The sequence below is a fragment of the Chenopodium quinoa genome, unplaced genomic scaffold (assembly GCF_001683475.1).
Source record: "Chenopodium quinoa cultivar QQ74 unplaced genomic scaffold, ASM168347v1, whole genome shotgun sequence".
NCBI classification, from domain to species: domain Eukaryota; kingdom Viridiplantae; phylum Streptophyta; class Magnoliopsida; order Caryophyllales; family Amaranthaceae; genus Chenopodium; species Chenopodium quinoa.
The window spans coordinates 1,752,557-1,895,708 of record NW_018743919.1 but is presented as its reverse complement, the minus strand read 5'-3'; the positions used below and the strand labels follow the sequence as shown (position 1 = coordinate 1,895,708).

Below are 143,152 nucleotides of genomic sequence, written 5' to 3'. Positions count from 1 at the left end.
GGTATCCATTTTTCAAAGATAGACAGAAAATCAAGGATAACAGCAACAGTTGAAAATTGTTTATTCAGCCTCGTCTGAAACCTTCGCCTTCGGGTAACTGGGTTTCAGATTGCTGACAAAACTCGTCCTTTTAAAGAACACTGGTCTTTCAGCTGAAGTCCAACTTCAGTAAGACTTGTTCTCCAAAGACGAGTCCATGGACAATTCTGGGATATTGCCTTAACTGAGCCTTGTATCCCAGAAAGCCATTATCCGAAACATTGCCTTCAGTTGGCCCTGTGTTTCGGATACCCATTTTTAAGAAATGAAGAAATTGTTTATTCAGCTGAAGCCATACTTCAATTTCTGGGGGGGGGCAAGAAGCACTATCAGTGCAAGTTTATGTTCAGCAGAATTGAAGAAACAGTAAAGCATTCAAAAACAAAGCAGCTGAAGAAAAGAGCATCAAATTAATAATTTATGCTCAGAAATTGAGCTACAAGTTCAATTAAACTGTATCGGCAGCCGCCCACAAGCGGAAAATAACAGCTGCCGAAATACGTACATAAGCAAAAAAATAAACTGTTGTACGACAAGGCAAGCTGAAGCAAAAAACAAGGCAAAAAATTCAGAAAGCGGCAAGTCTAAAGTTAAGCGCATGATGAACCGCAAGATTCTTAAGACGACTGCCCGAGTTCCTATGCTTCAGCCCGAGGATCAGACTGATCAGCATTGTTGAGCCCCATGGTGGCCTCAACCCCAGCAGCAGAAGAAGCAGGCTTTGCACTCTGCCGAGCCTCCCTTTCCCTCTGTTCAGCCTCCAACTCCATTCTCTCAGCTTCTTCTTCGGCTTCCTCAACCTTAAGAATTTCAGCTTCGACTGGAGTTGCATACTTCATATGAGGGTCTTCGGGATTCTGGACCCATTCAGCATACTTGGACCAGTCCAGCTTCGGCTCAGCATGAAGGCAGACTCTTCGGCATACTCTGAACCCGTTTCTGAAACCCATTTCATATTCTTCCTGGGTATAGACACGGACTTTGAGTAGAGCCTCAGCATCAGCTAACTTCTTCTGGGTCTCCTCCAAGTTTTCCTTGGATTTCTTCAGCTCGTCGGCGAGCTTGGAGGAGGAACCTTTCAGCTCATTCAGCTCCTGCTGCACTTGGGAAGCCTCTGTCTGAGCCTGGGCCATTTCTTCTTTTTTGGCCATCAGCAGATCCTCAGCCTCTTGGAGCTTAGCTCTCTGAGCTTCAGCAGCAGCAGCAGCCTCTGAGAGTTGGACATCCCTGGCCTGGAGCAGCTCTTCAGCAGCCATTCTGCTGGCTTCAAGAGCTTCTAGCCGTTGCTGCACTTCAGCTTGTGCAGCAGCTCCTTCCTGAATACGGCTCTCAACGGCAGCCTTGAATTTGGAGACGTCCACTCCCATGTGCTCCTGGAGGAATTTTTCCCCTTCCATCAGTGGGGGAAAAACTTCCTTCTCCATAGCGTCGCAGAAGGTTTTGAGGGCTTCAGCAGCTTTTTTCTCGTACTCCTCACCCTTCTGCTGCTTCTCTTCAGCTGCTGCTTGCTTCAGCTTAGCAAGCTTTAATTCCTCTTCAACTACCTTATTGTCGTGCTCGGCAGCGTCTACCCTATCTTGTAGGGTATCTATCAGCTCTACAGTGAGAACCTGATTGTGCACGAACTGAAAACAGGAAGACAAGTTAAAAAATAAAAATAAATAAAAATAGAGCTGAATTTTAGAGGAAATAAAGGCAAGGAAAATCACCTGCATCATCAGCAGTTGGTTAGACCTGGCTGGGTCAGGAACTGATCTGCTGGATTCGCCCATCCCAGCAGTGGCCTTCAGCGACCAGATTCTTGCCCTATCTACTTCGGACATGCCAGCAAAATCGCCGAAGTAGGCTGCAGCACCTTCTCGGTTCTGACCCCATATGAGGTCCCAGATGTGATCTGGGATTGGAATTCGGGGGGCCGAGAAACCCATTTCTCCAGATTGCAGAGTCTGGAAGGAGGGAAAGGATGACGATGGAGCTTGTTTAGCTTTGGATGGCTCAGCATCATCCTTCTCAGAGGAGTCAATTACTATGACCTCCTCTTCTTCAGGGGTGAGGACGAAAGCCTCAACCTCTCTTGCAATGTCTGCCGTGAAACCCTCAACACTGGGCATCACGACATCCTTATTCTTGTGCTCAATAGCACTCTCCTGAATTTCTTCTTGGACCCCTCCCTTAGATTCGGGAGTTTTTTTATCCACCTCCATCTCAGAAGGTGGCGGAGGGGTCTTTTGAGGTGATTGAGGTTGTGGCCGGGGAACCCTCGGCGATCCATTGCCTTCCTCGGGTTCCCTTATTTCAACGCCGATGGTCATCGGCCTCCGCTGAAAGTCATGCGGCCCGATGATGGCCATTCTTCGGCGCCTTTTCTGAAGGGGCTGCTCGTCCATGTCTGAGTCTGAAGACTCTTCTTGTATTTGGTCTTCGGGACGAACAGGGGCTTTCCCTTCTCTGTGTCTGTTACTCTCTTCAGACTGTAACAGACAGGGGGGAGGAAGAATGTGAATACAAAAAAAAAAAAAAAAAAAAAAAAAGAGAAGAAGACAAAGTTAAGTCTGAAAGCTCACCGAGGTCTTCAGCAAAGCCTCGTCTTCTTCAGCTGCCCTAGCTGCAGCTTCCTCTTCAGCAGCTCTGCAGGACCCTTCTCCTCCTTCGCAAGCTTCGAGAACCCGTGCAACCTCTTCGGCTGTACGGGCAGCTTCAGCTTCTTCGTCCAGCAGCTGAAACCAGGGGTCTCTCTTCTTCCACCAAGGCTTCTGCCTCTGATACAGAGCAACAGCCTCAATTTGGAAGTGGGAAGAGTCTAGATGAACTTCCCTATGCCTCGGCTCAGTGATAGACGGGGCCCGATCAGTTACAACTCGTTCTCGGTTGACGCCAAGACGAGCGTAGTTAATGCCAACGTTGGTCTCGTCCCGCTCTGAAAAAGAAAAGGGGAAAGGTCAGTTCAGTTAGGTTGGCACAGCATAAAAAAAAAAGCGAAGTGAGGAGAAAAAGAGATAATTAAAAAGCCTCGGCCCCAGCCGAAGAAGCTTACCATCCTTAAACTTTCGGCTGAGGCCAACAGCTGCTAGCATGTTCTCTTAGAAAACATAATGCGTATCGGGGAGCCAAGTCTCCGGGATATGCTGCATTCGGCCGCTGCCCCCCCGGTTCGGCAGCTTGCCGAAGATATTTTGTTGATCAAGGTTCGGATCCGGCCCGTTATCTGCGGGGGGACCTAGACTTCCCATGTCGGGATCAGGCTCAGCAAGGTACCGGGGAGCGCTGAAGACGCAAGGGTGGCCCGGATCTGTGGGTGCCCTAACCCAAATCCATTGACCTCTCCAGTCCTTGTCTGAAGAGTCGTTCGGCCACATGGTCAGGTACTGGGGCCGAGACTCAATTCGGTACCACCCAGAACCATGGCTTCCGTGCCCACTTTGAATATTTGGCACTAGCCGATGAAGCTTTTTGAAGCAGTGCAGGTTCGGCACATACCTGAAGAACTTGCAGACCCATAGGTATGTCATCACCCTTCGGATGCTGGTAGGAGTTAGCTGACATAGGGAGATATTGTAATGGATCAGCAAGTCTCGGACAAATACGTCCAAAGGGAACCTCAGCCCGTACTGAAGCTGTCTTGTGTACACCCCCACATACCTCGGGGGTGGACGATGGATTCTATCGGATGCCGCGGGCATTCGGCACCAATACCCATCAGCTTCAAAAATGCCGTAATGCAACTCAATTTGCTCGGCAAACCGATATTGTTCGGCATTCTCCACCCACCATGAGTAGGGGCGGTTCTTTATCATGGCCGAAGCTACTTCGGCATTCTCCCACTCTGAAAACCCGGGGAGGATATCCCAAAGGACAACGGGAACTTCATCGTCCCGTCCAGAAGCGCTCAGCCCCTCCGTTCTCTGAGGAGGAGCTGAGGAAATTGGAGTCGCCCTAATCCCTTCAGCAGGGTCAGACTCTGGCCTTTGTCCATTCCAGGTCTCAATCCTGTTCCTAGGATCGGGAATTGGCCTTGCTCTTCTTGGAGCACGGGCTCTACCTCTAACTCCTCTTGCCATTGATTATTTCGAAGAAAAAAGTCGAAAAAAAAAGGGAAGGAGATCGAATTCGAAGAAAAATAAACTGAAATCAAAGGAATTTACCTTAATCTGAAGCGAAAGTTGCCGATTTACGAGTTCGTAGTGGCAAGTCTCAGTTTCTAAGCTTAATGCTCGGGGAATTTGCGAAGTTTTGATGCGGGTTCTTGGTTTCTCTCGAGAATTCTGGGTTTGTGTTGGTGAATAAGTGAGGAGAGATGACGCGCCTCTGTTTATATCTCCAAGAATGGGAATACGGGGAGTCCGCGTTTCAATTTCTCTTAAATACCCCACTAAGTAACCGTTAAACACACGACCTTGCGATTAAACTGCCCATTATCCGTCCAACTTCCACAATCATCCGCCTTAACCGTTGTTATCTCATTAATTACGGTTTAAATTCAAATTTTTGGATTAATTAAATCATTTACTTCCCTCCTTTTCTGAATTAAATCAAACCCGACCCGTCATCCTTCCAAATCGGGTCTGGGGGGCAAGTTGTTTGGGTCCAATTTAGTCCAATTGGGCCTAGGTATTAAATGATCCAATTAAAAGCCCAAGGTCAAGGTTCAACTCTCCAATTGTGCTAAAGTCAAAGGTCAGCCCTCAAAGCAAGACAATTGGGCTAAGGCCCAACTTCTCCATGTATGAAGAGGTATAAAAGCCATCAATATTCATACATTCATAGATATATTCATAGATTCATATATTCTCATATACTCAAATAAAGCCTCAAGCAACAAATTCTCTTGCATAGTGTTCTCTTTCTACACATTGTACTGACTTTAGCATCGGAGGGGCCTTCCTCGGCAACACCCCCGAGGCTAGTTTACGTGTGTTTACTGTGCAGGAAACCTTCGGCGCAACATAACTTGGACCGAATCCAGTCTTCTCCGTTTCAGCGGACCTTCGGCAAGGTCCCATTGTTTTCACCCGAAACAACTGTTACATGTCTTTATAATCAAGGGGAGGATGAAGTGACAGATGAAGCTCAAATATTAACAAAATTACAACTAAAAATCCAAATGCACTAGCGTGCAAACTGCAAACTAGGGCTAAGACAAAATTTAGGAGGAAGTTGTAAAAAATGACATTATTTGCTTTATCAAAATATCAATGCATAGCTCCAAAAATGGGTGTTGGAATTTCATCGATTATTGTTTTATCAAATAATATCATCAACACATAACTCCAAATGGATGTTGGGATTTTCATACTTTCTATTATCTCTGGCAACTTTCTATTATTGTTTACGTATTATATTTTGAAAATATCCTATTATTATATATAATTTATATATTTCGTATAAATAGAGGAATCGTTATTCCAATTTACTAAGTTCATAGCTTTCAATAAATTTTACTTTCGCTCTCAAAATTTTTATTTTTTGTAAATTAGATATATATTGCGCATCTGTGTAGGTAAAGTATGATCTACTACATGTTATTTAAAAAAACAAGGTTATCGTTTGTGAATAAATGAATAATCATTATATACGCTAACAAAAAGAAAGAAATCAGCGGCAGGTTTGTTTGTTATGTAAAAGGTGTTGAATATTCTATTGAGCACCCATGAAATAAGGGTAGGATGCAGTGTAAAGATTTGACAGGAATTCATGAAAATTTGATCACATCCCACATGCATGCATGCAAATTAAAACATCCTCTTTGCCTTTTGATTAACAACTTTCATTCTCCTTATAATATTATACTCCCTCCGTCCCATAATACATGAGATGTTGAGCTTTTTTTCACTATTTATGCATTAGGTTTGACCATAATTTTTTACTAACATAATAAAAATATATTTTATATATCATAAAATATATTATTACATAGGTTTTAATATAAATTGCATAATATAATTTTTAAAATTATTTTCATTAATGTTTAATTATACTCCCTCCGTCCCGTAATACATGAGACATTGGACTTTTTTCACTATTCATGCATTAGGTTTGACCATAATTTTTCACTAACATAATAAAAATTATATTTTATCATAAAATATGCTGTTAGATAGATTTTAATATAAAGTTTCATAATATAAACTTTAAAATAATTTTCATTAATATATAATTATATAAAAATAAAGTCAAACTAGTGTAATGGCATGTGTGTAATGTTTGATCGTGTCATGTATTATGGGATAGAGGGTGTATAAAAATAAAATTAAATTAGTGCATTGACAATTTGACATGTGTGCAGTGTTTTACTGTGTCATGTATTATGGGATAAAGGGAGTATATAATCCGATGTATTCTATCACTAGTCACCATTTATGAGTTGTGAAGGTCAATATACATACAACAATTAATTTAATTAATAGAGATGGTTTTGATTTTCAAAATACTTGTTACGTCTCAATGAAGATTATATATATAATTTTATTGTATTAAGAAAAGTAGCTCATCAGATCTTGAGCGATTTTCTCTACTTAAAAGTTTTAATTACTCATAGTATCATTATTTATTTATTTATTTATTTTTATTTTTTAAAAAAAAATTTATGCAAAAGATTTCCCGATAGAAAAGATAAATACAAAAAATAGTATATGTAGTAGTTATAGTTGACTAAGACTATGTTATCCCTGTGTACAGATTTGTTAAGATTAACTAACCCCTTTCATTTGTTGCTTAGCTTAACTTGTTTTTGTTGAATTTTTTTCTTAACTTATTTTAAAATTGAGCTTGTTTTTGCAAAATTAAACTCATTTTGCCGATATTCATTAGCATTACTTTGGATTTCAATTGTTTTGTTGAACTTACATTTGGTAAACTTAATTTTACTTTGTATAGCTTATTATATTTTTTTTACAAAAGGTAAATTGGCATCAATTACACCAAACATAGCTTGGGTGTAGTAAAAAATACTACCTTTTTTTTACTAGTAGCTATAATAATACAAGAGTATTAACTTTTGCAATGGGTTGAAGCAGGTGCCAAAATTGACACACACTTACTGTTGTGTTGCCTACTAGAAATAGGAATTTATGACACTACATTGTTGCAAAAGTTTGTGTTGTTATGGCTATTCGTCAAAAATTGTGCTGCACATTTAATCCAAGCTATAGTTGGGTCTGCTGAGTTCAATTTTACCTGTAACTTATAGATTTATAGAGTATTACTTTAGCAAACCAATAAATCTTGTTGGCTTAACTACGAGGGATGATGTTGATTTACCATAGCTTGGAAATTCTAACTTGTATATGAAGTTGTTTCATGACAGTATATGAACGGTATACCTCAAAATAAAGAAATAAACTTCGATCATGTTCACTTCACCTTAAAAAAATAATATTTAGTAAAAATAATTTCAGTTCAATAAAAATAATTTCAGTTCAGCAAAAATAAGTTCAGTTCAGTAAAAATAATTTTAGTTCAATAAAAATCAGTAACTTTAAAGAAGAAATGCAACAGAGAATCAGTAAAAATAATTTCAGTTCACCAAAAATAATTTCAGTTCAGTAAAAATAATTTAAGTTCAGCAAAAATAATTCCAGTTCATTAAAAGTAAAAATAATTTCAGTTCAGCAAAAATAAGGTGAAGTGAATGGGGCCTTCCTTTGTTTCCCTTAATTTGCAAGAATTTGGCTATGCTTTATTCACATACTCTACTTTGATTAACCTTTATAAAGGAATAATATAAGTCATGTGAAATCTTGTTAGATTAGCCTTAATTTATGCTTTCATAATATCAAATTTAATCTAAGGAAATAACTTGTCTAATAGAGGTTAGTGGTAGTGCAAATATTTTTTTTTTTCTTCTTCTTCTTTTTGTAAGCAATAGTGGTAGTGCAATCTAATTTAGCTCTACTAAATTATGAGTCTAATAGTGGTAACCTCTAATACCGCTATTAGCTAATTAATTGTACCTGCCTTTAGTCCCACAGACAAAAATTATAAAAGGGCTTGTCTAAAAGGTCCTTCCAAAACTATTGGGCCTTTTACACAACTTGATATTTTGGAATTTAATAATTCCAATTTTCTAGCACTAAGCTTCCTACTCAAGGCCCAATTGTGCATGTTAAGCTACTACCCTATTACCCACAACAAATCATCATCATTATTACCAAGCATCACTGGTCACACAAGTCACTAACTATCCTTTTAGAATTAAGGCTCTGGTTGTCTGTACTCTTTCTGTCCCTTTATTTTTGTCCCATTTAACTTTGTGCGGTGTTCTAAATACGTGTTAAAACGTATATATTTTCATTTTCACACGCGTAAAAATGGTAAAAAGTTGATATTAATTAAATTTATAATGAGACGAACCAAACAAGATTTCACATGGCTATATTTCCTTTTGTTGAACAACGGGAATTTATGGTCAAAGTTTTCAAAGTTTAACCCACATTTTGGCAATTGGACAAAAAAATAGAGACGGAGGGAGTATCAGACTTGTCATTCATGTTGGGGGATTTGCGACTGAAGATATTTCCTTGTAAATTACTAAATTACCCAAGACTGGAGTTTAAAAGCTTTTTTCATACAAAAGATAATGTTGACAACTTTATGTGATACGATAAAATAGTCGAATAATTATGAAAACGAGATAGAGGTAATTGTAAAGTGTGACACTTCTTATCTTTTAGGGAAATTCAAATGTCAAGTACGTCGTCTAGCCCTTGTGTACCAAACTAAGAATGTAATTTCTGACTTGCAATTTCTATGTTATACAAGAAAAAAAAAAAAATTCAAACCATTTGAATTTACACATTAACATGATAATCAGAATTCAAAAAGAAAAATAAATAAAATAATTAATTAATAATTTTAAAATGGGAAAATTAAACATTTGGCTATGTGTTGGAATTAGAGTGAGTTAACCTTGGAGCAAACTTTCCTAATTTCACCAAAATTTCCAGTAAGTACCCCTACCCTACCCAAATTAACCATTGATGTTCCAAAATCATGGAAAAAAGTTTCTCTACTATCATCATATCTATGTGCTTCAACATAACCTTTGGTTTCAGGATCATCAAGTAAAGCAGTATCAGATTGAAATAATCCTCTTCTCTTCGACACGAGCTCATAGTAGTGCACATCGAAAGTCTTGTAACTTCCAGGGTCCATTTCCACCAATGCATCTGGACCATTTTTTGTGCAACTCAATTTTAACCTAGCCATGTACTCGGGGTCTAGGGTTGGGTCCGAGGTGTTATCTATACCAGTATAATTGTATATTCGGTCTATGAAAGACGAACAATGTGATATTCCGATTGTGTGTGCACCTGCAACATTGTACGTAATAACAAGATTATAAGGTATTCAAATTTTGTTTATAGATATGAACCATATATATGGTACGAGTATTAATTTAATTACTTGTATATAGAAAGTGCATGCGAATACCTGAAAGGACAACGAGATCTTTGGTAGTAAGTCCTTTTTGTTGAAAACTTACTTTTAGAGAGTTTATTGTTAATGAGGGTGATGGAAGACTAATTAGGGCTTCATTGAGGGATGATATTATACCATCTCTTCTTCCAGTTTCGACCTCCCAATATGGTCCACCCACCTATATATGCAGAGGTAAATATACATTAACACATAACAATATTAATAAATTCAAGGCGAATAATAATATTCATTTTCTTTTCATTTGAAATGATATTCAATTTTGGCAATTAAACAATGCAAAATTTGACTATTAATTTGTACAAAAAACCTTTATTAAGGTGTAATAATATGGATACATTATTGTTCCAATTCCTTGTTGTATGTATAACTTAAATTTGTGATTACAATTTCAATATTGTAATTCATACTTCAATTCTTTAAGTATCACTAGATATCATAATAAATTAATAATGTTGGTTAATTTTGGTAAATCAATAAAATTAGATGCATGACTAAATTATATAAGACGGGGATAGAAGTAGTGTATGTAGTTACCGCGGCCACAACATCTCTTGCAACTACGGCAACTATATCCGCACATGAAACAATTCCCGGACATGCTTGCTCTAATGCATTTTTAACTCTGTCAAAAATCTGAAATCCCCGAAGAGTTAGATTTGGAGGTGCATCTTTTTCAGCTTGTTTGATTGGGGAATCCAAAAGAATAGACGCATCACAACCCTGAAAATTAGATACTTATACTTTAGAAACGCGTACATCTAGCTATATGATTTCCTTTGTTGGAAATTGCTAAGTAAACTCAATAATAAGAGAATATAAATAAGAATGATGCATACCCGTACAAAGCAATCATGAAAGAACATTCTAAGCAAAGGGCCAGAAAGTGAAGGTGCAATCGCAATAACTTCATTGATAATCTTCTTTGCTTACAATTTAAGCGATATAAATTAATTGAGTCTCGGAAATTCAGGTAACAATAAGAGTGGTGGTCTCTTAATATAAGGAAGACACATGCTACGTGATATATTATATCCTGAATTTCAGATCTAACTAGCTAATTAGTAGTTTCTGATTTTGTCTATTATAGTAAATTATATATTTCTCTCTAGTTCGACTTCGAATGTATGAATGCAATAAGGGTGTAGCATACTATTGAGCCCAGCTCATAGCAGCCTAACTGGTTTACAAGAATTCTGTTATTAACTGAATCTTATTTTCCAGCTGTACATTTTTGTTATTTCTCTTTTTCTTTTTGCTAGTTAGTTGACTATATTAAGTCATGCACAGTTGTAAAAAATGCATTAAGTGCGAATTCTCTCTGCTATTTTCTCTCTAAATAATGAAGTATATTATTAGTTTTAGTTCCCAAGCTCAAACATCCAAGGATGGAGCAGTGCCAGTGATAGTGAAAATCCTGTTGTCTTCTTCTTCGTTTTCTTGCCTTCAATACTTAGCTGTATTTCAATGGCATCTAGCAGACTTTGACATGGTATCATTGTTGAAAAGAATTTTGATCGTCTTTGTTGAGATTGTTGATTGATTGGTTTGTGGTTGAGTTTTCGATCGGAGAAAGAATTTTCTGAGTTTAGGTTTCTTGATATGAGATCATACTTAGATTTGTTCAAGTTGGCTGGAGAACAAGGATTTGATAGTCAAAGTAGAAATTTGGAATTGACACTAGATCCTATTACAATCTACTATATACATCCATTTGATAATAACATTCACAAATTCATTTCATTATGAGATTTTTGATGGTGAAAACTATACTTAGCTTCTTGGAAGAGATCGATGGTTATAGGTCTGTCTACTAAGAACAAACTAAGTTTTGATGGAAGTTTGTATACTCGTGTAATTACAGATCCTACTTACAAAGCATGGGTTAGATGCATGCAATGATCTGGTAATTGGGTGGATATTGGGAGTGCTTGGACCAGTTACAAAGAAGAGTGTATTCTTTATAAGACTGCTAGGGATATTGGGAAGGACGTACTTAGACGAAGAAAGTTATGGACAAGTCTCATCAACTGAGTTATTCTGGGATTCCAGAAGAAATTTCTGCTGTGCACCAAGGAAATGAAGAAATAGCTGAGTTTTTTGCTAAGATCAAGGTACTATGGGATTAACTTGATGATGTTAATCCAATACCAGTGTGTACCTGTAGTGGATGTGTGTGCAATGTGACAAGGAAATTTCTCAAAATTTAGCAAGATTCAAGACTCCTGCAAATTTTGATGAAGTTGAAAGATGAATTTAAACAAGTTAGGAGTAACATTTTGATGATGCAACCCTTACCAACTCTGACTTTGGCTTACAGAACAAAAACACAAGCAGATAAGTGAACACAGTAGTACTTCTACAGAGGGGTTTGCTTTTGCTTTTGCTTTTGCTGCTGACGGGAGAAGGTTCTATGATAATAGAGGTTTTAACAATAACAAATCTGGTTTTCAATCTTACAACTACAACAACAACAACAATAATAGAGGAGGTTATCAAGGGAACTTTCAAGGAAGAAACATGTCAAATAACTATAGAGGAAACAAGCATGTTTTGTTTTGTGAACATTGTAAGATGACAGGTAATTTGGTAGATAAATGCTACAGGCTTCATGGTTTCCCAAATGAACCAAAATTCAATAATGGACAAGAAATTTCCTAACATGGCACAAGGGGATAGTTCAACAAGTTTTGTTGATAATGGAGATGAGAGTGTTACCGCAACATTTTCTAGAGTTCAGTACACCAAGTTTATGAACTATTTGGATGGTTTTAAGGAAGGGGTAGGTGCTGCAATTGTTCAAAAACAGAAAACCGACGAGAATGAAATTACTTCCAGAGTAGCATATTTTGCAGGTAAACTATGCCTTCTTTATGCTTTTAGTTTAGTACTGGGTGGATAATTGATAGTGGTGCCACAGACCACATTTGCAGTGATTTGACTGTATTTGATAACTTTAAAGTGATGAATTTACAATAATTATACCTGATGGTAGGAAAGTCTCTATATCCTATATAGGAACAATCACAATAGAACAGAACATTGTGCTGAAAGATGTCCTTTATGTTCCTGAATATCAGTTTAATCTGATATATGTTCATAAACTTTCTAAAGATCTTCCTTGCTGCATTAAATTCACTTCTGAGTCATGGATTTTACAGGGTCCTACCTTGACCAAGGAACTTGTTATTGGTAATCAGAAGTCTGGTCTGTATTTTGCAGACAATATTCCTTTCGCAAAATCTCTTGAGCATAGTTTTCACTTAGCTTCTACTGCAAGTAGTAATAAGTTTTCTACTAATTGTAAGCAGAATAATGATGCAAAATTGTGGCATCTCAGATTAGGACATTTGCCTTTTAGGCAATTGAGTCATGTAATTCCTAGTGTGAATGTAAAGGATTGGAATGATGGCATTTGTTAAATATGTCCTCAGGCAAGACAATGTAGAAAACCTTTTTCTTAAAGTCAAATAAAACCTTCTCTTCCTGGCCTTTTAAGCTCATACATGTTGATATTAGTGGTCTGATAAGTCTAATTTATATATATTATTATTCCCCGTCCCACGGTCATATTTGTGCTTATTTGAACTCTACGAAACCATTTTTATTACTAGTATACGTTTCCTAGTGTTTTTGTAGAGTTGGTATTATTTTGTAGGAAATTGCATATTTATGACGATTCCCGAGCTTATTGAGCCACTACGAAAATATTGGAGTCGGATCATATTTTATGACCGAATATTTAAATCTGAATGGCGTACTAAATAAATTTAGTTCGGTAAATAAGGGTTTGATTGGTGAAGAAGTCCAAGTTTTACAAGCTAGTATTACGGACCAAGTAATGAGGCCACAAATCATATAGCAACAAAGATTAAGTTATAGGCCCAAGTGAAAAACAAGGTCCACAATCGGATCTGCTAGACGTGAAAAAGCGGGCGGCCCAATGACTACCCTTGATTTCGCTAATTTGATGTCGGTTGATGGGGAATTATAAATACCCAATTAGTGGGTTGTGTCAGGGGTTATGTAAGTTTTTCATTAGTTATAGTTTAAGAGGGATTTCATGATTTATTAGCTTTAGTTGACTTTAATATTAGTTTTTGCGGAACTTTTCGTTAGTTTTAGTTTTACTTCCTTGATTATTATTTATTAGTTAGTACAAGTAGGGTACTGTAGTTCTTAGTTTTGCACGCTAATTAGGAATTTGTAGGTTTTTGTTTTCATCACATTTCGTCTATTTCATCTTTGCACTAATTACTATTGCTTTCCGTTTGTTTAATGATTATTATTGTTTTACTTTTGTTTGATTATTATTATTGTTGATTTTACTTTGGTAATTTTCTTTAATATTGGTTTTTATAATTATTGTTTTTATTATGTTAAATTTAATTGCTTTGATTTAATTATGTACGAGTAGTTTATTTTTAGGGTTCTTGAGGATCCATAAATAATATGAAGGGATGATTTATTATTGTTGTTTATCAATGCTTGATTAATTTCCTATTGATTGATTTAATGTTATGCAATTAGATTAGGCTTGGTTTAACTTTATTCATTAAACTTCCTAATTTACCCTTAACTTATCTATTTGCATTGTACTTTTTTTCACTTTCTCTCTCTAACTTTTGTCTATAATTGTACTTTTCACTTTTTCTCCCCTTACATTATCCACTTGCCTTGTACTTTTGTCTAACTTTTTTCCACTTTTAATGTACTTCTTCCACTTCCCCCATTTCTTAAATATTGTGACAAAAACACAATAGGAACTACTTCCTCAGTTCCACAAATATTACAACTAGGATGAAACTACGCATCCCAAATTACATTTTATATGTTAAATATTTATAATTATATGAGAGTAAAAATTATAAAAAGTTGATATCGTAAAAGTATTTTACGTGATGAATCTAACAAGATTCCACATGACTATATTTTACTTTATGCATAGATCATAATATGTGGTCAAACAAGCGTGGTGAATAGTGTAAAACTCCAGTTGTTGCAATATTAGTAGAATGGAGGAGATATATTATGGGACGGAGGGAGTATTATATTACCTCTCATTAGTACTCTTAAAATGTCATTATCTACAAAATTGTCATTGTTATGTATTTGCTTGTGTCTAGTTGTGAGGCCCTATGAAGCGCTCGTCTAATAAGGCTGATCAACATTATTGCTGTATTGCACACGTCCTTCAGTTATCCACCTTGTCACAAATTGCTGTATCTCGTTTCCAATTAAAAAATAAAAAAAAAGATTAAAAATTAAAAAAATGGCCTATTTCATGGACAAAAGTATGACATATCTTCCTCCATATCGTACTTTCGTCGGCACGATAGGCCATTCCAATATGTGAATGGCTATCTTTTACCTGCCGAGGGGACGTATCATACAAATAGTTTTTGTTTCTTTGACAGCGGAGAATGATAGTGGAGACGTGGAGTTATACTTTATGAGATTTTTTTAATTCTAAAATAAGTAATCTATTACCATAATCATTTAAAACAATTCAATGATTATCATCCTGACAATAAAAAATTAATTAAATTCAAGTAAAAAGTTTTTTCAGAAAGTAAAATCACTTTGACTAAGTAGAATTTAGCACATGAACGACATTTATACAATAATGCTCCGTCTTAATAATCATTAAAAAAATTAATTTAAAACCTAAGATTTTTTGAGGAAATTTAATACAGTACCTAAGCTAATTCAGGATAAATTCTTGTTTAAAAAAAAAAATAAAAATTCATCAGGATATCATGTAAAGTAATATTTTTTTTTCCGCATTTACTCATTTTGGAAAAACTTTCGACATGATAAGGTAAGGACGTAAGGTGATACTCTGTATGATTGTACACTTGTACATTTTTAACGGCGGTAATTATTTATTGAAACCAAGACCTAAACCAGATTTACCAGTCTTACATTTACCATCATTTACAGACGTACAGTACTACTAAATTTTTGTAGTAGAATTTGTGAGTAATATTTTCGCCATGAAACACGCGATAGTGAATATTCTCAACCACCTGACATAAATTTCCTTTTATATACAATATCACCTTCACTAGCATCATCAGTGTTACAGTATCTTTTTCCACTATTTGTAATTCCTTTCATCAATGTCGAAATTCCATAAAAATCCAATCTTTTTTCTTCAAATTGTCATATTTCTTAACCAATTTGCCAATATTCTTTCTCAAACCACAGATTTTTCCATAATTAATTGTCTAAATAATCATAAAATAACAAACTTTACTTTACACCCAAATTCAAACCACATTTCTTCTATACACTACAATCATTTACTCAAATTCTCGCTCCAAAATCTAAGGGTTGCTAAAGATTCAACCCCAAAACCAACGGCTATAATTTTACCTGAGAGTAAGGAGCAGCTAGCTAACTCTGTACTCTGCTGCAGAGGATCATATTTAGAGATTAGAATCAGGTGTGGTGGTCATAGTTATGAAGGTATATCCTCAATTCCACGTGGCAACAACCCATTTGTTATCATTGATATGATGAATCTCAACCGTGTGATTGTTGATCTTGAATCTGAGTCAGCTTGGGTTGAAGGTGGTGCAACTTTAGGGGAATTATACTCTGCTATTGCAGCCCACAGTAGTTATTATGGGTTTCCTGCTGGGTTGGGGCCCACAGTTGGTGTTAGTGGCCATTTTTCTGGCGGTGGGATTGGGGTTTTGGGCCGGAAGTATGGGCTTTCAGCTGATAATGTGTTGGATGTGGGTTTTATTGATGCCGAGGGCCGGGTTATGGGCCGGGCTGAGATGGGGGAGGAGGTGTTTTGGGCTTTACGAGGCGGTGGTGGCGGGAATTTCGGGGTTGTTTATGGGTGGAAGGTTCAACTAGTCCATGTCCCTATAAGGGTCACTTGCTTCAGTGTTACTAAAGAAGGCCCAATTCATGAGTTGGCTCAATTAATATACAAGTGGCAATTTGTTGCACCATACTTGGATGATGGTTTTCATATCTCAATTTATCTCACTGCCAGCACAAGTAAAGAAGTGTATGTTACTTTTAAAGGGTTTTATCTAGGGTTAAGACTTGAGGCGATGTCAATCGTAAACCAACATTATCCGGAGTTGAAGATTGATGAAGAAGAGTATCTCGAAATGAGTTGGATTGAGTCTGTTTTGTATTTCTCGGGCCTTCCTAAAGGGAGTACAACCCAAAATTTAAAATCGCGGTATTGGTCTGATAAGTCATACATCAAGGCCAAGTCTGATTATGTTCGGGAGCCCATCTCGATTGAGGGACTAGAGGGTGCACTTGAAATGGTTGCTATAGAACCTATGGGGCTTCTACTCTTGGACCCTTATGGAGGTATTATGGATCGGATAAGCAATGATTCGATAGCATTTCCTCACCGAAAAGGAAACCTATACAACATTTTGTACGTTTCATTTTGGGTAGAGGAAGATGATGATAATCGGATTTTGAGTTGGATTAAGAAAGTTTATGATTACATGACGCCTTTTGTAGCTTCTAACCCTAGGGCAACTTATGTAAATTACCTAGACCTTGATCTTGGAACAATCGATTTCACGAATAAAGATGATGATATTGTTGAAAAGGCTAGAGCTTGGGGGGAGAAATATTTCTTGGGAAACTATGATAAATTGGTGAAAGTCAAGACCATTATTGATCAGCAAAATGTATTCAATCATATACAGGGTATTCCTTCTTCTAGTGTACAATATCATGATGAGTTGTGAATCAAGTGTACATTAATATGTATGATGAAATGAGAAATAATAATCCAATGTTGTTTGAGATCAAATATCATTAAGATCATACGCAACTATGATCCGAAATTTATATATGATTTGTATGCAACTAGTCAACTAACTAGACAAGTATACAAGTAAGAAAATATGGGATGGTGGGAGTAGACAAAAAGTGCTACCTTATTCACTAATTTCAAACTATTAATCCGAAACGTGTGAGTGTGTGAATGATTGGTAAGTGAAAAGGTATTCTTTATGCTAACTTAACAAATTGAGGTAGTCATTCCCATATTTTTTGAAAGCTCAGCTTGTTGATGCTCTACGGAATCTATCCTTGAAGAGATGTACTATACAATAACTTTTTTTTTTTGAAACAATGTACAATAATACAAATAATTATATATATTAGAATTGTTGAAGAGATGCACAATACAAATATTATATATATTTTAATCTAATTTAGTGACAAAGGCCAATTTATTGCAAGTAATTTGATCAGATCAAATTATAAAATAAGTTCAGATAAGATCTGATAGACAAAAATAAGGTGAACAAAAATAGCATTAACAGAGTGTAGAGCTAACACTTTATAAATTGAAGACGCAAAGGTATTTATGACTAAGATAGTCTCATCCTTCTTATCAACAAGATTGGCAAACATGGGGCAGGGTGAAGTTTGCAAAGCCCAAAATCTTTTTTTTTTCTAATAGATTTTGGCTATAAATCTCCTTGTAAAAGCAATAACATGACTCAACATGACTATGTTCTTCATGATTTGAATATTAAAATATGAATTAAAAAGAAACATGTGAACAATGTCAAATGTGTAAATGGTGCTTATGGAGGAAGTATTAGGTAATATATCTCACTTTATTTGTTACAAAAAATAAAATATATCTCACTTAAAATTGATTTTTGTTAAACCTGTTGTTTCGGTACAAACAATGTGGACCTAAGAGGTTCCTTAGTCAAATGGGCCGAAGTCGGTTCTCGGTCCAAGGATGATGGACCGAGGGTTTCTTGCACAACAAAGCACGTTAACTGACCTCGAGGGTTGTACGAGAAACGCCCCTCCAAAGCCTAAGTCAGTCCTTTTAATAATATAATAGGAGAGTATTAAACGCAATGCAAGAGTATAAATGCTTGAGGCTAACAGTGAATATCCGACTATGGTGGAATTTTTACCCATGAGGTAGTAAATAGCATGGGACCCTCAAGACACGTGTCAAGCTCTGAGCGTGTGGGCTCTTTTAATGACTTTACCTTTGGACCGATATTGATGATAATAGACCTTACTCAAGGCTATTAGGCTTAGTGGCCCAATTGATTTTCAGGGACCCAAAATGGGAATCCACTTGATTTTCAGGTCCCAAAATGGGAATCCATTTTGGCACCCAAACACCTGTAGAGTTGTTTTATAAGGTAATACATCTCAATTATTCTCTAGGAGGTTATGAGTCTTATGACATTAATTATTCAATAGACCATGTCCACATGAAAAACATTACAATAATTCAGCATTAAATAAATAAAAGTGGTTCACGAGTTTTATGCATGTTGAACATCTTGTAAGTTTTCTCACATAGCTGTTCTATAAATTGGTATAGTAAATCGATCAATTCTAATAACACATTTGTTAGCTAAGATTATCTTATAATACAAATGCTTATTTTTAATCTTATTAGACTCATATTAATGATTTTAGCTTCTCTTTGTGTTGTTTCCTTGTCACAACCATCACAATCGATCACCTCTTGCTTAAGTAATCATCGTGTCACAAATTTCTCTCTTCTACCAACTTCACAAAATCAACGTAACACAACATCTTACTACAATCTTCTCCATTTTTCTCTCCAAAATCTTCGATTTTCGACCCTCAAAAACCCGAAACCATCTGTTATTATACTCCCTAAGAGCAAAGAACAACTTGTAAGCAGTTTTCTTTGCTCTAAGAAAAATGATTATGAGGTTAGGATTAGGAGTGGTGGGCATAGTTATGAGGGCATTTCATCAGTTTCAACTGATGGGAAGCCATATGTGATCATCGACATGATGAATTTAGATAGGGTGGAGGTGAATTTACGATCGAAAACAGCTTGGGTTGAGGGTGGTGCAACCATAGGTCAAGTGTATTATAACATAGTAACACAATCTAAGGGAGTGTATGGGTTCTCTGGTGGTAATAAGTGCTGGTCAATGGGGTTTGGGGGTCACGTATTAGGAGGTGGTTTTGGGTTTTTGTCTAGGAAATATGGGCTGGCTGCAGATAATGTGATCGATGCCCTCCTCGTGATCCCAACTGGTAAAGTCTTGGACCGGGCTGCCATGGGGGAGGATGTGTTTTGGGCCATTATCGGTGTTGCTGGGGTAAGTTTAGGAATTGTGTATGCTTGGAAGATTATTTGGTGGAGGTGCCTCCTAAGGTCACTACTGTTAAAGTCTTAAGAAGTGGTCAGGTCAACGAATTTTCTCAATTAGTGCACAAATGGCAAAAGGTAGGGCCTTTCTTACCTGATGAGTTTTTCCTTTTTGTTATTATTAAAACTAATAATACTGGCGGAAATGGTACTAATATTGTTGCATTAATCTTTGGGCAATTCCTCGGGCCAAAACTCAGAGCACTATCTATAATATATGAGTTGGATAAAGTCGGTTTTGTACTTCACCAACCTCGGTGAAGGAGGCACAATTGATGATCTAAAGAATCGATTTGTACGGGATAAAATCTATTTCAAAGCAAAGCCGGACTATGTAACAACACCAATTCCCATAGATGGCCTACGTGGTGCCATGGATATACTCGCCAAGGAGACTAAGGGTCATATCACGATGGACCCTTACGGATGAAAATTGGCTCGAATAAACAATGGCTCGATTGCTTTTCCTCATCGAGAAGGAAACCTCTTCAACATCCAATATTCGGCGGTGTGGGGAAAAGAGGATGATGCGAACAACGATAGATATATAGTTTGGGTAAGGGGGTTATACAAGTTCATGACTCCCTTCGTTTCGTCTAATCCAAGGGCAACCTACATTAACTACTTAGATTTAGATCTTGTTGAAAAGAATTATGATGATGTTGATTCTAGAATGCAGGAAGAAAGATCTTGGGGTGTGAAGTACTTTATTAACAATTACAAGAGATTAGTCAAGGCCAAGACAATCATTGATCCTTGCAACGTTTTCAACTATCCGCAAGGAATTTCACCGATGCCAAACGATAAGATATGTAACAAGCCTTGAGGCAACAACAAATATGTTATAAATATGTACCTTTGAATACTTTATGGATTGAATAAAATTCTATTTGCTCTTCTCACCTTATTTCATCAACGTAGTCATGTTATTTTTGTAAAAGTAATCATACACAAAACACAACCTTCTTATTATTTCCGTTTGAGCTTATTTGAAATGGACACATTAAAATTAGCTAGATCTAGCAATATTTTTACCTAGCTTAATACGGAGATAGTGTAGAATTAATAAATCTTTGTATAATTAATGAACTTTTATACTCTTTCAATCGTTTATATTTTTCAAGAAAAGTCTTATTCCAATATCAACGACAAAATATTATATGCATATAAAATAAACTATGCATTCAATGTACTGTTAGAGATGAACATTATCACGAAAATTGTCATAAGACTATGCATCATTCAATTCCAAATACGGAGAATACAACTATACATACAACATATTTGATATCATTACCACCATTTGTCATTGTATGTATATCTTCAAATGATCGAATAATAAGTAAGGTTTAGTCTAGTTGAAAAGTTTACATGCACTTTACAACTATAAAGTTGTGGGATCAAACCTCACTAGAGGTACTTTTGGGTAGGGATTCTCATACTCTTTCTCCCCACTTTCAAAGTGTTTAGCCCGCAACCCAATAGTGTCCTTAGTAACCCAAAAAAAAAATCAAATGATCGAATTGTATTGGAATGTTTTCTATTTTTATTAATTATAATTATTTTTTTTGAAGAATATCTAAGTCCATGTTTGGTGCTCAAGTATATACTCAGTATTTTATATAAAAGGACATATTGTCCCTCCCTTTATCCTCCTACAAGCCAATATATATATATATATATATATATATATATATATATATATATATATATATTTATTGAAATCATTACTCTAAGAATTGGAACGAACTGCTTGCCCAAGATCCCGTAAGAAAACATATCTTTAGGCTCTAGCTTTTGCTACAAACTTCCATTCATTTAACAATCTATTATATTCCTTTCTTTCTACATGCAACAATCCTATACTTCAAGTGTTACTCTACATATACACCTAAAACCTTAAAACACTTACATGTTTATTCAAACTGATCGAAAACCCATCTCATCATTCCTTCACCTCTCCTCCATATAAAAAACACGAAAAGCAAATAGCCGCGAGGAATGAACCACCACAACCAAGGCCACCTCCCGATCCACGGAGACAATAACAGACAACAACCGTACTACCACCGTACCCACACGGTCCGGTATTACGCCCACCGGGTGAAGGAGAGCCTAAGCACAAGAGTCTCCAAGTTCATATGCACCATCTTTTTATTTATCTTCTTTATTGCGGGCCTAATCGCCTTTATCATTTGGCTGGGCCTCCGTCCACATAGGCCCAGGTTTCACATTCAGGAGTTTTCCATTCCAGCTTTGGCCCAGGCCCAACAATCTGCGCCACCGGAAAGTGTTGCTGTCAATTTCAATGTCACAATCCGCAATCCTAATCATAAGGTATGATTTACACATGTATTATCCATATACTTACTCCATAATAGTGTTAATATACTTACATAAGTTACATAGCACTAAAAGGTTACTTATAAGTATTAAATTATATGTTCTTTTAAGTGACTAAAACGACATTAGTTAAAAACTTATGATATAATTATATGTCAATTGATGATAATTATGTTTAGTTAAGGTTTAAAGTTTCTACTTTTGTTACTTTACATCAAGGGTTACCTATAGAATTTGTCTATTCTCAATTATTCTTTTTAACAAATTTGATATTTTGTTTCATTACAAGCACAATTCTTTTTTAATGTAGTTTAATATTTGTTTTTTTATTTCATGATGCTAGGTTTTATCTGATTTGCTGATTACTAAAATAAGTAATCTTACTAATAATCTAGCTAGTTAGAATGAGATAAGCTAAGCTACACCAAGCATATAGCTTGCTTAAGTTGCAAGTATAATCCGCTACCTTTATACTGACTTCATAGTGACGTATTCCGCATAATATTATGGGTGTGTTAGGTTTACATTACCAAATGTAAGTTATTGGTTTTATCCGGGTTGCAAATTGTTTAGGTTAAATTCTAGGTAAATTAGTTCTAATTAAGTCTAATAAGTTCAATTAATATTGATTGAGGTGAAAAGATAACATTAAATATCTTGTATGTCAATAAAGCTGGGCATGGGCCAGGCTGGCACACGGGTTGCCCGGCCCGGCACGAGCACGACAGCGGCACGACACGGCATGTGAAACGGCCGGTGGGCCGTGGGCCGTGCCGTGAACAAGTAAATTGAAATTTGGCACGAGCATGGCGGGCGGCACGATACTTTTATAATAAAATTAATATTTTTTTTAACAAAATAATAAAGCAAATATTGAAAAAATAAATAAATAAATGGGCGGCACGGGAGGCCGGCACGACACGGCACGCTAGGCACGTGGGCCGTGCCGTGCCGTGGCCGACTTATGGAAATGACCGGCACGACACGGCACGACCGTGCTAACCTAACGGAATGACAGGGCACGGCCGCCGTGTGGCTAGGCACGACACAACTCGCCGTGGGGCAGCAGGACACGGCGCGGTACGGTGTCCAGCTTTATATGTCAATATAGCACATATAGCTATCCCGGCATGTTAAATCCAAGTCAGGTCGACTTGGTGATGGTGGTATGCTGTATTTTGGGACGTTTTTGACACAAAAATTTAAATCTTAAAACATCCATGCAAACTCATCTTAGTCATCTACATATGTTTTTGATTTTCAGGTTACAGTCCACTATGATTCAATAGAATGTGCAGTTTTTTACAAAGAACAACTAATTGGTGGAATCCCATTGGTGACGAGTGAGTTTGATCAAGAGTGCAAAAGTACAAAAATACTTCAAACGGGCTTAGAAGGGCCCACTTTGACGGTCAAGATTCAACGGTGGGCGGAGATGCAAAAAGATCTAACGGCTGGGAACGTCCCATTTCGACTTCAAATTACATCAGTTTTTAAATTCGAGATATTATCGTGGGGTACCAACAGCAAAACACATAAAATGCATGCTAATTGTGCTGCTCAAGTGGGCCCCAATGGATTGCTCTTGCCTCATTTAGTCGGAACAAAATGCCCTGTTTATTTCACTTAATTAATTAATTATTATTATTATTTTTTTTTTTTTTTTGTAATGTTTGATGGCATATGATGGTGAGATGTAATTATTTTTTTAAAATTTTATTTATGTATTGTAATAAGTATAAATATTTTTGGGGATTCTTTGGAGGCTTCTTTTGCCTATTGTAATTAGTGGCTTTTTTTTAAAAAAAGAATTGTGATGTTATTAAATGATGTCAATTGTAATATTTCTACTCTTTAATTGATTTAAAAACAAGGTGATGTTGTTTAGTGAATAAATATATAATAATGTTTACGAGTTTCAAAAGAAGCAATTTCTTATACTACTTTCATTTGCTTTTGTTTATCTTGTATGTGTATACCTCATCGCTGGGTCACTTGGTTTTATTAGTAGTATACTAGTATAGAGTAAAATAAATAAACACAACAATTTAACTGGTTTCATGACTTTTGATAAAATTGTAAGACTTTAAATTGTCCGATTTAATTTTGGAAAATAGCAACAACTCCAACTATGCTTCCTTTTCCTTGAACAATTCAAACTATTGATCATTACTTAGGCCCTTTTGCATGTTAACTAGATTATTAATACTCGGTATTGCACGATTTAGAATAGAAATAAATTTTTTTTATTAAAATGTTACAAGCTAATTAATTTGCAACAAATAAATAAGTATATAACCAACATAAAAGAGAGTTTTTGATCGAGAAAGAAAAAAAAAGTCATTAATATGTTTTTGGTATATTGAAATTCACAATTTCATTTATATAAAGAATTATTTTCTGTATCTTTGAATTTGGCAGAACAAAGAATAGGAATGATAATTTTGACGGAAATTTATTTCATGAAATATTAACACACATACAAAGATGATGTAATTGGTTTTTACTTTAGTTTTAATAGATTAGTAGTTATGGATTGCGAGTCATATAAAAAAGTAATTCGAGAAAAGACATCCCAAATTAAGCTCGAGACTTTTTCTTGCTAAGCAAAACTAATTATAAGTAAGAAAGAACAACACCCTAATTAGTAGTAAAATGTTATCAATGTTATAAATAACCATGTTTATGTAAATTAGAGAGACATATAAAAAAGAGTTGCAATTATTTTCTTTGATAAGAACTTGCTTTTCACTTATTTTAGCTAGTTGTTTAACAAACATTTAAAGCATTTTCTTATTTAAGCCAACGAATTACCTAAACTGTTATACCAATTTTTCGAAGTTCAAAGTTTAAAAGGATTTTAAGATGAAAAACCTTTTTCAAATCTAAACAAAAAATCAAGTCATATCAAAGTCAGGTTTTCCAGGCGAATAATATTTGAGGTTTTTAAGATTTGAAATTGACCACCTTTTTATTTGTAGTATAAATCATACTTCGTATCTATGTTTGTTCATACCTCTTTCATCAAGTGCTATATGTTCATACCTCTTACATTAAGTCCACGTATTCTAAATTGATTCTTTTCATCAACTAACTTTGTAGAAAGCACACTTTCCATGTTAATTCTAATTATTAATTAATAGTGTTATTAGCGTATTACTAAACAGTGCAAGAAATAACCCACATGCATGCAATTATGGAGTAGTATTTTTTCTTTATTTTGTTAATACTTAGTACGGAATAGTATGCAATTAACAATAATTAAGAGGAATAATTTAAAGGTTGTACATTTGAAACGAATATCTTCTTTGTTCTTTCCCTACTCGATCTTAACACGGTTTACTAACTTCCACTTATTTGGATTCCACTTGTAAATGTTGGTAAATACCGGTTGATTCCAATAATAAAAATAAAGAAGATGAAAGGGAAAAAGCTTGATTGAAGATATATGTGAAGAAGAAAAAAGAAATAAATCAAGCAAAGAGGCCTTCCACGTGAGCCCACGTGCAGCCGGATGTATTTTCAGCTTGGGAGGTAGCTCAAGCTTATAGGAAACTTTCCCGACCTTCCTTATGATCGGGAATGGCCCTTCATACTTCCGCACTAGCCCCTTATGCACCTTGCGGAAGACTTTGAATTGGTGCGGCAAGAGCTTCACCATGACTAGGTCGCCTTCTTGAAACTCCAATGGGCGCCTGTTTTTGTCGGCCCACTTCTTCATCTTCTTAGCGGCCTTATTCAAGTAAGCCTTGGTGATGTCGAGCTGCTCGTGCCATCCCTTAGCTAATCTGTAGGCAGCGGGACTGCTACCCGTGTAGCCCGATACAACTGCTTGTGGAGTCAAGGGTTGTTGACCCATGACTATCTCAAAGGGGCTTTGCTGGGTTGCCTCGGACCGCTGCAGATTAAAGGAGAATTGGGCAATGTCTATGAGCTTTGCCCAATCTCGTTGATTGGCACTCACAAAATGCCTCAAATAGAGCTCCAATAAAGCGTTCACTCGTTCTGTCTGCCCATCCGTCTGCGGGTGGAAGCTTGTGGAGAAATGTAGACCTGACCCTAGCAACTTGAAAAGCTCCGTCCAAAATTTGGCGGTGAACCTTGGATCACGGTCGCTGACGATGCTCTTTGGCAAGCCCCAGTACTTGACCACATTCTTGAAGAATAACTTGGCGGCTTGCTCCCCTGTGCAATCCTTATGTGCCGGTATACAAGTCCCATACTTGGAAAAGCGATCAACTACCACCATGATAGAGCCAAACCCCTCTGACTTGGGCAAAGCAGATATGAAATCCATTGAGACGCTTTCCCATGGCTTCTCTGGTATAGGCAAGGGCTCCAAGAGTCCTGCTGGCACACGTTGCTCTACCTTGTCTTGTTGGCACACAAGACAAGTCTTCACATAGGCCTCTACATCGTCCCGCATGTGAGGCCAGTAGTATACCTCCTCCAAGAGTGCCATTGTCCGCTGTATCCCAGGGTGACCAGCCCATAATGAATCATGACACTCCTTCATGATGTCCCGCCTAAGGTTGTCCCACTTAGGCACATAGGTGCGACGTCCGACGGTGTAGAGTATCCCATCCTCTATCCAAAAGCGTCGGGTCTTTCCCTCGTTAGCCAAGTCCATCAAACTCTTGGCCATAGAATCCTCCTTTAAACCGTCCTTGATTCGATCAAGGAAGGTGCTAGCTATGCTGCTCACGCTAGCAAAGATTGCCTTGCGGCTTAGAGCATCAGCAACTACATTTACCTTCCCTGGCTTGTACTCCATAGCGTAGTCAAAATCAGCTAGGAAGTCTTGCCATCGAGCTTGCTTGGGGCTTAGCTTCTTTTGATTTTGGAAGTAACTTGTTGCAACATTGTCGGTATAGATGGTGAACCGACTCCCAAGCAAATAATGTCTCCAGACACGCAAGCAATGAATGATAGCTGTCATCTCCTTATCATGCACTGGATATCTCCTCTCAGTGTCATTGAGCTTACGTGACTCATAGGCCACTGGATGCCCTTCTTGCATGAGAACTCCTCCGATAGCAAAATCTGAGGCATCAGTGTGTAGCTCGAATGGCTTTGAGTAGTCGGGCAGTGCTAATACGGGCTCTTTGGTGACGGCATCTTTCAGGTCATCAAAGGCCTCTTGACATTTGTCGCTCCAACACCATTGTGCCTTCTTCTTTAACAAGTCAGTTAATGGCGCCGCCCGTGCTGAGTAGCTCATGATGAACCGCCTGTAATAGTTGGCGAGCCCAAGGAAAGAACGTAGTTCCGACACGTTCTTGGGCTCCTCCCATTCCCTGATGGCTTGCACCTTGTCATGCTCCATCATTATCTTTCCGTCTCTAATATGGTGTCCCAGGAATGACACCTCCTCCTGTCCGAACGAGCACTTCTCTTGCTTCACATAAAGCTCGTTCTCTCGTAAGACCTGGAACACCTGTCTCAAGTGCTCCACATGATCTTGTAAGTTGTCGCTATACACGACGATATCGTCGAGATAGACGACTACAAATTTATCAAGGAAATGCCGAAAAATCTTATTCATTAAGGTGCAAAAGTAGCAGGGGCGTTGGTGAGTCCAAAAGGCATCACCAAGAACTCATAAGAACCATACCTGGTCACGCATGCCGTCTTCGCCTCGTCCCCTTCGGCGATGCGTACCTGCCAATACCCCGATCGCAGGTCCAACTTGGAGAAGTATCGTGCTTTGCCGAGTCGATCGAACAAATCGGCGACTAACGGGATTGGATACTTGTTCTTGACAGTGATCTTGTTGAGAGCCCGATAGTCAATGCACATTCGTAAGCTGCCATCATGCTTGCGTTGAAATAGTACTGGTGCTCCAAATGGTGCCTTTGAGGGCCTAATGAACCCTGCTTCCAGCAGCTCCTTCAATTGCTTCCTCAATTCCTCGAGCTCTGGTGGGGCCATGCGGTATGGTGCCATGGCTGGAGGCTTGGTCCCTGGCTCCAACTCAATCTCGTGATCCACCTCCCTTCTAGGAGGTAGTCTCTTTGGTAGCTCCGGAGGCATCACATCCTTATACTCTACAAGAACTCCGGAGATTTCTGATGGAACCTCATTCCCATGGGGCTCCTCTTCCTCCACCAATGCAGCCAAGAAAGTCTCTTGTCCCTTTTTGATCCCCCTGGACACCTGGATTGCTGAGATTGTCTTGGCTTCAACTTCTTCTCGTGTGACAGGAACGGACCATGACCCTTGATCCCTTTTGATCATAATTGACCCGTCCGCTTCAAAAGAAAAGGGTCTTACTGTGTCGATGAACTCAAGTCCCAACACCAAAGAGAAGTCGTCCATATGCACGACTGTGAGATTTATGGTGCCACTCCATTGTCCCAGACAAATAGGCACCTTATGCGCCACTCCAAGGATAGGAACGGGCGAGGTGTTGACCGTCTTGATTCTCCCCGGTTCCTTGGTGTACTTGATTCCCAACTTCATTGCTTCCTTCTCCGTAATGAAGTTGTGTGAGGCACCACAGTCCACGAGTGCCTTAGAAGCTCTCCCATTCACTAATGTATCAACAAACATAAGTGAGCCCTTCGGGCGAGGTAACGTGCTTACCTGGACCACTTTGGTGCTCTCTTCAGCTTTTGGTGTGGCCCGTACGCTACTAAAGAGGCGCAACGACCCCATTTGTGCATCGTCCCCCGACGATTCACCGCCCGAAGCTATGATGGCGCTGAGCTTCTGTCTCCCAGGGCAATCCCTTGCCCAGTGCGACCCTCCGCACAAGTAACATCCCCTGTTGTTGGGCTTGTCAGATGATGAAGAAGACGACGATGATCCCTTTGCCTTGTCCTTTTTCACCGTCTTGTTGCTATTGGTGCTGCTTCGATCAGTGGGCTTGGCTCCCCCACCTTTCCCTTTGTTGCCGTTGCTACGCCCTTCCTTCCTTGTGTCCCTGTAATCAACCAAGGACTCTGCAGCTGCGATGGCCTCAGCAAGTGTTTGAACGTTCCTCCTTTCTACCTCTTGTTGAGCCCATCGTTGCAACCCTCCAATGAAATATATAAGTTGTGCAGCCTCCGGCAAATTATCAACTTCGAGCACGAGGGTTGTAAATTGCTTGATGTACTCCTTGATGGTGCTGCTATGCTTGAGTTCACGCAGCTTCATCATGGAGACCTTGGCTGCGTCATGCGGGCGGAATTGCTTCTTGAAATCTTCCTTGAATTGGTCCCATGTTCGGATGGAACATGAACCACTCTTGATGTCTTGTTCACGCCTTCTCCACCACAGAATGGCATCATCTCCGAGATACATAGTGACAGCATTAATCTTGGAGGCATCCTCCTCCAAGTGCACAGCCTCAAAGTATCGCTCCATGCTCCATAAGAAGTTGTCAATTTCCCGAGCATCCCTTTTTCCATGATACTTTGGAGGCTTGGGAATTTCCACCTTAGGACCGACTTGAATGGTGGCGCCCCCAGCCATCGTGGTCCTTTTTAGCGACGTGAGTTCCTCCTTGAGGAGCTCGTTCTCCTTCTTCAAAGCAAGGAGTTCCCCCGTGAACTCCTCACGCATTTTTGCCATCTCGCCCATCATCTTCTCAAAAGCCTGATCAGCGAGTGATTGAGCATCAAGGGATACCTCCTCTAGACGATTGTCTAGTTCCCCTAATTGCCCTTTGAGCGTAATAACTTCATTCTCGACCTTACCGACAGAATCCGTCATGTCGCAAGCAGCAACTTCGGCTTTGGCCGATCTCTCATCAACTTTATTCACTCGCTTCTCAAGCTTTTGGACAGCTTGAATGACAACTTCAGGCGCATAGCCCTCGGTTGTTTGTGAAGCACTAGCGTCCTTGCCGTCCTTGCTCTTTGCCATTCTTCCTCCTTCGCTCACAACTTGCTAACAAAGCTCAACAACACTATAGTCCCCCGCGACCGTAGCTGCTCTGATACCACGTTGTCACGTGCTGACTAATCCCCCTAGTCTTATGCACGCTAGCCTACTAACTTCCCTCCCTCGGATGCTAGTCAAGGCTTAACCCCGAAATGCTTCAAGCAAGAGTGTGCAACGAAAGTTAAGGAATGTTGAGAACACAAGAGGATATAAATATTTTGAATGCTTTTATAGCTTGAGAGAGAGTGTTTACAAGTATTTTCTGAGATGCCTCCAAATGAAGGCCAAGTCCCCTATTTATAGTGTTCTAAGCATGGCCTAGAACCTCCTCAAATGGAGGGTTCTAGATCTAATCCTTTCTAGAATATTCTATACATTTCTTTAGTACATTCCCTCTATGTACAAGGCTCTAGAATTATCTACTCAACTCTAGATTTTACAGATGATTCAAGGATGTCCTAGGAGGTTCTAGAAGCTTCCGGATGCATCTCGAGTCTCCTTGAGTATTCTGGAACCTTCCGGACTTCTCCTTCAAAATCTAACACCACCATGATGTTCATTGGGCCTAAAAATGGTGGACCCCCAAATTTGGGCTCAATCGGACTTCATTTGGGTCCCCAAATAGCCCATTATTGTGTTACTGTCACTTGGGTGTTCACTAGGGTGACAGCACTGGAGCAATATAAAGCTCTATAGGGGGAGGGTGTCTCTGGCCTAGCCAGTGCGCACCAAGGGCATTCCCCCTGGCCACGATTGTTGCCTCCCGTCTAATGGCCCTAGTGCGGGGTGGAATGTGTGGGTCGTGACATATCGCTCGCATGCGAGCTCTTGAGCAAGCAAGAAGCGTATTAGAGTCGGTTTGGTTATATTTGTTAATATTGTATTTTTATCAAGTTTATCTTATTAGGAGTTTTAGGCAAGTTATGTATTGTGTATATATATGTGATTATTATCAATATAAAAGGTTAAGCCATTTTCTCCAATATTTCTTGAATTTAATACTCCAATAGTAAATAACAAAAATTTTATCCTTCCGTTTTCTTTTAGTTGCATAGTGAAGGAACGCATGGTAATTAAGGAGAGAAGAAAGATAAAAATGATGGTCTATGCGATGATAAAAGAGATAATATAAACATGTTTGTTGTTCAAATAAAGTAATATTGTAATTAATTACACGTATAACTTCGCTCTCAAATAAAAATTTATTTTAATTAAAAAAGAGAACGAGAATATTAAAAAATAAATGGTGAAGATACGTGCATAACTATGAAGAATGAAAATTACAGCTATTTAAAGAATCTAAAACCCTTATCTAACAAGTAAAGAAGAACACCTCCACTACAAAAACTTTTCATCAACAAGAAATAATATTGCAATTATAAAAGCGCCTTTTTTATTTTTATAATTAAACGCGTTAGTGCTTTCTGATTTGGGATATTAATTAAAATTTTAAAAACATGGATTATTAAGAACAAAATAATTGTGGTAGTTTTGTCAATATTGCGTGCAATATGTATATATAACTAATGAAACATTCATCATGCAACGTTATATTGTATACCAACAAAGTTTCAAAAATGGCTATCTCCAAAGAAACTACAAATCCTTCTCTAATCCCACTTTACATTTGGTTCTTAGAAGTTATTACTGTTCTTATTTTCTGTTGTGTTGTAATAACAATGTGTGTAATTCCAAGGCCTCCAACATTTACTATCACAAACATCGCTATACCCGGCACCCTAGACAACAACACCTTGTCGATGCAAGATCACGACGAAGTCAAGCTTGTGAAATCGACGATTATCTTGTCGTTGTTGATTATAAACTCGAACAAAGCGAAGGAAATTGTTTATGATGAATCCAAGATTACTTTGTACAAGAATGGTTCTTTGATTGGTATGAGTACTTTGCAAGGTTTCTTTCAAAGTGGTAGGAGTAATAATACATATTTGGTGCTTGTGAATTTCAACCATGAGAAGATGAATTTAGGAGGTAAAAATGAAAGTGGCACTTTAAAGATTGGGTTGGAAACTAAGGTGAGATATATTATACTTGGACGAACAACACAATTACACTTCCTTAACCTTGAAGCTTTTGTGCCCATTGGTGTAAGTGGAAAGGTAGGCTTGGGTGATGAGGGAATAAAGCTCGAGCCTGCGAAACATAAACCTTAGCTAGGAAATCAATATATGTGTGGTTACTATATCGATAACCTATCTTCCAAAATATCCTTGTTACGTTATAGGAAAAAACTTGTGTGGACCTGGTTCACAATAAATTAGGGATTTTTTGAAAGAAGGTAAGAAGGGTACGCATGTAGTTGTTTTTGCCCCTTTTAGTCAGAGTAGAGTCTAGCTCTTGGCTCCCTAATCAAAAGAAAATGTTTGTAAGTGGAGAAACTCATTTTATAATAAATTTAAATGGAATTATTTTAATCATATAATGTAAGATCGAGAGCATGTTGATTGATTAAAAATAATGTAATATGTGACGTAAATTATTTTTTTTTCAAAGAATTATTTTTGTACGTCCTCAATCGAATATATACAAGTAATTTGCCTCAAAGAATCATTAAACGTTTGTGATAGTATAGAATTTGAAAGTGGCTAAAAGTATTTCTTGTTTTTAGGTAGGAATTGAAAGAAGAAGAAAAAAAAGAGAGAGAGAGAGAGAGAAAAGTACATGAACTTAAAAGCATGCACAATCTAATGCCTTTCCTTAAAACAATATGTATATTAGAATAAATTAAAGTGGTTATGTCAATTTCCCTTACAACAATGTACAATCGAATAAACTATGTAAGAAGAAAAGCACAAATTTTCTGCCAATCTGATAATCTTCATCTTTGGTACAAAAGGAAAGGTTGCCATTTTTGTAGTTTTATTCCTTAACTTACTTTACATTCAACTAATTGCCTCCTTCAACAGGTATCCTTAGCTTCCTACCGTAATTTAGAAGCTTGATTTCATTATAAAAATAGAATAACCATAATGTTTAACTTTCTCAAATCTTCGAACAATAACCTTTCTCTGTAGCAGTAAAAAAAACCCGAAAATATGACAGTAAACAGAAAATTTTATATTTGGGGTTTGATAATCTTATTCTTGCTAGGTATCGTTGCACTAGCACTATGGCTAGATCTTCGCCACCAAGCTCCATCATTCACCATTGTCGACGTTTCTGTGCCAACATCAAATGGCCGCAGTCCCCAACACACTGATATATACATAGCCCTCGATGTCAATAACCCAAACAATGCTTACAGCATCACCTATGATTACAGTTTATTGACTGTTAAGTACGCCCAACGTACTTTGGGTGAGACAGATATAGTAATCAACCACCAACCTAAAAACAAAAAAACCTCAGTAACCTGTCAAGTAATAGTTGATGATCAGCAGCAGGATGTCCTTGTAAAGGCGATATCAAAGACATCAGGAGAAGCAATGTTGATGGTTGAGCTTAAGACGGGGATTAGATATCATAATCTGGGCCGTACTAGTAAGCAGTATGATCTCAAGTATCAAGGTCAGTTCAAGATTGGATCAGATGGAAAGATTTTGGGCAAAAAGAAGAAGGTCAAGCTCGTAAAGAGTCATGCAAAGTAGCTTCTGGTTATTATCCTACCAAGTAGAAACATACTTTCATCACTAACTTCATACCAATAACGTAATTTTTAGCAAAGATAAGTTAGCAATATTCACTCATTCAGTACAGCAGAGAACATATATTGTACTGTTATTGTAGTGATCGAGTTTTTGAACAATAATCCACGCATTGTATACAGCTATTCCTGGAAACAGGTATCGATCACCGTTTATACAGCTCAAGATCAGAAGATAAACTAGCTGCAAATCAACAAGTGAGGAATGCAGAATTTGGTTAGATTCTAATGAAGCTTCTCTGAAGCAGACCTGCATGTAACTGTTAGTTTTTCAAGTGTACTGAAACTGTTGTAGAAATAGTTTCTCATATAATACTAATTAAAAGTGTAGTCAAACCAAGTATACGAGGAAAAGTAAATCATCAGTGTGAACACAACTTTTGTTATAACACTAGGGATAAAGCGTGTTATATTTCTGTCTACAAAACAGGTGAGTTTCCTGTTATAAATTCAGCTAAAGCACTGCAAAATTCGGTGAACTATGAATCTTATTCATATGAGGAATGCTTCCTTGAAAAGAAACAGCCTCCCCAATTCGAATGTGTGATATCATGTAGTCAAAACTACCATGAAGGTTGACGAACTTGCAATATCGCCTTCATCATGCCAATTTTATCATGTAGGAACAAAAACATTGAGATGCAGGAACAATAACACTGAGATGCTTCATCTTTTTTTACAACTTACTTGCTAAAAATTAATCTACAAGTTTTTTTTATGGTTATATTCCCTGAATCCACTTTTCATCAATTGATTGCTTAGTTTAGCAAGTATACTTCCATAACGTAATTTAGAAGCTTTGCTTTACTATAATAAGCTAGAATAACCATTTGTTTATTTTGTCCATCTTCACCTTTCAACCGCCAGCCTTTATTTATTTATTTTTATTTTTTTGACAGGAGCAACCTTTCTTTCAGACAGTAGTAGAGTGATAAAAAAATGACATTAATTAAAAGCTTTAGATTGTGGGTTTTCATTACAGTCGTTGTCCTGGGTCTCGTAGCACTAGCTCTATGGCTAGATTTGCACCGACAAACACCTTCAGTCTCCATTTATAACTTTTCCGTGCCACCATCACCTGATAGTGAACATCACCTTTATGTTCAAATACATCTACACGTTGAAAACCCAAACAAAGTTCGCAGCGTCATCTATGATAACAATGTATTCACTGTTTGTTATGGTAATCATATATTCGCACAGACACAAAATCTTGTCGAACTTAACTTTCAAAAACCTAAAGAACCAACAGAAGTGGTATCTCATCATGTTGAAGCTGATTTTCATCAATGGAAAGCCCTTCGAAAGGCATTATCAAACTCATCAGAAGAAATGTTGATTGCTGAATTCAAGACAGAAATTCGGTATCAAGAAATGGGTCATAAGAGCAAGAATTATAATCTCACATATCAAGGTCAGTTCAAAATTGGATCGGATGGAGATATTTTAGGGAAAGGAAAAAAGAAGTTAAAGCTATGCAAAAAGTCATGCTAAATTGCATTCCTAATTATCCTATGTAGAAGAAATGCTTTGTGATGTATTAACCTTACTTGTATAACTCTTAAGTTAGCAAGGAAATGTCACCTTTGTTCATGGTAACAAAGAAAACATAGTAGTTATAGAATTATTATTGAAACTATCCTTTCAGCAATAAATGCTCATATAGCAAACATGTTAATTACGGAGTATAGTTTACAGCTTTATTAAAGTATCAAATTAACTATTTTATGCTATGTTACCCGGACTCTTTATTTCATCTCATGTTCCCGTGTCAAACCCTCAATATACACTCTGAGTTGGGTAGGACAGTATGTCCTTAATCATTTTAGTTCAAAATCATGGATAATTTTCACAAAATTGCCGAGTCATACATTTGGACATGTATCTGTAGTGTTGGACCCAAGTCCAAATAACAATCTTGTATGCCTGTAAGCAAGCTCTTCAAAAAAGACTCCAATATATACAACTTATTCATGAATTGTGATATCACTACTTTAAAGTACTCTGTATCTCCAAACTCAGAATGGAGATAACAGATTACAGACATGAGCTCAGAACGGAGATAAGTCAGATAACAGATTACAGACATAAATAGCACCCTATGAAAGTCTGAAGAACAAGAAACTTGGCAATCTGAAACTGTTGTAGAAATAGTTTATTTCACACTTAGATATAGTCAAACCTATTAATATGACAGAATAAACCATCAGTGTGTACACAACTTTTGTGAAAAATGTAAGGAATATATACAATTTAAGAGCCGAAACACATCTTAGATACAAAGAATGTTATAGTTCTGTCTACAATACAGGTAAAAATTCTTGTTATAAATACAGCTAAAGCACCTTAGGGAGTGTAAATTAGGCAAACCATTCTTATTCATTTGAGCAATGCTTCTCTAAAAAGGAACCGATGAATCCCCAATTCGAATGTGTGATATCATGTCGATGAAACTAACCTGACTACCTGAGGTCAACGTATTTGTGATGTAGTCTTCATCATGCATGCCAACCTCCTAGCAATGCACAATCGAATTACCATGTAAGAAGAAAACACGAGATTCCTGTTACACTGAGAAGCTTCATCTTTATTTACGACTTACAAGCCAAAAATTAATCTACAAGTTTTACCTTTTATTTATTTATTTTTTTTTTCCTGTTTTTATTCTATGAATTCACTTTTCATCAATTGATTGTTTACTTCAGCAAGTATACTTCCATATTGTAAATTAGAAGCTTTGCTTTATTATAAGCTAGAATAATAATTTGTTTATTTTGTCATCTTCAAATTTCAACCAGCAACTTTTCATTCACATAGTAGAGGGGGGAAAATGACATTATTCAAAAGCTTTCAATTTTGGATTTTTGCAATTTTCGCCCTCCTAGGTCTCGTAGCACTAGCTCTCTGGCTAGATTTGAGTCCACATACACCTTCATTTACAATCGTTAACTTTTCTGTGCCAACATCAACTGACACTGAACATCACCTTAATATTGATATACAACTTGCCTTAAAAAATCCAAACAAAGTTCACAGCATTATCTATAATAACAGTGTATTCACTGTTACTTACAGTAAACTAACTTTGGGACAGACACAGAATCTTATCGCACCTGGGTTTCAATTACCTAAAGACAAAACAAACATGGTATCTGATCATTTTGATGCTGATGTTCATCACTGGGAAGTCCTTCGTAAGGCAATATCAAATTCATCTGAAGCAATGTTGAAGGTTGAACTCAAGACAGAAATTCAATATCAAGATTTGGGTCGTACCAGTAAGAAACTTAATCTAAGATATCAAGGTCAGTTCAAAATTGGATCTGATGGAAAGATTTCAGGGAAAAAGAAGGTAAATCTCTGCAAAGGGTCATGCTAAATAACATCTCCAAATCATCCTATGAAGAAGAACTGCTTTGTGATGTACGAAGTATTATCCTTACTTTTACAACTCCAAAGTTAGCAAAGAAAAGTCACCTTTGTTCATGGTAACAGGGGAAGCATAGTAATTATAGAATTATTGAACCTTTCCTTTCAGCAGTAATGTTCATGTATAGCAAACATGTTAATTAAGGAGTTTAATTTATAGCCTTATTAAGGTTTCAAGTTAACTGTTGTATGCCTGTAAGCAAGCTCTTCAAAACAGACTCCAAAATATTCAACGTATTCGTAAATTGTGATATCACTGCTGTAGAAAAAATATACGTACTACATATGTAGAAAAAAAGTACTTTATACCTTTGAACGCTGTCATAAATAGAATCCTCTGAAGAAAAAGAAACTTGGTAATCTGACAAATTGTAGACTGCATGCTGCTCTCTTCAGAAGTTCCCGAAGTTGCATCTTAAAAATCCTCTCCAATATTTAGTTCCATGTCTCATATGAAAAATAGATATTAACAGCCAACATGCATCAGGAAAGCAGCAATTGCATCAGAAGGATAGTTTACAGCTGAAACTCTTTTATCTTTCTAGCAGCTTCACCAAGGAGGTCACAATAACAGGCATTTGTAACCATAATAGCTCTTTCAAGTTTCAACCCAAGAACACAGGAAGCCAGTATTAAGAAAGCAGCTGTTAATAGTCTCAAGAGTTCTTTATGTCCTTCCAGTTCCGACGTTGAGCGGCCAGTTGTCTGCGCCATTGCTGGACAGGGACCTGTAGAGTATTCTCAGTCCCAGATGAAAACAATTCAATTAACTTGAATGCCATTATCACTTCAAAAGAAACATGTTGCAGAAAAGCCACCATAAACTTTGATTAATTCTTTTTTGGTTTTAAGAATAAAAGAAACATACCGCAGGAAAGCCACCATAATCTCCAGGCTCCTTGATGTCCTTTGTGACACAGCTAATTGCTGCAAGACGAGCCTAAAAAGACCAAGCACCAGTTAATTTGTACATTAATGATCTAGGAGCTAAATCAAATAAAGAATCTAATGCTAGAAAGTTAGGTACAGTAGTTTTGATAAAAAGTTCAAAAAATTTCACTAAAACTCAAAGCAGCCCTTAATGTAGTTGATTCCAAGTGTATCAAAGATTCAAAACCCATGTCAAAGAATAAAAAGGTGATTCTAAATTTTACTTTGAGATGATAGACATCCACTAAGTTATGTCTGCAAAGAACTGAATTAATATACATGTACCTTAGAAACAATGGAGACATGATCACGAACTGCAACTCTGCCACCCAATGTAACATAGTCACCTATCCTAAGGAAGAGGGAGGGAAAAAAATATTTATTGATTTAACCTTCACCGGAAAGCTGAATTTTCTCTAGATGGCAGGGTAATACCATCCAAAATAAAAAGCAATAGTTGTAGAACACAGAATCTTACGTCACTGAACCAGCAATTCCAACCTGTCCACATAGGATACAACTCTTGCCAATAATTGCATTGTGGCCAATCTACAAAGAGGACATGAATCATGAAATTTGAACATTCTAAAGAGCAGTGCTATAATTCAGAAGGAGCAGAACAACCCACCTGGACTAGATTATCTATTTTGGTATAATCTCCTATTGTCGTGTCTCTCCAGCTACATTAAAATTTTCAGCCATAAAATCACAAAGAAGAACAATTAACAAGGGGAAATAGACAAATAGATCCCATTCTATATTTGACGTTAAAGGAACACTCACCTTCCCCTGTCAACACATGAGTTTGCACCTATCTCCACGTGATTTCCTATTCTTGCATAAAGTGTCTGGAAAAGAGTAGAGGCGGAGTTAGATAGGGCTGAACTACATAAAAATAAGCAATCATAAAGTGCAGAAAATAACTGTAGGCCAGGCTTCATTACACTTTAATCATACAAGTATACCAATATAACCAATATACTACACTAATTCCATTCTGAAACACGAACCACAGAAAAACAAAGTGTTCCAAGCTGATAAGGGGAAGGGTTTGGGACAGTATATTAATCCATATGCACATTGCAGTCTAAATTCTACATGTTGATGAACATTTGCATAAGTCAAAGTGTAAAAAATTTAACGAACTATTACAACAACAAAGTGCCTTAACAAAGAAGTCAGATCAAACTTTATATTCCATTGGCAGGGTCAAGTCTGGAGATATATTTCAAGACTCACATTGTAAATTTGGCTAACTCACTTAGTGCAACTTGCAACCCAATGAGCTCCCTCAGAAGATTCTCATGTGGTTCATTAAGCATCACTAAAACAGTTGAGCAATAGTAATATCATGATTATCTCAAAACCTTTAAGACCACTATATGAGGGAGGAAAAATAGAGTGGCTGCACAAGGGCAGACTACAACCATAACTTTTACAAGTAGCATATGTTAGGGTCATCAGAACCAGTTTCATGACAGGTAAATCAATACACGAGGAAGTAAGAGTGTCAGCAAAGACTATATATTGACATACAAATGTATGATGATTAAAACATTGCTAAAAAGGGACAAAAAAAATTTCATATCTAGACAAAAATCAAATGACGGTGATTGAGTTTTAAAGATAACAACCTGAGGCTTTTTTGCCATGTTACCATGTTCATCTACGAAAAACCCAAATCCTGTAAAGTATTAAAAAGGATATCATTCAGACACCAGTCTTGTAGTTGTAGGAATGGGCAAGTGGGTAAGGGAAGACACACTTGCCTCAACACAAAGTCAACAAACCAGAAGAGCTTTACATCACTCTAGCCACAAATCAAATTCCATATAGTAAGTTTAATAGCCTAGAACATAGTTAATGATGACAAAGAGAAAGAAACTATAACTATTTCAAGCATATGGAAAATCCAAGTTTACCATCTTGTCCGATGCATACTCCACTGTGAATAACACACAAATCACCAATGGAGCAGTTACTCAGCGCAACATTGTACCTGGAAAAAAGTAGACAGTTTGATCACATAGTTGATGAAGTCTGATGTAGAGATAGGGAATGACTGGACAATCTGACAGTAAATTTATAATACTCATCATTTATCACTCAAAACGCACTTCTATAATTCCATACAAAAAAGAGGATGAAACTGTGTGCCAGGCGAAAATACTCATATAAACAAGCCAAGGCAAAAATATATTGATTTAGCCAAAAACTGATTTCATCAGAGTAAGTCTATGAGAATATATTAAGTATATTGAAGGTGAGCTGGCATGACACCATGCACAGAGAACAATATAAGTACCTCTTTTACAGCATAACAGAGTTCCCTAGCTATTCTGTTAAGTCATTCTGTTTAGAGTTTATCTTCTATAATAAATAGTGATAGTTAGCTACATTTTAATTTCATTAAGATAATATGTAAGAGAGCTTCTCTCTCTTAACTCATTACATTTCTGTCTAAATTTTAGTTATAGTTTGCCGGAGCTCAGAATCTAAGGATGAAGAAGTGAAAGTCTCATATCAATGGTGTTCTTTAAGTTTATTGTTCGATATTCTTCTGCCGCATAACTTTTACTGAATACTTAAAATGTTATTGAAATAAATAAAGCATAAAAACCACTAGTTTGATAGAATAATTACAATGGAGGCCAAGGAAAACAGCTAGAATCTAAGTGGACAAGGGGAAAAAAAAAAAACAAAGAGGCATACCCAAGTGTAGTAGAATGACCCACTGTAACACTAGGTCCAATAACAGCGCCTGATCCAACATGAACATTTGCACCCAAAGTAGCTTTTGGGTGGACAACAGCACCAACCTCGACAACTACTGTCGGATCAATACAAGCTGAAGTGTGAAATAAGCCACCTCCGTTACTCCACATCTGGAACCCTTGATGATTTACCATGTCATTGTCTAGTCTCAAAACAAGGAAAATATGATACAAGTTACTGCCAAATAACTACTGAATTTAATCATTCTCTATACCGTTACCCAATAATGTCTCTAACAATGTAACAAGGCTCCTGCCTTTCCCTTCTCCCTACATTTATTTACAAGTCCCACAATATCAATTTAGTTGAATTGAAAGGAGTAATAAAACTATATCAATTTCCCGTTTTGTAACCTCCAACACCATAAGTCTTAAAGTCTTGACTACAATTACACCCCAGACAATGTACGGCCCATGTACCATGCTTTGGAAAGCACATACAAGTCAAATTAAGACAATAAAATCATCTTCATTTATACTATAAGTCTAAAACATTCTGTTCATAATAAAATAACATACAATTAAGCAACCTAGAATCTGTCATCTAAAATACATTTGCACAATTACCTTTAAAGGCCTTAACTATGAATGGAAAGCCAAACTTTACACAATCTTTACCCCCAACTAAAGAAGATCAACACTATACAATTGCGTAGAGGTGTCAATTTGGGTATCCGAGTCAGCTTTGGTGAAGTCGGGTCGGGTCAGGTCTATTTTAAATTTAAGTTATGCTAAATTATTCTATCCAAACAAGTCTTAATATCAAATTGCTCGTAGTATCGCACAGAGGTGCAAGCATATGGGAAAATAAATAATCTTGGTTTTATTATGCACAATGTACAACCGCTTGTAAATAGAATATTGGTTCAACTAATCATTTAAATAAAGATGGCCAATCAAGTAAAACATATACACCCAATATCTAAATTACAACTGTTTAGCAAAATAATTTCAAAATGATTACTTAGGCATTTTCACAAACACTTGGAGTGCATCTTATAATAGAAGTATAATTAAGGCTTCTGATTATGTCAGTGGTTAAACAAGAACATGGGTATTGAAAATATGAAATAGAAGGATTACCAGATTCAGAAGCAGGAGATCCAAAGGAACGAAACGAGCAAGTTGGAGAATGAAACGTATTGAGGATACGAAACGTGGTAATAGGCGAAGCAGAACTTTGTAAGTTTGCTACTCTTGGAAAAATTTGAGATGACGAAGTATTGGAAGATGAGATTTTGGTGATCAACAACTTCAAGTTTCGTACCAGATATGCCATGGATGATTTTGTGTTTTTATCTCTCTTCGTGAAATTGTTTTGTCGTTTTGAGTGTTCAAAGTTTGGACCTTTGCCCCTTTGGTGCTTTTCTGTTTTGCCGTTATGGACTCCCATAGAATGATATTCCGTTTTATAATGTTAGTCTCATATATTATTTTGGGCGTTTTAAAAAGATTTACCTATATTAAATATGTTTTATTTTAAACTTAATTTTTTTGGAATTAATTGGTTGTGCCTTGATGACATGACTCTAAATAAGGAAATTTCTACCTTAAATTACGCATTATGACTTATGTTTTCCCAAAAAACAAATAAAAAAACTTAATTAAGGTAAACTAATTATGAATTATTTTGTACTTTAATGTTAGATTCCAAATATTCTTCTTTTCTTATTTTATGTGATTGATTTCATATGGGACTAACATTATGAAACGAGGGAGTAATGATAGAAGACTTAATTTTTTTACCTTTTTCTTTTTTGAATGGATAGAATCATACTCCCTGCGTTTTAAAATACAGTATATGCTCCATTTCTTCATGCGCGGAGTTTTAGGACAAATTGGAAAAAATAATAAAATATGGAGACAGTGGGGTAAGAGAAGAATAAAAAATTGTAAAAAACAAAAGTAATTGAGAGAATTAGAAGAGAGAGAATATGAAATTAATAAAATATGATTTATGTTGGGTCTACGCACTAGTTGAGAGAAATGAATTAAATATTTTAAAAGCTTTCCAAATAAGGAAATGGAGCAAGTATTTAAAAACGGTCAGAAATGGAAAGTGGAGCAAGCATATATTTAAAAACGGAGGGAGTAGAATGATAGAAGACTTCATTTTTAGGAAAAATTGCCTATAATCCGACCTTTAGCTCATTCGCCCAAAATAATCCCAACTTTAGATTATTTTTTAATAGTCTGAACCTTAATGTAAATCTACTCTCAATGGTCCCGAGTGACCTGTAACCGGTAGAATAGCCATGTGATTGGTCAAAAATGTTAATTAACACTTAAGAAAAGATATTAGTTACTAATAAACATTTAACTAACTAAATTAAACTAATTATTTTTAAAATAAATTACAAAAAAAAAAAACCACCACCAACCACCGCCGCCCCCGCCCCCGCCATCGCCGCACCCAGAACCCCCCTTTCCTTGCGTCAACGTTCGCCTAGATCCCCTTGCGCCTCCCCCTAAACCACCGTAACCCACTAGTACATAACTAACCTTAAGTAACACCCAAAAAGTGTTACATAAAGTGGTAAAAGTCTTATTATAGACAATAGGTAACACTTTAGTGGGTGATACATCCGCCCATGTTACCTAAGGTCTTATGTAACACTTTGGGTAACATATGGTAACACTTTTAAAAGTGTTACTATAAACCCTCTTATGTAACACTTTTTAATAGTATAAGTATCATTTTTAAAGTGTTACTTTTTATTTCTTACATAACACTTATGTATCTTTCGTAACACTTTTAATCATATAGTTACATTACCTGACATTGTGTAGCACTTTTACGAACTAATATAACACCTTGTTGATTATTAGGTAACACTTTTCAATCATCTTTTGACATATAGTATCACTATATTCGACATTATGTATCACTTTTTGCAAAGTAAGGTAGCACCTTGTTAATTTATTGGTAACATTTATTATTATTCACTAGTAGAAAGTGTAATTGGCACTAGTTCAAAACCGGCTTAGGGCTTCGATTTTGAACCAGTGCCTTTTTGGGGGGTTGCCCATGACAGAGGTTTTGGCCACCGGTTCAAGGGCCAAAATGGTGCCCTTAATGTCGATAAAGGGCACAAGTTCTTCCCTTGAACTGGTGCCCTTTATGCCTAGAAAAGGAAAAAAAAAAAAAAGTAATATTGATAGACAAACCATTATATATACATATATAAAACATAGATAATTTTATTAATAAATGCTTGTAATATTACAATTACAACAAATAAATAAAAAATTACAATGTGCAAAACAATTGCAGCTCGAAAGCAGAACATCAGCAGCTCGGAAACAGAACAGCAGCAACTCGGAAGCTGAACATCAGCAGCACATAAGCCGACCAACAGCAACAGGCAACACCAGCAGCAGTAGCATCAAGCAAGCATCAAAACCTAAGGACATATACTTGCTATGAAGAAGTGGGCAAGAATTTACTTCTCTCTGCATTAATTCAGCTATAAGGAAACAGCTTAATACTACAGCTTATAAGTTGGAAGAATAGACAATATTACAGCTTATAACAACCCTTTCCTCTGATCATTCTAAAGTTTGGATCTGAATAACGCGAAGAAAAAAAAATCTCTTCTTAAAAATAAACTTGTGGTACTGTTTGTGCCTTCAGTAGAAACAGACTGAGATGATACTTGCTACACATGTTCACTAGAAGTGTAGACTTCATGAGTGGTTCTTAAGGTATATGTTTTCATATGCAAGCTACTTAATGACTTATAAAACAAGTAAAAAGATATGCCAATGATAACTGACATGTGTGCTGTGCTAATAACTGTCATCAAATTGAATGTTGAACAACATACTTAGATATACAACTAGGTCATTGTCATGGGCGAGCATAACTTCATTTATAAATACACACCAGAAACAAGGGAGAGTATTAGAACCAAGTCCTAGTCTGAAGTTCATTATGAGATGTTAAATTTACAATTTACCAGGCTTATAGTCAATAATCACAGAGAGAAGAATGCAGTGTACCTTGAAACTGCTGTGGACTATATATTGAGTTGTCAATCCCTTGAGCATGATAGATGATGCAGTACCAGCAACTATCTGAATTGTTCTGGACTTGATCGAACATTGTTCAATATTCAGAGTTCAGACTATAAAGTCCTACATAGTAAGACCAAGAGAATCAATTTGAGTATTTCATGGAATTACTGAAACCAAATCAGAACATATAAAAAAAGAAAATTTTCACCTTTGCAGTTATACAATATGGTGGACAGGTAAATTCCACAAGCATCACTCAAACGGTTTGCTAATATGTTTAGAACCTCTAATCGACTAAAAAGCACGGGGCACTCACATCACAAAATCCGAGAATACAAAAGAGAACGATATATAGAAAAATCAAATGTAAACTAAAAAGAAAAGACACTAGTACATAATTAACCTCAAGTAACACCCAATTGAAGGTTAGTGTGAATTTTGTAGGATGCTTTGAAACTCATTTAAATTTCTTCTTTAAAATTTGTTATGTCCATGATCAATTTTTTTTAATCTAATTCTGAAACAACACAATTCAGATTACCAAGTACTCCCATGGACATTATTGATTCATTTAAAAGATCTAAAATTTTGTTGTCTTCTATTCTAAAGTTATTTTATTTACCAGTCACTTATTTGCTGTTCCTATTCATTGTTGTAAGATTCAGGCTCTCTATAGTTCTTATAATTCAAGTCCTTCATAGAAATAATTCATTTTGGGATCTATCTTGCTTATTGGATTCTGAAAATGGCTTGGAAAGGCGAAAACAAGCAGTTCAGTTCTAAGGAAATTGCTGAAAATTCTGAAATTCAGGTGTGATAAAGATCCTTACATACAATGTGTGGTTCAGAGAAAACTTAGAGGTGCATAAGAGGATGCAAGCTATCGCTGAGCTTATTCAGCTACACTCTCCTGATGTTATCTATTTTCAAGTTTCTTTTTGTGGTTTTACAAATTTCATGAGATGACTGCTATTTATTTCTATGATATCTAGCATATGTAACTTGTTTGTCTTTGGCTTTTTAGTAGGTCACTCCCAATATCTATGACATTTTTCAAAAGTCTATGTGGTGGAAGAAATATCAGTGTTCTGTCACCTCTCAAAGAGCATCCTATGAGATGTACTAATGCATTCAAATGATTAATCTCAATTCCCCTTAAAGACCTCTTCACTAGGAAACATTTTCACTTGAAAACAGTTTCGCTTGACTTAGCTTGTTCTAATTATATTCTAAAAAAGAAATTGCATTTAGATCAGAGAATTCTACACGAATTGCATCAAAACAGTCTAACATTACAGTTGTCATGGTCAACTTCACTACTTGTATCCAACCAAAAACAACTTCAGTAAAAAAAAAAAAAAAAAAAAAAAAAATCCAAAATTGAATTTGAACCCAACAATATGTCCAACCATATTTATCTAATAATTTTAATTAAAACTTTAACCAATTGTCTCCCAAAATTCTCACTAATTCAAAATCAAGATCACCCACATTGGGGGGGGGGGGGGGGGTGTGATGAATGACTTTCAAAATTTATTGATCAGAATAAACAAAAAATCATACTTCGTATAATTAGAAAGAATAAATCAATATAATATGATTGAAATTCAGGTTTCAATAAAATAAATCTTTATATATCAGAGATAAAGGTACTGAAATAAATCAGAGGAGTTGGAGGTGAGCTATTGAAGAACTCCTTGGTTGATTAAAAAGAACTGATAATGAGACTAAAAGGCTGGTTCATTTCTACCTCAAATGCGGACAACTCTGCTCCACCCATGTGTTATGTCCGCCATTAATGAACCTTTTTTAAAAACCTATAACAATTCCCTTAAGATGTTGGTTGATTTCTGCTCGAAATGCGATCATCTCTACCTCGATCACCAGGCCCATTGCTATGGCCGCCACACTGACGAAACAATAAAAACCCAAGAAGTTTCGCCTTAGAGAAGAAATAAACGTATAAGAGAAATAAATTACCACAATTTGGAATTAATTAACTCAATCACATGCCTATTTAAAACAATTATTTTCATCAAAACCATCATATACCCAAGAATAGAACAACAATTCACAAAATTGTAATAGAAAGAAGAAAATTCGAAGAAAAAAAGGGTGAAATTCAAGTAATAGCAGAAATCAGAATGAATAACAAAACACTAATCAATAATCAGAATGAATAACAAAACACTAATCAATAATCTTTAAAAACCCTAAAATTTTACCCCTTGCATTGAATAAACACCAAAAAAACCCTAGATTGAAAATATTGACAATGCGAAATCAAATATCAAAGAGAACTCACAGCTTTTTATTGTTAAAAGTGGCGTGTTTTCTGCAGTTGATGCCGCTCTTTTGTTGGTCCATCTCGCCGGTGCTATTGGCTGTGACGCGGGTCCTCCAGCTGCTTCGTCCTCTTCCTTCGCAGCTTGTTTTGCCTCACCTTAGAGGAGAGAGAAGAAGACATTAAGTAAAAAGGTAAAACTGAAACCAAAACAGAGAAAAAAGAAAAAGAAAGGACAAAAATGTCATTTGTTGCTAGGGGTGATATAGAAATAAGGTTAGTGACTTAGTGTTACCATATTTTTCCAAAAAAAAAAAAAAAAAAATGGTTTAGTGTTACCCTAAAATGTTACCTATTTCAAAAGTGTTACTTTATAATGTTACTTATGATAATAGTGTTACATTGAGTGTTACATTCTAAAAAAAGTTACCAAAGTGTTACTTATAAATCTAATAATTTTGCATTTCAAAAAGTGTTACTAAAACGTGTTACATAAACTCAATTATGTACTAGTGACCCCCACCACAAATCTCCCCTCCCTACTCCGGAAAAATCCCTAAAAAACCCCTATCCCTACCGCATAAACCCCCAACCACCCCTCCCCTCCCCCACCTTTGAAACCCTAGAGCTAGGGTTTCGAAGGTGGGGGAAGGGTGGTTTGGGGGCTGTATGTGGTGCGGAAGGGGTTTTTTAGGGATATTTCGGGAGGAGGAATCTCAATTTGAGCGAGGGTGGGGGTTGTGGTTGGAGGGGCTGCGCAAGGGGTAGGGGAGGGGAAGCCCCGACGCAGAGAGGTGGGGTGGGTTTGGGCCAGCGAGGCGGGGGCCGGAGAGCTGGACAGGGAGCTGAGGGTGGCCGAGCTGGTAGGGGAAGAGGTGGTAGGTTTTTTTTAGTTAATTATTTTTTTTAATTTTTTTGACCAATTATACGCTGACACATGTCATCTAACTTATTAGATTACCAGTTGGGACCATTAGAAGAAAACTCGCATTAAAGTTCGAATTATTAAAAATAATCGAAAGTTGAGATCATTTTGGGCAAATGAGCTAAAGTTCAGATTATTCAATTCTTTAGCAATTTTTCCTTCAAATAATTCAACCTTTGGCCCATTTAAATCTAATAATCCACAATAGTTATATGGTCCACCTAGAAATAGGTGCACCAAGTTTATAATATGAACATTAATAAAATAAAAAAAACGAACACTTAACAAAAATGAACATGTAGTAAAAAAAATTGAACACGTTATATAAAAAAAAGGGAAATTCTACATGGTGGCCTCATAAATTTAACTTTTCTACGTGGAAGACGAACCTTTTTCCAACTCTCTTCAGTGGCACTAAGGTTTAGAAAAATTGACCATAGTGACCTTTTTTAGGTTTATGGCTAACCTTTTTAGTTAAAATGGTTAACCTTTAATTTTTTTTTTAATTAAAAAATTATTTAAATTATATTTTAAAATAAAAACTTTAAAAATAAATAAAAAAAACAAAAAAATTCCCAGCCACCTATCCCCACCGTCAAACCCTAACCCCACCTCAGCCTCGCCGGAAACCGGCCAACCACCCCTCTTACCCATCGAAACCGAACGGCTGGATCTGTACACCACCTTTAACCCATCCCTGACCTTCAAAACCACCAACCCAGCCAACCTTGACCCCCAAAACCATCTAAAGTCACCACGCGCGCTCGTCGGACTTGTTGGTGGTTTTTGGGATCGGGGTGGCAGGGTAGGCGGTTACGGGGGTCGGGGCTAGGTTAGTTGACCTTTTAAAAGGTCGGCCGGCGAGTTTTGGTGGTCAAGGGGTGCGGCCGGCCAATTTTCGTCGGACTTCATAGTTGTTTTGGGGGTCGGGGTGGCATTTTAGGGGTCAGGGCTAGGTCAGGTGGGGTTGTGGAAGGCCGGGCGGCTAGTTTTGGTGGTTTCGATGGTCGGGGGTTGGGCTGGAAGGTGGTTTCGGTGGTCAGGGGTGGCCAGATTCCGGAAAGGTTAGGGTTTGTAGGGTGGCTGGGAATTTTTTTGTTTTTTTTTTTAATTTTATTATTTTAAAATATAATTTAAATAATTTTTTAATAAAAAAATCAAAGGTTAACCATTTTAACTAAAAAAGTTAGCCATAAACCTAAAAAAGGTCACTATGGTCAATTTTTCTAAACCTTGGTCCACTAAAGAGAGTTGGAAAAAGTTCGTTTTCCACGTAGAAAAGTTAAATTCATGAGGCTATCATGTAGAATTTCCCTAAAAATAATGAATATTTAGTAATAAAATATGAACACATCATAAAAAATGAATATTTAGTAATAAAATATAAACACGTAAATTCAGTAATGAAAAATTAATACGTAAAAAAAAATGAGGAGGAGAAGAACAATTAGTACTTCAAAATGAATATGAGTATCATAGAATAGCTGGGTCATGCCCTACAAAATGAACATTTAATAAAAAATAATAAATATTTAGTAATAAAATAATGAATACGTAAAAACAGTGAACATTGTACATTACAATTATAAAAATGAACATGAACATCCAATTTTATATGTTCATTTTTTATAATGAAATGTTCATTTTATATGCACTAAATATTCAGTTTATATTACAAAATCTTTTTGAATTATCCTGAGTCCGACAAACTTCTTATAAAAAATTTATGTTCATTATAAAATAGTGTTGTGTTCATATTTAAAATTTCAATGTTCATTTTCAAAAAATAATTGTTCAAATTCGAGTAGTGTCATATTCATATTTATTGATGTTCATTAAAAAATAATGAAATGATTATATTTAAAATTTCAATGTTTATTTTCAAAAATTATATGTTCAAATTCTAATAGTGTAATGTTCATATTTTGAATTATAATAATCATTTTAGAAACAAATAGGTTCAAATACAATGTATATACGAATAAAGATAAAATAAATTGTTTAAAATATTTTCATTATAAATAAATGTATTTTCATTTTTAATAACTAAATGTTTATTTGTACTAAATGTTCATTTTTAATGTACTATACATAATGTTCAAAATTATAGACGTGGTGCACCTTAAAATTTGCGAATAATCCACCCTTTCGATTATTCAGAAATAATCCATCCAAGCTTTGAGGGTCTTCAATTTTATTAGGCCAAGTTGATTTTTTTTATTTAATTTAACAAAAAAAATAAAAGTAAAAAAAAATCCTCTCTCTCTCTTCTCCTCCTTCCCCCAAGCTCAGCCACCATCCCCTTCCCCAGTGTAGCCCCAACTCCCCCTTCCCTTCCCGGTTCCAGGCATTGATGAAAAACTGTGAGGTCGAGTTCGAATATCAAAGATGTAAGGATTCTGGAGCCTTGGAATTTGGATGTGAGCACCTTCGCCGACAATTTGTTCGATAATTGCGCAAATATGGTCAAAGATGACGACTTTCTTGTCACCGTCGCGGTGTAGAGGGCGGAATTGGTGAGGGCACCTAAGGCACCAAGGCTGAATTGTCAAGAGCTGTTTTGGGAGGTGGTCGAAAAGGGAGGGGATGGTCGAAAATGAGAAGGGAAGGGGGAGGGGGAATGGTGGCCGGAAAAGGAGGGGGAAGGGGTAGACGAAAAAGGGTAGGGAGGGGAAGAGAGGGTGGTCGAAACTGGTATTAATGGTGGTGGTCTGGTGGAGGGGAGGGGGGCTGTTTTTCTAAAAAAACATTTTAAAAACGGCAATTTCATGAAATGCCACTGAGCACTTAAAAAATTCATGAAATGCCATCGTGTTTTCCAGAATTCACCAAATGCCACTGAGGTTTAGTACAATATCACCATATGCCATTTTCGTTAGTTGACCCCACCACTTGCCACGTGTCACCTTCTGATTGGTCCGTTTTTAAAAATTAAAATAATTAAACAAAAATAAAAAAAAACCAAAATATTAAAAAAAAAGGAACTTAGAGGTGGCAGCCTCCACCTTCTCCCTGCCGTCGAGCCCCCTGTCCACCCCAAAACCCTAGCCACCACCACCCCCTGCCGCCGGGGCACCGGGAGGCGCGCCGGCCGCCGGCGACCCCTCCCCTATCCCGTCGCTTCCCCCTAACCTACGAAACCTTACTGTCGATTCATTCGACTAGTCAACAAATTCAAACCCAGGGTAAATGTTAGTGGCTTAGACTTCAGTGTAATTGATTTTGTTTAATTTTGTTTTTAATTTTGGATGAAAAGCAAGGACATAATCAATGATGTCAATTTACAATTCTTCAGTGGTTTTGAGTGGGTGGGATTTCCTTCCATGGCTAGGGGTGGGTTGTGAAATCTGGGTGTGGGGTTTCGCAGGTTAGGGGGTCGCGACGGAATAGGGGAGGGGAAGGGGAAGGGTCGCCGACGGCCGACGCGCCTCCCGGTGCTAGCCCCGGCGGCAAGGGGTGGTAGCGGCTAGGGTTTTGGGGTGGGTAGGGGGCTCGACGGCAACGAGGAGGTGGTGGCTGCCACCTCTAAGTTCCTTTTTTTTAATTTTTTTTTTTAATTTTTTTTGTTATTTTTTATTATTTTTTTAATATTTTGGTTTTTTTTTTTAATTTTTGTTTAATTATTTTAATTTTTAAAAACGGACCAATCAGAAGGTGACATGTGGCAGTGGTGGGGTCAACTAACGGGCACTGACCATCAACTAACGAAAATGGCATATGGTGATATTGTACTAAACCTCAGTGGCATTTAGTGAATTCTGGAAAACACGATGGCATTTCATGAATTTTTTAAGTGCTCAATGGCATTTCATAAAATTGCCGTTTTAAAAAATTAAGTTTTTTCTTAAAAAATGAAAAATAAAAATAATTTTATTCGGACGAATCAAAACGTGACACGTAGCATGGTGATCAGATATTTTAGGTTGGTGACGGGTATGGCCTAATAAAATCGAAGACCCCCCAAAGCTTGAATTAATCCTGAATAGTACAAAGGTTGGATTATTATATTTAAATGGGTCAAATGTTGAATTATTTAATTCAATTTTTCCAAACTTTAATTGGGTTATGTTTAATTTACTGTATTGTGTTTGTTAAGGGTGTCTTCGGTTCACCGGGCTTCACCTTATATAAAATTTAGTTTCAGGTCTAATGAATGATTGAGGGCTATAGCTAATGATGAGAATCACAAATTCTTATATGTGGCTGGGCACAAAGTGTGGTCAACCATCACGAGAATTACTTTGTTAGTGTTATAGAGGTTACTTGGTCAGTGTTGTAACGTTACTTGGTCAGTGTTATAGAGGTTACTTCGTTAGTGTAATATATACAGGTATTACTTAGTCAGTGTTTTTGAAGGTTACTTAGTCAGTATTAGAGCTGAGGGCTTACTTAGTTAGTGTTATAGGGGTTACTTTGTTCTTTTACAAATGGCTACATGGTGTGGCCAACTGCACACAAAACGCGCTGAGAATCTGATGCATCCAAGATATTGTGTGTGTGTTTTTTTTTTATATTTTATATTTTTTTATTTTTATTATTAAAGGATGATTATTACTCATTTAATCATCAAATGAGCAAACAATTAACTTAGGGTGTATCTTACTCGGGTGTATATAAAAAATCTTCACCTCCCTCCGTTCCTATTTGTTTGCCCCATATTTGATTTTGAATAGAGAACACAAGGGATATTAATTTAAATTTGTGCATGGCTTGAGCAACATATTAGTGAACCCACAAATTAATCAATCCAATGAGACTTTAAAACTACAACACCTAGGCACAAAGGGCCAGTTAGCTAGGCACGACATGAAAATGGCTCAACACGACTTGAACCCATCACAAGTTATCTAGGAATGACGACACGAGTGAAATGCCGGTAGGCCATAGGCGGTTTATGAACTTCATTTTCAAAATTTGGCATAAATCCAACACGAGCATGACGTGCCAGCCTGCTTACTGACTCGCTTATTTTTTACCAATTTAATAAAACATAGAAAATTATCACGGTGACTTTGGCATGGCTCTACGCTTCTACCCGGCACATCACAAAGGATAAGCTATGTATGAGCTTTGTATATGAAAGATCGACATGAGCCCAACAGAATAGGAATTTTTATGACATGTCTCAATAATGGCCCACATGAGCATGAGGCACGCTAGGTCGACATATGAGCCTATACGGCACGGCCCATGCCCATCTTTACCCCTAAAAGATAAAAACACACACATACACATACACTATATACAAGATTACAAGTATATCAGTAGCTGTTATTACGGTTGTCTACTCGTTGCATTACGAATGATATCTTTATTGTCTAATCTTTGGGCAACAAGCCAACAACCGATCACACCCTAAGATTATTAAAGTTGACTAATTAAGCAATCTTTCATGGAAGTTTAATGCATTGAATAAAATATTACAACGATCAAGAGTAAACTACTTGTATTCCATTATTTTATCCCAAGCAAGTCAAACTTTTTACGGAAAATTGTACCATTCAATAAGAAATTTAACTATTGATAAGCTACTTGAAAAAAGAAATTGATAGTTAAGTTCTCTCCGTCTCTTAATTTTTGCTCCATTACAAAAATATGACTCAAACTTTTAAATGTTTGACCATGAATTTTCGTTAATCTATAAGTGATCATATATTTATGTGGGATCTTTTTAGAATTGTCTAATTGTATAGTTTATTAATATCAAATTTTTATAATTTTTACGCGTATAAAAATGGAGATATATAAAGTATGTTTGAAGTCGCGTTATGGAGATCGTGAAAAGTCAAATGGAGCAAAAAATAAAGGTCAGAAGGAGTATCACATAAGTGGATAACCATCTTACACATATTGACATAATCACTGATTATTAATTAGTGGTAACTGTTAACAATATTACATTAGACTTTGCTTCTGTCGGCTAACTTTGTTGGTAAAGTCTTAAGATGTGATACTAGGCCCTTGTCGCCTTGTGCCACTATATACTAAAAAAAAAAAAAAAAAATAAATAAAAAAAAAAAAGAAGATGTTTACATAGTATTAGTAAGTACTCCGTATAAAATTTGATTACGTAGTACATATAGTTATCTCCTTTGTTATGTCATTGTTATTATCTTCTCATCACATAGTTTAAGGCCTGATTTATAAAATCCAGTCAAGTGCTTGGGTTGTATATGTGACAATTTTTCTAGGACATCTTAAATCAATATACTTCGTAGTTGATTATTAAAGTCCGGATAGGGGGAGTCCTTGATTAAAGTCTAGTTGCTTGTCAACAAAAAAAGTCTTACTGTATTCAGATATTGTATTGCTATAGTTTTATTATGTACATACTACATGATTATTATTAATGTAGTCCTTCCTCACATTTTATACAATCTATAAGCTAAAATGCATAATCTTCTGCTCAGTATTTTTCTTATGATCAACATTTTCAATAACATTCTTGTTCTTGCTGATCCACCATACTGGAATTGCCCAGATGCTAACAGCAACAATAGTACATCAGAAAATTTTTTCCAGCAGAATATTGACAGTCTTCTATTTTCAATCTCTTCAAATGCTTCTGTCTCTAAATTCTTTAACACTTCTGCCGGAAATGGCAGTGTTACATCATATGGGCTTTACCTTTGCTACGATTATGTCACACTCGAGACCTGCAGGACAAGCATGATCATGGCAACACAAGCAATTCGTAGACTTTGTCCGAATTCATCTGATGCAACAGTTTGGGGAGACCAAAGTCTGCTTCGTGTATCTAATCAAAGATTCTTCGGCCATTTAGATATGACTGGAAATATCAACAAGTATAACACAAAATATGTATCAGAACCAGAGAAGTTTAGAACAGTTGTAAACACAAGTTTACATGACCTTGCTCTGAAGGCTGCTCATAATACTTCTTTGAATCATATGTATGCAACTCAGCTGACGCCTTTTTCAGGGGCACAACATATATATAGTCTTGTGCAATGTACTCTAGACCTGTCTCCAATCGATTGTCAACGATGTCTGCACAAGGGTATAGTAGACGTTCTTGGTTCAGATAACTATAAATTTCGAGGTGGAAGACTTTTTAGTAAAAGCTGTTATCTAAGGTATGAGTTCTACGCTTTCTACAAAGGGGAAACGTCAGAAGATCCTGCAAGTCAGGGTAAGTGTTCTGAATTCGTGTACAGTTATACGGAGTACTTTGTTAAGTCAAGTAACTCAATTTGTTTTTAACTTCGAGAATTTGTTTTGTTGCTAATGATTTTAGGTAAGAAATGGACAACTCGTATTATTTCGATTGGGTTGGCTTGTGTCCTGGCAACTCTTGTAGGATCTTGTGTGTTCTACATCATTCTAAGACGTAAAAATCAAGGTCAGAGTATAAATTTTGCTTGTAGTAAATATGCTCATTTTTTGTCCAGATAAAGCAGCAGCCTCATTATATGCAGCTACAAATTTTCGAGGAATGGACAGTCCCTTGTTTGATTTGGCAAGTATTCAAGCTGCCACAGAAAACTTCTCTGAAAAACACAAGCTAGGAGAAGGTGGTTTTGGTCCTGTCTTCAAGGTTAGCATACGAAAAAAGACAATATATCCTTGTTATTATAGTCTGACAGTTCAAAATTTTGGAACCGAATTAATGAAGCCTTTGCCTTTGTTATCCTATCCACTCTGTAGGGTGTCCTAAAAGACGGTACTAAAGTTGCTGTCAAACGACTCTCCAACACATCTGATCAAGGCACAGAAGAATTCAAAAATGAAGTTCTGCTAATCATGAAGCTTCAACATAAGAATCTTGTCAGGCTGTTGGGATTCTGTGTAGACGGAGCTGAAAGGCTGCTTATCTATGAGCTTTTGTCTTCTGGTGACTTAGACTCTTGGCTTTATGGTACGATGACAAGAAAGGTCTTTTAGTTCTGTACAGAAATTCACAATTTAAGCATAACTAATAAGGATAACAGGAACTATCTAAAGTTTGCTTGAAATTTGTTATCTTCTGTTTTGATCATAGATCCACAGAAGAGTGCACAGCTTACATGGATCAAACGGATTGAGATTATCAATGGGATTGCTCATGGAATTCTGTATCTGCACGAGGATTCCCGACTAAGAATCATACACCGAGACTTAAAACCTGGCAATGTATTGTTGGACTCTGATCTGAATCCTAAGATTTCTGACTTTGGAAATGCCAGAATCTATGGAACAACAGAAAATGAAGCAAGCACTATCACAGTGATTGGTACATAGTAAGTTCTTCATCAGCTTAACAATTCGATCTTCTTTCCATTTTTTAAAAGTTTTCTAGCAGTAGTAGCTGTTGTTTACTAATGCTGCAATTAATAGTGGATATATGGCACCGGAGTATGCAATGGAAGGAATGTATTCTGTAAAATCTGATGTTTTCAGCTTCGGAATTATGTTGCTAGAGATGATAACAGGAAGAAAAAGCATTGGATTTCATTTTACTGGGAATGGTCCGAGCCTCCAAGCTTATGTAAGTGATCAGAAAGTCCTGCTTCTTCTCATCATCTCCTATTGTTTGTATTTTTTCATACTGATTTGATCGAAAATGCAGGCATGGAAATTATGGATCCAAGGAAGGTGGAAAGAATTGATGGAACCAATGTTGACAAGTAATGATTCGTGTGATGTCACTACTGAGTTCTTAAGATGCTTGCACATAGGATTACTATGTGTTCAAGAGGATCCGTCTGAACGACCCACAATGTCATTCGTGGTTCACATGTTAAAACACGAAAATGTAAATCTTCATTCTCCAAAACAACCTGCCTTTACTGTTGGAAGATTTGGTGATCACTATGAAACAAGTTCTAGAACACCAACCTCATTAAGATGTTTTGCCCTTTCAGATATTTCTGCTCGATGACTCATGATGCAATTGCTTACTGATTTAGCTAGCTAGTCCTATTGGTTTAGTTAGTTGACTCGTAGATTAAGTGTACAATCTTTGAAGCTATATTTTGTTAGACTGTTGAATGTATTTGGTGATTGAATTCCTATGTAAATTGTAAAGAATTTGCTATTTGATTGTATTAGTTGTTTCTTCTCAGTTGTGCAATCTTAGTCTGAAACCATTAATATATTCAGAAGGATGACAAACTATCATACTACATCCTTAAATAAAAATGTGAGTATCAAGTCTTGACCGCGATTAATTATTTGCACAATATTTTCATGTCCTCAATGTGTGACTTGACTTCTACAAAAATACACGGAATGCATCATACAAAAAGACAACAATTACGACACTTAGATTATGAGATCGATGTCATTGCTTATGTAAATCCAGTGCATCTACTTAGATAATATGCAGTACTTCCCTGATGGCTTTATAATACTAGATTTAAATTTAACAAAGAAGATTTGACTTCAGAAATCTGACAGGTTCTGTATTTCCAATAATTGTTTAAAACCGTTTTCATTAAACAAATACAAATTGTTGTTAGCTATTTTTTCAAGCAAGCAACCATGTGCAGTTGGGCATCTTTAACAACAGGGCTACAATTATGTCGAAATCATTATTGTAACAGTGCGCGAAAGATAAAGCTTAACAAGTGGTTACGAACAGCAAAGAACAACACACAGAATTTCTGTGGCTCACTGATAATGTGTTAGGTTGTTTGCCACATCAATTAGTAGAGAATGTAAAGTCTGAGAAATCCAGAATACAACTTACACAGCGACTAGAGTTTAACTTACAGTATTTTATTGTACATCTGTTAGACATCATAAAACTAATACATTATATAATAAACTAAATAAAGCGCAAAATTCATTGCATCCAGCTCAATTAGCAAATTAAATATAACATTTCTCTGTTTTATGAGGGAATATGCTTAGTCAACTCTTTGAAAATTTGATTTTCGATGTAGAAATAACAGCAACTTGAAAATTCAATTTTTTTTTTTTTTTTTTTTTTTGTAAGGAAATCAACTTATAGGCAGTTGTTATCTTATCTGAAAGCTTAAAACCTTTATCCCTACCAAAAATGTAAATCCTTTGACATTTACTTAAATAAACATGAAGAGTTGCGAAATACTATCATTTAATCATTTTTTGGTACTTTTGTATTTTCTGTCAGCAACTGTCTTAAGTTCAGATCACATCTCTATTTCCTGTCCTGCAAATGAAAATGGAAATGAAAATTATGCAGCAAATAGCCGGTTTGAACTTAATCTTAGAACCCTCCTCGATTCTCTTCCTTCGAATACATCCATTTCAGGTTTTTATAATGGTTCTGCAGGGAGTGATCCTAATAAAGTATATGCTCAAGCACTTTGCAGGGGAGATGTTTCAGCATCTGATTGTGAACTCTGTGTTCAGAACGCAAGCCTTGAAATTTTCCGACAGTGTAAAGCAATAGAAGCAACTATATGGCTTGATTTATGTCAAGTTCATTACTCATACTACATGTTTTTCTCCTCCATGACTTACGGAGGAAAGTATGAAAATGAGAATCTTACGGTCAATCCTGCAATATCTAGTAAGGTTTTGTCGCGTCTAATGCATGAACTATCGTTTGAGGCTGCTTCTAATTCTTCTAGTCAAATGTTTTCTGTTGGAAGAACGAAAGTTTCAGACTACACGATATATGGACTAGTGCAATGTACTAGAGATATCTCCCCTTCTGATTGCAGCAATTGTCTGAATTCGGCATTTGGAGATCTTGATGGGTGTTGCTCTTTGCATCAAGGAGGATCAATTCTTAGCTTCAGTTGTAGTATGAGATTTGAGGCATACCGCTTTTATAATGCCACTGCTGTCAACGGTATGTTCTTTCATTAAGTCTTTTTTTTGAAAAAAAGTTTGGAGTTAGTTTTATTTAACTTCATGATTTGAGGAGTAACTTTAATTCTGATGAACTTTATTTCAAAGCAGAGATATTCGTTCCCTCCGAGAGCAGAAGCAGAACCTGGGTGCTGATCATAGCAATTGGTGTTCCAACATTACTTGTTATAATTATTGCTGCATTTTTTGCTGTCTATTATCGGATGAAGGTACAAAAGGGTAAGTATCAATTTCAACTTTAAATATATAGAAATGGTGCTGTCTATCACGCCACACTTCTTTTTCATGTGGTACAATACATTTCTTACAGGTAAGGACTTGAACCAAAGTGAGATGATGTCGGCCTTAACCATTCCTAAAGATGTGGTGATAACAAAAGAAGGTAACTTAGTAAGTACCGAAGGATTGACATCTATGGATTTAGCTACTCTGAAAGATGCCACAGATAACTTTTCTGATTCAAAGTTGCTCGGACAAGGAGGTTTTGGTGCTGTCTATGAGGTTTAAACATTCCTTACTAGTGTTTGTTAGTGCATTTAGCCTTATAATCTTTAGCTTGAAAAGAAACTAAACAAAAGATTACAGGGCCGTCTTCCTGATGGAACAAAACTAGCTGTTAAAAGGTTGGCAAGAAGAACTTGGCAAGGGGGAGAAGAATTAAAAAACGAGATCATATTGATGGCAAATCTCCAGCACAGGAACCTTGTCAGATTGTTAGGATGTGGAATTCAAGGCCAAGAAAAGATTCTAATATATGAATTATTGCCAAATAAAAGCCTTGAATTGTATATTTATGGTATAATTTGCATCGATTTTTTGAGATGCTGCATCTAAAACTGGGTTATCTTAGTGCTGAATTGAAATAAGTTTCAGATGCAGAGAAGCGTGTAGACCTGAGCTGGGAGGCACGATTCAATATCATTAATGGAATTGCTCGAGGACTTCTATATCTTCATGATGGTGCCAGGATAAGGATCATTCACCGGGATCTGAAGCCTAGTAATGTTCTGTTGGATCAAGATATGAATGCAAAAATTTCCGACTTTGGCATAGCAAGGATATTTTGTGTTGATCAAAACATAGCCAACACAAAGAGAGTTGTCGGTACCTAGTAAGTAGACTTCCTAGTTCTTACTATTTCCATAGTAAATATTGTGCTTAACTATACATGCTGACATGGAATATAACTGACATTTAATTTGTCCAATGTAAAAGTGGATATATGGCGCCAGAGTATGCAATGGAAGGCCTGTTTTCAGTAAAATCTGATGTGTTCAGCTTTGGAGTTATTGTTCTAGAGATCATCAGTGGGATACGTAGCAGTCGATACTTCAAAGAGCATTCTAAGTCACTTGTTTCATATGTAAGGCTTCATACTTAGCCGGATTTGAACTTATATAAACAAAAATTTTATCTTCGTTGCTATTTTTGTAGGCATGGAAGCTGTGGAATGAAGGCAGAGAGTTAGAATTCGTTGACTCGTTACTAGCTGTGCCATGTTCAATGGAAGAGGTGCTAAGATGCCTTCATATCGCGCTTCTTTGTGTGCAAGAGGACCCCACAGAAAGACCTGCTATGGCAACTGTGGTTTCTTTACTCAGTGGTGAATCATTGACTCTCCCTCAACCAAATGTACTTTCGATTTCTGTAAGACATGATGCTGATCATATGATAGCTGCTAGTAATTCTTCTGTAAATGATCTAACAACCTCGACAGTAGTTCCTAGATAACATTGATTATATTTGTAATCAAATAATCACAGCTTTGCTACATATACAACAATTGCCAATTGGTGTGTAGTCTTGTAAAGTATACAATGTAATTATCACTCCTGTTTCACTTACTAAAATTTACTGTATATAAAACTGTTTTGAATCCTATTTTTTACAAATTACCCTCATAACAATTATGTTCTAAGTTTTGTCCACTTGATATAAGTGCTTACATTTACATTTATCTTATTTGTAATAAAAAAAATATACAAGTATATTAACTGCAACAACAATGAATTTGTACGGAGTATTAACTAAACAACTATCCTATATACTTGTATCAATTCCAATGAATTTTCATTTCTCAAATTTTTTTTGTTATCAACCGAACAAACACTTGGGCCCGTAAAAAGCTAAATCAAACCTACCATGCATCTAGAACTTTGGGCTGGAGTCTGGAGAGGCCCATTTAAGGAAACATTGTATCTGCACCATCGAACCTCTGTGCATGGACCACCAGTGACAATTGAACGAGCCAAGAAGTTTCTTTCAATAAAACTTTTATTTAGCTGGCTGTTGCTGACTAAAATCAAGTCCACTTATTCTGATTTCACCAAAAAACTGTAGAATACATATAATTTCTATGACCTGTCTTTTATTTCTTTACTATTTTTGTAAGTCAAGTTGACTTAATGATGCAAGAATGAGAACCATGACCACTAAAAAGCAAATTTAAGAAAATTCCATTTTTAAATTTGCAAAAAATTCTCCTTTATACTCTCATTGCTACTCTAATATATTCCTCCAATTCTTCTTTGGGTTACTAACTCAATTTTCACTTGAAAGAATGCCTAAATATACCAACGTTACAACTTCAAGTCCATTTCTTGTTCTGTTAATGCTAGCGCTTTGTATAGCCAACACCATCGACAGAAGCCTCGCAGGCGATACTCTACTCAAAAAAGCTTGTTCCACTGATAGTTATGCTCCGAACAGCACGTACGAGGCCAATCTTAATGCCACCTTCACTTCTCTAGCCACAAATGCGACACAAGGCCGAGGCAAGACAAGATTTTTCAATACGTCTGTTGTAGGGTATGATCATGGTCGTTCTAACACCGTATTCGGCCTCTATCTTTGTCGTGGAGATGACTCGAACAGAGATTGCCAAACATGTGTGCCGAAAGCCATTCAGAGCTTATTACAGGAATGCCCATCTCGGCCTGTGGTGGCTACAGTTTGGTAAGTCACTGATCAACTGCTTAATTAATTATAGGTACATATCCTCCATTTGAAATTAAGTTTATTTTAATAGTCATATATATTGATACTATAGTGAAAAGTTTTTCAACAAGTACTAGCTAGTAAAATATATACGAGTAGTAGTTATAATAATAATCAAGGTGAAGTAATTAATTCATAAATTTGTTAAGTAATTAATCATAGTTCATTTGGCTTAATTCTTGTGTAAAATGCCACATTTTAGATTATTTGTGGTTTGTTAAGATTAAGGATTTTTTTGTGGTGAGCTACCTTTTATAACACTAGTTTTGCAAATAACTACCTTTTTATATTGAAAATCACTACTTTATAGAATACAATTTGTATTGTTAGCACTACCTTTATTTGCTAACAACCCACATTGTATAATATAGTTATTTTCAAAAGAAAAAAAAAATAATTATATAATATATATATATATATATATATATATATATAAAAAGTAGCTATTTGCAAAACTTGTATAATACGGAGTACAAGTTTTTTGACGGAAAAAACTCCTAAAATTAACGAGTTTTTTCTTAAAGAACAGCTACTTTGGACAAATTATGCTTAGAAGATTGACTTTTGATTGCTCTAATTTCCGTTGACTCCCAAGTCTACAATGGGTCCATGCATATTTCTCACACGGTAACAACATGTGTGAACGCATTGACATTTTGTTAATAGGTATGTTGATTGTATGGTCCGTTACTCCAACGAGTCCATCTTCGGAATTATGGACCATTCTCTACCGTTGTACATGACTAACGATGGTAACATCACCACAAATGCTAGCGTCTTCAATCAACTAGTAGGTGGAGTCATGCACACCTTGGCTAATGATGTCGCGACATCTTCAAAGAAATATGGAACCAAAGAGGCCAACTTTACTGGCTTCTGGACCGTGTATGCTGAGGCTCAATGCACACCAGACCTTTCAACAACGGAGTGCCTAAGGTGTTTAACGACGGCCAATAATTATTTCCCTGATTGTTGTAGTAGTAGCAAAGGAGCTAGAGTGTTGAATCCTAGCTGTTACGCTGCATATGAGCTCTTCCCCTTTTATGAAATTACTCCATCGCCCTCGTCCTCGTCCTCATCACCACCACAACTACCAACTTCTTCTAAAGGTAATTTGAAAATCCTTATATTCCGTATTTTGTAACTCTCATTACATATACTTTGAGTCCCTAATCATGGTAAAGCCGCATTCACCCAATTTTTGAGCAATGTGATGTGTCATTATTCATTTCGCTTTAAAAAGTTTTGGCATTGAAGAAGTGGTTCTTTGACTTTGCAATTTAATTTGCTATTGCAGGACGAAAGAGGAAGTCAAGTTCTGTAACGATTGCACTTGTTGCTTTAGTAGCCATTTTAGTGGTTCAGCTATCAGTGTGTATCTACCTGATGTGGAGTAAAGGGAGGAAGAAGTTGGGAGATGCTGAAGTACTACAACAAAATCAAAACCAAGGGAATCATATTCCAAGTTTTAATTACAGTAAATAACAAGCTTCTTATATTTTAAGTAATGATCAGTTTTTTGCAGTATAATTTGATCATATAATAATTGTACTTTATGCAATAATGCAGATGGTGAAGAGTTCCCGAATGTTGAGTCACTGCAATATGACTTGAAATTACTTCAAATAGCAACAAATAACTTTTCCGATGATAATAAACTAGGAGAAGGGGGATTTGGAGGAGTTTACAAGGTAGAGTTTTGGGCCTCTACATTATTATGCAATTAATAAGTTTATCAAGGTTGTTCTGGCCTAATGAATTTGGTAAAATCGGCTGCCTAATTTAGGATATAACCAGTCTAAATGCACTTGGTAGCTACACTCTAGCGCAAAAACATAGTCACAAATTGTAGCCAAGTATGGCTCTTGTATGAACATATTTGATGTTTTGAGATTTTGCATGAATGCATCAGGGTATACTTCCTAATGGACAAGAAATAGCAGTAAAGAGATTATCTGTGTGTTCTAATCAAGGCGTGGAGCAATTTATGAACGAGGTGGTATTTGTAGCCAAGCTCCAACACCGGAACCTTGTTAGGCTATTGGGATTTTGTTTGGCTGAATACGAGAAGTTGCTTGTGTACGAATATGTTCCCAACAAAAGCCTTGACTTCATGTTATTTGGTATGACTACTTAAAAAAAAAAAAAATACTTCAGATGATCAACTTTAGCTAGTTCATTATCGCTTGACTGTTTATATGATATGATTATTTGTGTTTGTGTTTGCGTGTACTTCTTACAGATCATGGAAAACAAGAAGGTTTGGATTGGCCAACACGCTACAAAATTATAAGTGGCATTGCTCGAGGGATGCTCTATTTACATGAAGACTCTCGTTTGAGAATTGTACATCGTGATCTGAAGGCTAGCAATATACTCCTAGATGCTGACATGAATCCTAAAATATCGGACTTTGGCACAGCAAGGCATTTCAATGTCGATGAAAGCCAAGCCAACACAAGCAGGGTCGCCGGAACTTTGTAAGTTATTTTCAATCTATGTGTTGATCAATAAAATTCTTCATCTTTATGTACTTGTCTTAAGGACTCTCACCATTTTATTTTTTTTCCAGTGGTTACATGGCTCCAGAATACTTGCTAAACGGTGAGTTTTCACTAAAATCAGATGTGTATAGCTTTGGAGTTCTGGTTTTGGAGATTGTAAGTGGTAGAAAAGGCACCAGCTTTCGACAATCAAGGACAGGAGAACAACTTCTTACATATGTGAGTACATGATGATATATCGATCTCTTAATTTCTTTATTTGTATCGATTAATGTTTTTTGGTAATTTTTTTTAGGCTTGGAAGCATTGGACAGAGGGAAATCCCGTAGAAATTGTGGATCCATCTTTAGGAGATTCTTACACAAGAAACAAAGTAATAAGATGCATTCAACTAGGGCTATTATGCGTTCAAGGAGATGCTGAAAGAAGACCTACAATGGCTTCAATAGCTATTAGTCTTAATAGTGATACCGAACTTCCCACACCTCAACAACCTGGTTTGTTTGTTTGCAATCAATTTGAACCAGGTCCTATCATAAAGGAACTAGAAACCGATGAATCCTCAAGCAAGTCAATGCATCTGTCATTTTGTTCAGAATCTTCGACTAATTAAAATTTCGATTGCTTGCTTTGTTGGAATCGAACTTCTTGTATATTTTGCAAGTTTCCTAAGGCACCCGGCACCCGGGTCCTATGTTTAGAGTTAGGTGTATCCAAGAGTTAATTTTATTCATTTACATCAAATATTTTTAAGAGTTAATCAATTGAACCTGTTGAGATTGCTATGAAGCTATGACATCATCTTTATCTCTATTATATAAGTGATGGGGAGATTGTGGTTTCCACCTAAAAAGACCACAACTCCTCTCTTCCTTTAAAATTGGAATACAGATGATTAAACTAACAATGTCAATCTATCTGTACAGAAAAAATGAAAGATCAATAAAAAAAAAAAATTACACAATCAATTAATCAATACATAATTCTAGATTATAAACTTAATTTAGGGTTATTAATAAATTTGACATTGTTTTATACCTTCCATTAGTATTAAATATTGATGTTCATATGTCGACAATGTCAATCAAACTCATGCTACATACATTGATAATTGAAGTAGCAAACCTAACTATATACCTTCATCCATATATATATCCGCGAACAAAAAATTTAAGCTAATGGTTGAACCTCAAGATCGACTTATATATTCTATCAAACTTGTCTCACATGAGAACCCTTTGGATTTAAAGTGGTAGAAAAAGCACCAACTATCGACAAATAAAAGGTTGTAGAATGAGTCACATGACCTGCGCTAAGTTTTGTCCTGTTGGCTGACTTGAGGTCAATGTGTAAAAGTCTTCGCTTCAAATTGTGGCTCTAGTAGTGTGATAAGGAGCTTTATTTTTTAGGCATAGTGATAAAAAACTTGACAATACATATCCATGGTTTAATTTGGGCCATTTATGTCTGAAGTAGTTAATGTACCTAGGAGGCCTATAAGCTTGTCACGTTTTCTGTTTTTCGTTCGTTCCTTTAATTTGATTACATTTGATCATTTCCTCTATCCCACCTTTATGCTCCATCATAACTTTTCACTTAGGTAACTTATTTTGATTTTATATTGTGATTTACTTTCAAAAAAAAAAAAAAAAAAATTATTTGTGAGGTTTTGTTAAATCCATTATAATATTACTATTCTCAATATGAATAATTATAGTTTTCGCTTATAGATGATTGAAGACATTTATAGCCGAAATAATATGTTGACATTCATGCATATATCTTAAGAAAACATATACATATGCATTAAAACATATGTATGTGTTTTCTTAAGATATATGTATATCTTAATGATCCATAAGCTTAAGATATGAATGTAATAGTCTTACTAGTTTTTTGGTTATGGCTTTTGGCTAGTCATTAATATAATTATTATTATTTTTTTTTTATCCTTTTCATTAATAGTCTTAATAGTTTTTTGGTTTTGGCTTTTGGCTTTTCATTAATATAATTATTTTTTTTTTTATCCTTTTCATTAATAGTCTTAATAGGTTTTGGCAGTGTGGCATGTGGGATGATGATCCTCCACACTCCTACTGAATTGCTGGTGTTCATAATTTACTCTATCCTAAAAGGGCAAAATAGCATTGATTGTAGTATTGGAATTTGGCTGAAGCAAAAACTTTCATACAATCGACAAATTATATATCTTTAATATTTCATGAAGAATTATGATACACCATATATGTTTATAATTTAGTGAAATTTTATAGTAGTTGAGGGAAAAGAGAGGTACAATTTTTTCTTAACATTTTATAGAGAGGAAGAAAAAGGAAGAACAGAGGTGAAAAAGGGAAAAGACAGGTACAATTGATAGTGGGGTCCACGGGTATTTGGGAAAAGAGGTGGGAGTTTTTTTTTTTTTTTTTTTTTTTTTTTTTTTTTTTTTTTTTTTTTTAATGTTTTTTAAAAAAGTAGGTGGTAATGTAAAAAATTAAAAACTTGAGGTGATAATTACTAAAACGTGAATAATAGTTGGTGGTATTTTTCAAATTTTCCTTAAAAATATGATTACCATAATGTTTTAATGATTATATAGTTCATGATTGACATACTTTTCTCCAATTAATAAATTATATTACTTAATTTAGTATCATCAATTTTTTATTTATTCATCATATCTTTGATTAAAATTTTATAGTTTCTCGAAAAATATTTATTTTATGTTGGATTAAAATTTTCAATAATTATATTTGCAATGTAGATATTAGTAGAATAATTGTGTCCATGTTATAATATAAAATTTTCAATAATTATAACTAGCATATTATTTATCACTAAAATAATATGCTAGTTATATTTCGAATGACCATTATATAAACATCCATAATTTATCCCTCTTTTTAAAAAAAAAAAATTAACTACTTCCTCAATTTTAAATGAGGAAGTCACAGTTAATCAATTTGATAAACAAAACTAGTTTTTGGCACGGGCGATACCCTAGCTAGGTCATTATTGTTTGTATATAAAAACTATAATAAAATAAATTGTGAAATATAATGTTATTTTTTTTACAAAAAAGATCATTTTTTAATTTTTGCAAATATCATTGAACTTCAAAATTCATTATTTTATATGAAATAAACTAAATGTTATATCGTATTAATTTGTTTTATTTGTTAAATGGATTTTTATTTTTCAGTTGTCACAAAAAATTCCTTCAAGTAAACATATTTTTTGGTTAAAAGAAAAACCTATAAAAATGTTATGCATTTTTAGGTTACATATATATAATAACAATAACCTATATGATTTATGAATGAGTAACTAAAAGAAATGATAATAAGTTTGTAATCGTATTGTTGTTATAACATATACACATATAAGTTAACAATTAAAATTTTACAATTTATGAGCAAAAATAACTCTTTTTAATATAATATTATTATTAGAAAATATGTCATTGGAGCGGTAGTTAAAGTTAATGGATATGAGGTCATGAGTTCAAATATTAATGCTAGCAAATTATAATTTTTTGTGAGGAAACAACGATGATCAATAATAGTATGACATGATGCCACATGTTTGTGAAGCCATGACGACACGTGGCGAGATTGGCAACACGTGGCAAGATATTACAATCCAAACTATTGAGTTTTAATATATACGTAGTACAAATTATATATAGTAGATTTGTTTATCAAATGGTAAAATGGTAAATAAAACAATATAAATGTTCAATCAACATGACATTTTTGTAAATAAATCAATGACTTTGAGACCCATATTTCAAAAAAAAATTGTTAATTTGTTTACGATTTTGCCAAAAACAAAATTTGTTTAATAAATTTGTGTTTTATCATTTTTTTATAATTAACCCATTAACATCCACGTGAAATTTTAAGACAAACATGAATGATATGTTATAGAATGTATAAAAATTAATTGTTGGTATATAAAACGACGGAAGCATGACATTATAAACTTAAATTGGTTATACATTGGTTCACGGCAGGAAAAGACGTACTAAAGTCTAGAGGTCCTAAGGAAGCTAAACATTCAGCATTTCACATTGCTTTTTTCACCTTTGAGTCTTCGTGCATGGGGACCCTCCATGCACGAACTATGAAGTTTCTTCCTCCTCAAATTTCATTCTAAAGTTTCGTCCAGCTGGAATTTGCTGACCATTAATCCAATTTGCACTTGTATTAGTCCTGTTCTTTTTAAAACCATAATTTAAGAATGAAAATCATGAATTTATGATCACCAAAAAGTTACTTTTAAGAAAATTCCAATGAAATTACCTTTTAATTAATTGCTCTAAATTGACCTAGAAGTCATAAAGGTAAATTTATTAAGCTACTTAATCATACTCTCCAATGCTAATTATGTACTCTACTAATTCCTCTTTCTGTAGGATTTCCTCTTTGGTGAACAAATTTTAAATTTTAGACCACTTAAAAAATGCCTAGATATAACAACATTGCCATTCTAAGGCCTTTTCATACATTTTTGCTTCTTGTGCTTTGTATTGCCTGCATCGATAGAAGCTAAGCACATACGTAGTATTAGTTAATTCTAGTAGTATAGATTGGAAGTACATTAAAAAAAATGTCTTAAATTAGCTTGAATCTGGATGCCCGCTATAAAAGACCCAGTATGAAGGTATATGTAGTTTAATGGTTACAATTTTATGTTCGGACGTATTTTCAAGGCCTTTTACGTTTCTAATGTAAGGTATATGAACACCCTAAGCCATTATTTTCAAGGCTTTTTACGTTTCTAATGTAAGGTATACGAATCTAACATTCCACATGACTATATTTTTGCATAGCTATAAATCATCAAAACTAGTCAAAGTGGAACACATAAATAGTGTAAAAGACAAACTGTTGCTGCTATAAAAAAACAGAGGAAGTATGTTACAACGCGGGCATCAACAAAAGGCTCACAACATAATTACAATGTTAATAATATGAACTTCAAACTGGCATGAAAAATTAGAATAGATCGTGTTTTACGTATTGATGCTTTGTTTAAATTCTATGTTTACTTATTACTCCCTTTCTAATTAGCCTTACTGCATGATGAGTGCATCGGCCCATGCATATATCGATATCTTACATTGTAATAATTAAATGCGAACTTACTAAATTTTATTTGCTGCGTAGGTATGTTGATTGCATGGTTCGTTACTCCAACGAGTCCATCTTTGGAATCGCAAATGAATCTCCACCATTGTATATGTCTATGAAAAATCATGATAACATGACCACAAACACTAGCGCCTTCAAACAAGTAGTCGGTGAAGTCATGCAAGAATTGGCTAACGATGTTGGGACATCTCCAAAGAAATATGCACCAAAGAGGTCAACTTTACTAGCTTCTTGACGGTGTATGCTGCGGCTCAATGCACACCAGATCTTTCCATAGATCAGTGCCAGATATGTTTAAGGAAGGCCAACAACTATTTCCCGAGTGTTGCAATAGTAGCAAAGGTGCTAGAGTGTTAACTCCTAGCTGTAACACTAGATATGAACTTTACCGGTTTTATTAACCTCTTCAAACACCTTCTAGTCTCTCCCCGCGGTCTTCTACAGGTAATTTGAAAATATTCTATCTCATCTTTGTGCAATATAATGATGTACTATTCGTTTTTAATAGTTCATGCTAGTAACAATGTAATAAATTAGGGATTTTTTTTTAATACTTTTAAGACCTTTAAAAATCTCCCAAATTTTGATTTTAACTACGTTAAGTATGTATATATATATTTTTAATTTATCATCTTGGAAATAAATATTTTAGTTAATTAAAAAAAATAAATTATTCAAAGCAGTTCAGGTAATGAGCAAACCTTGAGTGAAACCATATTGCGTTAATTTATTGTTGTATTAAAAAAAGTGGTTAAGTTTAATTTGTAATTTGCCTATGCAGGAAAGAAAAGATCAAACTATGTAACTATCGCAATTGTGGTCTTGATAGCCATTTTAGTGGTTCAAGTCACAATATGTATCTATTTGTTGTGGAAGAGAGGAATGAAGAAGTTTGGAGATGCAACTGAAATACCATTGCAAAATCTAAACCAAGGGAATCATATTCCAAGTTTAGATTACAGTATGTAGACAAATACAAACCTCAATTTTATTTTAGTTAGTAATTTTTTACGTCCATTTTATGTAGTTTAATTTTTTATGTTGTAAACTTATAATATTATGAAATATACTTTATGTAATGCAGTAGATAGTGAAGAGTTTTCGAATATTGAGTCCCTGCATTATGATTTGAATTCACTTCAAATAGCAACAAATTATTTTCCGATGATGATAAGCTAGGAGAAGGGAGATTAGGAGGAGTTTATAAGGTATAGTGTTGGATTTCTTCACAATATTGTCTTCCAATATTTTATTCTTTGTTTCTATATATATGAATTAAAGCTAACGTGTCTCGGCCTAATGAATTGGGTTAGTTAATTTATAGAGGATGATTTTACAACGGTTGTTTGAAAAATGACTATCATATTATTTTAATGATATATAATATGATTGGTTCATTTTTTCACGTTATAAAATGGCCATAATTAGTCTTATTATATCTACAATGTAAATATAAATTTTGAAAATTTTAATCCAACATAAAATATATATTTTTGAAAAACTATAAAATAAGAATAAAAATTACATAAATGAAACTAAAAATTTGATAAATCAAAAAAATGTTGATAAGACTATTTAATACCATTAAAGTAATATACTCCCTCTGTCCCATAATACATGACACAGTCAAATATTGCACACATGCCAATGCACTACTTTAACTTTAATTTTATATAATTAAATGTTAATGAAAATTATTTTAAAAATTATATTATGAAACTTTATATTAATATCTATCTAACAACATATTTTATGATAAAATATATTTTTATTATGTTAGTAAAAAATTATGGTCAAATCTAATGCATGAATAGTAAAAAAAAGTCCAACGTCTCATGAATTATGGGACAGAGGGAGTAATAAATTACTTGGAAAAAAACATGTCAATTATGAACTATATAATCATTCAAACCTTATGGTAGTCATATTTCAAATGACTACTGTAAAATTTTCAACCTAGCTCGGTCTTAATGAGCACTGTGACAAGGCAAGGCTCCAATTTGATCAGAAAACTTAAAATTTGTAGCCAGGCTCCAACGCTGAAAACCTTGTAACATGGTAGTCAATCAAGGAACTTTAATTTTGTGAAAATTTAACATATTTTACGTGTAACATTTTGCATGTATCAGTGTATACTTCCTAATGGACAAGAAATAGCAGTAAAGAGATTATCTGTGTGTTCTAATCAAGGTGTAGAGCAATTTATGAATGAGGTGGTATTTGTAGCCAAGCTCCAATATAGGAACCTTGTCCGGTTGCTAGGAGTTTGTTTGGCTGCATACGAGAAGTTGCTTGTGTGCGAACTTGTTCCCAACAAAAGCCTCGACTTCATCTTATTGGTATGAGTAAAAATAAACAAAACAAAAGAACACCAATAATATTAACTTATGTCATGTTAACTAGGTTTTTTTTGGTTACAGATCCCAAAAGACAAGAAGAATTGGATTGGCCAACACGCTACAAGATTATAATTGTCATTGTTCGAGGGATGGTTTATCTACATGAAGATTCTCGGTTAAGAATTGTACATCGAGATCTTAAGGCTAGCAATATACTCTTAGACAATGACATGAATCCAAAAATATGTGACTTTGGCTCAGCAAGACACTTTAACGTCGATGAAAGCCAAGCCAACACAAACAGGATCGAGGGAACATTGTATGTTATCTTCAATATGTTTTCTTAATAAATTTGATGAAGAAAGATAAAATTCATAACTAACAAGTTCAGAATAATTACACATACATATATCTTCCCTTTATTTACAAAAGTCCTAGGTTTACGCGTAAATTGGCTAAAGGTCAAAGACAGCCTTTGGCTAGTTCAAGTGAAGGGAAGCTAAGGTGGTTTTATTTATGTGCTTGGCTTAATGGAATATTGTTTGTTTTAGAGCGGTTACATGGCCCCAGAATATTTGCTAAGCGGTGAGTTTTCGCTAAAATCAGATGTTTATAGTTTTGGAGTACTAGTTTTGGAGATTGTAAGTGGCAGAAAGGGCATCAATTTTCAACAATCGAGGACAAGCGAACAACTTCTTACATATGCGAGTACAAGAAATTATTCCTCTAGATTTATTTGTTTAAATTTCGATTTGATCAAGGACATTTTGTTAGAAACTACCAATTAAAAGCAATTTTTGTGAGAAACTACCTAATAAAAAAAATGTTGTAAGAAACTACTTATTAAAATAAAAATGTTGTAATAAATTACCTATTAAAAAAAATGTTGTAAGAAACTACTTATTAAAATAAAAATGTTGTAATAAACTACCTATTAAAATAAAAAATGTTGTAAGAAACTATGTTTCGCCGGGTTTTCGTCATTGACTTAATTTTTCCGGCGTTGATCACCCTCGACCAATCACATAATTTTAAATTAACCAAATCCTCACCCTTTTTTTCCCCTATTTAGTGCCCAACATCCCAATTTCATCCTTATATCCCTTAATTTCTCCTTCCCTTGCGTTTTTTCCCCTTCCTCATCTTCAATTTGAGAATAAGCATTTTGGGTCTTTGAGGTGTTGGTGGCTGAAATTGGCAGCTAGGTAAAATGACGTGGGTTAATTAATTTCCCACCAACATACACATTTTCACCTTCTTTTAATTATTTGTTGCTAATGTTGTGGGCTGAATCGCTAGAACTAATGTCGGTGGGTTTTGTTGCTGCGCTATACGCTTGAATGGCAGTTGATGAGGCTACTGTTTGTTGGTGTGTTGGTGGCTGGGTATTGAGGTGAGACGAGAGATGGGCGGCAGCGAGGTATGGCGTCAGGAGGTAGAGAGGGGAGTGTGGTGGTGCAGTGATGGCTGCGAAAGTGCGATAAGGAATTGCGAAGGAGTGAGCAAGGGCTTGTGTTGGCCTGGTTTTGGGGATGCTTGAGGGTGGTTTTTGGGATGTTTTGTGGCGGTTTGGGGTGTTGTGGTGGTGGGTCGAAATGGCACGGTGATGGGGCAGTGGTGAAGGAGGTGGCACTGCTGGTGGGGCAATTTAAATTACAAGTTATATGTATTTTCTTATTCATAGTTTTGGATTACAGATCAATGGTAGATTGGTATTTGGTAGCAGAGAGATAAAGAATATACTCCCTTCGTCCTGTATTAGTCGTTTTGGTTTTGTTAACACAAAATTTTATGAAAAATAGTTTACTTTTTCCCATTTTATTGCTTGTTAGTAATAATGTGTTATTCGATTTTTAATCGTGGGTCATTGCCTTTTGAAGGGTATAAGCCAAGTTGGAACCCTCTTAAGGTTGTTTTAAAATTTAGAAAGTAAAGTGTTTGCAAAGTAATTGAGGAATTTTTTCTTTCCATTAATATTGTTGATCATTCCTTATAGAGAGTTTTTGCAAGTAATTAATTTGAAATAACGTTATAACAAAAATGGTGCAACAACCCTAGATCGATATATGAAAAATGGAGTAAACCACAATTATACATAAGATGATCTGTGAAATAACATTTGGAACAAAATAAACTCTTTACTATATATTAAGTCTCAGGAAATCATTAACTGCATCAAAAATACAATATCATTCATAAAATACACTACATTATACTCCGTAATAAGTAAAAATAAACAACTTTTGAGTTTGAGCATTACTCTAAACAAGACTCCAATTCTTTGTTTTTCACATTTTAAATTGTTCCATTAATTACTTGAAAATTCAATCCCAGAGAATGAATCAATTGATCTGCTTATACATTTATCAGATTGTTGCCCACTGGTTCGAGAGCTGGATCCAGATTTAGTAGATCTATCAGTCAGCTCTCTGGTTCCTGAGTTTGGCCCCTTTCGAACACTACTCGTGAATGCTGCTGGTTGTTGCGGCATTGGAAGATCAGAGTTACTGTTAAGACAAGACACTATAGATAACATACATGGTCTTTCCTCTACATCTCCTTGAACACACAATAAGCCAAGGTGCAAACATCGAACGACTTCACTGCTTGAATATGAATCTCCTAGAGAAGCATCTACAGCTTCCAACGGCGTTAATTCTCTCCAGTGCCTCCAAACCTGTTATACATATGCACAAGTTGCAAATATTTCAGACCTTTTGAAAACATTTGTTGTTTAAGTACAACTGGTAATCCGTTGTATATGCTCACATATGTTAGGAGATTTTCAGCAAGTGTTGTTTGGCGATTGCTAATTTTCTTGCCAGTTATGATCTCCAAAACCAATACACCAAAACTGTATACATCCGACTTGGTGGAGATCTCGCCGTATTCAATGTATTCTGGAGCCATGTAACCGCTGCGAAACATTACAACATCAAAGGATCAAATCTTATACTAATCCAAGGAAATGAAAACTTATGATGTTGCTGCTACCTTCGAAGGTTATGCTAATTAAGTCTAGAAAACTAAAACTTACAATGTTCCAGCTACTCTGTTCGTCTGATCCTGTTCCTGATTCACTGCAAAGTTTCTTGCTAAACCAAAGTCAGAGATTTTTGGATTCATATTAGAATCTAATAATATGTTACTGGCTTTTAGATCACGATGAACAATTTTAAGGCGAGAATCTTCATGGAGATAGAGTATTCCACGAGCAATGCCATGTATAATTCTATAGCGTGCAGACCAATCTAGTAGCCCTTGTCTTTCAGGATCTGTACGTGCATACGATAAGTTCATTTATTTCTCACATAATAAAAGTATGTTATAATTGATAAAATTGATACAGAGCTCTTTCAACTAGTAGTACCAAATAAAATCACGTCAAGGCTTGTGTTGCGGACAAATTCATAGACAAGCAGCTTTTCATTAGCTGTTAAACAGAATCCGAGTAGCTGAACAAGATTTTTGTGTTGTAGCTTTGCAACAAACACGACCTCATTCTTAAATTGCTCTTCGCCTTGATGAGAACCTGTAGATAGCCTCTTGACTGCTACTTCTCGTCCATTTGGTAGGGTTCCCTGCTTCAAAAAATGAATGATTACATGCTTGTTTATTTTTCATGGAATTTGTATGATAATACTGTACCTTGTAAACAATGCCAAATCCTCCTTCACCAAGCTTGTTAACGTCAGAAAAATTATTGGTTGCAAATTTGAGTGTTGCAAAATCATGTTGCAGAGACTCTGCGGTCATGAAATTATCTTCACCAACTATTGCATCACAAGGGCAGCAAGGATCATATTACAATAATAACAATATGATATAATCTGAAGCATAATAAAAAGATGTCTTTAATCTTAAAAACGACATTTCTCTTTACCATTATAGAAATTTGGAGCACGACTTCTCTGGCTGTTATTATTTCTGATGCTTTCGGCATCATTATTCTCCTTTCTTTTCTTACACTGAAGATAGGTGAGTACAGTGACTAAAACGACCAAGATCAGCACTAGAATGCCAAGTGTAAAATTTACAATAATCGATCGACCTGTCTGACTTTTTTCTGCAGGAGAAAAGGCTTTGCATAAGTTAAAGCTAACAGCACAGTATATATCTGTATCAATCCCAGTTGCAACTACATACTGTTTTGAGAGATTTTACTCACATAGTAACTTGCAATAATATCGAATGACGTTAAGGAATATATATATAACACTAATCACTATATGGGCATATGACAAACCTGACTAGCTGATTTGACAAGTAATCAAGTATATACAACATATGGTATGATTTCGGTTTTTTTGTAAATACGGTTAACGGTTTGGTTTGGTTTTTCAAAAATTATAAACCAAAGCAAACCGTATTTTAATATTTATATAATTTTTAAATAAATTAAAATAATTATTTTAAATTTAAAAAAAAACAATCAAAAGAAAAATCAAAATACAACCGAAATATGTTGATGTTGGATCAGTGCTTGGACATGTGGTAATACTACTGGCTGCTGTAAGACCACTCTCAATGGTGAGCAAAAAAATGCCCACCCACTATCTCTCTACCCACTTTCTCTCTCAACAAATCTGTTTTTCCCATAGGTAAATTTTTTTCACAATTTCTCTCCTAATGGTGAGCAAAAAAAAAATGCTTGCCCACTACTCTCTCTCTCTTACTTTTTCAATACCCCACCATTACTTTCTCTCTCCTACACAACACTTCTTTATTTATTAATTTCATTTATATTTTAACAATATTACTCCAAATAAATAAAAACTAGTCTAAATTTGTGTAACTTTTTTTTTTTATTTGTGTCGTTTTTATCGTTAAAATAAAGAATATGAAGGATTTATGGTATTTCTGAAATTATACCAAAATATACCAAAATGCATGTCTATTTATAGAGAATTAAATTTTATGACCGTTGGTAATTTTAATTTTTTTTTTTAATAAATATTTATTTCAGAATTTGCATTACAAAAAATATAACTATTGCAAGTTGTGGGGCCCACCAGAGCACTATTCATCTTCTAAAATGCTCAAGTCTTGGGCATTTTCAGAAATGCTCATGAGCATTTTTTAGCTTTTTCTCATTTGCTCACCATTGTAATGCATGAGCAAATTTTATGCCCACCCAAAATGCGCATGAGCAAATTTTTAGCTCACCATTGATAGTGCTCTAAGCCCTTAATGTTATCAATATTGTCATGTTGCTGCCAATTTGTTGTATAAATAATAATAATGACTATAATGTATTATGAATTTATGATGATAAATTGATTATTGTATTATGTGTTAGCACTTAGATTGTTATTTTTATTGTAAATTTGTAATACAATTTTAATACGTTTGGGCTAATTATTTAAACTTTATTATAAGTTAATGATGTATTATTTGGCAATTTTTAGGGAAAAATGACGTCTCATCATAAACCGCAAACCAAACCGCACCAAACCGCATTATTACGGTTTGGTTTGGTTCGATTTCAATACTAATATGGTTTGGTTTGGTTTGAAAATTTGACCAAGTTGAATTTTGCGATTTGGTTTGGTTTGGACTTAAACCGCACCAAACCAGACCGTGTTCACCCCTAAGTCTAATATTATGAGATATAATTGAGTATAGAGATATGATTGTGATATTATTTTAGAGAATATCTTGTGAAAATAAAGATATATGTTAAATAATGTGATATACTTTATGTATAGTTAAGATAACTAGGGAAATATAGTGCTTGCTCTCCGAGTATTCGTATTGTCTATATATACATTATTATTATAGTGTGGTTGATTATTATGAATGAAAAATACATAAAATTAATATTGAGATTAATTTTACAGGAACATATTGATAGTTGTAGACTATCGAATGGAATGGTTTTGTACTTAAAGCAAACTCATGACACATCCTTCTTGACTTGCATAGTTGGATCACATGTCAATTAAATGGAGGTCGCCCATGTAATAACGCCACAATCATGATACTTCATGTATGCCAGCAAAATTTGGTTCCACAGGCTTGAGAAGTTGAGAGCTACCATACGACTAATCAACTACGGAGCACACCTTAGTTTATGACGTTGTTCTCCAACATATATAATTACTAACCTCAATAAATGACGACAAGATTTTATCACATTACTTGACCCAGCCAGCTAAGCAGTAGTTGTTCCTTTCTTTTTGGTTTTTGTTGTATTTATTACCGGCCCTACAAACTACCAAGTACCACAGTACGTGATATTATTATGTCACTCCTTGTTTCACAATGTTTTTTTAATTTTGGTGTTAGTTATGCGGTGATTGTGAAAAGAAAGGCTAAGGGGCTACTCATCTCATTTCCATATGGTTTTGAGGTGGAACCTCTTTAGATATTTGTGACGAGTGTGACCTAGATTCTTTTATCAAAATTATCGTTAGAGTATCGAGACAACTTAGAAACACTATTAACTTTCCATTAAAAAAAAATATAGTGAAAAATAATGATTAAATGTCACATATATCAAGTATTAAGTCTAGAGGTGTCAAAAGGATCCAAAACCGACCTGAAAAATATCTGATTCAGATTTGGATTCGTGTGGACATAATAATTTAGCATGACTCAACTTTAAAAATTGATCTTAGTTGCATTAGAAGTAAGTATATATTAGGGAACATGTGTAAGAAAATAATTACGTACCCTTCACAGGAGGTGGCGGTGTTGTCCTTGGCGGTGGTGACAATGCCGCAACAGGTGGTGGTGACACTGGTGAGGCTATATCCTTATAAAATCGATAGACCTCGTACCGTGTATTGCAGCTAGGATTCATCATCTGACAACCCTTGCTCCCATTACAATAAGTGGCCATCTTAGTAAGCATAATGGTAAGACACTTCTGACAGTTCATTGCAGTAAGGTCAGGCGTGCATTGAGCTCTAGTATATAATTTTATCAAACTATTAAAAACAACATCACCTTTAGTTAAGTAGTATTTCCTGTCTCCTACCCCTAACAACCTAGGATTATCCTCGGATTTGCCCAGTTTAGAAGCTAAATCGTACAAGGTATTACCCGTCAAATTCATGAACTTGTTAACATCAGTCCCGAAGTATTCGGTGTTTGCCAAACCAAGTTGAATATTCTCATCCACATCCCCAAGAAAAGACGTGTTGGAGTACCGAACCATGCATGTATCATACCAAATTACCGCTCTTTTGGCATTCGGACACTGGCTCTGAATTTTATCAGCTGCATCAGACACGCAGCCTTTACAATCATCAGAAGTTGCATCACCTTGACATAGGAATAGGACATAGACTTTCTCCGAATCAAATGCAGCCAAGTCTGCCGAATTTGTGGCATTGTATCCATTATTGATGCTTTGGCCTGCAATTTCTGGCAGCGAAGATAACAACTTGTTGAGGTTGCTCGAAAATGAGGCTTCGAATGTGAATTTGTCGTGATAGCATTCAGAAGTAACAAGGGTATTCTTTGGTTCACTAATGATAAACCTTGAACTAAAGATAATAAAAACAAGAGATGAATAGAGATGTAGCTTTGAATGATTAATGACGAATAACATTTTGATAAATTAGTATTGCACAGAAAATGAGAATTTTGACCGAGATTTTTATCTTATGCCGCGAGAATATGGCAAACAAGCTGAGCAATATTGACTACTTTGGGCCGGTGGGCCTTATAATTGACCCGTATTATTAGGTCTAATTGACTAAGAGTCAATTTTGGGTCAACTTTACAAGTCTTTGCTCTAACTCTAGTATCGAGGAAACTACCATATGTTCCAATTATTAAAATAAAAACAACGATTTTCGTGTCAAAACTTGTTGTATTAAGGTTTCGAAGATCATTTTGGCATTTTGGATTTGATTTGAAGTTCGAATTGAAATAAGTTGTTGGAAATATCTCGTTTTACGTATTAAAAATTACCTCAGTTTGCATTACATACACCAAATGAAGCATTTCCAATTCTTAAAAAAATGAGTGGTTAAATTAAAATAGGGTGTTTAATGGGTTGTAAATTGCAATTAATCCCCTGTTAATTCTTATATAATTGTTCCATACATGATTTTTTTTAAGGAAAAATTGAAAAGAATAATCTCACCTTTGGCACATTTTCTCAAAATAATCCCACATTTGCGTATTCCAAAAATAATCCCACCTTAACACCCCATATTTTCAAAACTAGTTTTTTTACCTTCAACCTGTTTCACAGATTTTTTTTTTTTAATCTTCTTTTTCCACCTCACTACCTTCATTCAACCACCATGACCATCACCACTAAATTTACCACCTTCCCAACATAACCACCAAACTGACCACCTGAGATGCAACCTCAGCCCCGCCCCGCCACCTGAGCCACGCCCACCTAAATCCCACAACTCTCCTGAATAGCCACCATCCCTATCCCCTACCTGATCTCAACGGTCAGCATAGCAGTGCGGAGATGAAACGATGAGAATTCATCCGCCATTGATTCCGTTTTGTCAAGCTCCAAGGTTTCGAAACGACAACCGTGTTTCATAACCAATTCTCAATTATTGACGGCATTTTTCCGTCTTTGTTGTTATTCCATAGATCGATGCTCTGTTTTCCGAGCATTTCAACGGCATAATTTGACAATTTTCGGTGATTCACCTTCAATTTCAATTGTCGGGGAAGGGGCTGCCATGACCAATCCCCATCCCAAGTCCCCTCTTAACCTCCAGATCGAAACCCACCTGAATCGAAACCTCGTTCATGTGTTGTGTATAGTCCCGACGGTGAGGGGATTCAGACATTTTTCCGGCCAAGAACTCGATCAACGCGCCCCGGCGGATCGAATCGGAGTTCCTCGGCGTTCGGGCGGCCTACCAACGAGAAGTCAACCTGACACACCAAGGGTAAATTCTAAGTCCGGCAGGAGAGAGAATCGGCGGTTGGGTTTGGCGGCATCGGTCCGGCAGGGGAGCGAATCGGGGAAGGGGAAGTGGGAAGGGGAGGGAATCAAGGAGGGCGGCTGTTCCGGGGGCGGTTGGGTCCGGCAAGGGAGGGAGCTCCGACATGGTAAGGAAGAAGAAGCTAAGGATTATTAATGTTTTTGTTTATTTCTTTATTATTTAAAAAAATAACAAAAATCAATCAGAAGACGACACGTGGCAAAAGACCTTCTAAACAAGTTATTAATTTCACCAACAAGTAAAAGGCTTGTTTTGAGAATATGGGGTATAAAGATGGGATTATTTCTGAAATATGCAAAGATTGGATTATTTTGAGAAGATGTGTCAAAGATGGGATTATTCTTTTTAACTTTTTCTTATTTTAAAAAACAAAAATCTACCCAAATAATGTTTTTCACTTTATAAACAAACATTAGTTTTACTCATTTAAATAGAAATTAGCAAAGTTGTGTCACTAACTCATACTCCGTAGACCGTAATACAAGTTTTGTTCATTTAAATCAAATGAGCAAATTTTACCATCGGTTGTACCTTACTAGCCTGCTAGGTATGATTAATGGTTAATGAGTTAGAATGTGTAAAACCCATACTCCCTTTTTTTGTTTTTTAATATTTGTATTATTGTGACCGACATATTAATCGAGATATAACTTTGATCATAAATATTTAACTTTAAACGCATGATATTAAGAATGAAGTACTAAACACATACACATAATTTTATTCGATCTGATTCCAAACTCTATGAAATCGTCGTTTATTGAGGTAAGTAACTATGTTGTTTGTGAAATCTCCAAGGAAAATAATTTTGGCCTTGAAAATGGAAATTCCTAGGCAATAGCTAAAATATGTTGTGTTTGGTTAAAAATTTGCTAGGAAATGAAATTTTCAAGAAAAATGTAAATTTCCGCATAACATGGGAAATAACTTACCAAGCCCTTCCAGATAAGTTAATTTCGTGTGGAAATTTATTTTTCACGTTGAACCAAACAAGCACTAAAGAGTGCTCCGTAGTTGATTACTCGTAGCTCTCAAGCCAGCAGGATCCAAAAAATGCTGCCGCTCTTTTTATGCCAATTGGCGACTGTGGAGATATTTGGGTTTGTGCATACATATCAGTATCGAATTATTGTAATCCAGCAATAAAATATCTCTACTCTTCGTCATTTAAGACAACAACGTTGAATGTTCTATTGCTGTTGGATTGTAGTTTCTACTGTCCAACATTAATTAATTATTGCATGTGACTGCTAGTTTACAATTTTATATGTTTAAATTTTTGGAAAGATAATCAATACTACCTCAGTTTTTTTTTAATTGACACGCTTTGACTTTAGCACTATTCACACATTCTCCTTTGATCGTATTTTGTGTTTTATACGTAATGAAAAATATATATAGTCATGTGTGATCTTGTTAGATTCGTCACGATATATATTTTTAAAATATTAAATTTTCGTAATTTTTGTTTATCGGTAATTAAAGATATAAATGGTTGAAATTGTGCATTCGTAAACGCGACTAAAAAAACGTGTCGACTAAAAAGAAATCTAGAAAGTATTACAACACTAATACTTGCTTACATTTTTTTTGACAAAATACTTGACTACATTATTATCATTACAGTTTTCTTAGAAGACAATAAAACTACTATTTAATTTTTAAGTGTTACACTGTACTTATAAAATGCGATTTTTTTTTATAAGTAAAAAACTTTTATTTTTGACAAACAATAACTACATCTGAAAAGAGCAACAACTTGAGGCTAATAAAAGATTGAAAATTGACCCCAAGTCAACCAACATGGAGAAAGATGAGATAGATTACATCTGTAGCAGACACTATGGCTCAAATAACTAGACTTATAAAGCCCATAAACTTTTAGGGTTGTTGTGGATCAACCGTTCAAGTAAATTTGGTGGGACATATGAGTTCAACTTGAAATGAATGGTGTCTTTCGAATAAGTAAATTATTTCGTAGAGGATTCAATATTAATCAGTAAAGTTAATTATTCAGTGAGGTTAAGTGATCGGAATGCCTAGCTAGAGGCCGCTTCCGATCAGTAAAATTAATATAATTAATCTTACAACTTACTCTTGACTGAACCCTACGGATCACACCCAATCGTATAATCGAACAAAGACGACGAATTTGAAGGATTAAATACGTCAATAAGGACTTTACGAATTAAGACGTCAGATTTTGAGCTTAGAGCGTCGAAGCCGAGCGTCAAGCGTCGAGACGATTTTAGGAATTGATAAGACATAAAATTTAAACTAATGGTTGAACCTCAAGATCGACTTATATATTTTATCACATTTGTCTCACATGAGAACCCTTTGAATTTGAAGTGGTAGAAAAAGCACCAGCTATCGACAAATAAAAGGTTGTAGAATGAGTCACATGACCTGCACTATGTTTTGTCCTGTTGGCTGACTTGAGGTCAATGTGTAAAAGTCTTCGCTTCAAATTGTGGCTCTAGTAGTGTGATAAGGAGCTTTTTTTTTTAGGCATAGTGATAAAAAACTTGACAATACATATCCATGGTTTAATTTGGGCCATTTATGTCTGAAGTAGTTAATGTACCTAGGAGGCTTATAAGCTTATCTACTATTAGAGTATGATTATTATCTCTAATTCTCTATACAAGCATTTACATATATTTTGATATTAATTGTACCCCGTATTTGATTATTTATTGAATCGCTATTACTTTTAATCCCAATAAATTACATTAAGGAATTGAAGCAAGGGTTGTCGGATACCATGGATCGTTCACGTGCACCACCAAATCTACTACGACTACCACCACCACCACCTCCACCATTTCCATCACCACCACCAGCACCACCACCACCACGGTCACCACCACCACCACCTCCACCATTTCCATCACCACCACCACGGTCACCACCACCACCACCGGCATCACAACTACAGTCGCCACCACCAACGCCAATGTTGTCATCAACTCCCCCTATTAGGTCAGTTACAAAAGGTAAGAGCTTGTTCGACATCGTTTTTTGTTTTCAGCTTTCTGATTATTTGAAAACAAAAAATTAAATCAAAAAAAGAAAACAAGAAAAAGCTATATTCACTTTTCAGTTATCAGTTTTCAAAATTATCATTTTAATAAGTTTGACCATTTTTTTATTCATTATGTGAAATATATAATATAATTTTGAAAAAAAAAAAACTAAAAAAGCACAGCGATACCAAACAAATCCTAAGTTTGTCACGTTTTCTGTTTTTCGTTCGTTCCTTTAATTTGATTACATTTGGTCATTTCCTCTATCCCACCTTTATGCTCCATCATAACTTTTCACTTACTTAGGTAAGTTATTTTGATTTTATATTGTGATTTACTTTCAAAAAAAAAAAAAGGTTATATGTGAGGTTTTGTTAAATCCATTATAATATTACTATTCTCAATATTGAATTATTATAGTTTTTGCTTATAGATGATTGAAGACATTTATAGCCGAAATAATATGTTAACGTTCATGCATATATCTTAAGAAAACATATACATATGCATTAAGACATATCTATGTGTTTTCTTAAGATATATGTATATCTTAATGCTCCATAAGCTTAAGATATGAATGTAATAGTCTTACTCGTTTTTTTTTATTTTGGCTTTTGTCTTTTCATTAATATAATTACCTTTTTATTCTTAATTAATAATTAATAAAGTAAGGATTAAAAAAAAAGTAATTTTATTAATGAAAAGCCAAAAGCCAAAACCAAAGAGCTAATCTTGAGCAGAAATCTCGTTTACCAAATACGTTTTTTGTCTGTTTGATTAAATATAAAGTCAATCAAAAGCCAGTGAAAAGCCATTTACCATACATGAACTTTTTGTTACCATAATGTTTTCATGATTTATAAATACAGTCAAACTTTTTTTTATTTTTTTTATTTTGAAGGGAAATACAGTCAAACTTGAGAATGGACTTAGCTAGTCACTATGTGTTGAGTAAGTGACTCGAATCGCTGAAATCTTCACTGCCCGATCGGGCGGACCGTGCCCGATCGGACCGGGCGGTGAAGATTGGAAGTCAGATTGTAGCAGCCAAGAAGAACACTCACTGCCCGATCGGGCAGCCCTTGCCCGGTCTGACCGGACGGTGAGGGTAGAGTTATGTACGATGGCAGCTCAAGGCAAACCCCACGCGCCCGATCGGGCGGACCTTGCCCGGTCTGACCGGGCGGTGGGGGTAGACTTCGTCAAGCGCCTGTTTGGAGATTCGCTTCTCGCGCCCGATCGGGCAGACCTTGCCCGGTCTGACCGGGCGGAGAAGGAACTTGACGGAAACGCGTTTTTGCGGTTTAAGTTATCTTTTAATTATTATCTTTTCGCCCAAGTATCTTTTAATTAGAGATTAATATAAAAACTTCCTAATATCAGTATTAGGGTTAAGAGAGACAGAGTGAGAACCATGGAAGAGAAAGACTTGATTCATCTTTGTAATCTTTGCAGTTTATAGTGAAAACTTTGATCTCGGTGCCCGTGGATGTAGCTATCACATTGATAGTGAGCCACGTTAATTCTTGGTGTGTGTTCTTATTGTTTGCATTGAATTTCTTTATTGTTTTCGTTATTGTTTCGATCTTTGCTTCCGCTGTCGCACAACACTATGGAATAATATTCAACTTCTTGCTTTTGCAGGAAATAAGAATGAATTTGTAACTAAAGTAGTTGCAATTGTTGTGCCACTTGCTGTCGTGTTGTTAATGATATCCTTGTGCACATATTTCTTTCGTCGGAAGGCAAAGAAGTACCCATCTTTAGACATCAGAAATGGTAATTCTCTCTTATTTAAATTTTTGTTTTTTGGCAATTCTCTTAATTACTTATGCCCGATCGTCAGCTAGAAGTCTAGAACATAGCATTTAATGTGCGAATCTAATCTCTTTTATGTGCTCCAGCGCTTGAGGAGTTCATAAATGCAGAGTCATTGATGTTCGAGTTGGGGACACTTCAAGCTGCCACTAACCACTTTTCCTATTATCATAAGCTTGGTGAGGGAGGATTCGGTAGTGTCTATAAGGTATTCTTTCCTTGTTTTAGTAAGTGTTATTACAATTTAACCGATACATAGTTTTAGGCAATTTCATTCATTTAAATAAAATTAAAGGTAAGTGGGCCGGGGTAGTTGGAGTATTAAAAAATTTGTAAAAGGAAGATAGTGATGTTAATATATTATTGAAAAGTAATAAATGTAAGAGGAAATAAATAATAAAAAAAAAGTAGTATTGGGTTTGGATGGGGACCATGAAAGGAGAAAGATCTAATACAGAGTATTAATTAAAAATTTAAAATGTAGCTTTTTGCCAAAAATGAAAGTGTAACACTTATTAAAATACGGCCGTATTTATTAGTAAGTGTAACACTTATTTAAACACGAAGAGAGTAGCAGATTTATTGAGAAGTACACCTTATTAACTCGAGCGTAATCATTATTATCTAAAAACAGCTTATTTAGTTTTACCAAATCTGCATCAAAAGGTTCTGTTTTATGTTCGCGTATGTAGCTTATATATGTGTGTACGTCTTAGGGAACCCTCCCAAACGGACAAGATATAGCAGTTAAAAGGCTAACAAGGATTTCCAACCAAGGAATGGAAGCATTTAAGAATGAAGTCATACTGATAGCCAAGCTTCAACACAAAAATTTGGTACGGTTGTTGGGGTTTAGCATAACAGAAACGGAGAAGCTTCTTGTGTACGAATTTGTTCCTAACAAAAGCCTCAACATTATCTTGTTTGGTATGTCCAATTTAGATGTTCAAGAATATGGTCTACATAGTTGATTTTTTTATTTTTATTTTTAATTTTATTATTATTGGATGAGTAATTATACTATTTCTAACTCTTATCATGAACCATTCAAATATCTCATAGATCCGAGTAAGCAAGGACAACTGAATTGGCCTACACGATACAATATTATAATAGGCATTGCTCGAGGATTGCTTTATCTTCATGAAGATTCTCGGCCTAGGATCATTCACCGAGACCTAAAAGCGGCAAATATTTTGCTCGAAGCCAATATGAACCCAAAAATTGCGGATTTTGGTTTGGCAAGGATCTTCGAAGTTGAACAAACAGAGGATGCCACAAGTATGATAGCCGGAACATTGTAAGTTCTTATATTTTTAGCCAATTTATTGCTTTTATCTATGAAAAGTATTAGAAATAGTATTTGATGCCATAATTTATTCTCTTGCCCCCTAATCGAAGTTCCATATCCAATTATTCAAAAATTAAATACATAAAACGAACGTTCAAGAATCCAAACATTATCTATGTTTTTTCATATTGCATAATTGCTTTCAATGTATCCTAGTGGTTATATGGCCCCAGAGTACGCAATGCATGGACAATTCTCAATAAAGTCAGATGTGTACAGCTTCGGTGTGTTGTTATTGGAGATTGTAAGTGGCAAGAAAATCAATAGCAGACTTTTTTCGGATGTAGACGGAGATCTCTTTAACTTTGTAAGTTCAGTTATATATCTTTTTGATATTTAGTCCATATTGTATTTACTCAATATTTGCCATCTCATTGTCCTAGGCATGGAGAAGCTGGAAAGATAATACGCCTTTGTTATTTATGGATCAAACATTGAGAGATTCATACATAATAGATGAAGTCGTAAGATGCATTAAGTTAGGCTTATTATGCGTACAAGAAAATGCACATGAGAGGCCAACCATGTCAACAGTAGCCTACGTGCTCAACACAAACTCTGCTACTAGTACAATTTCGACACCTCGATGCCCTCGATCTTTTCACAATAGCAGTATAAGGTCAAATCAACATTCAACAGCATCGACCTCTCGTGACTCAATGCCATACACACATAATCAAGTAACAACTAGTGAGATGAGCCCCAGGTAGATAAATTATCTTTGTAACTAGTACAATATATAGTTGTTTATTGAATGAAGACGGAGAATATGTCTAGATGATAAGAATCCTCTTTTGCAGCTAGATTTGTTGAATCATGCCTCATATCTTACGCAACAAACATTATAGTACTAGGTTTTGGCAGTGTGGCATGTGGGATGATGATCCTCCACACTCCTACTGAATTGCTGGTGTTCATAATTTACTCTATCCTAAAAGGGCAAAATAGCATTGATTGTAGTATTGGAATTTGGCTAAAGCAAAAACTTTCATACAATCGACAAATTATATATCTTTAATATTTCATGAAGAATTATGATACACCATATATGCTTATAATTTAGTGAAATTTTATAGTAGTTGAGAGAAAAGAGAGGGACAATTTTTTCCTTAACATTTTAGAGGAAGAAGAAGGAAGAACAGAGGTGAGAAAGGGAAAAGAGAGGTACAATTGGTAGTGGGGCCCACGGGTGTTTGGGAAAAGAGGTGGAAATTTTTTTTTTTTTTTTAATTTATTTTATATTTTATTTTTTAAAAAAGTAGGTGGTAATGTAAAAAATTAAAACTTGAGGTGGTAATTACTAAAACGTGAACAATAGTTGGTGGTATTTTTCAAATTTTCCTTAATAATATGATTACCATAATGTTTTAATGATTGACATATTTTTCTCCAATTAATAAATTATATTACTTAATTAAGTATCATCAATTTTTTATTTATTTATCATATCTTTAATTAAAATTTTATAGTTTCTCGAAAAATATTTATTTTATATTGGATTGAAATTTTCAATAATTATACTTGCAATGTAGATATTAGCAGAATAATTGTGTCCATGTTATAATGTAAAATTTTCAATAATTATAACTAGCATATTATTTATCACTAAAATAATATGCTAGTTATATTTCAAACGACCATTATAAAAACATCCATAATTTATCCCTCTTTTTTAAAAAAAATAAAATAAAATAAAATTAACTACTTCCTCAATTTTAAATGAGGAATTCACAGTTAATCAATTTTTAAATGAGGAACTCAGACAAGATCTCAACTGAGGAACTTCAGTGCCTTCAACGCGTTTCTGTCAGCAATTGAACCTCAGAACCACAAAGAAGCCTTAGACCACCCTGATTGGATCATTGCCATGCAAGAGGAACTCAATGAATTTGAACGAAATCAAGTATGACATCTTGAACCTAAACCGTTAGATAAAAAGGTCATAGGTCTAAAACGGGTCTTTAGAAATAAACTTGATGAATATGGAACTATTGTTAGGAACAAGGCTAGATTGGTTGTAAAGGGCTATAACTAACAAGAAAGCATAGATTTTGAGGAGACTTTTGCTCTTGTTGCTAGACTAGAAGCCATTCAAATTTTAATTTCTTTTGCTGCATTTATGGGTTTCAAGTTATATCAAATGGACGTAAAATGTGCACTCTTAAATGGCTTTTGAAAGAAACTGTTTACGTCGAACAACCTCTTGGATTTAAAAATCCGAACTTTCCAAACCATGTCTTTAAGCTTGACAAGGCTTTCTATGGGTTAAAGCAGGCTCCAAGAGCACGCATGGTACGAAAGACTGTCCAAGTTCCTTCTTGAAAATGATTTTAAAAGAGGAAAAATTGATAAAACTTTGTTTTTAAAATCCAAAGGAACTCATTTATTAGTTGTACAAATTTACATTGAAGACATTATATTTGGTGCAACTAACTAATATTTGTGTAAGCATTTTGCTGAGTTGATGAGCAGCAAGTTCCAAATGAGTATGATGGGGGAACTCAATTTCTTTCTCGGCCTGCAAATCAAACAGACTGAAACAGGCATATTTATCCATCAGCAAAAATACGTCAAGGAAATTCTGAAGAAGTACAACCTTGAAACAGCAAAGATAAACCACACACCCATGGGCACAAATACTAGACTAGATGAAGATCCCTTGGGAATTTGTGTGGATCAAACAAAATACAGAGGTATGATTAGTTCCCTATTATATCTAACTGCGAGTAGGCCTGACATTTCCTTTAGTGTTGGTCTCTGTGCTAGGTTCCAATCTAATACTAAGGAATCGCATCTCACTTCCGTCAAAAGAATTTTGAGATATCTAAAAGGGACGGATGATTTGAGTTTATTCTACTCACGAAGTGATACATTTGACCTTCATGGATTTGCTGATGCTGACTATGCTGGGGATTTAGTAAATCGCAAGAGCACATCAGGTATGAGCATATTCTTAGGCTCTTGTCTAGTTTCTTGGAGTTCCAAGAAACAAAATACTGTTGCTCTATCCACAGCCGAAGCAGAATATGTGGCTCCCGTTGCATGCTGCTCACAATTATTGTGGATAAAACAATAGCTGCGTGATTTTGGCATAGTTTTAGAATGTGTTCCAATTTACTGTGATAATACTAGTGCAATTTGTATTTCAAAAGATCCAGTACATCATTCACATGTAAAACACATTCATGTAAGGCATCATTTTCTAAAGGACAATGTAGAAAAGGGCTTAATAAGATTAGACCTTGTGCAAACTGAATATCAAATTGCTGACATTCTAACTAAGCTCTTGCGTAGAGATAAATTTGAGAAGATGCGACTATAACTCGGAATGATAAGGCTTAATTGAATTTCTCTCCATCTAACCCCAAGGTATGTCATTCTAAAATGATTGAGCACAACTATATGTAACCTTGGTGTGAAAAACATAATCTTGAATCATGCAATGTGAGAGTGTGCAAATATATTTTGTGTGTGATCATATGTTTATGTCAATGGGTGAGAAAAATTGAGCCATGTTGTTTTCAAGTTCCTTTGCACATAGTACAAGCCTCTGTAAAGTGACCTCACGTAATTTCCTGGAAAATTAATTTTATATTTCTTATTTTTTTCTATTTTATTTTTGTTCATTATCTTTAATCTCTTATTCAAAATCACAAAAATATTTGTTCTTATCTTTAGCATTAATTTTTATCTTATGTTCATTTTAACTATCCTTTTATTCTACAAATTTTATCTTTTCTTCATTTAAGTCATTGTTTAATTTAGATTGCAAAAGTAAATAACCACCCACAATTAAAACACACCAAAGCTCACTTCTCCTATAGCCCAACCGTCACATCCCATCCCTTCCACCACTCCACTCACACTCCTTAATTCAATTCACCTCAATTACTCCACCCTTACCCGTCACTTCACCAAAAACCTTCCACCTTCATCTCCTCAATTACCATCCAACACCCATAAACACCCCCACCGTCACAAACCCTCAACCGTAAAACTCCACTTCACCACATTCATCTTCTCTAACCTTCAACCCATCACCATGAAAACCAATCTGAACTCAAATCCCTTCAAACGCCGAACCGAACGGAACTCATCCCCGGAACCCGGTCCGTTAACAACCGATCATCCACCATCGCAACCTTCCAAACGCAAAGCTCCACCATTGAAGGAAAAGTCCGACAAACGCAAGGTACAGCGCACCTCTCCAACGAAGAAGATCCGACCAATTCGCCGGGACAAATTTCTTCTAGGCTATGGAATTGATCACGCATGGTGTACGGCAAGTAAGTATTCTGAAATTTTGGATTTGTTGGAGTATCAAAACTGGTTGTTTTTTATGGAATCTTGTGCTAAGTTTCCAATTTATCCGAATTTGATGGATGAGTTTTGTGCTACGTTTAATTGTGTTGATGGGGAATGTACTGCTAGAATTGGTGATAAGGAACTATCCTTTGATTCTCTTTATTTATCCAGATTATTTAAAGTTCCTAATGTAGGACATCGAACCTACATCAAAAACAAACCCAGAATTTCCGTCAATGGTCATAATGAATCGGAGATTATCTCCTTCATTGGCGAAAATCCCAAAATCACCACAACGAACCATAACTTGCTTACCCCACTCCACAAACTGTTGTTCAACATAGTGTGGCGAGGTGTTCTTCCTCGTTCTCAAAACCGCAGCACAATGAACCTCTTAGATGCCTCCTTCATCTTCTGTTTGGCAAAAAAAATAAGCATAAACTTTCCTGCTTTGATGATTGCTCACTTGGAATCCCAAACCTTCATATTCCATATGGTCCTCTACTTTCGGTTGTTTTTCAAAGTTTCGGGGTTCCATTGTCAAATGCTGAAAATTACTCTCTGAAACCCGAAAACATTCTTTATGAAAAATCCTTCTTGAAATTGAACCTAAAAGTAGTCAATGGGAAAACTTGCTTTGCCTCCGATGTACAATCGGAATCTGAAAATGAAGGAGCAGGGGATCGTGAAGAGGATACAGTACTGAGTGAGGGGGAATATGTTGAGGAACAAGGTGAGAGAGAGGAAGAGAAGAGTACAGCTGCATTGAGTGATGAGGAGGAGGGGAGTCCACCTCGTTGGATAGTTCCAGTCACAGGAGTCAGGAGGAAGAGCAGCAGGATTGCAACCAAACAGAAAACTAAGCCTATCTCCCCGATACACATTGATCTGGATGCTGAAACTACAAAAGTTCCTGTTTTTGAAGGAACTCCTCATGTTCCTAAAGGAACTCCATCACCTTCTCAACCACAGCCTGCATCTTTCCCTTCCACCTTCGGCTTTGCAGCCTTCGCCCCACGGCCTAGTCCCTGTGATGTTCAAATCTTTCACCAAGAATTCAGGGACACAACCTCAGCTATGATGGCGGGCTTGGAGCAACTCACAGCCCAGGTTACAGCTCTTCATGATCATGTAGTTGCTCTGGACGACCGGTTGATTGCTCACATGAACTCCACAGCTCAAACATTCAAGACTGAAGTGCAGCAGAGTCATCAAACCATCCTAGATACCATCAAGGAGGTCGCATTTGAAGAAGTAACAGAGGAAGATGCTACTGCAGCCTCAACAAAACCCCCTGCCCAAGCCTAACTTACTTAGCCTATTTTGCAATTCATTTTGAACATTGATTCTGTTTTTCTTTTCTAAGTTTTTCTTGAACAATTTTTTTTTTGGTTTGTAATATTTGGAACTGGCTCTGTTTGTCTTGCTAATTGGTATTACATGTTGGTTGCAATGTGCGCATGCTTAATCATTCATGCATTCAGATTTACTACCCCTTCCGTAGCGTAGTACTATGTATAGCTTGTATTCTTTCTTTTATTTTGATAATGCTAAAAGGGGGAAGAGGAGGACAAACTCAGCCAAGGCCAAGTCAAACCGTATTCATTAAAATCATCATGCAAATCAAGGTAAAGTATTTTTCACATTTTCATGAATGATGCAGAATTTTTGTTTAACTTTGTTTTTGTTTGATTTTATATTCTTAGTTTATTATTTTGAGTCTCTTGATGATTATTTTGTTTACCGAGTTTTTCTTGTTTGTCATCGTCAAAAAGGAGAATATTGTTGACCCTCTTAGTATTTTGATGATCGACAAAACAAACAAACTTCGACTAATGATGTTTGATAGTCTTGGTAGAACGAAAAGATTCAGTTGTTAACAAACTGTTTCAGAGTAGGAGCAAAGGAATTGGAAGTCTTGATATTCACTGTAAGCACGAGTTTTTATGTGCAGAAAGGAACTCAGTAAGGAACTTAGTGTTCAATAAGGAACTTAATGTTTTAATCAGAAAATGTTTTAAATGTAAGACTTTAAATCAGTTTTTATTCCTTAATTAAAGGATAAAATAAAATTAGTTTTTAAAGAGATATATTTTCTGTAAATAAAAGATAAATAATTGTTTAATTAAAAGATAAGTTTGTTATTTTTAAATTAAATAATTATTTAAAGTTTTATCTTTTTATATAATAAATATCTTTAGCTGATTATTAGACTAAGTAAAAGTTGTTACCTATTTTTAAGGAAGCAACGTTGAATGCTTCAGAGAAAAGTCAGGGAGACCATATTCCTCACTCCCTCAACGTTCACTTTGACTCTCAAAGTTAAGGTGTACGCGAGATCATGGGAGGAGTGGGAACATGGTTGTGGCTTCTCATCTCTCTATAAAAAGCATGCAACAGATTTTGATTTAAAGAACAAGAGACAACAACGAAAAACATTAGTTCTGAGATCTTAAGTTTCCTAAGAGCTTTCACGTTTAATTTAAAAGAGTGTTGAGTTTCTTTCTGCTTTAATCTTCTCTAGTGCATTAGAAAAGTCTTGTAATTACTTTTGTAATTGGGATTGGGGTTTGAGAGAGTTGTAACTGAGAGACTTGAGTGAGTCTGTGACAAAGTTGTAAGTGATTCAGAGTCGAATCACTATGAGAGTTAAGCTGTGGTAGAGGGACCGTAGTTGGGATACTTGAATTCCTAGAGGATCTTAAGTGTAGGCCGAATCTTCACATTTGTAAAAGAGTTTTTGCATATTGAAATAATTCGAAAAGCATATCTCGTGTATTCTCTCTTTTCATACTTTGTTTACTTCCGCATAAATTTTACTATTCTCTATAGTCTACAGTTCACCCCCCTCTTGTAGTAGACATCAAACTATCAATCATGATAGTGATTCTGAACTTGCTACTCCTCAAGAACCTGGTCTGTTTATTTGCAACAAGTTTCAACCGTGGGCTGAAATAAAGGACCTCGAAATCGATGCATCCTCAAGCAAGTCGATGCGGCTGTCGTTTAGTTCAAAAACTTCTACTTATTGAGTTTCAATTGGTTCAATGATGAATTCTTGTACTGTGCAAGTTCTTTGGTGCAGGAGCTATGCGTACCTAAAGGCTAAAGGTATACTGTGCTATTATGAAGCTCTTCATTGTTTAATTAACTAAGCTTGTTGGCATCTACTGTATTATTGTCTTTATAAGACAAAAAATAATTAAGACAAGGGATCATTTATTTATTTGTAGGTCAATCGGTTTTAAGAAAACTCAATGTTTGTGTTAGCTTATTTAAACATTTAAATTACAAGTTATATGTATTTTCTTATTCATAGTTTTGGATTACTGATCAATGGTAGATTGGTATTTGCAGAGAGATAAAGAATATACTCCCTTAGTCTTATGTTAGTCGTTTTGGTTTTATCAACACAAAATTTTATGAAAAATAGTTTACTTTTTCCCCCATTTTATTGCTTGTTAGTTGGTAATAATGTGTTATTCGATTTTTAATCGTGGGTCATTGCCTTTTGAAGGGTATAAGCAAAGTATTTGCAGAGAGATAAAGAATATACTCCCTTAGTCTTATATTAGTCGTTTTGGTTTTATCAACACAAAATTTTATGAAAAATAGTTTACTTTTTCCCCCATTTTATTGCTTGTTAGTTGGTAATAATGTGTTATTCGATTTTTAATTGTGGGTCATTGCCTTTTGAAGGGTATAAGCAAAGTAATTGAGGAATTTTTTCTTTCCATTAAAATAGTTGATCAATCCTTTTAGAGAGTTTTTGCAAGTAATTAATTTGAAATAACGTTATAAAATGGTGCAACAACCCTAGATCGATATATGAAAAATGGAGTAAACCACAATTATGCATAAGATGATCTGTGAAATAACATTTGGAATATATGAAAAATGGAGTAAACCACAATTATACATAAGATGATCTGTGAAATAACATTTTGGAACAAAATAAACTCTTTACTATATATTCAGTCTCAGGAAATCATTAACTGCATCAAAAATACAATATCGTTCATAAAATACACTACATTATACTCCGTAATAAGTAAAAATAAACAACTTTTGAGTTGAGCATTACTCTAAACAAGACTCCAATTCTTTGTTTTTCACATTTTAAATTGTTCCATTAATTACTTGAAAATTCAATCCCAGAGAATGAATCAATTGATCTGCTTATACATTTATCAGATTGTTGCCCACTGGTTCGAGAGCTGGATCCAGATTTAGTAGATCTATCAGTCAGCTCTCTGGTTCCTGAGTTTGGCCCCTTTCGAACACTACTCGTGAATGCTGCTGGTTGTTGCGGCATTGGAAGATCAGAGTTACTGTTAAGACAAGACACTATAGATAACATACATGGTCTTTCCTCTACATCTCCTTGAACACACAATAAGCCAAGGTGCAAACATCGAACGACTTCACTGCTTGAATATGAATCTCCTAGAGAAGCATCTACAGCTTCCAACGGCGTTAATTCTCTCCAGTGCCTCCAAACCTGTTATACATATGCACAAGTTGCAAATATTTCAGACCTTTTGAAAACATTTGTTGTTTAAGTACAACTGGTAATCCGTTGTATATGCTCACATATGTTAGGAGATTTTCAGCAAGTGTTGTTTGGCGATTGCTAATTTTCTTGCCAGTTATGATCTCCAAAACCAATACACCAAAACTGTATACATCCGACTTGGTGGAGATCTCGCCGTATTCAATGTATTCTGGAGCCATGTAACCGCTGCGAAACATTACAACATCAAAGGATCAAATCTTATACTAATCCAAGGAAATGAAAACTTATGATGTTGCTGCTACCTTCGAAGGTTATGCTAATTAAGTCTAGAAAACTAAAACTTACAATGTTCCAGCTACTCTGTTCGTCTGATCCTGTTCCTGATTCACTGCAAAGTTTCTTGCTAAACCAAAGTCAGAGATTTTTGGATTCATATTAGAATCTAATAATATGTTACTGGCTTTTAGATCACGATGAACAATTTTAAGGCGAGAATCTTCATGGAGATAGAGTATTCCACGAGCAATGCCATGTATAATTCTATAGCGTGCAGACCAATCTAGTAGCCCTTGTCTTTCAGGATCTGTACGTGCATACGATAAGTTCATTTATTTCTCACATAATAAAAGTATGTTATAATTGATAAAATTGATACAGAGCTCTTTCAACTAGTAGTACCAAATAAAATCACGTCAAGGCTTGTGTTGCGGACAAATTCATAGACAAGCAGCTTTTCATTAGCTGTTAAACAGAATCCGAGTAGCTGAACAAGATTTTTGTGTTGTAGCTTTGCAACAAACACGACCTCATTCTTAAATTGCTCTTCGCCTTGATGAGAACCTGTAGATAGCCTCTTGACTGCTACTTCTCGTCCATTTGGTAGGGTTCCCTGCTTCAAAAAATGAATGATTACATGCTTGTTTATTTTTCATGGAATTTGTATGATAATACTGTACCTTGTAAACAATGCCAAATCCTCCTTCACCAAGCTTGTTAACGTCAGAAAAATTATTGGTTGCAAATTTGAGTGTTGCAAAATCATGTTGCAGAGACTCTGCGGTCATGAAATTATCTTCACCAACTATTGCATCACAAGGGCAGCAAGGATCATATTACAATAATAACAATATGATATAATCTGAAGCATAATAAAAAGATGTCTTTAATCTTAAAAACGACATTTCTCTTTACCATTATAGAAATTTGGAGCACGACTTCTCTGGCTGTTATTATTTCTGATGCTTTCGGCATCATTATTCTCCTTTCTTTTCTTACACTGAAGATAGGTGAGTACAGTGACTAAAACGACCAAGATCAGCACTAGAATGCCAAGTGTAAAATTTACAATAATCGATCGACCTGTCTGACTTTTTTCTGCAGGAGAAAAGGCTTTGCATAAGTTAAAGCTAACAGCACAGTATATATCTGTATCAATCCCAGTTGCAACTACATACTGTTTTGAGAGATTTTACTCACATAGTAACTTGCAATAATATCGAATGACGTTAAGGAATATATATATAACACTAATCACTATATGGGCATATGACAAACCTGACTAGCTGATTTGACAAGTAATCAAGTATATACAACATATGGTATGATTTCGGTTTTTTTGTAAATACGGTTAACGGTTTGGTTTGGTTTTTCAAAAATTATAAACCAAAGCAAACCGTATTTGAATATTTATATAATTTTTAAATAAATTAAAATAATTATTTTAAATTTAAAAAAAAACAATCAAAAGAAAAATCAAAATACAACCGAAATATGTTGATGTTGGATCAGTGCTTGGACATGTGGTAATACTACTGGCTGCTGTAAGACCACTCTCAATGGTGAGCAAAAAAATGTCCACCCACTATCTCTCTACCCACTTTCTCTCTCAACAAATCTGTTTTTCCCATGGGTAAATTTTTTTCACAATTTCTCTCCTAATGGTGAGCAAAAAAAAATGCTTGCCCACTACTCTCTCTCTCTTACTTTTTCAATACCCCACCATTACTTTCTCTCTCCTACACAACACTTCTTTATTTATTAATTTCATTTATATTTTAACAATATTACTCCAAATAAATAAAAACTAGTCTAAATTTGTGTAACTTTTTTTTTTATTTGTGTCGTTTTTATCGTTAAAATAAAGAATATGAAGGATTTATGGTATTTCTGAAATTATACCAAAATATACCAAAATGCATGTCTATTTATAGAGAATTAAATTTTATGACCGTTGGTAATTTTAATTTTTTTTTTAATAAATATTTATTTCAGAATTTGCATTACAAAAAATATAACTATTGCAAGTTGTGGGGCCCACCAGAGCACTATTCATCTTCTAAAATGCTCAAGTCTTGGGCATTTTCAGAAATGCTCATGAGCATTTTTTAGCTTTTTCTCATTTGCTCACCATTGTAATGCATGAGCAAATTTTATGCCCACCCAAAATGCGCATGAGCAAATTTTTAGCTCACCATTGATAGTGCTCTAAGCCCTTAATGTTATCAATATTGTCATGTTGCTGCCAATTTGTTGTATAAATAATAATAATGACTATAATGTATTATGAATTTATGATGATAAATTGATTATTGTATTATGTGTTAGCACTTAGATTGTTATTTTTATTGTAAATTTGTAATACAATTTTAATACGTTTGGGCTAATTATTTAAACTTTATTATAAGTTAATGATGTATTATTTGGCAATTTTTAGGGAAAAATGACGTCTCATCATAAACCGCAAACCAAACCGCACCAAACCGCATTATTACGGTTTGGTTTGGTTCGATTTCAATACTAATATGGTTTGGTTTGGTTTGAAAATTTGACCAAGTTGAATTTTGCGATTTGGTTTGGTTTGGACTTAAACCGCACCAAACCAGACCGTGTTCACCCCTAAGTCTAATATTATGAGATATAATTGAGTATAGAGATATGATTGTGATATTATTTTAGAGAATATCTTGTGAAAATAAAGATATATGTTAAATAATGTGATATACTTTATGTATAGTTAAGATAACTAGGGAAATATAGTGCTTGCTCTCCGAGTATTCGTATTGTCTATATATACATTATTATTATAGTGTGGTTGATTATTATGAATGAAAAATACATAAAATTAATATTGAGATTAATTTTACAGGAACATATTGATAGTTGTAGACTATCGAATGGAATGGTTTTGTACTTAAAGCAAACTCATGACACATCCTTCTTGACTTGCATAGTTGGATCACATGTCAATTAAATGGAGGTCGCCCATGTAATAACGCCACAATCATGATACTTCATGTATGCCAGCAAAATTTGGTTCCACAGGCTTGAGAAGTTGAGAGCTACCATACGACTAATCAACTACGGAGCACACCTTAGTTTATGACGTTGTTCTCCAACATATATAATTACTAACCTCAATAAATGACGACAAGATTTTATCACATTACTTGACCCAGCCAGCTAAGCAGTAGTTGTTCCTTTCTTTTTGGTTTTTGTTGTATTTATTACCGGCCCTACAAACTACCAAGTACCACAGTACGTGATATTATTATGTCACTCCTTGTTTCACAATGTTTTTTTAATTTTGGTGTTAGTTATGCGGTGATTGTGAAAAGAAAGGCTAAGGGGCTACTCATCTCATTTCCATATGGTTTTGAGGTGGAACCTCTTTAGATATTTGTGACGAGTGTGACCTAGATTCTTTTATCAAAATTATCGTTAGAGTATCGAGACAACTTAGAAACACTATTAACTTTCCATTAAAAAAAAATATAGTGAAAAATAATGATTAAATGTCACATATATCAAGTATTAAGTCTAGAGGTGTCAAAAGGATCCAAAACCGACCTGAAAAATATCTGATTCAGATTTGGATTCGTGTGGACATAATAATTTAGCATGACTCAACTTTAAAAATTGATCTTAGTTGCATTAGAAGTAAGTATATATTAGGGAACATGTGTAAGAAAATAATTACGTACCCTTCACAGGAGGTGGCGGTGTTGTCCTTGGCGGTGGTGACAATGCCGCAACAGGTGGTGGTGACACTGGTGAGGCTATATCCTTATAAAATCGATAGACCTCGTACCGTGTATTGCAGCTAGGATTCATCATCTGACAACCCTTGCTCCCATTACAATAAGTGGCCATCTTAGTAAGCATAATGGTAAGACACTTCTGACAGTTCATTGCAGTAAGGTCAGGCGTGCATTGAGCTCTAGTATATAATTTTATCAAACTATTAAAAACAACATCACCTTTAGTTAAGTAGTATTTCCTGTCTCCTACCCCTAACAACCTAGGATTATCCTCGGATTTGCCCAGTTTAGAAGCTAAATCGTACAAGGTATTACCCGTCAAATTCATGAACTTGTTAACATCAGTCCCGAAGTATTCGGTGTTTGCCAAACCAAGTTGAATATTCTCATCCACATCCCCAAGAAAAGACGTGTTGGAGTACCGAACCATGCATGTATCATACCAAATTACCGCTCTTTTGGCATTCGGACACTGGCTCTGAATTTTATCAGCTGCATCAGACACGCTGATGCGTTTCTTGATTCGTTTGGTCTTAGGTTTAAACAAGCTTCACTCGTTTGTTTTCGCCTAAGGGTTCTAAATCTGATTTCAAGGCTTCACTCACCTTAATCTCGTGATTTAGGGGTTTTTTTTGAGGATAGTTTGAATTAGCTTCACTCACTAATTAATCTAACCTCTCTTAAATCAGGTTTCACTCGCCTAATCTAAGGGTTTTTATGTTTAACTTCACTCGTCAAACACAAAGAAAACTTGGAAAGAAACGTTCCAAATTAACAAGCAATAAAGCTTTAATCAACAAAACAAACTTGTATAATTTGAAGTTTACAACCTTTATTTATAGACTCAAAACTAATCCTAAACCTAATCAAATTAGAAGACTAATCCTAATTAAATTAGAATCCCATTTGACCTAGAAAACCTAAGAAAACCGAAACTTGATCCCCAAGTTCCTAATTCGGATATGACTAAACTAACTAAGTTTAATTCAACTTAGATTAGGTTATTCAATCCTCCTAAAACACCTAGACACGCCTAAAAACCAAAGTCAAGTCCTAATCCACTTAGGAATTTACTTTGCTAAAAACAAGTCCTAATCCAATTAGGAATCTCTTTTGCTAAAGACAAGTCCTAATTCAAATAGGAACTCACTAGACCAAAACAATTCCTAATCAAAATAAAAATCCTAACGCTTAAAACAAGAAAAACCCTTTCAAGTGAAAGGTAAAAACTTGTAAGCCAAAATCTAATCTAAGAAACATTAAAGAAACGGACCAAGAAAGGAAACGTTGAATGCATCCGCATCATACTCCTCCTCTTGAAAACGAACTTGTCCTCAAGTTACATCATAACAAGGAACGAGATCATTTGCGCTAAGAGAAGCACAAACGCCTTCACCAAGTAGCACTTGAAATGTATCATAATTCTCCCTATGCACGATTTTAAAAGGCCCTTCATCAAAGGATTCATGCTTGTCTTTGCGGTTGTTGTATAACTTCTGTGCACTCAAAGAAAGCCACACATAGTCACCTATCTCAAATGGAGACTTACGAACAAGTTGAAGCACTCTATCTTGCTGCTTGTCTTTCTTCTTCCTCTTACTTGAACCACCTTCATCACATGTAGAAAGAGAAATAACCTTGCTGCCATCATGTTGCATAGGTTCGAATTTAGGAGGCAAAGGTTTTAATCCAATCCTTTTCCCTTTATGTAGAACTGAAACCACATTCTTCTTTGCAAGGTAGATCACATCACGATCAAATTGCCAAGGACGGCCTAGCAACAAAGCACATGCATCCATAGGAACAACATCACACCACACTTTGTCTTCAAACTCACCAATTGTAAAAGAAACCAATGCTTGTTTCGAAACATGTACTCCTCCAACATTTGTGAGCCAATTAAGTTTGTAAGGATTAGGATGGTTCCTAGTCTCAAGCTGCAATGTATCCGTCATCTTCTTAGAGCATGCATTAGTACAAGAACCATTATCCACAATAACTGAACAACTACGCCCATTCACTAAGCATCTAGTGTGAAACAAGTTCTCCCTTTGTGCCATATCAGTCAAAGGAGTAGATTGAGCATGGAGAAGCTTTCTCAAAACAAGTGTGTTGTGATCCGGGGCTGCCTCACACAATGGTTGCTCTTCACACTCTTCCTCAAAGTCATATTCATTCTCCTCTCCTTCACGTTGCTCTTTTAGAAGTAAAGCAAGTTTAGCATCCTCCTCTTCTAAGGCTTGGTATCTTGTTAATGTCATGACCCTTCTATTAGGACACTCGGACTTGTAGTGACCTCTACCTTGACACTTGAAACACTTGATTTCATCTTTATCAACTCTTTGATTTTTAGCTTGAGCATCAAACTTAAAGGAATCCGAAACACCTTTATTCTTTTCCCAATTTTCAGATTTTTCAAAACCCTTTGAAGTCTCACCCTTTAGAGCATAATTAGGTCGAAAAGATTTCAACTTTGAAGTTTTAATTTGTCTTTCAACCTTTACAGCAAGCTCACAAGCCTCATCAAAAGTAAAGAACGATTGCAACTCAACTTTATGTCCAATTTCCATATTAAGGCCAACAAGAAATTTAGAGATCTTTTGTTCCTCCTCATCTTTACAATCACAAGCTAATGACAATCTCTCAAATTCTTTAATATAATCTTCGACACTCAAATTATTTTGTTGCAAAGTATTGAATTTATGAAACAAATCTTGCTTATAGGATCGTGGAACAAAGCGTTTTCTCAATTTTTGTTTCAGCAAATTCCATGAATTAATTCTTTCTTTCTTTTCCCTTTCTCTCTTGATTTGACAATTATCATACCATAAAGATGCAAGCTTTGACAATTTAAGAATAGCATAAGTAAAGCACTTATAATCATCAATACCTTTGTGAGAGAAAATTCGATCTACTCGTCGCTCCCAATCTAGATAAACTTCTGGATCTAAAGTACCATCGAATTCTGGAAGATCACTCAGTTTGATCTCCTCATCCTTCTTGTATCCACCACTACCAATAGAACCTCCCGAAGCCTTAGCCTTCAATTCGGACATCTCCCCTTCAAGACTCTTCATATGATTCATGAAAGTAATGTTTTGTTCCATCAAAGCAGCCATTTGTTCAAGCAAGTGAGTTTCCGTTGATTTACTCACCATATTTGCGCACAATCGGTAATCTTCCCTCGAATGTTTGTTGCTGTAGATTTTGCGTCACTTATCCAATGACCACGAAATTTTACAGGCTATAATTTTAGTCCAATAGGAATCCAACCAAAAAAGAATCACCGAAAAATACCAAGTATATAGTTCGCAGTAACCTAAAACTTCCAACTGGTCCAGATCTGCGCCGAGAAGAACAAGAACCAAGAAACTAGCACGAATTGATTCTTGATTGCTCAAGAACAAGGATATAACGACTCAATAATCACACCAACAGCTCTGATACCATTTGATGCGTTTCTTGATTCGTTTGGTCTTAGGTTTAAACAAGCTTCACTCGTTTGTTTTCGCCTAAGGGTTCTAAATCTGATTTCAAGGCTTCACTCACCTTAATCTCGTGATTTAGGGGTTTTTTTTGAGGATAGTTTGAATTAGCTTCACTCACTAATTAATCTAACCTCTCTTAAATCAGGTTTCACTCGCCTAATCTAAGGGTTTTTATGTTTAACTTCACTCGTCAAACACAAAGAAAACTTGGAAAGAAACGTTCCAAATTAACAAGCAATAAAGCTTTAATCAACAAAACAAACTTGTATAATTTGAAGTTTACAACCTTTATTTATAGACTCAAAACTAATCCTAAACCTAATCAAATTAGAAGACTAATCCTAATTAAATTAGAATCCCATTTGACCTAGAAAACCTAAGAAAACCGAAACTTGATCCCCAAGTTCCTAATTCGGATATGACTAAACTAACTAAGTTTAATTCAACTTAGATTAGGTTATTCAATCCTCCTAAAACACCTAGACACGCCTAAAAACCAAAGTCAAGTCCTAATCCACTTAGGAATTTACTTTGCTAAAAACAAGTCCTAATCCAATTAGGAATCTCTTTTGCTAAAGACAAGTCCTAATTCAAATAGGAACTCACTAGACCAAAACAATTCCTAATCAAAATAAAAATCCTAACGCTTAAAACAAGAAAAACCCTTTCAAGTGAAAGGTAAAAACTTGTAAGCCAAAATCTAATCTAAGAAACATTAAAGAAACGGACCAAGAAAGGAAACGTTGAATGCATCCGCATCACACGCAGCCTTTACAATCATCAGAAGTTGCATCACCTTGACATAGGAATAGGACATAGACTTTCTCCGAATCAAATGCAGCCAAGTCTGCCGAATTTGTGGCATTGTATCCATTATTGATGCTTTGGCCTGCAATTTCTGGCAGCGAAGATAACAACTTGTTGAGGTTGCTCGAAAATGAGGCTTCGAATGTGAATTTGTCGTGATAGCATTCAGAAGTAACAAGGGTATTCTTTGGTTCACTAATGATAAACCTTGAACTAAAGATAATAAAAACAAGAGATGAATAGAGATGTAGCTTTGAATGATTAATGACGAATAACATTTTGATAAATTAGTATTGCACAGAAAATGAGAATTTTGACCGAGATTTTTATCTTATGCCGCGAGAATATGGCAAACAAGCTGAGCAATATTGACTACTTTGGGCCGGTGGGCCTTATAATTGACCCGTATTATTAGGTCTAATTGACTAAGAGTCAATTTTGGGTCAACTTTACAAGTCTTTGCTCTAACTCTAGTATCGAGGAAACTACCATATGTTCCAATTATTAAAATAAAAACAACGATTTTCGTGTCAAAACTTGTTGTATTAAGGTTTCGAAGATCATTTTGGCATTTTGGATTTGATTTGAAGTTCGAATTGAAATAAGTTGTTGGAAATATCTCGTTTTACGTATTAAAAATTACCTCAGTTTGCATTACATACACCAAATGAAGCATTTCCAATTCTTAAAAAAATGAGTGGTTAAATTAAAATAGGGTGTTTAGTGGGTTGTAAATTGCAATTAATCCCCTGTTAATTCTTATATAATTGTTCCATACATGATTTTTTTTAAGGAAAAATTGAAAAGAATAATCTCACCTTTGGCACATTTTCTCAAAATAATCCCACATTTGCGTATTCCAAAAATAATCTCACCTTAACACCCCATATTCTGAAAACTAGTTTTTTTACCTTCAACCTGTTTCACAGATTTTTTTTTTTTTTTTTTTTTAATCTTCTTTTTCCACCTCACTACCTTCATTCAACCACCATGACCATCACCACTAAATTTACCACCTTCCCAACATCACCACCAAACTGACCACCTGAGATGCAACCTCAGCCCCGCCCCGCCACCTGAGCCACGCCCACCTAAATCCCACAACTCTCCTGAATAGCCACCATCCCTATCCCCTACCTGATCTCAACGGTCAGCATAGCAGTGCGGAGATGAAACGATGAGAATCCATCCGCCATTGATTCCGTTTTGTCAAGCTCCAAGGTTTCGAAACGACAACCGTGTTTCATAACCAATTCTCAATTATTAACGGCATTTTTCCGTCTTTGTTGTTATTCCATAGATCGATGCTCTGTTTTCCGAGCATTTCAACGGCATAATTTGACAATTTTCGGTGATTCACCTTCAATTTCAATTGTCGGGGAAGGGGCTGCCATGACCAATCCCCATCCCAAGTCCCCTCTTAACCTCCAGATCGAAACCCACCTGAATCGAAACCTCGTTCATGTGTTGTGTATAGTCCCGACGGTGAGGGGATTCAGACATTTTTCCGGCCAAGAACTCGATCAACGCGCCCCGGCGGATCGAATCGGAGTTCCTCGGCGTTCGGGCGGCCTACCAACGAGAAGTCAACCTGACACACAAAGGGTAAATTCTAAGTCCGGCAGGAGAGAGAATCGGCGGTTGGGTTTGGCGGCATCGGTCCGGCAGGGGAGCGAATCGGGGAAGGGGAAGTGGGAAGGGGAGGGAATCAAGGAGGGCGGCTGGTCCGGCTGTTCCGGGGGCGGTTGGGTCCGGCAAGGGAGGGAGCTCCGACATGGTAAGGAAGAAGAAGCTAAGGATTATTAATGTTTTTGTTTATTTCTTAATTATTTAAAAAAATAACAAAAATCAATCAGAAGACGACACGTGGCAAAAGACCTTCTAAACAAGTTATTAATTTCACCAACAAGTAAAAGGCTTGTTTTGAGAATATGGGGTATAAAGATGGGATTATTTCTGAAATATGCAAAAATTGGATTATTTTGAGAAGATGTGTCAAAGATGAGATTATTCTTTTTAACTTTTTCTTATTTTAAAAAACAAAAATCTACCCAAATAATGTTTTTCACTTTATAAACAAACATTAGTTTTACTCATTTAAATAGAAATTAGCAAAGTTGTGTCACTAACTCATACTCCGTAGACCGTAATACAAGTTTTGTTCATTTAAATCAAATGAGCAAATTTTACCATCGGTTGTACCTTACTAGCCTGCTAGGTATGATTAATGGTTAATGAGTTAGAATGTGTAAAACCCATACTCCCTTTTTTTGTTTTTTAATATTTGTATTATTGTGACCGACATATTAATCGAGATATAACTTTGATCATAAATATTTAACTTTAAACGCATGATATTAAGAATGAAGTACTAAACACATACACATAATTTTATTCGATCTGATTCCAAACTCTATGAAATCGTCGTTTATTGAGGTAAGTAACTATGTTGTTTGTGAAATCTCCAAGGAAAATAATTTTGGCCTTGAAAATGGAAATTCCTAGGCAATAGCTAAAATATGTTGTGTTTGGTTAAAAATTTGCTAGGAAATGAAATTTTCAAGAAAAATGTAAATTTCCGCATAACATGGGAAATAACTTACCAAGCCCTTCCAGATAAGTTAATTTCATGTGGAAATTTATTTTTCACGTTGAACCAAACGAGCACTAAAGAGTGCTCCGTAGTTGATTACTCGTAGCTCTCAAGCCAGCAGGATCCAAAAAATGCTGCCGCTCTTTTTATGCCAATTGGCGACTGTGGAGATATTTGGGTTTGTGCATACATATCAGTATCGAATTATTGTAATCCAGCAATAAAATATCTCTACTCTTCGTCATTTAAGACAACAACGTTGAATGTTCTATTGCTGTTGGATTGTAGTTTCTACTGTCCAACATTAATTAATTATTGCATGTGACTGCTAGTTTACAATTTTATATGTTTAAATTTTTGGAAAGATAAACAATACTACCTCCGTTTTTTTTAATTGACACGCTTTGACTTTAGCACTATTCACACATTCTCCTTTGACCGTATTTTGTGTTTTATACGTAATGAAAAATATATATAGTCATGTGTGATCTTGTTATATTCGTCACGATATATATTTTTAAAATATCAAATTTTCGTAATTTTTGTTTATCGGTAATTAAAGATATAAATGATTGAAGTTGTGCATTCGTAAACGCGACTAAAAAAACGTGTCGACTAAAAAGAAATGTAGAAAGTATTACAACACTAATACTTGCTTACATTTTTTTTGACAAAATACTTGACTACATTATTATCATTACAGTTTTCTTAGAAGACAATAAAACTACTATTTAATTTTTAAGTGTTACACTGTACTTATAAAATGCGATTTTTTTTTATAAGTAAAAAACTTTTATTTTTGACAAACAATAACTACATCTGAAAAGAGCAACAACTTGAGGCTAATAAAAGATTGAAAATTGACCCCAAGTCAACCAACATGGAGAAAGATGAGATAGATTACATCTGTAGCAGACACTATGGCTCAAATAACTAGACTTATAAAGCCCATAAACTTTTAGGGTTGTTGTGGATCAACCGTTCAAGTAAATTTGGTGGGACATATGAGTTCAACTTGAAAGGAATGGTGTCTTTCGAATAAGTAAATTATTTCGTAGAGGATTCAATATTAATCAGTAAAGTTAATTATTCAGTGAGGTTAAGTGATCGGAATGCCTAGCTAGAGGCCGCTTCCGATCAGTAAAATTAATATAATTAATCTTACAACTTACTCTTGACTGAACCCTACGGATCACACTCAATCGTATAATCGAACAAAGACGACGAATTTGAAGGATTAAATACGTCAATAAGGACTTTACGAATTAAGACGTCGGATTTTGAGCTTAGAGCGTCGCAGCCGAGCGTCAAGCGTCGAGACGATTTTAGGAATTGATAAGACATAAAATAATCAAACAACACGACATGTCAAGCCTAACACGACTGTTACTGTTACTGTTACTGTTACTGTTACTATTACTGTTACCGTTACTATTACTGTTACTATTATTAGTATTATTACTACTATTACTATTACTATTATAAGATACAAATGTCCAAAATATTTCATTGTCAGATTTTTAGGAAGTTTGTTTTTGGAATAGTCAGATTATTGTTATTATCATATATGCATTTCCTCGTTTGTTGTTTGTGTATGGATGAGGTTGGGCCACTTAGGAGAGTTACGTATGTAAAAGGGCATTAAAAAAATTAAAGAGAATGTAGGGTGGGTAAATACTAAATGGCATCGTTTCTAAAAGTATCAATTCGAATGTTGACATTGGATTTGGTAAGATCGGGTCGGGTTGGGTTGGGTCACTTTTTAAAGTTAAATTATACTAAATTATAGTGTCTATGTGAGTTGAAAATCTGAATCGGATATTTTTTGGGTCGGATCGGGTGTAGTTTTGACACCTCTAATCATTACTTGATTATAATTATTTAATAGTTTCATTTGACTTTTTGTAATCACTCTGTGTTTTAATAACTGTTACACTTTGAATGACACATATTTTTAGGCAATTTAATTGATTTAAATAAAATAAGAGATAAGTGGGAGTTGAAGTATTAGAAAATTGTAAAAGAATGATAGTGGGCGGCTTAATAGTTTATGAAAAAGTAATTTATGAAAGTTAGAGGAAAGCTAAGCTAAGAAATAATAATAAAAAAAAAAGTAGTAATAGGTTTGGGTGGGGACCCTGAAAGGAAAAAAAATATAATATTAAAATGTATTTTTTGCCAAAAAAGAAACATTTAACTCTTATTAAAACACAAAGGGAGTATCAATAATCAATCAATCAATAATAATATATACGTACTACAATACACACCAATAATGACATGTGTCATCTCCTGGTGTGTTTTTAATTATTTTTCTTTTAAAAAAAATCAAATTATTAAGGAGACAAATCATTTACAAAAATAATATTATTTTGTATACAAATTATATTAATACGTAATAATTATTATATTTAAAATAAAAAGAATTCACAAACCTTTCTATGAAATTTTTTGACAACTATAAACCAAAAATCAAAATCTTAAAATAATTTGTGACCTAGAAAAGATATTGCTCATATTTTTGGCCTACTTTTGTTTTAGTAGTGTATTAGAAGCTACAATTTAAAAATGCAAATATCAAGTCAACATATCATATATATTTTCATTATTTCATGACTAATTTATTATTATAAAACTTATCAATCAATAATCAACAACTACATATAATTATAAATCACCATGCATGGCACGGAATCTAGCCTAGTTCAAACTATTAAAATTTTTATCAAAAAATCACATTAGTATATACATAAAAAAAAATAGTCATGTAACATATTGTTAGATTCGTCTCGATGTATAATTTTTTAATAACAAATTTTTATAATTTTTGTTAATATATAACAAAAGATATTGATGGTCAAATGAGTATTTAAAAGCAGGGTAAAGTTAAAATGGGACTATCAAATTGAAATGAAGAGAGTAGTTTTGTAGTCCTCCATCCCTCTTTTCTTATCGCCCCACTTTCATTTTTAGTCCGTCCCTTCAATTTTGCTTCATTTTATTTTTAGACAAAGGGACTATACCTTTACAGTCATCCCATTCACCCCGCCAATTTTCTATTCATCATTTTATCTAACCAAAAATTAAAATAATAAAGTAACATTATTTTTGTGGAGCAAAAATATATACAAATCTCAACTCGAGGAATCTCACTTTCGCAAGTTGGATTTTGCCTAACAACATTTGCTTTGTGTTTCGTCTTATTCATCTTTGACCCATGTTTTCTGAGCTATTCGGACTTGGACTATTGGGCTTGCGCCCTAACAGATGGTTTATATGTAGACAACTTCAAACAAATTTTCAATGCTCATGAACTTATCATTCTCAACTCACAAGAATGGCAATATTAGTTTAACTTATTTAGCTAGGGAAATATAGTGACTTAACAAATTAATTATGAAGTATAAATTAATTTTATTTGTAAATTTGTAATACTATTGAATAATGTTCCCTATGTCTTTTCTACTGTAGATGTCGTAATAAGCAGTGAAAGATGCAAGAATTTTCTTTTATGAGTTCGGACATTTTGGAGTTATTGGACTTCAAATAACTTAGTTAAAAAAATTTGGACTTATAAACATTTTTTATCTTTAATGATCAGACTAATTTTAAATTAAATAATCTTTTTTTTAAAAAAAAAAATCTGTTTGCTCAATTTTTTGTATGACATTACCTTATAATATATATGTTGTTACTTAACTGACCGAAGTATAATTTAAAAAATTGTAACGAGTTCGAGGAGACATTAAGATAATAATTGGACTTACCACTAGAGACGTTAGAATTCGGTGTTGGTAACGATGGTGGTTGTGGTTGTGGTTGTGGCAGTGACGACATGTTAAAAAATGGGTAAACCTCATATCGAACAACACAACTAGGTTGCAATACTCTTCCACCTTGAGTCTCTCTAAACCAGCCAGCAGCGGCCACTAAGCACGTATTACAATCGCTAGGGCTTAAGTCCGGCATACACTGCGCCAACCCATATATTGTCTCAAAACTCTTATAGTTCACAGAACCCGTAGCAAATTTCTTTTGTGAACCTCCGGTTGCAGCTCTTACCCCAATGTCGTTGTTCATCATGTTACTCAACAGGTCCATAAACCTTGTCGTGTTGCCGGTTATATTATGCGACCTCCAATAAAGCCACGACGGCGTAGTATCCAAGCTACCAAAAAATGAGTAGTTGGAATACCTAACCATACACTCGTCGTACCATATTATTGCATCTTTTCGGTTAGGACAATATGTCTTAGAGAGGTCAGTGGTAGTGGCCGTGGTAACACAGTCTTGGCATGAGCTTATATTCTGGTCCCCGCGACAAAGGAATTGGCCATATACAGCTTCGTCATTAAAAATTTTCCCTCCAAAACTATACATGATGTCATTGTCTTGTGATTTTTATTTTATTTTATTAAAATTCTAGTCAATTACATTATTATTAGTATCAAATTCCAAAAAATGGTCTATTCTCTTTAACAACAATAAATTAATTTGTCTTCCTTGGATACTCTTTCATCATTCAATTTTTCTATGAGCTTTATTTTTTTAATGTTTGATGTTTTATTTGTTTTGGGAATATTTTTATTTTTAATTTTAGAATTATAAAATAAATAAATTTAGAAAATTTCATATGATCAAATCGTGCATCGCACGAGACTAGTCTAGTATAATAATATTCTAGATCAGGTATTAATAAATAGTTATCATTTTTTTTTCCAACTATATCAATGTATTAGATCTTTTAATTTTTTTTTTAATACTAGAAAAATTTAATACCCCCTCTTGTAAAAGTTCGTCTCAACTAACATTTGACTTATTTCAGATGAAGTTATGCATCAGTGCACAAATAAATGTAGAATGATATTAAAACAAAATGACCTTTTCAAATAAAAAAATCTCAAGCATTTAATTTTCTTGAAATAATGAAATATGAAAGAACACTTATATTAACAACAAAAATTAACGCCAAAGATAGATAGCTATTTCATATCAACAACAAAAATAATACATTGTTGCGTCAAAATCGATGAAGGATACGTGTAGAACTGTAGAAGTATGTGTTGAAAGATATACGACAAGAATTCATAACAATGACCATATTTTCTCTGCCTTTTCCCTACATACCCTTTTGAAATGGTATATGAATCCATATGTGACAACTTGTATTTTCATTAAAACATTGCATATGAAATTGCATAAGATTCCATATATGACAAATAAATTAAAAGGGAGTATAATTTTATTTTTTTTGTTGCTCAGAAGTGATGTCCAAGATACTCTATCTACCTAGGATTCATCTTACTGATTGTTACTTGATTTTGTGTGTATGGCATTGAGTCGCATGAGGTGGATGATGTTACTGTTGAATTTTTATTAGACCTTGTCATGATATGAGATGATTCTACACTACTATTGTAATAAAATCGAGGGCGTTGAGGTGTTGAAAGTGTACTTGTAGTAGAGTTTGTATTGCTGAGCATGAAGACGACTGTTGACATGGTTGGCCTCTCATGTGCATTCTCTTGTACACATAATAAGCCTAAATGAATGCTTCTCATCACTTCATCAGCCGAGTATGTGTCTTTCAATGTTGGATCCATAAAGTTCAAAGGTGTTTCTTCTTTCAAGCTTCTCCAAGCCTAGAAGATAATAATTGAGGCATATAGTAGTAAATATATATTTCTCATGCTTAAAACCAAATCCAATTTCAAAATGAAAAAAAAAAAAATCTTTTACTCACATGAGTCAAGAGGTCTCCTACTCCCGAGGGGTTGAATTTACTATTGATCTTCTTGCCACTTACAATCTCTAATACTAACACGCCAAAACTATACACATCTGACTTTACGGAAAATTGTCCATGCATTGCATATTCTGGGGCCATATAACCACTAAAAGACATTGTCAGCAAATTGCAATTATTATACTTAGGAGTGGTGACAGGAGACGAAATAACTAAGACAAGAAAGTAGAACCAGAACTTACTATGTTCCTGCTACTATATTAGTGTCATCCTCTGTTTGTTCAGCTTTGAAGATCCTCGCTAACCCAAAGTCTGCGATTTTTGGGTTCATATCTTTTTCAAGCAAGATATTAGCTGCTTTTAGATCACGGTGGACGATTCTAGGTCGAGAGTCTTCATGTAGATAAAGTAGTCCTCGAGCTATACCTGTTATAATATTGTAGCGCATAGGCCAATCCAATTCTCCTTGCTTTTTTGGATCTATAATGTATATGTAAATTAAATAGAATGAATTACTCATCTAAAAATCAAAAGACCTATAACTAATCTAATGTAGTTGAGTTCGTTATTGGCACGTCAAGTTACAAGACAAGTCTATGATGCATCTCAAAATAAACATACCAAATAGAAAATAGTTGAGGCTTTTGTTAGGAACATATTCGTACACAAGAAGCTTCTCCTCTCTTGTTAAGCAAAATGCCAAAAGCTTAACCAGATTTTTAATGTTGAAGTTTAGCTATCAATACAGCCTCATTCTTAAACGATTCTATTCCTTGATTAGAGACCCTCGATAACCTCTTAACTGCTATATCTTGTCCATTTGGGAGGGTTCCCTAAGGCACAAAAACAATCAATTATGAAAAACAATTTTTTGATCATTTGAACTATTTTGTTACCAATTGTACAATCTTTTCTTAATCCTTTACTGATTAGTTTACGTGTTACCTTATAGACATTGCCAAATCCTCCTCCCCCAAGCATTAGATCATCTGAAAAGTAGTTTGTTGCAGCTTGGAGGGTGCTGAATTCGTATATCAAAGACTGTAGTCGTGAAATCCTCAAGCACTATGATAGCGCAACGTACAATAAGAAATTAGATCAGCACATGATTTTTAACCTTCAAACCAATAGAGAGAGGAGTCAATGGTGAGTTATGACTCGATGATTACCATTTTGTATGTCTATGAAGAGAGACTTCTTTGCCTTCCAGCAAACATAATACGTGCATGATGCAATTAGCAATGTCAACACAACTGTTGGAATAGCGATTGCAACAACTACTTTCGTTACATATGTTTTCTTCTTTCCTGCAAAGGCAAGATAGTTGATTGTACAAAAAATATTAATTAAAATTCAAGAAACAATCCCATTCTATGAATGACAAATAAATCTTGTTCAAAATAAGAAACTTGTGAAGGAAGTGCAATGGATATTCTCGAGGTTGTCTGAATCAATAATTGCTAATGTCTTCTATGACAATAACAAAGTCCTATTGATATTTTTAGATTTCATGTTGGTATAATTACTATACCAATATGAGGTCTAAATATACCAACAAGATTGTTGGTATTTTTAGACTTTATGTTGGTACAATTACTATATCAACATGAGGTATAAATGTACCAACAGACACTTGTTATTGTCCTTCATGACAATAGTAATTATGGGCATGGACTGCAATATCCACAAGGTCATAGACAGATAGAGGATTTGCTTGCAACTACAACTACAGATAGTTTAGTGTCTGTTGTTAATTAAGGATATTTTCTATAGGCTTATGTTAAAGAAGAAAAAAAAACACTTCGTAGTGTTGCTTGTGTTGAAAAATTTTGTTACATATATTCTCTCGCTCCAAATAGTTGCAAACACTAGATATTACATAAAGTTTGAGAAGAATTATAAGGCTGAGACCCAAAGGGGAATTTTTATAGTGGAGGTATCTAATTGTTAGTAGAAAAAAGAAATAATTAAAAAAAATTAGTTAAAAGTTTTTTGTAGTGCAAAAAAGAATAGTGTAAGCGGGTTGTTAGTTTATTGAAAAAATAAAATATTTGTGCAATTAAGTTGGCTGAGTGAAAAATGTTTAGGGTAAAATTACCCTAGCCACGTGGCCCAATCAGAGGCTGACACGTGTCAGTCCTAGAAAGGGCCAATGGGAACCAATCCCAGGCTGACATGTGGCAAGTCCTCATTGGGCAGGGACATTGTTCCCTCTGCCCTATAAATAGAGGAAAATTCCTCATTAATGGGTATTCACAAATCCCCAAACACAAAAACACAAAAAACCAAACTGCATTTATTCTCTCTGAATCAGAGAGAAATCTTTACTTTCCGCACTATTCACTTCGTACGCGTTCTAACTAGATCGTCGGAGGCGGAAATCCACCCAACCGGAGTTTCGTTGTTTTGCAGGTACAGCCGGTCAGCAAGCTCAGTATCGGAATTGTAACTCTCTCGTAGGACACATAAAAAACCCCGAAACATTTGGCGCCGTTTGTGGGGAGAGTACTTCCAAGATGACTTCTGACTATGTACCGCCTGCTGAAGGAAAACGGCCTATGGTAGAGGCTGAGGTCCACACGGACCCTAGAAGTGGTGACGATAATTACATCGACACCTATATGGCCCCAAACGGGTCATTCAGATCACGGCGCACCCGTTCCCGAGAAGTAAGGGAACGGGGTGAAGATGCAGTCCTTGATCCCCCAGCCGGCCAACCGGCTAGGGTACCCCAGGCGGCGGAGGCCTCAGCCCCCGTCACTAGAGACGAACTCATGAAATTCATGACTAGTTTCAAGGGGGAAATCACGGACATCATCAAAAAGTCTACTGGCTCCAACAGGGGTCAGTCGGTCAAGAAGCCTTCCCCTTCAAAGAAGGGGCAGGCGGCAAAGAAGGCTTCTCCCTCTGGGAAGAAGCAGGTGAAATACCGGGTGCCTACTCCGAACCCAAAGCCGAAGGGGACGGATGGGCCCCTGATCGATCTCTCAAGGCTCCGTTTCCCTAAATCAGGGCAACGGAAAGCCATCTAGCAAGTACAACCGGATGGGTCTAAAAAGACTTACTCCGACGCCTGAATTTTGATCCAAGAAAGGAGAAGTCAGCAAATGTCTGAGTCGGCTTCCACGTCGACCTTTCCAGATAGTTTTCGCAATACTTCTATGAAGCATTCGGAGACAAACTGAGGTAGTCAGTCGCTCGGCATGTCCGCGCGTACTGGCCCCCAGATCATCCAGCCGGCACCGTATGCGCCTCAACCGCCATACCTGCCCTATGGAGTCCCATACGTGCAGCCGGGTCTCTTTGGAAGCCAGGCGACACCCATACAGTCAGCCGACTGGCAGCTCCGGCTGCTCAACCTTGGTGAACAGCCGTCGGCGTTCTCCAGGGAAATAGCCGAAGCGGCCCAGCCGGCCAAGGTTAAGAACGTGTTAGTAGGTACCTTCGACGGTACCACCAACCCGGAAGACCACCTCATGGCATACACCAACCTCATGTACTTATAGGGGTTGGATGACGCCGTCTGGTGTAAGTGCTTCCCGGCTACCCTCAAGGGCATAGCCCAGAGGTGGTTTGGCAACCTTCCAGCCGGATGCATTAACAACTTCAAGACATTGGCGTATCTCTTTACGTCCAACTTCTCCATGAATATCCCTGCCAAAAATACCAGCCTCGATCTAGGGGTCATACAGCAGGGAGACAAGGAAGGACTCTGGTCCTACGTCAGGCGGTCTAATCTGACAAGAATCTAGATAGCCGGCCTGACGGATGAGGTTGCTTATACAGACTTCTTCAAGGGTCTGAAAGACGGGTCGGTTTTCAAGTTCGACCTCGTCCGGAAGAGGGTTGCCACCTTTCAAGAAGCCCTGATGGAGGCTGAAGCCTATATACAGGCGACAGAGCTGTGTTCCATCAGGCAGCCATCGGAATTTAAGAAGTCCGATAGGAGGGATAGCCGGTCCGCCCAGCCGGCTTCCAAAGAAGAGGGCAAGAAGAGAAAAGAAGTCTGGGCAGCCGACCGTTCTGGTCAGCCGTCCAAGAAGAAAGCAAGAGAGTTTACTCCGTACATTCCAAAGTACGAGTTTACTAAGGACCCATCCTCCATCCTCGTGGAGATTAGGAACCGGATGACTGTTGAAAAACCGGCTCCAATGAAAGTCCAGTCAGCAGCCGAGACAAGAGCAAGTATTGCCAATTCCACGAGGACATTGGCCATGACACCAGTGACTGCTATACTCTGAGGCGGCAACTGGACCGTCTGGCTGATGAAAGGGCGCTGAGGTCATACTTGGTAAAGCCCAAGGGCGGTGCCAAGAAAAACAAAGGGCAACCGTCCAAGAAGCCGGCTGCCAGCTCTGATACGGATGAAGAGCACATCTTCACCATAGCAGGCGGCTTCGCCGGAGGGGGTCGTACCATCCAGGGGGCAAAGGACAACATCCGGCGTCTGGTCAACTCAGTGGATGAGAGCCAGGCGTCGAGAGATACCTTCCCCGAAGTCCTCATTTATGAGAAGGACCGGGGCAAGGTCAGACGGCCTCATGACGACCCCTTAGTCATAGAGTGCAAGGTCGCCAATCAGCGAGTGGGCCGGATTCTTATAGATACCGGGAGCTCGTCTGATCTTATAAGCTACCAGTGCTTAGTGAAGCTAAAATACAAGCTTGGTAGCATGCAACCGGCTCCTTACCCTTTGGTTGACTTTGGGGGAGGAGTTGTGCATCCGGTTGGGAGGGTCGACCTACCCATCCGGTTGGGCGAGAAGGGGGAATGACGGCATATGGTAGTCAAGTTCCTGGTTGTCGAGGAACTGACCGCCTATAACCTTATCTTGGGCCGTCCAACCCTCAACGAGTCCAAAGCAGTCATCATCCCCTCTCTCATGCTGATTAAATTCGAGAAGGATGATGGGCTCGGTGGGTTCCTTGAGTGGGGATCAAAAGACGGCTAGGGAGTGCTACTTCACAGCCGTCAAGCCGACTGTAACCCCAGCCGGCATCAATGAGGAACCCACCCTCGGTGAAGAAATCATGGAAGCCGCGCCTGTTCTTTCAGCAGCCGGCAAAAAAAGGAAGGCGGACCACCCGGTGGTCGCCAAAAAAGGCAAAAAATAGCAATCACTGATTGGGGAACGATCATATGAGTTCCGTCCCCAACCGGCTGGTGAAAACATAGATTTAATCCTGGATGACAACCGTCCAGAGAGAACCGTCAAAATGGGGACGGTTGCCTTCGAGGAGTTAAGTGTGGAACTGCACCAACTTCTGAAAGAGTTCAAAGACATCTTTGCCTTTGAAGTGGACGAGATGCCGGGTATACATCCAGATCTTGCTGTTCACAGACTTGCCGTGGATCCTAAGAAGAAGCCGGTTAGGCAAAAGAAGAGGAACCACAGTGAAGAAAGATCTCAGGCGGTAGCCGCCGAGGTCAAGAAGCTCCTAGATGCCGGGTTCATTCGGCAATGCTACTACCCAGATTGGGTAGCGAACGTTGTTCTGGTCAAGAAGTCGAATGGTACCTAGCGGATGTGTGTAGATTACACAGATCTGAACAAGGCATGTCCGAAGGATAGCTATTCGCTTCCTAATATTGACTGTCTGGTTGACTCTATAGCCGGCCATGCCCTGATGAGCTTCATGGATGCCTACTCCGGCTTCCATCAGATACCCTTGTGGAAAAAAGATCAAGAAAAGATGGCTTTCGTCACTGATCAAGGGTTGTTCTGTTATACAGTGATGCTTTTTGGGTTGAAGAATGCGCCTGTTACCTTCCAACGGATGATTAATACGGTCTTCATTAATCAAATTGGGAGGAATGTGGAGGCGTACATTGATGACATGATAGTCAAATCCAAACAGCAGGCGGATCACCTTGTTGACCTCTGGGAGACTTTCTCAACACTCAGGCGGCATAAAGTAATGTTAAATCCCAAAAAAAAGCGTCTTTGGTGTTGATTCCGGAAAGTTTCTTGGTTTCTTGATTGATCAAAGGGGAATAGAGGCTAATCCGGACAAGGTACAGGCGGTGATTGACATGAAGTCTCCCCGTACTGTCAAAGAGGTCCAAAAGCTTACCGGTTGCCTGGCCGCCTTGGGTAGATTCCTCAGCCGGTCAGGTGACAAGTGCCTTTACTTCTTCCAAGCAATCAAGAAGAAGACCAGATTTGAATGGGGGGAGAATGCTGAGGCGACATTTAACATTAAAAGAGCATCTTCACTCGTTACCACGGCTGGTCAGCCCGTTAACCGGTGAAGTGCTCTACATGTTTTTGGCCGCCTTGGATCATTCCCTTAGTGCCGTCCTCCTTGCTGAGCGAGATGACACGCAGCTCCCGGTCTACTTCATAAGCTATGTTCTCCGAAATGCAGTGCTACGATACCCCATGGTTGAGAAATTCGGCCTCGCTCTATTCATGGCCGTCAGGAAGTTAAAACCATACTTCTTGGCGCATCCGGTGGTGGTTTATACCGACCAACCCCTCAAGCGGCCAATGACAACCTTGGACTCATCCGGCAGGCTTCTGAAATGGGCAATTGCCATTCAAAGCTTGGAAATCACCTTCGAGCCTAGAAAAGCAGTGAAGGGCCAGGCGTTTGCTGACTTCATTGTCAAAATGACAAGGCCAACCCAGCCGAATAATATAGATCAGGTTTGGAAGCTGTATGTAGACGGGAGCTCTACAATGAATGGTTGTGGTGCAGGCGTAATTTTCAAATCCCCGGAAGGGGATACTTATGAATATGCACTACGGTTCAAGTTTCAAGCCTCGAATAATGAGGCAGAGTATGAGGCTCTGCTAGCCGGTATCCGCATGTGTAAGGCAGTAGGGGCAAGAAAAGTTGACGCTTGCTCAGACTCTCAATTGATCGTCAGCCAATACAATGGTGACTTTGAAGCCACCCATCCGGCAATGATCAAATACCTGCAGGCGGTCAAAGAGGAGGCCGGGACGCTTGAGGAATTTAAACTAAGTCAAGTGCCCAGGTCAGAGAACAATCAGGCCGATGCGTTGTCCAAACTGGCATCATTCGCCACATGTGATGCGCCTAGGTCAGTCTTCTGGGAAGTCATGGAAAATAGAAGTATTGAGCATGATCCCATTGGAATTCTTGACCGAAGCTCTACCTGGATGGATGCCATCCGGGAATTTTTAGCACACGACACTCTGCCGGATACTCCTGCTGAGGCGGCTTTGTTGAAAAAACGGGCCGCCGGTTTTGAAATATTTCAAGGGGAACTCTTCCAGAAGGGTTACCTCCAGCCGCTCTTAAAATGTGTAACTCCTGAAAAGGGGAAAAAGATCTTGGAAGATCTGCACTCAGGCTTTTGTGCAACGCACATAGGCGGCAGATCCCTAGCCAAGAGAGCCAGGCGGCAGGGATATTTTTGGCCAACTCTTGAGTCAGATGCCATGGAATTAGTGAAGAGGTGTGACAAGTGCCAAAAATTTGGCCGGCTCATACACCGTCCGGCAACAGACCTGACGGCTATCTACAGCCCGGTTCCATTCGCGAAATGGGGCATGGACATTCTAGGACCATATACGCCTGCCTCAGGCGGGCGTAGGTACATCTTAGTGGTTGTAGACTACTTCACTAAATGGGTAGAAGCAGAGGCGGTGAAGGGCATTAAGACAAAGGACGTTATCTCCTTCATGTGAAGAAACATAATCACCCGGTTTGGGGTGCCTCTATCCATGGTCTTTGACAATGGTCCTCAATTTGAAACTTCAATGCTCAAGAGTTGGTTGGGGGATCAAGGGATCACCCATTGTTTTGCATCCGTCGGCCGTCCCCAAGCAAACGGCCAAGTTGAAGCCTTCAACAAACTCATCTCAGACGGTATAAAAAAGAAAATAGAAAGGGCTGGTGGTCTATGGGCAGACGAATTGCCGCATGTTCTATGGGCCATCAGAACAACTAAAAAGGGGGCAACCGGTGAAACTCCGTTCCTCATGACATACGGCACTGAAGTCGTCCTGCCAATTGAACTATATGAGCCAACACTTCGAGTCATGCTTTATGACGAAGAGGCTAATTGGGAGGCCATGCGTCTAGCATTGGATTCACTTCCGGAGCGCAGGGGCAATGCTGCCTTGCGTCATGAAATATACCGCTGAGAATGACGAGAGCCTACAACAAACGAGTGCACAAGCGGCCTCTAAAAGTAGGGGATTTTGTATTGAGAAAAATGGAGGCAACCGGTGGGACAAATGAACAAGGGAAACTAACCCCAAATTGGGAAGGGCCCTACCGAATTACCGAAGAAGTTAGAGGCGGCACTTACCGCCTGGAAACTCCAGACGGTAGGCAGCTAGCCAGAACCTGGAATGTAGACAACTTGAAAAAGTAATACTTCTAAGGATTTGTAATAGAGTATATTAATAAAGATGCTTTATTTTAATTATTTTTATCATGTCCCAGCCGTGCAATGCACAGCCGTCACTTATTTGTTTAATACATATTGTACTTTTCTGTTCGTAATTTTGCAAAGCACAGCCGGATACTCATCCGTTCATTACGTACATAAATCAAGTCCCATGCGTAATACGCATCCGGGCACGCATCTAAGTAATACTTGGATTTATAAATTTAAACTGTCTGTCCAGAAAGGCAGACATCCGGCGATTTGAATTTAGCTTCAATCGTTGACGAGAACATCTCCCTTCCGGGTGGCACATTGTTCTAGCGATCATAACTCAATGCCAGTTGAATGATCCTTCGAATTCAAGATACAGACGCCTATTACCCAAAGGTAATACAGACGGCGTCTAGAATCTTGAAGCCTAAAAAGTAGCCGGCTTTCAAGGAAAAGCTTTACAGTGGCAAGCGCATAATTTGCCCAACTATTTTTAAACCGTCTGTCCAAAAAAGGAAGACATCAGGCGATCATAACAACGCCAGTTAAATGATCCTTTCAATTCAAGATACAAACGTCTATTACCCAATATTAAAGACGTCTATTGAGAAGTACACTTTATTAACTCGAGCGTGAAAAGAAAGGCTAAGGGGCTACTCACCTCATCTCCATATGGTTTTGAGGTGGAACCTCTTTAGATATTTGTGACGAGTGTGACCTAGATTCTTTTATCAAAATTATCGTTAGAGTATCGAGACAACTTAGAAACACTATTAACTTTCCATTAAAAAAAATATAGTGAAAAATAATGATTAAATGTCACATATATCAAGTATTAAGTCTAGAGGTGTCAAAAGGATCCAAAACCGACCTGAAAAATATCTGATTCAGATTTGGATTCGTGTGGACATAATAATTTAGCATGACTCAACTTTAAAAATCGATCTTAGTTGCGTTAGAAGTAAGTATATATTAGGGAACATGTGTAAAAAAATAATTACGTACCCTTCACAGGAGGTGGCGGTGTTGTCCTTGGCGGTGGTGACAATGCCGCAACAGGTGGTGGTGACACTGGTGAGGCTATATCCTTATAAAATTGATAGACCTCGTACCGTGTATTGCAGCTAGGATTCATCATCTGACAACCCTTTCTCCCATTACAATAAGTGGCCATCTTAGTAAGCATAATGGTAAGACACTTCTGACAGTTCATTGCAGTAAGGTCAGGCGTGCATTGAGCTCTAGTATATAATTTTATCAAACTATTAAAAACAACATCACCTTTAGTTAAGTAGTATTTCCTGTCTCCTACCCCTAACAACCTAGGATTATCCTCGGATTTGCCCAGTTTAGAAGCTAAATCGTACAAGGTATTACCCGTCAAATTCATGAACTTGTTAACATCAGTCATGAAGTATTCGGTGTTTGCCAAACCAACTTGAATATTCTCATCGACATCCCCAAGAAAAGACGTGTTGGAGTACCGAACCATGCATGTATCATACCAAATTACCGCTCTTTTGGCATTCGGACACTGGCGCTGAATTTTATCAGCTGCATCAGACACGCAGCCTTTACAATCATCAGAAGTTGCATCACCTTGACATAGGAATAGGACATAGACTTTCTCCGAATCAATTGCAGCCAAGTCTGCCGAATTTGTGGCATTGTATCCATTATTGATGCTTTGGCCTGCAATTTCTGGCAGCGAAGATAACAACTTGTTGAGGTTGCTCGAAAATGAGGCTTCGAGGGTGAATTTGTCGTCAAAGCATTCAGAAGTAACATAAGTTGGTTCACTAATGATAAACCTTGAACTAAAGATAACAAAAACAAGAGATGAATAGAGATGTAGCTTTGAATGATTAATGACGAATAACATTTTGATAAATTAGTATTGCACAGAAAATGTGAATTTTGGCCGAGATTTTTATATTATGCCGTGAGAATATGGCAAACAAGCTGATCAATATTGACTACTTTGGGCCGGTGGGCCTTATAATTGACCCTTATAATTGACCCGTATTATTTGGTCTAATTGCCTAAGAGTGAATTTTGGGTCAACTTTACAAGTCTTTGCTCTGACTCTAGTATCGAGGAAACTACCATATGTTCCAATTATTAAAATAAAAACATCGATTTTCGTTTCAAAAATTGTTGTATTAAGGTTTTGAAAATCAATTTGGCATTTTGGATTTGATTTGAAGTTAGAATTGAAATAAGTTGTTGGAAATATCTCGTTTTGCGTGTTAAGAATTACCTCTAGTTTGCATTATATACACCAAATGAAGCATTTTCGATTCTTAAAAAATTGAGTGGTTAAATTAAAATAGGGTGTTTAATGGGTTGTAAATTACAATTAATCCCCTGTTAGTTCTTAAATAATTGTTCTATACATGATTTTTTGTTAAGGAAAAATTAAAAAGAATAATCTCACCTTTGGCACATCTTCTCAAAATAATCCCACTTTTGCGTATTCTAAAAATAATCCCACCTTAACACCCCATATTCTCAAAACAAGCATTTTTACCTTCAACCTGCTTTACAGGTTAAATTTTTTTTTTAATCTTCTTTTTCCACCTCACCCCGTTCATTCAACCACCATGACCATCACCACTAAATTTACCACCTTCCCAACATCACCACCAAACTGACCACCTGAGATGCAACCCCAGCCCCGCCCCGCCACCTGAGCCACGCCCACCTAAATCCCACAACTCTCCTGAACAACCACCATCCCTACCCCCTACCTGATCTCAATGGCCATCATAGCACTGCGGAGATGAAAAGACGAGAATTTAACCGCCATTGATTCCGTTTTGTCAAGCTCCGAGGTTTCGAAACGGCAACCGCATTTCGTAACCAATTCTCAATTATTGACGGCATTTTTCCTCTTTGTTGTTATTCCATGGATTGATGCTCTGTTTTCCGAGCATTTCAACGGCATAATTTGACAATTTTCGGTGATTCACCTTCAATTTCAATTGTCAGGGAAGGGGCTTCCATGACTAATCCCTACCCCAAGTCCCCTCTTAAGCTCCAGATCGAAACCCACCTAAATCGGAAACCTCGTTCAGGTGTTGTGTATAGTCCTGACGGCGAGGGGATTCAGACATTTTTCAGGCCCAGAACTTGATCAACGTGCCCCGGCGGATCGAATCAGAGTTTCTCGGCATTCAGGCGGCCTAGCAACGAGAAGTCAACTTGACACACCAAGGGTAAATTTTAAGTCCGGCAGGGGAGAGAATCGGCGGCTGGGTTTGGCGGCATCGGTCTGGCAGGGGAGGGAATCGGGGAAGGGGAAGTGGAATGGGGAACGGGGAAGAGGAGGGAATCAAGGAGGGCGGCTAGTCCGGCTGTTCCGGGGGCGGCTAGGTCCGGCGAGGGAGGGAGCTCCAGCAGGGTAAGGAAGAAGAAGCTAAGGATTATTAATGTTTTTGTTTATTTCTTTATTATTTAAAAAAATAACAAAACCAAATTAGAAGACGACACGTGGCAAAAGACCTTCTAAACAGGTTACTAATTTCACCAACAAGTAAAAGGCTTGTTTTGAGAATATGGGGTATAAAGGTGGGATTATTTCTGGAATATGGAAAGGTGAGATTGTTTTGAAAAGATGTGTCAAAGCTAGGATTATTCTTTTCAATTTTTTCTTTTTTTAACAAACAAAAATCTACCCAAATAATGTTTTTCACTTTATAAACAAACATTATTTTTACTCATTTAAATAGAAATTAGCAAAGTTGTGTCACTAACTCATACTCCATAGACCGTAATACAAGTTTTGTTCATTTAATCAAATGAGCAAATTTTACCATTGGTTGTACCTTACTAGCCTGCTAGGTATGATTAATGGTTAATGAGTTAGAATGTGTAAAACCCATACGCCCTCTTCTTTTTCTTTTTCTTTTTATTTTTTTATTTTTTTATTTTTAATATTTGTATTATTGTGATCGACACATTAACCGAGATATAAGTTTGATCATAAATATCTAACTTTAAACGCATGATATTAAGAATGAAGTACTAAACACATACACATAATTTTATTCGATCTGATTCCAAACTCTATGAAATCGTCGTTTATTGAGGTAAGTAACTACGTTGTTTGTGAAATCTCCAAGGAAAATAATTTTGGCCTTGGAAATGGAAATTCCTAGGCAATAGCTAAAATATGTTGAGTTTGGTTAGAAATTTGCTAGGAAATGAAATTTCCAAGGAAAATGTAAATTTCCGCATAACATGAGAAATAACTCACCAAGCCCCTCTTGGTGAGTTAATTCCTACAATGCATAGGAAGTTATTTCCTAAAAAATACTAATTTCATAATGTCAACCAAACACTTTTATAAAATTTGTATGCAATTAGCAAGGGAAATAACTTCCATAATATATAATTTCATGTGGGAATTTATTTTCCACGTTGAACCGAACAAGCACTAAAGAGTGATCCGTAGTTGATTACTCGTAGCTCTCAAGCCAGCGGGATCCAAAAAATGCTGCCGCTCTTTTTATGCCTATTGGCGACTCTGGAGATATTTGGGTTTGTGCATACATAACAGTATCGAATTTTTGTATCCAGCAATAAAATATCTCTATTCTTCGTCATTTAAGACAACAACGTTGAATGTTCTATTGCAGTTGGATTGTAGTTTCTATTGTCCAACATTAATTAATTATTGCTTGTGACTGCTAGTTTACAATTTTATATGTTTAAATTTTTGAGGAATGATAAACAATGCTACCTCCGCTTTTTTTTAACTGACATGTTTTGACTTTAGCACTATTCACACATTCTTTTTTGACCGTATTTTGTGTTTTATACGTAATGAAAAATATATATAGTCATGTGTGATCTTGTTAGATTCATCACGATATATATTTTCAAAATATCAAATTTTCGTAATTTTTGTTTATCGATAATTAAAGATATGAATGGTTGAAGTTGTGCATTCGCAAACGTGACTAAAGAAACGTGTCAACTAAAAAGAAATGGAGGAAGTATTACAATACTAATACTTGCTTACATTTTTTTTGACAAAATACTTGACTACATTATTATCATTGCAGTTTTCTTAAAAGACAATAAAACTACTATTTAATTTTTAAGTGTTACACTTATAAAATGCGATTTTTTTTTTATAAGTATTAAACTTTTATTTTTTACAAACAATAACTACATCTGAAAAGAACAACAACTTGAGGCTAATTAAAGATTGAAAATTGACCCCAAGTCAACCAACATGGAGAAAGATGAGATAGATTACATCTGTAGCAGACACTATGGCTCAAATAACTAGACTTATAAAGCCCATAAACTTTTAGGGGTTGTTTTGGATCAACCGTTCAAGTAATTTTGGTGGGACATATGAGTTCAACCTGAAAGGAATGGTGTCCTTCGCACAAGTGAATTATTCCGATAGAGGATTTAATATTAATTAGGAAAGCTAATTATTCAGTGAGGTTAAGTGATCGGAATGTCTAGCTAGAAGCCGCTTCCGATCAGTAAGATTAATATAATTAATCTTATAACTTGCTCTTGACTGAACCCTATGGGTCACACCCAATCGTATAACCGAACAAAGTCGACGAATTTGAAGGATTAAATACGTCAATAAGGACTTTACGAATTAAGACGTCGGATTTTGAGCTTAGAGCGTCGAAGCCGAGTGTCAAGCGTCGAGATGATTCTAGGAATTGATGAGACATAAAATAATCAAACGACACGACATGCTAGGCTTGCAAGCCTAGCATGAGGCCTAACCGCACCACTCTAGTGGGGGCAAGGCCAAACTGCAGCCCAAGCCCTCGCATATGCTCAGCATGGTGATGGCCAGGGCATGCGGGGTTGGGCATGCAATTGCAGCACAAGCCCTCGCATAGGCCAAGCAGCAAGCTGACCGAGGCATGCGGAGCTGTGCGTGCTGGCCGAGCTAGCGTGCGTGCCAGCAGCGCTAGCTAGCCGCAAGGTTAGCCCTCAATCAAGCAACGCCCAGCCGTAAGCATGCGGGCTTGCTGTGCTTGTTAGCCCAGCCAAGAGAACAAGGGCAGCCTACAAGGCACCCTTGTTGCCCAAGGCAAAGGGCGGCCACGTGGCACATGCTTATTTGGGAGAGCTTTGCTTGGGGAGCAAGGGGGCATGTGGTCCTCCCCTGTAATCCTCACCTATCCCTTCCCATGTGTGTGCCAAGTGTTGTTTGATTATTTGTCTTGCCTATTTAATTTAATTTAGAATTAAATTAATTGCTTATTTTCTCATTTTATCAACTCTCTCACATGGAAAGATGATTGAGGTTTTTGGGAGTGCTTTGCTTATAATACCAACTTTGGGAGTTGAAAAATTTACACTTTGAGTTGAACTCAATAAGGCATTTCCCAAAAGCGTGAGAAAACCTTTAAGTTCGTAAAACTCAAGTTTTGGTTTAGCCTCGTCTAAGCTATGAGGTAAGAACCTTGTTCGGTGCGTGTGGGTATGCGAAGTAGGAGGATTCGCGCGTGCGTGTCTTAGAGATTTCCTAGAGTCGTGCTCGGGTTCGTGTGAAGCATGCTACGAGGGTAAGAATGTCTTTTTCCTACTTTTCCTATCTTCCTCTTTATGTGTTTACTGCTTTATTAATTGCATGCTTATTTGTTTAGTTGTATTAATTATGCATGCAGTCCGGGCGGGTTTTGGTTCCGCACGGTGCTCACGCATCGTAAAATCCAACACAACCAATTCTAATTTTTTAATAAAAATCTATAAAGAAATTCTAATTTTCAACTCACAATGTATGGGGTTTAAGATATCTAAAGACAAAGGGGACGGATCTGTGTTTTATTGTATTGGCTGACTCGACTTGGATGAGTGATGGGCCGCTACTAGTATGGACCATACAAAGGGGTGAAAATAGTATAAAATCAACAATAACAGTATAATAATAAATACTCTCTTTCCTTCTTTCTCCATCAAAAATATCGCTGGAACAATTCAACAATAATAGTATAAAATCAATAGTAACATTATATATATCTATAATAACAATATTACCGGAAACAAAAAAAAAGAAGGAAAAATTGTTCAAATTGTACTTTAAAGTGGTCCACTTTGTTGTAAAGGTCCTTTTATAAAAAAAAAGTGGCAACAAAAGTCCTTTTATCCATCTTGGGTTGTGAAAAGGGTCCTTTGACCGAATTCCAGTCATTGACTTTGTTTTCCGGCAAAATATAATCACGTGCCTTGCACATGACCTCTCTAAAACAATTTTTTTTTTCCCCTTTTCCCTCCAAGTCAACCATAATGTCTTCTTTATCTTTCCTCTTTGTAAACCCTTTTAGATAAAAAGGTCCTTTTAAGTGGTCCACTTTGTGGTAAAGGTCCTTTTATAAAAAAAGGTGACAACAAAGGTCCTTTTACCCTATTTGGGTTGTGAAGAGGGTCCTTTGACCGGATTCCGGTCATTGACTTTGTTTTTCGGCCAAAAACGATTATTTTTTTTAAAAAAAATTCCGCTTTTCCCCTTTTCCATCCAACTCAACCTTAATTTCTTCTCCATCCTTCATCTCTGCGAACCCTGATACTCAAAACACATCAACAAATATCAATTGTAGTGGCTCTAATTTTCAATTTTGATGATGCTTTTGAGTATTAGGGTTTGCAAAGAGGAAGGATAAAGAAGATATTAGGGTTGACTTGGAGGGAATAGGGGGAAAAATCGTTTTTAAGAGGTCACGTGCAAGGCACGTGATTATTGTTTGCCGGAAAACAAAGTCAATGACCGGAATCTGGTAAAAAGACCTTTTCACAACCCAAAATGGATAAAAGGACCTTTGTTGCCATTTTTTTTTATCTATAAATGACCTTTACAACAAAGTGGATCACTTAAAAGGACCTTTCAAACAATTTTTTAAAAAATTTGGTATGGACTATACCAGGTATGGGCCTATACTTACGGCCAATTTGTAAAAGTCTTCGCTTAAAGTTGTGGATCTAGTATGAAGTTATGGAGAAAGTCCATACCCATAATTACTATTGTCATAAATGACAATAACAAATGTCTGTTGGTACATTTATACCTCATGTTGGTATACTAATTGTACCAACATAAAGTCTAAAAATACCAACAATCTTGTAGGTATATTTAGACCTCATATTGGTATATAGTAATTATACCAACATGAAATCTAAAAGTACCAATGGGACTTTGTTATTGTCATTGAAGACCTGAGCAATTATTGATTCACACAACCTCTATGATGACTCAATCTATCTGAAATTATGAACTACGATGACCCAATCTTTCGTAGGAGTGTTGGATGACCCGTCAGGGGTAGTCACCCCAAAAACCAAACCCAGTGATGAGTACCTTTCACGTCTCTAATTATCGAGTTAGGTGAAGAGTTGAAGAGTCTCGTGATGTTTCCTTAAGCTCTGACCATTTCTAACCTTTCTTAAAATGTTTTAATCCAAAATCATTCATTTCATGCCCTTAAACCCAAAATCATTCCTTTCGTGCCTTTAAATCCAAAATCATTCATTTCATGTCTTTGAAAATCATTCTATTACTTGTTATGGCTGCCTTTGCTGGAAGGGAATAAAGTAACAAATCGAGATTGCTCTTGTACGAGATATCACCACCGAATTTGGCGGGCGAGCACCATGATCTGATAAGGGTATGCCCCGGATCACTATTGATTAACGATGCCGCAGAAAAAATAAGTGATGGAAGAGCTAAAATCAGAAATAGTTTTGAGAAAATAATATGTATTAACATGATCATTATTATGTTAATTAGTGTTGCAAAGAAGCTTTGACTTTAATTTTTGCATTTAGTAGGCATAAATTCTAGAGATAAATTACTAAAATATTTCCTTATACGTTCTTAATTAGTTGGGACAAATTTGTGGAAAAGTCGCTTTTTACATGTCGTTATCCATTACTAATACCTGCTAGGTTGTGTGAATGTTATCTTTGATGTCACATGAGTACATGACAATGAGGTTTGTAATTTGCAATTCGAAAATACACGACCAAATCAAATATATATGTATATATAAATACAAGACAGGCCTAATGTTCATTTTAATTATAAATACATGATGGGCGAGAAGTGGCGGATCCAGGATTTCTAATTAGGAATAGCATTACGCATTAGATAATTTAAAAAACCCTTAATTATTAGAAACTTATAATAAACTATTTAGATTGTCGCGAACGAATTAGGTTGACATATAATGTATCATCTTGTCATATACCATTTCATATTTTATCAAGTGTATGCCCATTTTTTTTTTACCTTTTTACTATATTCATATATCAAAAATTTTCGTATACGGCCTGCTGCACCGTGTGGCCTGCTATACAAAACAGGCTCATCCTTCTTTAAGGCCCAAAAAAATAACGGACCCCTTTTCTATCCCGTTTTCCGTTATTTTCAAACAATCGTTTGATTTGAATTTTGCAAACTAGTCTTTTTAGTTTCCTTCCTCTTTTCCCAAACCGCCATTAATTTTGTCACTTCATCCTTTTATTTCCCCTCTGCAATTCTCTCTCTTCTCACTTCGATCTTTCTTTAATTTTCTTCTCCAATTTCATTCTTTCTCTCTCTAAATTACTCCTCTAAATTATCTTCTTTTTTCATCTCAATTGTCAAAATTGGTTAAAATCAAGAAGGTCGTATGAGAAAGAAAGGAGTTTCTACATGTTCAGTCGTTGGATGATCCATGTACTTTTGAAACCCTAATTTTTGCGTTTTCACAATTATTGTTCTTTGTTTACTTGAATTATCTCTAGTTTTTGTTGTTTTGATGATTTTCTTCCTTGTATCTGATGTTTATTGTAATTTTTCACGTAATTTCGTTGTTTTTTGTGAAATTTCTGCTTCAATTTATTTGTTACTGTAGTTTTTACATTGTTTTGTTGTTTTCATGTTGTTTTGTTGTTGAATTACTTTTTATTTTCACTTGATTTTGATTTTTTTTTTATTATTTATTTTTTATCTAAGTTTCGAATTTGTTGATTATGAGTTATTCTAATATAATCTTGTCAATTTCAATAAATTTATGAAATTTCTCATATATTTGATGTTAGTATTAGTAGTCGTTTATGTAGGGGTTACTTATTTTGTGTTGTCTTAGGTGTCACCTATCTAATGGTTTTGTTAAGATTTTCTTATGGTTGTGGTTGGTGATTAGAGTAACATAGTTAATTGAGGTTTTTAGTTTATTGAAGCTGCTCATGATGTGAATGATTTGCATGGTTGTGCTTGTTGATAGAATAATGTGGTTAATTGAGGATTTTCCTTTATTTAATGTAGATGCTAAGGATGGAAATAAATCTCAACCTACTGAGGATTTGAAGTCTGGTGAGGTTGCCGAGGATGTAAATGATTTGCAACCTACTGAGGATTTGAAAGTTGCTGATGCTGGTGAGGATGTTACATCTGTTGAAGCTCTTGAGGATGTAAAATCGGTTGAGGTTGGTGAGAATGTGAAATCTAGCATTTTGAAGAAACGAAAAGGTCGACGTGCTACTGAAGCTAGTCAAGAAGTTGATGTCAAGCCTGATGTTGAGGATGTGAAACCTGTCATTGCAAAGAAACGAAGAGGTCGTAAAGCTGCTGCTGATTGTAGTCAAGTAGTTAAAGTTGAAAAAGTTGAAGGTGAAGGTGAAGAGGGGTATGTTTACATTTCTTATTTCATATGTTTGGTGCTTTGGTTTACTTGTTCTTGTTTTTGGTAATATGGGTTACTTGTAATCAGAGGTTACTTGAAATTAGTTTTTACTTACATTATGGGTTACTTGAAATTATAGTTTACTTGAATTTGGGTTACTTGAAATTATAGGTTACTTGAATTTTGGTTTATATTGGTTGTGAATAATAGGTTACTTAATTATAGGTTACTTTGAATTAGAGGTTACTTTAAATTAAGGAGTTACTTATAATCAGTAGTTTCTTACAATGTGTTACTTGAAATTAGGGGTTACTTGAAATTAAGGGGTTACTTGGAATCAATAGTTATAATATGGGTTACTTGAATGATGGGTTATAATGATTATTTGAAGTTAGGGGTTACTTGAAATTAAGGCTTACATGGAAGTAGTTTCTTATTATATGGATTACTTGAAATTATGGTTTATAAGGATTACTTGAAATTAGGGGTTACTTGAAATTAAGGCTTATTTGTTTTTGTGTTCCACTAGTAGAAAAACAGAAATAGGCAACCCCCCTATGCCAACGGTTCATAAACAGAAATAGGTTAACCGTTTCCAATTAATTTAGTTGGCAACGGTTTTGAACCGTTGCCAATTTTTTGGGATTTGGCAACCCCCAAATACTCAACGGTTCAAAACCGTTGCCTTTGGGGGGGTTTGAACCGTTGTCAATTTGCTTGTTTCGTGTAGTGTTCTTTTTTGGTTAAGTTTTTTACTTCTTTACATTTTATGTTTTTTGGTTCTGGGATGATGGAGTTACTATGCGATGCAGACTAGCTGGTGCTGTTCAATTTATGAAAAAGGCAACTGATAAACAAAAGAGAGTTGTTGAGTCTATTGGGTTTGGTAGTTTGGTATCAATGAGAAATCTGTCCGAGGAAAATTATTCGCTGGGTTTTATGCACATTTTGATGCAGAGACTTGTTCTTTTAATCTACCTTCTGTACAATCTTATAAGCTGACAGCAGATGATGTCCATGATGTTTTTAGCATTACCATGGGTCCTTCTGCTATTCCCATTTCTGGTCTTAGCACTTTCCCTCTTACCTTCGTCACCTTGCCTTGGATCCTTACTCAAAGAGAAAGTTAGGAAGAAGGGGTCTCCTCGTAGTGAATGAGGTAAAAAGAAAGAGCCGTTGTAGCGGAAGTCCCACTAGTGGAAGCGCCCATCTCCTCGGGCAGAGGGAGGTGCGAAGGCCCTGGATCCCCGCCCGCGCAAAAAGAAGTAGCAGTAGACTAAGAGATAATGAGTTGAAGGCTTCTTGGAAGGAAAAGTATACTGGTGGTGATAAAGAGATTATTGTTTCAGTTATGGTTAACAGGATGAAAAGTGATAAGGGTATGTTGGCAGGTAATGATGATTTCAAAAGGTGTTTTGTGATGTTTACCATGGTTACGTTACTTACCCCTACAACAAATAGGCAAGCTGATTTGAAATTAGTTTTAGCTTTAGAGAATGTTGAGGAAATTAGCAGGTATAATTGGTGTCAGTATGTTTTGGACGATCTATGTGATAAATTGTCAGGTTACAAAGATTCAGCGAAATATGTTGCTCGGTGTATACTTTTTCTACAGCTTTGTTATTTCCATAGGGTTCAAATTCAAGGGAATGTATTAGATTGTTCATTACCATTGATTAGGCATTGGACTGATGAGTTGAGCAAAGAAAGGATAAGTCTTGAGAATGGAAATTATGGGCAAGGTCTGCTAGATGAAGTTACATATCCTGTTACTAAAGCTGAGGTTGCCGGTCAAGGTACTAAGGTGCAAAAGAATAAAAAAAAATAGTTCAGGAGAAAAAAGATGACAAAGAAGAGAGTTTACTAGAAGTGGCCAAGAAGATAAAGGAAAACAAGAAAAAAAAAGGGGAAAGAAGATAAAAAGGAAGAGAAGGAATCAGTGGAAAAAGAAGAGAAAGTAGAAAAGAAAAAAAAAAAGGGCAGTAAAAAGGGTTCCTTAAAGAAAGAGACGGAGGAAAAAGAAGAGAGTTTGGAACCCAAAAAACAGGTAGAGGAAATAGAAGAAAATGTAGAGAGTTTGGAGGGACAAAATGAGGAAGATGTAACAAAAGAACTTGACATAACGAGTGAAGAGAAAGAGGATAAAGAAGAAAAAATTGAGGAAGATAAACAAGAGTATTTGGAAAAAAATAAAGAAGAGAAAGAAGAGAATTTGGAAAAGGATCAGCCAATACAGAAGAAGAGAAGACGTTTGGTCAAAAAGGTTGGTCTGATGTCAAAGAAGAAGCCAAGGCATTTAATGAAAATGTCTGCTCGAAATGTTGTTGTTGCTGAGCAGCCTTCTCCAATTATAAATTTTTCTTGTCTTAAAGACTCTGATACTACTATTGCTGATACTGGTGCAAACTAAGTACCTCAATTGGAGAAGGATGATGGCAGAGCTTGTGTTGAGCAGCCTTCTACAATTCAAGGTTTATATTTCTTCTTTTATATTTATTGTGCTTTGGTTTATGTTGATTATGGGTTACTTATAATATAGGTTCTTTGTTTTTATATTAATTTTAGATTTTTCCGATTTTGAAGAATCTTATGCTGCCATTGGTGAAACTGTTGCAAACCAAGTATCTGAATTGAAGAAGGATGATGGTGGTGCTGGTGTTAAGCAGCCTTCTCCAACTGAAGGTACTGATGGTGCTGATGCTAGTGTTATTGTTCGTGTTAACCAGATTTCTGAATTGAATAAGGATGATGCAGGAGGTGATGTTCAACAACCTTCTTTAGTTCAAAATAATCATACAGATCATCAAATGGAATCTGTTGTGAATGTTGTTTCTGATTTTGATGCTATTGTTTCTACTGCTGACGCTGAAGTGGTAGATGATATTAATGTTGTTGATGATGATGGTACTACTGTTCCTAGTTCGTCACGTGTTATTCTTGATGGTCAATCAAGGATTGTTTCTTTTGAACTTCCTGCTGAAGTTCAAACAAATGAAGAAATTCGTCAAATTGCTAATAATGTGAGTTTTTTTTTTAATCATTAACATGTTTTATTTCTTAGATTTTATTTCTTAAAAGTGTTTACATTGTAAGGTTTACTTGTTAGATATTTATTCTTGTATTATTCCTTAAACATGTTTACCTTGTAGGGGTTACTTGGGGTTATAAAAGGGTAAGGGGTTACTTTAAGTTATAAGGGGATAAGGGGTACTTATGTTATAAAGGGGAAAGGGATTACTTAAGTTATAATTATAAGGGTTACTTAAGTTATAATTATGGGGTTACTTAAGTTTATAAAGGTTTGAGGGGTTACTTGAGTTATAAAGGGGTAAGGGGTTACTTAAGTTATAATTATAAGGGTTTCTTAATTATTGGGTTACTTGAGTTTATAAAGGTTTCAGGAGTTACTTGAGTTATAAAGGGTTTAGGAAGTTATAAATGGGATTAGGGGTTACTTAAGTTATAATTATGGGGTTACTTGGGTTATGAAGGTTAAGGGGTTACTTCATTTATAATTATTGTTATGGGGTTACTTAAGTTATAAAGGGGTAAGGGGTTACTTAAGTTTTAAATATGGGGTTACTTAAGTTATACGGGCTACTTAAGTTATACTTATAGGGTTACTTAAGTTGTAAGCAAGGGGTTACATAAGTTATAGTAAGGTAAAAAAATTTCCTTTATTGTTTAGTTGATGGATTGAGGTTACTTTTTTGGTTAATTTTTATTGATTTATTTGATGGATTGAGCCTTTTGAAAGGGTTACTTTTTTTATATATTGATGAATTGTTAATATTTTTGTAGGGTGTTGAGGAGAAGCTTATGTTAATGCAGAGGGATATGAAGTTGATGTGATATCAATTCGAAACATACATTGATTCGATCAAGAAGCAACCAAAGTTGGTTGAAGTTGATGTTCAACATTCTGAAAAGGAAAAGTCCCCTGTTCTTTCACAGTTGGATCCCATTTTTAATGATCCATCATTTTGGGAACAAATAGACAAGATTACAAATCAGGGTAATGTAATGAAGAAGATGGTAGATGATTTGCCTTCGTTTAAGTTGTTTTCTTGTTCTAATCCAGAACTTGAAACACCACCTTCATCTCAATTGGCTCTTAGAGGTTTTGCTGATATTGTTCAAGACGCTGCTGCTAAGCCTATTCAAGCTGAAGAGGTCTTTGATGATTCATTGGGTGCATCTCATGCAAAATCAGTAGTTGAAGATGTTTTGTTGTCAATTAATGAAGAATTAGATACTAAATCTCTTATTGAGCCAAGTACTACTGAGCCAATTGAAGGTGCCAATGTTCAAGGTGTTTCTATTCCTACTGAGCTAATTTAAGATGAAGAGGTTCATGATGTTGAACATTCTGATGTTGTGGCATATGATAATAATCCTTTGGCTATAGTTGTGTATAGTCCTATTGCTTTAACTGTTTCAAGTCAAGAGAATTTGGTTTCAACTCTAAAGAATATTGATGAGTAAGAGACAAAAGAAAGAAGTGTTACGCTCCTTTGTGTGTGGCAACAATCCTGAAGAATCCATGGAGGTTTTAAAGAAGAAATTTGCTGATGTTGGTATGCATGATGGTGAGAAGGAAATTCAAGTTGTTAGTGGGGTTAATAGTTATGTGGAAAGTGTTGAATTTATTAGTTGCAATATTAATTGTAGAATTCCTGGTGGTTATAAATTACAATTAATATCAAAATTTATGAGATCTAACAACAAGAAAATGTCATCAATAAGGAGCTTGAGGATGCGGTAGCTGACTACTGTTTTATAGAGAATTATGCTGGATTTTCTATGTCATAAGTATTTTAATTATGTCTTAATTTTATTTATGTTATAGGGTTACTTTTTATGGTTATACAGTATTTGTAATGTTTGTTTATTTTAAACAGGGAAATTTTAGTCTATTTTAATGAATTCTATTCTTTACCGCGTGAAGAATTCTTAACAATGCTGACTAAGCGGATAATTTCCAATCGTATTTTGGATTGTTTTTAATTTTTCTTAATTATGTTTGTTGAGGTTTTAAAGTATGATGGCCTGAACGATCCAAGATTCTTTTTTGATGGTGAACATATGGTATTTTACTACTATTTTTTTTATGTGTATATAATTTTTGATTAGTTGTTTATTCATATTTATACTTTTTTTTTTAATGTATTTATATTTATATTTTCTTTAATGTTTTTGTAGTGCCCTCTTTTGTGTTGTATATATAACGGAGAAGGTTGCATATATGAGAATGAAGTTTTGGAGCAAGGATATGTGGACTAAGTCTGTACAATGCCCTGAATTGTGTGATGCACTGTTGGTACGTGTTTTGTCTTATTTTTATTGCTTTATTGCCTATATTTTACTGGGTTTCCTGTATTCTTATTTGGGGTTACCTTTATTTATAATTAAGGGGTTACTTATTAAGTTATAATTTAAGGGGTTACTTATATGGGTTACTTAAGTTATAATGTTATAATTTAAGGGGTTACTTTTAGACGTAGTACTTGTAAAGTTATAATTATAATTAAGGGGTTACTTAAGTTTAATACTTGTAAAGTTATATTTATAATTAAGGGGTTACTTAAGTTTAATACTTGTAAACTTTTAATTATAATAAACGGTTACTTAAATTATAAGAAATTACTTGCATGGTGTTTCATGTATTTTTTGTGTCTATTGAATTAGTTTACTTGAATTGATTGCTTAATTTTTTTGTAGATATTCATTCTAATCTACTATGGCAAACATTATTCTTTTGTGGTCATAAACTTCATTGAGCACACAGTTGATTACTTGGACAACATAACTTATTCCATGCATGTTTAAGTTGACAAGAAAAATTTCAAAATGTCAACCAATTTTGATGAATTTCACACTGAGTATTATACTCTCACATGGTACTTGGTAAGATTTGAAATTTTGATTATTTAATATGCTTTTAGTTACTTGTAAGGGTTACTTTCATTATGAAGTCTTATTCTGGTTACTTAAGTTGGGGTTACTTGAAATGACTAGATATATTATAAGATGTTTCTAATTTTGTTTTCTTGTATTTCTTATCCTAGAGACTTTTGATATGTTCATTTTATATAGAGATTTACCCACGTTCCTTGGTCACAGTTAGGAGTATTCTTGGCTCTTTAGAGCCATTTTTATTACTAATATGCGTTTTCTAGTGTTTTCGTAGATTTGGTAATGTTTTATAGGAAATTGCGAATTTGGAGCATTTTCCCAGACTTATTTGAGCCACAACGAGCATTGGAGTGGGATCGCATTAGACCGCGTTGGAGCAATCAAACCGGTGATTAAGGGCTCGGCAAAGAAGAAAATTCCATGGTATTGGACCGAGTCTTAAAGACCCAAAGAGGAAATGCGAATTGGGCCAGGTAAATAGCCCAATTGAAGATATCTAGATTGCCCGAGAGCTCGCTCGACCGGGTGGGTGTCTCGCCCTGAGGCGCGCCCGACCGGGCGAGGTAAAAGGAAGGAAAAAAGCCCTTCGCCCTGTCTTGCGCCCAACCGGGCGCGACTGAAGATCATCAGACCAAAAACGCGTGCCCGACCGGGCACGCGTTTCTAAAGGATATTTAGCAATTTTAATCTTTGTTTTAGCTTAGGTTTCCTGGCAAAGAGTACAAATACGCTTTGTTAAGAGGGATTGAAGCTATCTCTTCTCAGTTAGTTGATTCTTAGTTTTTAGTTTTAGCTTTTAGTGAATACTCTTGTTTTCTCTCTACACCTTGAATTTTACGTAATTCATTATCTCCGTTTACTTTGGTAACGATTTCCCCTTTTATTTCCAGTAATTTAATTGCTTCGATTTATTATACTTTGTTTAATTGATTTGATTAGTTTAGTTTTAATTATGCGTGAGTAGTTTAATTCTAGGGTAGTGGGGATCCATAAATAATATAAAGGGTAATTTATTATTGTTGATTGTTAATGCTTTGGTGTATTTTCTATTGATTATTTTACTGCTATGCAATTAGATTAGCGCCGGTTTAATTGTATGAGTTACGCAATATTGATTCGAGATTAGAGAGATGAGAATTGATGTTTAGGCTTAGTTTCAATAGGCAGGTTAATTTATAAATGGTTAAGTCAAGATTCGAGATATGCGATTTAATACCGGTAGATTAATTCTGTGATTGTAATACGTAGTGAAAGCCCTTTATGATCTGATTAATTGATGCATTGATGATTGATTGTTGTGTTTTACCCTGGAATATTATTTATTGGTAAACCTATACCCTAGGCTTTTTATTATTGATTATTCCATTAGTTTAATTATAGTCTGAAGTATAATTCTCACAATTCTTGTTACTTGATAATCTAGATTATATTAACTTTTTAGGAGTAGAAAGACTTGTTTCTTGTGGATTCGATCCTACTTCCCTATCTATTTTAGTTAGTGGTCCTAGGAATTACTTTTGATTAGGTGATACGACTTAAACTTGTCAAAATTTGGCGCCGTTGGCGGTGAAACGGTTTTATTTTTATTTCTAATTATTTTTGTAGTCTAGATTATTTTCTTCTGTCTTAGAGAACGCAAGTTCTTTGGTACAGTCTCTCATACTTGTTTGTTTAGTTCTGTGTTTATGTCCAGGAGTTCTAGATCAGGTTACATTTCGTTTGATCCTGAAATCGAACGTTCTTTTCATAGACAGAAGAACCTTTTTAGACAGGCACGAAATACTCCCGAGGGTAATACACCTTTGGAACCCCCATCTGATTCTAGTGACACAGAAGTTTCTTGAAAACTAGAATCAATGATGGCTTAACCACCTCGCAAGCTCAGGGATTGTTCTCAGCCGTCCCTGGCAGATTTTCCATACCTTGCTCTTACACCCAATCTCAAGGGAGTACAGTTCGAGATTAAACCCCAGTTTATAACCATGATCGAGAGGAAGCAATTCAGCGGAGCTAAGGGTGAAGATCCAAATCTCCACATCTTGGTTTTTTGCTGATATTGCAATACTATTAGACAAGCTGGGGTCACGCAGGACCAAATCAGGGAGATTCTTTTTTCCATTTCTCTATGTGGTAAAGCTAAATTGTGGTACGATGGATTGAACAGAACTGCACTTGGTATTACTGACTGGGAAACTCTTGCTTTGAATTTTTATAATAAATACTACCCTGCAGAGAAGACAGCTTTGTTAAGGAGTTTGATCCAAAATTTTTCCCAAGAAGAGAATGAATCTTTATATGAAGCTTGGGAATGATTCAAGGATTTGTAGAGAGAATGCCCCCACCATGGGCTAGCACAGTGGCAGATAATGCAAGCTTTCTACAACGGGCTTGGATATAATTCAAGAATGATTTTGAACTCTGCAGCCAACGGAACATTTATGAATTTAGATGTTAATATAGCGAGCAATGTTGTTGAAAAGATGGCTATTCATAATTCCCAATATGGGAATCCCAGAGGATTTACAAATAAGGGAAAGCACCAAGTCGATTCTATATCTTTTTTGCAAGCACAATTAACTGCAATTAGCCAAAAACTAGACAATATTAATAAATCTAATTCTTCTCCTGTTGCTAATATATTTGCTGTTGGTACTAACTCTGCAATAATCTGTGATAATTGTGGTCTTGTAGGTCATTGGGCGCAGGAATGTACCAATTCGCTTGAGAAGATTAATTCTTTTCAGACTTATACGCAAACTAGTCCATACTCTAACGCCTACAATGCAGGGTTGAAAAATAACCAAAATATGTCGTACAATGGTACGAATGTGCTTAACCCCCCACCACAGGTACAACAACCACAGTAGAGGTACTACCAACCTCCACATCAAAGACCACAACAAGCTATTACTCCTCTTTCTAGCTCTGGCTTATCAGAAATCAAAACGATGTTAGTTTATATGCAGAAACAGATGCAGATGATAGATGCGCAAATTGACTCGATCCTAGCACATAATAAGATTATGGATAATCAAATTGCGCAACTTTCCTCTTCCCTGCAAACTCGCCAGCATGGAGCCCTACCGCCGCAGCCTGTGCAACCTACTGATCACGTGAATGCAATTACTCTAAGAAGTGGTTCAAAATACGATGGGCCTTCTATGCCCAAAAATGATGAACCTATAATTACAAAAGTTGCTAATCTTTATTCTGTTATACCTAACATTGTTGTTACTAGCCTTGCAGGGCCCCAGAGTAAAACTAACATTTTTTATGATACATTGCAGGGTACAACTCCAAAGAAAGTAACAACTCAAGGCAAGAGTGGGGATGTACAGAAACCAGTTATCAAACTTCCATTCCCAAATAGACATCTTAAGAGTAAGTTAGATAAGCAGCTTAGTAAGTTTTTGGAGGTTGTTAAAAATTTGCAGGTAACAGTTTCTTTCACAGAATTAATTGCTCAAGTTCCTGCATATTCTAAATTGACCAGAAAGAGATCTATTAGTGAGGTAGAGACAGTTGCTTTTACAAAGGAGTGTAGTGCTATATTACAGAATAAATCTCCACCTAAACTAAAAGATCCGGGTAGTTTTTCTATTCCTTGTCACATTGGTAATCTGATGATTGATAAAGTTTTATGTGATTTAGGGGCTAGTGTAAGTGTTATGCCATTATTTTTGAGCTCTAAATTAAATATGGGTAATTTAAAATCTACAAATATCACTCTACAAATGGCCGATCGTTCCGTTAAATACCCTATAGGTGTTTTAGAAGATGTTCCTGTTAGAGTAGGTAAATTTTATATACCTGTTGATTTTGTTGTTCTTAATATGGAGGAAGATTTGCAAATTCCGATTATTTTGGGTAGACCATTCCTTCATACTGTAGGGGCAATAATAGATGTGAAAAGTGGCAAACTTACGTTATGTGTAAGGGATGATAACATTACTTTTAATCTAAATAACGCCCCTAAAAGCCCCATGTTAGAAGAAAATGCTTTAGTATTAGTGTGGTTGATGTAAATAATTTTTCTAATAAGCCCCAAGCTCTCGTTAGAGATCCTTTGGAGGCGGTATTTTGTGTTACATCTTCCGCAGGATTAACTACATGGAAAGATGAAGTGGATGCTATAGAAAGAGCTCTGAATTGTGTAGGGCTTGGATTTGAAGAAGAAAAAGTGGAGAAAAATGAGCAAATTGATGAAAATCAGACTCATTGTGCTGAAGCGCGCCCGACCGGGCGAGCACTCGCACGACCGGGCGCGAGGGGAAGTCCGTATGCGACTAAAGTTCGCCCAACCGGGCGCGAAAGTAAAGAGGATTTTGTCATACATATCGCCCTGCCGGGAAAAGCTCCGCTCGACCGGGCGCGAGAACGAAGATCGAAAAAAGAGACAATTTCGCCCGACCGGGCGAGATAGCGCCCTACCGGGTGCGAGAGCGGGACAGCAGAACAGGCCAACTTCAAGACGCCATATCTTTTGCGTTTCTCAACGAAATTTTGCATCTGACCTATCGTTGGAGAGCTCTTCAAGTCTAATTTCCAATAAAATTAGAACCACTGCATTATCATTTGTATAAAAAAAAGTTATAAGCAAAATAGTGAACCTGACTCGTTTTTGCCTATTTTCCTACTAACAATTTGTTTCCTTTTTGTCCAACATTGAACCAAACTGCTGAATTGTGATGCTTGGGATGGCGGTGGCTATGAGTTTGATGATGAGGGGTAGTCACTTGGGTTACTAACTTCCCTTTAAGTCAATGAGGACATTGTCTGATTTAGCTTGAGAGGAATTTCTTGTATATATAGGTACTCTTTCTTTCCCTTTTAATGTCTTTTTATTTTCTTTGGTGTGCCTAGTTTAGTTTACTGCTTTCTTAGGTTAGATTTAATGCTTTCAAAAATAAAATAATACAAAAATACGTTCCAATGAATTATAAATCATGCTTCCCTGTGCCCCTTTGATTAAAATTTCATGAAAATTGTTTTGATTCTTGGTTATTGATGATAAATATTGTGGATTAGTTGATCATGATTTGATGTTTGATTGCCCTGAAATCTTAACATGCGTCAATTTTGCCCAATTGCTTGTGAATATAGTGCTTGACTAGTTGATTTGGTTAGGAACACTACACGAAACCAGTAAATTGGCAACGGTTCATACCCCCCAAAGGAAACGGTTTTGAACCGTTGAGTATTTGAGGGTTGCCAAATCCCAAAAAAATTGGCAACGGTTCAAAACCGTTGCCAATTAATTGAGTTAGCAACGGTTAACCGTTGCCAAAGCCAATGGCGCGCCTTTTTTTTTTTTTTTTAACATTGGCAACGGTTAACCGTTGCCAATGACCTGTATTGTTTTTTTTTTTGGCTGCACTAATATTCACCTGTTTTTTGTTTTTTTTTGGTTGCACTAATATTGACCTGTTTTTTTTTTTTTTTTTTTTTTTTTTTTTTTTTTTTTTGCTGCAATATTATTATTATAATAGTAATAATAATAATAATAATGATAATAATAATAATAATAATTATAATAATAATAATTACTATTATTATTATATATGATAATAGTAACAATAATTAGTAACATTAATAACAAAACATAAATAATTAATAATAACAATCGCATGCAAGAGATGATATAAATTAGAAAAATGTTTCATGTATATACATAATTAATAAGCTAAGCCTAGGATTGATGAAGAGATGATATAGTACAAAAATGTATGACGATATTTACAAATTAAATGTGATGTAGGTCGCCAACATCTCCCGAATTACATGGAGTTCCTCGCTCGTGTATGGAAGTCCCGTTTGCCCCTTGCAAAACTTAGAATACACAAAACGTGAGTTAGTAGAAGTGAAATAATAATAATTGGGGTTAGTTATAGGTGACTAATGCTTGAGATTACAAAAAAGAGCAAGTAAGAGGT

The 143,152-nt window shown here is 35.9% G+C and overlaps 10 protein-coding genes, 1 long non-coding RNA gene and 2 pseudogenes across 18 annotated transcripts; 7 read left to right on the top strand and 6 right to left on the bottom strand.

The window, feature by feature from the left end:
* Positions 1-8,606: 8,606 nt before the first annotated feature.
* Positions 8,607-10,973, bottom strand: LOC110687187 (peroxidase 56-like). Its single transcript, XM_021863799.1, has 5 exons — positions 10,919-10,973; positions 10,314-10,402; positions 10,012-10,197; positions 9,469-9,634; positions 8,607-9,347 (listed from the first exon to the last, which is right to left on the bottom strand). The coding sequence occupies exons 1-5, from the start codon at positions 10,971-10,973 to the stop codon at positions 8,929-8,931; spliced, it is 915 nt and encodes a 304-aa protein (XP_021719491.1). The 3' UTR covers positions 8,607-8,928.
* A 5,022-nt stretch (positions 10,974-15,995) lies between these two features.
* Positions 15,996-17,210, top strand: LOC110687186 (reticuline oxidase-like). Its single transcript, XM_021863798.1, has one exon. It carries the CDS (start codon positions 15,996-15,998, stop codon positions 17,208-17,210), a length of 1,215 nt encoding a protein of 404 aa, XP_021719490.1.
* Positions 17,211-18,917: 1,707 nt separating this feature from the next.
* LOC110687185 lies at positions 18,918-19,900 on the top strand (annotated as a pseudogene).
* Positions 19,901-21,401: 1,501 nt separating this feature from the next.
* Positions 21,402-23,982, top strand: LOC110687079 (NDR1/HIN1-like protein 1). Its single transcript, XM_021863707.1, has 2 exons — positions 21,402-21,976; positions 23,247-23,982. Exons 1-2 carry the CDS (start codon positions 21,641-21,643, stop codon positions 23,610-23,612), a joined length of 702 nt encoding a protein of 233 aa, XP_021719399.1. The 5' UTR covers positions 21,402-21,640; the 3' UTR covers positions 23,613-23,982.
* An 11,634-nt stretch (positions 23,983-35,616) lies between these two features.
* Positions 35,617-42,013, bottom strand: LOC110687314 (probable UDP-3-O-acylglucosamine N-acyltransferase 2, mitochondrial). Of its 3 annotated transcripts, XR_002504424.1 has the most exons (11): positions 41,732-42,013; positions 40,587-40,791; positions 39,797-39,873; positions 39,509-39,558; positions 38,658-38,722; positions 38,503-38,554; positions 38,353-38,423; positions 38,160-38,226; positions 37,813-37,884; positions 37,254-37,672; positions 35,617-36,030 (listed from the first exon to the last, which is right to left on the bottom strand). XR_002504424.1 is itself a non-coding variant. In XM_021863945.1 (10 exons), the coding sequence occupies exons 1-10, from the start codon at positions 41,925-41,927 to the stop codon at positions 37,601-37,603; spliced, it is 903 nt and encodes a 300-aa protein (XP_021719637.1). In that variant the 5' UTR covers positions 41,928-42,013; the 3' UTR covers positions 36,587-37,600. The 3 variants fall into 3 exon arrangements, 2 of the variants coding, with proteins under 2 accessions (XP_021719637.1, XP_021719635.1); XM_021863945.1 differs by lacking the exon at positions 35,617-36,030 and having other exon boundaries at positions 36,587-37,672; positions 40,587-40,767; XM_021863943.1 differs by lacking the exon at positions 35,617-36,030 and having other exon boundaries at positions 36,598-37,672.
* Positions 42,014-43,716: 1,703 nt separating this feature from the next.
* LOC110687313 lies at positions 43,717-47,547 on the bottom strand. 4 transcript variants are annotated; one of them, XR_002504423.1, is made up of 4 exons: positions 46,971-47,546; positions 46,416-46,574; positions 44,651-44,785; positions 43,726-44,101 (listed from the first exon to the last, which is right to left on the bottom strand). It is a non-coding gene; the product is annotated as an uncharacterized LOC110687313 (long non-coding RNA). The 4 variants fall into 4 exon arrangements; XR_002504421.1 differs by having other exon boundaries at positions 43,727-44,115; XR_002504422.1 differs by having other exon boundaries at positions 43,717-44,785; positions 46,416-46,607; positions 46,971-47,547.
* Positions 47,548-53,624: 6,077 nt separating this feature from the next.
* Positions 53,625-60,527, top strand: LOC110687183 (cysteine-rich receptor-like protein kinase 25). The gene is made up of 14 exons (XM_021863797.1): positions 53,625-55,027; positions 55,133-55,237; positions 55,314-55,432; positions 55,543-55,753; positions 55,877-56,114; positions 56,212-56,362; positions 56,444-56,752; positions 57,907-58,657; positions 58,768-58,896; positions 58,988-59,178; positions 59,263-59,473; positions 59,551-59,788; positions 59,893-60,040; positions 60,112-60,527. The coding sequence occupies exons 1-14, from the start codon at positions 54,265-54,267 to the stop codon at positions 60,406-60,408; spliced, it is 3,861 nt and encodes a 1,286-aa protein (XP_021719489.1). The 5' UTR covers positions 53,625-54,264; the 3' UTR covers positions 60,409-60,527.
* A 539-nt stretch (positions 60,528-61,066) lies between these two features.
* Positions 61,067-65,332, top strand: LOC110687300 (cysteine-rich receptor-like protein kinase 25). Its single transcript, XM_021863933.1, has 8 exons — positions 61,067-61,632; positions 62,341-62,783; positions 62,972-63,151; positions 63,244-63,365; positions 63,587-63,797; positions 63,917-64,154; positions 64,247-64,397; positions 64,474-65,332. Exons 1-8 carry the CDS (start codon positions 61,238-61,240, stop codon positions 64,789-64,791), a joined length of 2,058 nt encoding a protein of 685 aa, XP_021719625.1. The 5' UTR covers positions 61,067-61,237; the 3' UTR covers positions 64,792-65,332.
* Positions 65,333-69,362: 4,030 nt separating this feature from the next.
* LOC110687182 (cysteine-rich receptor-like protein kinase 24) lies at positions 69,363-73,475 on the top strand. Its single transcript, XM_021863796.1, has 5 exons — positions 69,363-69,547; positions 70,116-70,224; positions 71,464-71,673; positions 72,225-72,314; positions 73,371-73,475. The coding sequence occupies exons 1-5, from the start codon at positions 69,363-69,365 to the stop codon at positions 73,473-73,475; spliced, it is 699 nt and encodes a 232-aa protein (XP_021719488.1).
* A 311-nt stretch (positions 73,476-73,786) lies between these two features.
* LOC110687298 (putative receptor-like protein kinase At4g00960) lies at positions 73,787-80,465 on the bottom strand. 2 transcript variants are annotated; one of them, XM_021863930.1, is made up of 8 exons: positions 78,625-78,716; positions 78,349-78,544; positions 75,557-75,739; positions 75,322-75,446; positions 75,044-75,254; positions 74,711-74,948; positions 74,443-74,590; positions 73,787-74,350 (listed from the first exon to the last, which is right to left on the bottom strand). In XM_021863930.1, exons 2-8 carry the CDS (start codon positions 78,527-78,529, stop codon positions 73,982-73,984), a joined length of 1,455 nt encoding a protein of 484 aa, XP_021719622.1. In that variant the 5' UTR covers positions 78,530-78,544; positions 78,625-78,716; the 3' UTR covers positions 73,787-73,981. The 2 variants fall into 2 exon arrangements, with proteins under 2 accessions (XP_021719622.1, XP_021719621.1); XM_021863929.1 differs by having other exon boundaries at positions 78,349-80,465.
* Positions 80,466-83,086: 2,621 nt separating this feature from the next.
* Positions 83,087-87,800, top strand: LOC110687305 (putative receptor-like protein kinase At4g00960). The gene is made up of 9 exons (XM_021863939.1): positions 83,087-83,225; positions 83,347-83,455; positions 83,501-83,605; positions 85,280-85,414; positions 85,540-85,661; positions 86,170-86,380; positions 86,516-86,753; positions 86,961-87,111; positions 87,188-87,800. Exons 1-9 carry the CDS (start codon positions 83,172-83,174, stop codon positions 87,512-87,514), a joined length of 1,452 nt encoding a protein of 483 aa, XP_021719631.1. The 5' UTR covers positions 83,087-83,171; the 3' UTR covers positions 87,515-87,800.
* A 7,278-nt stretch (positions 87,801-95,078) lies between these two features.
* On the bottom strand, positions 95,079-122,582 carry LOC110687299 (putative receptor-like protein kinase At4g00960). Of its 2 annotated transcripts, none has more exons than XM_021863931.1 (8): positions 122,201-122,582; positions 99,606-100,146; positions 96,817-96,999; positions 96,582-96,706; positions 96,304-96,514; positions 95,971-96,208; positions 95,703-95,850; positions 95,079-95,610 (listed from the first exon to the last, which is right to left on the bottom strand). In XM_021863931.1, the coding sequence occupies exons 1-8, from the start codon at positions 122,534-122,536 to the stop codon at positions 95,242-95,244; spliced, it is 2,151 nt and encodes a 716-aa protein (XP_021719623.1). In that variant the 5' UTR covers positions 122,537-122,582; the 3' UTR covers positions 95,079-95,241. The 2 variants fall into 2 exon arrangements, with proteins under 2 accessions (XP_021719623.1, XP_021719624.1); XM_021863932.1 differs by lacking the exon at positions 122,201-122,582 and having other exon boundaries at positions 99,606-99,801; positions 99,882-99,973.
* Positions 111,513-113,603, bottom strand: LOC110687306 (annotated as a pseudogene).
* Positions 122,583-143,152: the final 20,570 nt, after the last annotated feature.

Excerpts from the sequence above, each read along its gene's own strand:
- LOC110687187 (XM_021863799.1), bottom strand. The coding sequence starts at position 10,973 with ATGATACCATGTCAAAGTCTGCTAGATGCCATTGAAATACAGCTAAGT. Across the intron at positions 9,635-10,011 it reads CAAGAGATGTTGTGGCCGCG|GTGGGTGGACCATATTGGGA; the intron begins GTAACTACATAC and ends CTGCATATATAG. Across the intron at positions 9,348-9,468 it reads AGATCTCGTTGTCCTTTCAG|GTGCACACACAATCGGAATA; the intron begins GTATTCGCATGC and ends ACAATGTTGCAG.
- LOC110687186 (XM_021863798.1), top strand. The coding sequence starts at position 15,996 with ATGAATCTCAACCGTGTGATTGTTGATCTTGAATCTGAGTCAGCTTGG.
- LOC110687079 (XM_021863707.1), top strand. The coding sequence starts at position 21,641 with ATGAACCACCACAACCAAGGCCACCTCCCGATCCACGGAGACAATAAC. Across the intron at positions 21,977-23,246 it reads TCCGCAATCCTAATCATAAG|GTTACAGTCCACTATGATTC; the intron begins GTATGATTTACA and ends TTTGATTTTCAG.
- LOC110687314 (XM_021863943.1), bottom strand. The coding sequence starts at position 41,927 with ATGGCATATCTGGTACGAAACTTGAAGTTGTTGATCACCAAAATCTCA. Across the intron at positions 40,792-41,731 it reads ATCTCCTGCTTCTGAATCTG|ACAATGACATGGTAAATCAT; the intron begins GTAATCCTTCTA and ends TTTTGAGACTAG. Across the intron at positions 37,673-37,812 it reads ATTATGGTGGCTTTCCTGCG|GTCCCTGTCCAGCAATGGCG; the intron begins GTATGTTTCTTT and ends AATACTCTACAG.
- LOC110687183 (XM_021863797.1), top strand. The coding sequence starts at position 54,265 with ATGCATAATCTTCTGCTCAGTATTTTTCTTATGATCAACATTTTCAAT. Across the intron at positions 55,238-55,313 it reads TCTAAGACGTAAAAATCAAG|CTACAAATTTTCGAGGAATG; the intron begins GTCAGAGTATAA and ends CATTATATGCAG. Across the intron at positions 59,179-59,262 it reads GTTTTGGTGCTGTCTATGAG|GGCCGTCTTCCTGATGGAAC; the intron begins GTTTAAACATTC and ends AAAAGATTACAG.
- LOC110687300 (XM_021863933.1), top strand. The coding sequence starts at position 61,238 with ATGCCTAAATATACCAACGTTACAACTTCAAGTCCATTTCTTGTTCTG. Across the intron at positions 61,633-62,340 it reads CCTGTGGTGGCTACAGTTTG|GTATGTTGATTGTATGGTCC; the intron begins GTAAGTCACTGA and ends TTTTGTTAATAG. Across the intron at positions 63,152-63,243 it reads TATTCCAAGTTTTAATTACA|ATGGTGAAGAGTTCCCGAAT; the intron begins GTAAATAACAAG and ends GCAATAATGCAG.
- LOC110687182 (XM_021863796.1), top strand. The coding sequence starts at position 69,363 with ATGGTTCGTTACTCCAACGAGTCCATCTTTGGAATCGCAAATGAATCT. Across the intron at positions 70,225-71,463 it reads TGGAAGAGAGGAATGAAGAA|TGTATACTTCCTAATGGACA; the intron begins GTTTGGAGATGC and ends TGCATGTATCAG. Across the intron at positions 72,315-73,370 it reads GAGTACTAGTTTTGGAGATT|ATCAATGGTAGATTGGTATT; the intron begins GTAAGTGGCAGA and ends TTTGGATTACAG.
- LOC110687298 (XM_021863929.1), bottom strand. The coding sequence starts at position 79,231 with ATGTTATTCGTCATTAATCATTCAAAGCTACATCTCTATTCATCTCTT. Across the intron at positions 75,740-78,348 it reads ACCGCCACCTCCTGTGAAGG|AAAAAAGTCAGACAGGTCGA; the intron begins GTACGTAATTAT and ends TTTCTCCTGCAG. Across the intron at positions 75,255-75,321 it reads GATTTGGCATTGTTTACAAG|GGAACCCTACCAAATGGACG; the intron begins GTACAGTATTAT and ends TTTTTGAAGCAG.
- LOC110687305 (XM_021863939.1), top strand. The coding sequence starts at position 83,172 with ATGTCTGAAGTAGTTAATGTACCTAGGAGGCTTATAAGCTTATCTACT. Across the intron at positions 85,415-85,539 it reads ATCTTTAGACATCAGAAATG|CGCTTGAGGAGTTCATAAAT; the intron begins GTAATTCTCTCT and ends TATGTGCTCCAG. Across the intron at positions 85,662-86,169 it reads GATTCGGTAGTGTCTATAAG|GGAACCCTCCCAAACGGACA; the intron begins GTATTCTTTCCT and ends TGTACGTCTTAG.
- LOC110687299 (XM_021863931.1), bottom strand. The coding sequence starts at position 122,536 with ATGTTATTCGTCATTAATCATTCAAAGCTACATCTCTATTCATCTCTT. Across the intron at positions 96,707-96,816 it reads TGCTCCAAATTTCTATAATG|TTGGTGAAGATAATTTCATG; the intron begins GTAAAGAGAAAT and ends GTGATGCAATAG. Across the intron at positions 95,851-95,970 it reads AACAGAGTAGCTGGAACATT|CGGTTACATGGCTCCAGAAT; the intron begins GTAAGTTTTAGT and ends AATGTTTCGCAG.